The following is a 140,008-nucleotide window of genomic DNA, read 5'->3' as shown; positions in this document are numbered from 1 at the left end:
CACTTGCATGTTTGCAGGCTTCTGAGGGCAGGCAAGAGAGCACTCTGGTTTAGGGGGTGCAGCAAAACTCCTCTCCCCAGCATCAAGATGTCACTGGGGTGGGCCCCCTCAAATTGCAAGGGAACCAAGCACCCTCACAGGATGCTATCTCCATCCCAAGGCCAGCACAAGTGTGGCTTTTGTGTCGCTGGGGCCTCTCCCCAGTGCTTCCGGCTGCAGTGGGCATGGCGCCAGACCTGTGGAGTAGTGCCTGGGTGGTCCCAGTGGGTTCCGTGCAGTCCTCATTGATACCAGGCAGCCTAAATATTTAACCCACGACTTACACCCAAATCCTCTCTTTTGCCTAACATTCCTGCTCCCTGACCTGGAGGGGGGCAGAACTAAATTAGCCCCTCCCCCCCATTCCTTTCATTCAACCTGCTTGCTGGGCTCCATGCCACCTCTCCCCTTAACAATCACTGCTGCCCAGTGTCGGCCTGTCCCCATTCCCAGGTCCTCTCCAGAGCTCGTCCCTGTCCTGAGGGAAGGTGTGCGCCAGTGCCTGAGGCAACAGTGTGAGCAGACAGTGCGGATCCTGCATGCCAAAGTGGCCCAGAAATCATATGGAAATGAGAAGCGGTAGGTGCCTCAGCGGCCCCTCCAAATGGGCACCTTTCTGCTCTCTGCTTGCTTCCTGGTTCAGTGCCTTTTAGGACCCTGCCCCAAGCCGCCACTCTGGTCTATATGGAACTTCCCTGTGAATCTACAGTCCCCATTCACTCACTCATTCACGCATTCATTCCTTCTTTCATTCAACAACTACTTACTGGGTGTTTATCAGGTGCCAGGCTTGTCTGGGTTGTGCTGAGCCCTGGACATACAGCGCCAGAAGACACATGCTCTCAAGGCATCTTCACTGTAGTGTGGAAGAGACAGGCAACAAACTCCCCACAAATCAGTATGCAGGAGCCTTCCAGCTTGAAGAGCTAGTAGAGTCATAGAACAGCGTCATGGAGCAGAAACTGAGGTAGAGGCACTCTAGCTAGAAAGGTCAACACAATGGACAGGCCTTTTAAGTAGGTGACAGTTGATCTGAGACTTGAATGTGAAAGAGAAGCCAGACAAGAGAAAATCCAGGAGACGTGTGTTCCAATTAGAAAGAAAAGAAAAAAAAAAAAAAAAGAAAGGAAAAGAAAAGAAAAGAAAAGAAAAGAAAAGAAAAGGGACACCTGGGTGGCTCAGCAGTTGAGCATCTGCCTTTGGCTCAGGGCATGATCCTGGAGTCCTGGGATCAAGTCCCACATCAGGCTCCCTGCATGGAGCCTGCTTCTCCCTCTGCCTGTGTCTCTGCCTCTCTGTGTGTCTCTCATGAATAAATAAAATATTAAAAAAAAAAAAAGGAAAGAAAGAAAAAGAAAAGAAAATACACACACCTTGAGGCTGTACCGGCTTGGCCTGTTCTGGTACCAAAGAAGTCAGTGGGGCTGGAATTAGGAAAGGAGAGAGATGTTGCAGGAAATAAAGTTGAAGAGGTAAGCAGAGGCCCATCATGTGAGGACTTTCAGTTTAAACCGCTGGAGGATTTTAGGAAAACAGGTAACGTGATTGATGCGTGCTTTAAAAGAAAAGACAGTGTGACTGCTTTGTGCAAAGTAGGTGGAAGAGAGTGGGGAGTGGAAGCATCCGGAGCCTGGGAAGGCTGATGCTGTGGTCCAGGCAAAAATGATGGCAGTTGGGACTAACGTGGAGGTGGTAAGAGACTGGTGGGTTTTGGATGTGTTTTGAATGTGGAGAAGAAGGACTGACTACAGGGGTTGAGTGAAGCAAATGACAGAACGTTTAGAGGTTAATGGGGTCCACAGTCATGGAGAAGCCTGGGCAGGGAGCAATCAAATATCCTGCCCAATTTATGCTGCCTTTGAGATATCCACAGCCGGTCAAGTGGAGATGGACGTGCGAGTCCAGCGCTTGCTTGCATGTCTCCGCAGATTCTTCTGTCCCCCGCCCTGTGTCTACCTCGCAGGTCCCGGATGGAGGGTGAAGCCAGTGCAGGGCCAAGGTGAGGGTGGACTGCTGGGCTGCCGGGCGCCTCCTGTTGCCCGGGGACCGACAGCGCACTGGGGCCCGGGAGCCGGGCGGGTCGCAGGCGCGGTCTAGCCGCGCCCCCTGGCGGCGACAACTCGGTTTGCCTGGCACCTGACTCCAAGAGCGCGCTCGCGTCCCTTTCCAGGCCACCAGGCAGGGGAAACCGGGCCCACGGTCTGCGGTTACATGGGACTGGACGGTGCGTCCGGCAGCGCCGCCGAGACGCAGAAGTTGAATTTTGAAGAGCAGCCGGATTCCAGGGTGAGAGCGCACGGGACAGGGTCCGACTCCTGCTCCCATCCTTGCCCCTCCCCGGGCGAGGAGGGCTCATTTACACACACACACACACACACACACACACACACGCGCGCGCGCGCGCACACACCATCCCCGCAGAAGCCAAGAGATAGAAAGGCGGGAGGGCCGGGCTTCTGCCTCGAGGGTAAGCCCGGGAGCTGGGATCGCGCTGCTTCATGTCACGTCTGATGGGGCAGACGTCAGAGAACTGGTGGCGGAGGGTGCGAGCGAGACGACCCCCGTGCCTGTTCACCCCGCAGGAATTCGGGTGCGCCAAGACCCTGTACATCTCGGACGCAGACAAGAGGAAGCACTTCCGGCTGGTGCTACGGCTGGTGCATCGAGGGGGCCGGGAGCTGGGCACCTTCCACAGCCGCCTCATCAAGGTCATCTCGAAGCCCTCGCAGAAGAAGCAGTCCCTGAAAAACACGGACCGTGAGCCGGGCGGGGCGGGGCGGGGCGGGGCGGGGCGGGGCCGGGCCGGGCCACCAGGCCGAGCTGGGGAGGGCGGAGGCTTCGATGGGACGGGTGGGGCCGGAGTGCGAGAGGTGGAGTCTGAGCCGAGAGAGGGGCGGGGTCTGGGGGAGTGGGGGCGGAGTCTGGGGCGGGGTCCGAGGTCCCAGACCCAGTAGAGAGGAAAGGGCCCCCACCCCACCCCCACCAGACCCTGGGGAAGGGATCGGGAGGGGGCGTCCAGAGCAGACAAAAATGACTGGCAGGTGCTGTGCTAAAGACAGATTCAAAGTGACAATAAAAAAAAAAAAGTGACAATAAAAGGGCAGAGGACATTTAGTCAAAAAAATACCTATTCAGTACCTGATGTAGGCCTGGCTCTATGCGAGATGCAGGATCCCTGTAAAATAAGGATGAATGTCTGTTGTGGAGGAACCCACAGCCTAGCAGGGGAGAGAGACACACATCGCTTATCCAAGAGACAGTCTGAAATAAGTACTGCCCTGGGTGCCAAGGGACAAATCTCAGGACTAGGGGTTTTGAGGATGGGGGACAGGGCCTGAATAACAATGATACCACCACTACCCTCCCAGGGAGGTGGGGAAAGACACAGGGGAAGGTGGAGCTTTCCCGGCAGACATTAGCACGAATCATCCTATTTGATGTTCATGTCCCTCTGAAGTAGGTACTGTCAATGTTCCTATGTCAGGAATGAGGAAAACGTGGTCTAGAACATTCATCCATTCATTTAATGAGATATTTGGGTCTATCACCATCCAGGTGACTTGGCTCAGATTGTTCAGCTAGGAAGAGACCCAGTCAGGATTTGAACTTGAGTCAGTGTGACTCCAGAGCCCAGCTCCTACCCCTATATCATATTTACTTTCTGTCTGTTAAAAGCACCATAGAACGTCTCAGACCCAGGCAGTGTTCTGTCTGGCCCTTGATATCAGGTAAGTGGTATCGTGTGATGGTTAGGAGCACAGATTCTGGAGCCAGGTGGCCTGAGTTTGAATCCTGGCTCTGCCACTTGCTAGCCGTGCGATGTGGAACAAGTTGCTCTCTTAAATAGAGATAATACCTACCCCAGAGCACTGTTGAGAGAATCAGGTGAGCTAATTAAGACATATAAAGCATTTAAAACCGTACCTAACACACAACAAACATTAGCTATCATCATTATCCAGTGGATGAGAACTTGGACTAAGTATAAACTGAGCACGTACAGTATGCCTAGCACCCGGAGGGGACAGAGGGAGATGACCCAGTGCTTGCTCCCCAGGTGGTCAAAACTCGGTCAGAAAACAAAACCACAGCTCTGAGTATGTATGATAAACTGGAAGAGGTCAGTGTCAAGCCCTAGAAATTTCACACTGCTGTTTCACACGGCATGGTCTTTGTTTACGCAGCCCCCTAAGCAACTCCTACCTACTTCCTGCTCCCCAGCTGAGAGTATAACCTCCTCCAGGAAGCCCTCCTTCACCCAGCCCTTACCACATCATTTTGAAAATTTATATTTATGTCCCTCCTCTCCAAGACTGCAAACTCCTTCAGAGCAAAACTGGGTCTAATTCACTCTTTGGTCCCCAGTACCCAGCACAGTTCCTGCCTAAAGGGAGTCATTTAGTGAATAGTTGGTAATATAATTTGTTGATCCGAAGGGTACCCAAGCAGCAAAAAGGAACAGGCAAAAGTGCAAAAGCAGAACTACAGCAGGTGCTAGGTAAATCACCATGAAATAGGCCCAGTGTGTCTAGGCCAGTGAGCATATAAGGCGACTGACCCAGGGGACAGAGGACCAGAAATTGTCTGGCAAGTACAAGGAGCCAGCCTGGGTGCTGATTTCTTCTCCCCTCACAGTGTGTATATCCTCGGGCTCAAAGGTCTCCCTCTTCAACCGCCTGCGCTCCCAGACTGTCTCCACGCGCTACCTGTCTGTGGAGGACGGGGCCTTCGTGGCCAGCGCGCGCCAGTGGGCTGCCTTCACACTCCACCTGGGTAACCAGAGCAGCAGGCCTGGGGCTGGGCGCTTCACATGCATTAATTCATTTCATCTTCACTATAACCTCTCAAGAAGAGTAAACTTTGCCCACGGAATTGAGGCTTGCCAAAAGTCCTAGTGAACCTGCAACTAGTCTAAGCCATTCTGGCTCCAATGTCCAACCCTTTCCCTTCATCACAGACCCCACCCCAGGAGCAAACATTTTTCAAGGACCCCTCGAGGATGAGAACTTTCAGCCTCAGCTGTCTCCCTGCATGCCGACCCTACCCACAAGATCCATATGTGATGCAGGGTGGGGCCAGAGGCAAGGAGGGCAGGGTTTGGGGCAGAAGCTTGGAACCCCTGAAACTTTCCTTCCTTCTCTTCCCTCTTTTTACTCCAGCTGATGAACACTGTTCCCAGGGGGACTTCCCGCCTCGAGAGGGCTATGTCCGCTATGGCTCCCTGGTGCAACTTGTCTGCACTGTCACAGGCATCACATTACCTCCAATGGTATGAGAAGGGAGGGCATACCTGGGGGGGGAGGGGGATCCCTACAGACCCATGCAGAAGGTATGATCCACAAGAGCAGGACTGGAGGGTGAGGGCCCAAGTCATGAAGACACCTGTTCTCATTCTGGATACTTAGGATTCTGGATGGAGGTAAAGGGTTGGTGAGGGGCGGGGGGCGTGGAAGGAACCTGCCAGTACCCACATGGCTATTGGATAGCTGAAAGTTGGCTGGGAAGACAGCTTCTGGCCACCCAGGCACCTGGCTGCCGTGCTTCCTACCACATTTTCTGTTGTAGATCATCCGCAAAGTGGCCAAACAGTGCGCACTCCTCGACGTGGATGAGCCCATCTCCCAATTGCACAAGTGTGCATTCCAGTTTCCTGGTGATTCTCCTGGAGGGGTTGGCAATTACTTATGTCTCGCTACAGACAAGGTGGTGCAGTTCCAGGTGAGGGGTAGAGAGTATTGGCATCAAGCATCCTAGAAAGTCAGAACACAGAGAACATAGAACATAAGATCCCTATCATCATCATCATCATAATGGCTGCTGCTTACTGAGCAATACTGCTTTCCATGCAGTATTCGAATTGTAGACTATCAGGACCCAAGGATGAAGAAAAAATAGTAATATTATTGAGCCATGCTTCTTCCCAAAGGGTATTAGAGTCCTAGAATGTTGTGAGATAAGACTATAAAATGAAAGTAAAAGTAGTAATAAGTAGTAGTATTGAGGATTATTGTGTAAAGAGCATTAGAACCATAAAATGGTAAGTGATAGAATTGTAGAATGTGGAAAATTATTATTATTATTACGTAACTCCAAAAAGAATATTGTCATAGAATGTTGAGATAAAATCATAATATGTAGAAAATAACATTATTATTGAGCAATATTCCCTCCCAAATAATTTTAAAATAGTAGAAGAGAATTGCACACTGCTAAAAAATAGAAGTCTAGAATCCTAATAGGCCTTTAGAAACCAGCTGGTTCAGTGAACGTACTTACCTCTGGGAACTTAAGGGTCTTGTCCAAGCTCACAGGACAGGTAAAGCTTGGAGCCTAGGAGGGAACCCCAGAATGCAGAAGCTCAGGCTCTGTGCTGGCTCCCCAGTGCTGGGGGGCCACCATCCCCTCGGGTCTCCTCCCAGGCCTCTCCCTGCCCCAAGGAGTCGAACAGGGCTCTGCTCAACGACAGCTCTTGCTGGACCATCATTGGCACAGAGTCAGTGGAGTTCTCCTTCAGCACCAGCCTGGCGTGGACCCGGGAACCAGTCACTCCGGTGCCCCTCATCAGCACCCTGGAGGTGAATCTGGGCACTGGTGGACGCAGGCCGGTGGGGATCTGACTGGGGGAGGGGTGCTCAGAACAGGTGCTGGCCAGGAGAACCTAGGCTCTCCGCCACGGCACCTGCTCCCTCCTCCCCTAGCTGAGCGGTGGGGGCGACGTGGCCACGCTGGAGCTTCACGGTGAGAACTTCCACGCGGGGCTCAAGGTGTGGTTTGGGGACGTGGAGGCCGAAACCATGTACAGGTATAGGGGGCGCCTCTCTTGGGCCGCGGGGATGTGGGGACGGGGCAGGTACCTGTCATCGTTGTCACTGCAGCCCTAACCTCGAGGCCACCCCAGGAGCCCGCGGTCCCTGGTGTGCGTGGTACCCGACATAGCCGCCTTCGGCAGCGACTGGCGCTGGCTGCGCACCCCCATCACGGTGCCCGTGAGCCTGGTGCGCGCCGACGGCCTCTTCTACCCCAGCGCCTTCTCCTTCACCTACACCCCGGAGTACAGCGCGCGGCCGGGCCCCCCAGGCGCCCTCGAGCCCGCCGCGGACGCCGACGCGCTCCTCGAGAGCATCCACCACGAGTTCACGCGCACCAACTTCCACCTCTTCATCCAAACTTAGCTCCGCCCGCGCCTGGCCCGGAGCCGGTTTTTGGGGTCCCAGGCCCTGCCCCGTGCCCCTTTGCTGTGAAGACCAAAGCTTGGGTGGGGGAAGGCTATCGCCATAGAAACTGTCACCACTCATTGTTATATACCCAAGAAGACACGACCCGAGTGATGCTATGATGCCTGTGTCCAGACACGAGCGTGACTCTCCCTGTGTTTGTCCAACTCACTCTTCAAATCAAGCAATCAGTACCAGTCAACCTGTACCAGTCTCTCTCTCCCCCAGTAACTTTGCATGTCGCCCTACATGTGTGTGCTTATCCCTCCAACTGTGTCTCTCTCTGCTTCTCCCTGTGTCTCACTAAGATTTCACACTCCTAAGAAGGAGTCAAGTCTGGGGTATTTACCCCCTGTGCAGTTATGTCTCCTCTTGAAGAAAAGACACATAGTGCTCCACCTACCGCTCCACCCAGGCATGGAGCATGGGCTCCTGAGACGTGCTCTGGAGCATCCTGTCCTACATGGAGTACTAGATCTGACCTGGAATGCCAACTTCTACATGGAGCACCAGGTCCTGCTTAAAGGACTGTCACCTGGGGCATCAGGTGCCATCTGGAACACTAGCTACTGCTTGGAGCCTTGGGTTCCACTTGAAGCAATAGGTCCCTCTTAGGGCACCAGGTCTCACCCGGAGTCCTGGGCTCCCCTAGAACACCAAATCCCGCCTGGTGCAGGGGGTCCACTGGATCCCACTGGAAGCACTGAGTCCCTCCTGGGGTGGGGTTCCACCCTGGAACCTGCCCCTCGTTGTACTCCCAGTGGCTGGAGCCAGGCATAGTACTATGTACATAGTACATAGGCCTGTGTTTACTCTCTGGCCTACAGCTTTGGTGCCTAAAACAGTAGTCAGGTCTTGCCATCTTAACTGTCCACCCAGGCACTTCTCTTGCAGGCCCATCAGGATGTGGACCTGAAGATCAGGGATTCCTCTGTCATGCCAAGGCAGAGTCTGATCTGAATGACCCACCTCCCCAAGGAGTGGGGTGCTCAGTGTACTTCCCCCCACGCTCACACATACAGAAGAAGGGACTTCAAGTCTGATGGAACAGGGAGCCTGCCTTTTTTACCCTTTCTGGAGAAGGAATGGTGTTCAGAAGCAGCTAGCATCTCTGAGCGCCTGTCCCTGCCCTGGGGCCCACCTGTTGGCTCTGGGGATGTTATCCTACTAGCTATGCCCCCAATCCAAGCAAAGATACACCCCAGGCCCAGGGGCAAACACAGGATACAAAACAGTACAATTCTGGGTGGAACTCCTGGCGATAACCCAGCTGGGAAAGGAGCTGCTCTGTATGGGGCCCTGGAGACCAAATCACAGTCTGCCTTGATCAACCTGCCCATCCTCTCTCAAGTCTGTGCTTTATACAGAAGCAGAAAAATCATGCAGGGTCATGGCTCAGGCTGTTGAAACTAAGGATATAGGTGCCAGTGACCCTGTACCAGTCCCCATGGTGCCCCATGGGGAGAACTGAACTGAAATGTGGGTTCAGGGCTCTCACCCCTCTTGGCCCTTGAATTCTGAGCAAGGGCTCATTTCCCGAGGGGAGGAAGTGGCCTTTTGCTATGGAAACTTCCCAAAGTCATAGTGAAGCTCTGTCATCTACCATCAGCAGGCGGAAATCCACTATGGCAGGGAAGGAGAAGCTTGTTCAAGGGCCCTCATGGCCCCTGAGAGCTCCTCCTGGCTGAGGAATACAGGGAACAAGTTGAATGGGAAATGTCCCCTACATGAGTGTCCACCTCACAAGAGTTTGCTTTCACAGTCCCATGAGGCTGTTGAAGCAGGAAGCCACTTGTAGGAGAATGAGTTTCACAGCACACCATGTGGGGCATTGGGGCACAAGGGCCCACTCAGCCCTGCCCTCAAGGACTTCCTCTGCCACTTCACAAGGCAGGAGTCCTGGAAGCCAAGATCCTAGGTTGGCCTGAAAGCCCAGGCCCAGCCATGCAGCTCTGTCTCCTTCTGCACTCCCCTCTGGGCACCACAGGGCCCTGAGTCCCACCTATGCACCCACACAGAAGTCTGTGACCTCAAAACTCTACCCCTGGAATAGGAATAATAGCGAAAGGGAATATAAGGGAAGGGAGAAGAAATGTGTGAGAAATATCAGAAAGGGAGACAGAACATAAAGACTTCTAACTCTGGGAAATGAACTAGGGGTGGTGGAGGGGGAGGAGGGCGGGGGGTGGGGGTGAATGGGTGACGGGCACTGAGGGGGACACTTGATGGGATGAGCACTGGGTGTTATTCTGTATGTTGGTAAATTGAACACCAATAAAAATTAATTTATAAAAAAAAAAAAAAAAAAAAACTCTACCCCTGGCTCCACCCCTGGAACTCTTCTGAGTTCCAGCAGCTGTACTGTGCTTAGAGGTCTTCCTAGCACACAACCTGAATCCATCTGACATGAAGTCCCCACCCTCTTCAGCCTTCGCAGCAACCCACCTTCTATCTCCTTCTCTCACACCTCCTAGGCCTAAGGACTCCACCTCTCCACTTGCCTTCGGTGCTAGAATAGGCTTCCTTCTTTCATCTCCCTCCACCTACTGCCCTATTCTCCAAATCCAGCTCAAATGTCACCTCTTCCAAGATCTTCCCAGGGCAGAACCAGCTACATACTTTATGGGGCCCAGTGCAAAACAAAAAGGTATAGGAAAAAAAAAAGAAAGAAGGAAGGAAAATAAAAATGTATGACGCTTTTAAAAAATATTAAGAATTTCAAGACAGTGACACCAGATCATAAAGTCAAGGCAGGCTCTTCTAAGTACAGAGCCTTGAGTGCACAATTCACATGCTCTGGTCCTACCCTGTGTTCCCTAGAACTTCACTGGGACCACGTCACCCCCCACCCTGGATCAAAGGACTTTATGTGCACGTCGATTGTCCCCTCTAGACTGTGAGCTCATGGGGAAAGAGGCTCATGGCTGTGTACTAGAGGGCGCCTTAGCATAGCTTGAACTTTGAGGCTCAATAAATACCAAATGCCAAGCATTGCACTGGCAATTTGCATATTTGCAGGTGCAAAGTGAAACCAGCAGGTGGCACTGTTTCCTGCCCAAGAGTTAAGTTTTCAAGTGTTTGTTGTTAAAAGAATCGTTAAGAGTTTTAAAAGACATTACAAAAAAAAAAAAAAAGAGAGAGAGAGAGAGTTTTAAAAGACAATCTTAACATTTTCACACTGTCAGGATCAGAACCCCAGGGTTGAGAGTCATTGCTCTAGTCTATATTTCCTCATCATTTGACAGACAGGGAAACAGGCTCAGAGAAAGGGCCCACGAAGCTCCAAGAGCAGGTTGACCGCAGAGCCTAATTTAAGTCCTATGTTCCTCATGCTAAGTCTGGGACTCGGGTTCTCAGAGTGCCAATAAAGTCAAAATCTCTGTTCTAAAATCTCCAAGCCTACCAGCTCTCACGTTGCCTGAGGTTCCACCATAAACAAGCTCTTCTACAGGCTTAAGCTTTGACCTTTGGGTTTCTCTTCTGTTTCTTTTAAGTGGGGTTTCCTCAAAGAGAAATTGTTATAACTGCAGTGTGGATAGAATTCTCAGACACCCTCCTCCCCGGGGCAAGGTTGTAAACTGCTAAGGGCACAGACTGTGAAGACGAGGGAGGGAGGAAATAGCTTTAAGGGGAATAAAACCAATAAGATAGCATCCACTAAGGTCTGTAAGAGTCATCCCTGACCATACTCACCAAAAAAAAAAAAAAAAAAAAAAAGATCCTCTAGTCAGGCTGGGCTCTCTTCCCAACCCCAGGGGGCAAAGTCAGGTGGGGCAGGAGTGACACAATAATGCCTTTAAGTGGTAAACACCTGCCCCAGCTGGCTGCTAGCCCTAGAGGCAGGCAAGGCCTAGGGGAAGACAGAGACTTGTGACCAAGTTCTTTATGGATTCACCTGGATTACAGAGTGCCGAAGTGGAGCCCACTCTGCAGAGCTCATCCCACAAGCCCCCATCTGGTTCAAAACATCCTCCTCTGCAACCCGGGCTAGTGTCTGAAGGTGTGTCCATCAGCGCCTTAGCAAGGCGAGGGGTGTCCCGGGCTTGGCTGATATATATACATCAGGGCAAAATCAGCCAAGCCCAGGATATTGCGCTCCCCTCCATATCATGGATGGGGAAACTGATGATCTGCAGGAGGCAAGTGACCTTCCTGTATTCGTTTTCTATGTTTTGTCACAAACTACCAGAACACAGAGCAGGTTAAAATAACACCAGTTTCTTGTCTCACGGTTTCCATGGATCAGGAGTCCAGCACAGCTTTGCTGGGTCTTCTGCTAAGGGCCTCCCACAGCCGTAATCAAGGTGCAAGCCAGGGGTGGCACGGCAGTCTGTCTGAGGGAAAGGGTCCCATTCCAAGCTCACAGTTGTTGGCAAAATTCATGTCCTTGTAGCTGTAGAACTCGTGGAAGCTTGCTTCTTCAAGGCCAACAGGAGAGCACCTCTCTTCTTACCAGGAAGATTCCAAACCCTCTTGTTAGTGCTTTTAACTGATTAAGCTCGGCCCACCCTGGGTAATCTCCCTTTTCACTAACTCAAAAATCAACTAGTTTGGGACCTCAGTTACATCTACAAAACCCTTTCACCTTTCCTGTCTAATATACCTAATCATAGAAGTAGCATCCATCGCGTTTATAGGTCCTGCCCATATTCAAAGGGAAGGGATATACAGGTGTCTACAACAAGGGGCAGAAATCTTGGGGGTCATCTTAGAATTCTGACTATCCCACCCCCCAAAAAAAACTACACAGCAGATTACTGACGACAGGGAATCTATTTGGCCTATAAGCCACCCCATTACCCGACACAGGGGTCCACGCTTCTCCTGCTTCAGAGAAATGGCAAGATTGTGAACAAAATTGCTCATTATTGTCTAATATTCACTTTGCATCCTGTGCCCAATTCTCAGAAAAAATACTATACCAAGTTGCACTCAGAGTTAGTGTTCTAGGTAAATTAAGCCCTGTCCATAGTTGACCAGCAACCAGGCTATATATAGCCTGGTCTACTAAGATGGTATCTAATGGGTCTTGCCTCCTGAAGGCATTCCTGCCCTCCTGTGGTCTCCTTTCACGATGAATGGGGCTGACCTGTGTACCAATAGGATATTTTGTGGAAGTGACAGTGTGTGACCTGAGGTTTGGCCTAAAAGGCGTTGTAACTTCCACCTGGCTGTCTTGGATCACTCTCTGGGAAAAGCTGGTGGCTGTGTAATGAGGACATAAAATCAGCCCTGAGGGGCCCCATGGCAAGCAAGGACCTGGGGCCTCCTGTCATCAGCCTGAACCAACTTGCCAGGCATGTAAGTGAACCACCTCGGAAGTGGATCTTCCAGCCCAGCCACTGGTCAACATTTTGATTACGACTTTATGAGATCCCAGAAACCCCTGGCTCAGCTGCTCCCAAATTCCTGATCGCCAGAAACTCTGAGATAGTGGTCATAAGACCCTAAATTGGGGGGTAACTTTGCACAGCGATGGGTAATAAAGGGGCCTTCTAGAGCTAATACCTATCCCAAAAGATGGCACTGATGATGACGATGAAGTGCCTTTTATTGAGCACTTATTGCCTACTGGGCTCTGACCTACCTCCCTGTAGGCCGTTGGTAATGAGATAACCACTGGGAAAAGCTGAAATCCAAGTCCCAAGGTCGTGAGCCCCAGTTTCCCATCACCCGCCATGGACCTAATAGAAATTTCTGAGACAATGGAAATGTTCTCCATCTGTCTGCACTGTTCCAGAGCAGCTGGCGGCTGTATGTGGCTACTGATCACTTGAGATGTGGCTAGCTCATTTTTAAAACATTAAATTGAAATAGCCACATGACAAATAGCTGCTGTGCTGGACAGCAGAAGTCTAACGGAGGTGAGGTCTGTCTGCAAGAACCAGGTTGTGAGGAACAGAGATGCCCTCAAGTCTCACAGGGCTCAGGAAACCAAGGTGTGGCGTGGGGCTTGGGCGGGACTTGGGACCAGACTCACTGCTTCAGAGTGGGGTACACAGGTCCCAAGCAGCCTTGGTGAGGGGGCCTAGGGCCACATCAACCCTCTGATGGGCAGTATGGTGCTGGGTAGATTCCTGAGCTCAAATGCCTGGGTTCCAACCCCACCTCTACCATTGGTAAACTGTGTCACTTCGGACAAGTTATGTCACCTCTTAGCTGCAGTGTCCCCACCTATCTAATGGGGATCCTAACAGCACCTACTCGGTGCAATTATTGTGCTGATAAAGTGAGTTCTGTTGTGAAGCAGAGAATGGGTCCTGGCACAAGCAGGTGACAGGAGGGTTTGCTTCTACTACTACCAGTTCCTCAGTATCCTTCCATGGACCCCGGCCGGGCACTGGGCAGCATGACACTGAGGTTAGACCACCAAAGCCCAAGGCCTAGGAATTAAGGTTTAACTCTGCAGACAAGCTAAGTGCAGGCTTCCCCCTTGGTAAAAAAGCTCTTACCAGTATCAAGAGAGGCATCAGGGGGGTTTGCCCAGACCCAACTATGGCAATGCCTGCAGCAGCCAAGCAGGTGACATAAGGGACAGCAGGTGGACAGAGACGCTATGTCTAGACAGGATCTTGCCTATCAGCAACTTCCAACTGTAGCCATGCAGCCAGAGAGTAGCCATATCTTGAATTCTTCCCGAAAAAAGTGGGGAATCTGGATTTATATGGGGAGCATCCTCCTTTTTAAAAATATTTTATTTATTCATGAGAGACACAGAGAGAGGCAGAGACATAGGCAGAAGAAGAAGCAAGCTCCTTGTGGGGAGCCTGATGCAGGATCACGACCTGAGCCAAAGGCAGATGCTTAACCACTGAGCCACCCATGTGCCCCAAACATCATTTCTATAGTTAGCTCCTAACCCAAGGTTTTTGTGTTTTTTTTTTTTTTTAAACAAAGTGCCATCTAAATTAAATACCAAGGCAAGTGCAACATGCCTACAGGCGTCCGTGTACATGTTCTGACTCTCTTCCTAGATCCTTTCTTGGCTTCTCACAGCTCTGCCTCCTGTGTCTGGCAACCCTAAGGGCATTTGGTTAAGCAGTCCTCTCAGGCTCCACCGATCTCAATGGTTATAGAGCCCAGAAAGGATGACTTCTCACACACTTTAAAATGACAAGGAAGAAAAATGACAGAGACAGGCCATCTAGAAAGTACCAGGTTTTATTATCTTCTTATTAAAAAAAAAAAATTAAGTAACAGACAACAGTGTGAAGTGGCTACAAGAAGAGGTGCTCACTCCCAACATAACCAGAGGGAAAGGACATGGGTGGGGGAGATGGGGCGGTGCAGAGGACCCAGCCAGCTGGGACCCTGGGTTGTAGTGGTGAAGGGTGCAGAGGGCAAGGGTGACTCCCCTGTACCCCAGCCAGTGGGGTCAGGAGAAGATGCAGACTGCCCAGGCTAAGCCCCCAGGCCTCTACTTTGTGGACAGGGAGGGTCACAGATAACAAGCTCCAGAGCCAGAGCCCCCATCAGCCCTCCCTCATCCCCCCTTCACCCTGGGAGACAAAGGTCACCCCAGCAAGGCTGGGGCTGGGACCTGTTAAGCCAGTTTAGTTCTCTAGCATTGAGGCTCAACAGGTGGACATGGTCTCCATCTGCGTGTTCCGTATAGCAGTCACGAGCCATTTATGGCAAATGAGCACTTGGTTAGTGTAAATGAGGAATGAATTTATAACTTTATGTGATTTTAATTGATTTGAATAACCATATGTGTCTAGTGGTCACCATAATGGATAGAACAGCTGTCCAATTTTCTCGTAAATTTGGAGAAAACAAACAAAGGAACACCAGCTGGGATCAAAGCAGAAGCTAGAATGAAGGTAGAACTAACTATCTACCCTCAATTATTCCAGCCCAATCAGGAGAAGGCACCAGGAACGGGGAAGGGGGGAGGAGGCAAAAACCCACTCAGCAACACAAAAATCCACTCACTCAACCATCCAGCCAACTTCAAATGGGACATATCGCACTATTTCCTGAAAAAATATATTTATCTATTTTTCTAGAACCAAGAAAGAATAACAATATATTACAAGAAAAGAGACACAAATATCCCACCATCCCCTACATTATATTTTGGGATCTGCTAGAAGCCTGGTTCAGCAAAAGCTACTTCTCAGAGGAAGCAGCTTCAGAAAGGGCCAAGGTCATGAGCAGGGGTGTGTTAAGTATAAAAAAAAAAAAAAAATGGGGAGGGTATTTAAAGAAAAAGAGGGAAGAGGGCCCTGTCTGAAGCTATAAATAGTAAAAAAAAAAAAAAAAAAAAAAAAATTAATAAAAATCATATCCCGTCTCTTCTCTCATTTTTGAGAAACAAAAATAAAAAACCATTAAATACAAACTTAGCAGGTACTGTGGAAAGTGCAAGAGAGAGGAGAACATCTCGGCATCGGCACACTCTTGCCCAGGCAGAGGCTCTGCACCAAGGAATGAACCATTAAGAAAAAATACCCCGCTGAAAGCAGATTTACAAATACTCTGCAAGTCCATTTCAGTATGAACTTTCACTTCTTCTGCCCACCCCCCTCCTCCCAATAAAAAAGGTTGATTTCCCAAAGTCACTTGGAAGAGCCGAGAATGGCTCAAGGTATACCACAGACTCCTGTAGTGTGGCCACAAGTGCCCTCTGACAGACACATCATCTCAAGGTACAGAAAGGTTCTAGTTCCTTCTCCCAGCTCCTTTTCACAGAAGGGAGGGAAAAGGCCGCTGGGGGGCAGAGCTCCAGCAGGACTCCTGTACCAGCTTCAGAGGGGCCCTGGGGAGGCAGGTTCAGGAGAGGCTGTAAGCTGGGCACACGTGAAGTGTGAGATTAAGAAATGATCCAATCCCACACCTGCCTTCAGCAAAGCCAAGTGTTAACCCCATTTTTCTGCCGGGACAATCGAGGCCCAGAGAATCAAGAAGAGGCAGGCAGGAACAGAAGATGAGGTCTCATCTGACACTGGAAACATAATTAGAGCTGGAGATGCCGACAGGTCAGTATTAGGTGGCCCTCCCCCGACCCTAACGTCCACCCTGCAAAATCCTTCGGCTTCCCTCCCCGAGGAGGCCTAAGCCAGTACCCAGGCGGGTGCTTCAGGCATAGAACTCGTTGGTGGGGGCTTTTTTGTAGATGGGTTTCTTGCCCAGGTCATAGGTGCCTTCATCCTTCTTCTTCATGCGGTATACCAGCAGCAGGACCAGGAAAATGGCAAAGAGGATGCCCACGCCGCCACCCACGATCAGAGCTGCAGGGGAAGAACAGGGAGAGCTGTGGGTTAGGGCCTTGGGTACGCTACCGCTTCCCCCACTCCCCAGTCAGCTCTCTTACAACTAGATCTCCCTCCCCTTGCTGTCGCCTGTGCTACACATGACCTCATTAACCAGACTGGGTTCACCGTAAGTCACCGAAGACCACAGAGCTACAGTGGCAAAGCCACCATTCCAACCCACCCCTGCTGGAGCCCACAGCCAGGCGCCCGCCCCAGCAACAGCTTAACACTAACTCACTCAGCCAGGGACTAGCAAACCTGCAGGCTGCAAAAATCCACCTAGACATACTCACAGCACAGCCTTGGCACAGCGCGCTGTCTAGAGGGCTCTGTGTGCACACACACCTACACGGGCCTACGCTTCTATCTGCTTTTTTAAAGATCATATTTATTTATTTGAGAGACAGAGAGAGAGAGTGAGTGAGAAAAAGAACAAGAGCGGGGGCAGGGGGCAGGGGAGGGGCAGAGGGAGAAGCAGACTCTCCACTGAGCAGGGAGCCCGATGTGGGGCTCGATCCTGAGACCCTGAGATCATGACCCGAGCTGAAGGCAGACACTTAACCGACTGAGCCGTCCAGGTGCCCCTGGGCCTACACTCTACAGACATGTATACAAGTTCTCTATGCACGTAGGTGTACACTACCGAACACAGCTTGGACGTGCTAACACTGCCATGCTACTATGTCAGAGGCAATTACATACTGTGGTTTACACTCCTACGTTCGCAGCTCGGTGGCTAAGGCCTAGGACCCACTCCCATTACTCATCATTGGCTGTGTGATGAGGCAAGTTCCTTCATCTCTCTCATTGCAAAATGAAAGCAATAGTAACTTTCTCACTCATCTGTCCTAAGGATTAAATAAACCCACGGAAAGTGCTTAGAACAATGCATAGCATATGCTCAGTACTCGCTAACTGTAAACCTTTGTGGTTTATATCTGTGTCCCTGGCACCCTGAACTGGGCCTGGCACAACAGTTATGTGCTTAATAAATGACACGCACAGTTCAGCTCAGAAAGAAGCACTGCCCAAGGTTACCTGCTAGCGTCAGGCAGAGGTGCACTGCTAACCTCAGGTGAGCAGCTGTTCTGCATTATGCCGGGCCCGCCTGAAGGGCTCACTCCTGTTTGTTGAGGGGGCAGGGATATCTCACAGAATCCTTGCTGTGGCAGACTGAGTCCCCTAATTCGGTCTTACTAGGGCTAAGAAGATTAATTTTCCATCCCTGCCCACACTCCACATCTATGCACAGAATGGGGGCAGAATGGCACAGAGGAGCCCAGTGAGGTTCTTTCTTGGCTAAAACTCTAAGAAAAAGCAGCCACAAAGTGACCCCAGGAAATACAGAAAATGCACACGGAATGAGGTATCAACTCTGCTACTGTTTTTATCACCTTTCCCTGATACCCCTCCAGCTCCTCTCTCAGGGCCTTGGTCTGTGCTGGGACTCTCCACTATGTTAAGGTTAAAGGACAGGTTCAAAAGGGACTGTGCTAAAGGTTCAAATGCCAGGGCTACCACCGCCTAGTTTGGTGACTTTGCATAAGTGATTTGGCTTCTCTGAGCCTCAGTTTCCTTATCTGTAAGAGTACAGATAACCATATGTGTCTGATAGGGTTGTGGAGACTCAGTGAGGGGGCACATGGATGAGATGGCACCTAGCAAGCACTTGAGAAACTTCCAGGTGCCATTTAGATGCTGCTGGAACAGAGTCCCACCTCAACTAATGCAACAACATTAACTTCCCACATCAAGATCTTATGCATGTATGATTCTCAACCTGAAGATTTAAGAGATGGCCTGGCTTTGGTTCTATCTCTTGCTACGTGACCCAAGCTGTGGTTTCCCTATTTACAAGACACACTTGCTTGGACTAGATCAGTGGTTTTTAAATTTTTCTTTAAAAGCAGCAGAACCGGGCAGCCCAGGTGGCTCAGTGGTTTAGTGCCGCCTTCAGCCCAGGGCATGATCCTGGGGACCCGAGATCGAGTCCCATGTCGGGCTCCCTGCATGGAACCTGCTTCTCCCTCTGCCTGTGTCTCTGCCTCTCTCTCTCTCCCTGTATCTCTCATGAATAAATAAATAAAAACTTAAAAATAAATAAATAAATAAAAGCAGCAGAACCTGGGCACCTGGGTGGCTCAGTGGTTGAGTGTCTGCCTTTGGCTCAGGTCGTGATCCTGGGGTCCTGGGATTGAGTCCCATATCAGGCTCCCCACAGGGAGCCTGCTTCTCCCTCTGCCTATATCTCTGCCTCTCTCTGTGTCTCTCATGAATAAATAAAATCTTTTAAAAAATAAAATAGGGGGATCCCTGGGTGGCACAGCGGTTTGGCGCCTGCCTTTGGTCCAGGGTGCGATCCTGGAGACCCGGGATCGAGTCCCACGTTGGGCTCCCGGTGCATGGAGCCTGCTTCTCCCTCTGCCTATGTCTCTGCCTCTCTCTCTCTCTCTCTGTGACTATCATAAATAAATAAAAAAATTTAAAAAAAAATTTAAAAAAATAAAATAAATTAAATTAAATAAAAAACAGCACAACCCTTAGTTGGTGAAAGCAAAGCCTTGTGCTAATCCCACATATCCCAGCTAAAAGTGGTTGAAAAAATATGGGGGATGTTTTACTAAATATTTTGAAGCTTAGGTGACTAAAAGGTCTCTAAGGGCCTCCTGAGTTCCAACAGCATCCCCTACCCTTCCTACATTGCACATAAAGCAGCCAAGGAAAAGTAGAAAGAACACCAAGTACCCCCTCACCAGGCTGGTTCATGCAGATAGACCCTTGGCCTATAAACCTTGGCCAGAAAAGAGAGTTCCCTCTGACAACCCATCCCCAGCTTTGGAGACCCTGAAGCTGTCAGGGAAGGAGAGAGGGAGTGTCAGTCACCACATCCACTGAAGGCCACACCTGAAGCCCCACCCCAGCACAGGGCTTCTACCATGATAGCACCCCCTCTCCCACCTGCTGCCCCCAGTCAAGAACCTATGGTTCTTGCATCAGGCTAAGCACCAAACCCCTCTCTAGGCCTCACAGTGCCTTCATTTGCCATATGAAGGTTTCTGGTATGCCACCTTAAATGAAAAGTCAATGAAGACTCAATGACAGATTATACCAACAAATCAGAAGAGCGCTTTACAGCTTGCCAATTTACTTCAGATTCTAATTTTCATGGAGTTATGACACCAACCCAAGGGGTAGCATTGTACCCATTTACAGAGGAGGAAACTGAGACTCACCTCCTCAACGGAGGTTGGAAAAAGCTGCTCAGCCAAGGAAGGTCACAAGGCTATCAAGTAATAGAGTAGAGGGAAGGGGAGCCCTAGCCCAATCCAGAGGACTCTCTGGACTTTCAGGGGAAATTGATGTTTAATAATTAACTCCCTAGATACCAACCCCAGGCCTATGCAAATGTTTCAAAAACAACACAGAGGGACTTAAGGCAAGTGACAGACTCACAGGCTGTTCTTCACAAGCCTTGATATGCAATTCTTCCTCTCCCTCCCCCAGTCAGAGCCAGCCCCTAGGGAGGTATAGTCCTTGGGGGCCACTGCAGAGGGCAGGAAGGGTACCAAGGAGCCCAGTGGGCCCGAGGCATCCTGTGTCTGCAGCACTACCTTCCTCTGAGTCCTCTCCCCCTTTGAAGTATCTGGTGAGGACCTTACCTGCCAGAACCTCTGTCCTCTCAAAGATGTTGCCGCCCTGCGCAGTGCTGGACATGGACACCTTGTTAGATACATCCTCATCCCCTTCAAAGGGGGAGATCCTTTTGGGGATGACCTCGTTCTCCTCCAATTCCTTGGGTTCGGTGGGGACCCAGCTCCCAGGCCCTGCCTTCTCAGGGATATGATTATCTAGAGGCACCTGGATGGGATGGAAGGAACACTCAGCATGGTTTGGGGACAAACCCAGGGCAGGGGATGGAAACATTTTTTTGTCTGCTTTTGCCATCTTGCTGGCTGAACCATGTGGTCCTGGAGCACAAAGCAGCACCAACTTCTCATCAATTATGCCATCAAATGCTTACCCTCAGCCTTTCTAATAGACTCCCAAATGGGGAATGAATAATGTGACCGAGGGGGCAGGGAAGCAGGTGTTTCTACTCACTGCTGGTAGTGGGTATTTGAGAATAACCACCCCTGCTGAGGGGGTAGGTGGGGGGCGGGGGCAGTCTGGCAAAACTGTAGAAATCGCTGGTCCTTTAAGGCAGGAACTTTTAAGGCAGGAACTTTTTTAAGGGATTCTATCCCAAGGAGCCAATCAGACATTTGAGTGAAAGATGCTTGCTGTAGTGTTATAATTTTAGAATATCAAAAAATCATATACAACTAACTTTTCCATCAGTAAGGGAAAAGTTGTGAACTATGATTATGTGCCTATAAAAATGAGTAGGAAGCACATTTAATTATGTGAGGAAATAAATTCGTATAATAAACTCATGACCACTTTCAAGTGAAAAATGCAGCACAGAAAACTGCATATACAATTTGATACTAATGTTGGGAAATACCTAGAAACGCACAGTAAAGGGGCTGGAAACACCTCTAAGTGTTGACAGTGATTATCCCTGCAGGAAGGATGGCCTAGCCATGACCCACAGCTGTGCCTGCCTCTAAGGAGGCACCTCTAAGGAGCCAGGGCCACAAATAAAAGCTTTCCTACAGAGTGAGAGGTCAGACCCTCACTTATGGGTCCCTCTCAACAGCTGTCAAAGAGGAACAAGTCAGGAGAGGCAAAAGCACATAACTACTCACCAGAGGCTGGATTACTTCGGGGAAGGTCTGGCGGTGCTCTGAGTCATCTGGAAGGTCAGAAAGGCTGTGTGAGTGTGAAGTCACGTATCTTTAGATAAAGGACCTCCCCTTTCTTCAGCCATGGTTTGAGGGGGTTGGGGGGATCCTAACTTACACCAGCCCTCAAACGCTCACTGTATAGCAAGTGACCATTCCCACCCCAGCTTGAGTCACCTCATCTGTCAAATGGAGCCCCAAAGACTGGCCTCCCTGGCTCTTTCACAAGAATGCTGAGCAGGTAGGTAGCTGAGCTGATGCTTTGTCAGCTCCAAACCCCTGCTCTGTAATTAGGGATCCAGGGGCCAACAGCAGCACCTGGGAGCCGGTGAGAAATGCAGAATCTCAGGGCTCACTGAATCAGTGTCTGCATTTTCACAAGATCCCCAGGGGATTCCTTCAAGAAGACTCTAGATTGTAATACTAAATAGTAGGAATTGCAACATTAAAATATGTCCTGAGGACGCCTGGGTGGCTCTGTGGTTGAGCGTCTGCCTTTGGCTCAGGTCGTGATCCCAGAGTCCTGGGATCAAGTCCCACATCAGGCTGCCCGCAGGGAGCCTGCTTCTCCCTCTGCCTGTGTCTCCGCCTCTCTGTGTTTCTCATGAATAAATAATAAAATAAAATAAAATAAAATAAAATAAAATAAAATAAAATAAAATAAAATAAAATAAAATAAAAAAATAAGTCCTGAGTGCTTGGTATGTGCCAAGAGAGCTTTAACTCAGCCCAATCCCCAAAAGGCTGATTTTTCTATTTTGCGATTTAGAAACCCAGGCTTAGAGGTCACAGAGAAGCAGTAGGAACTCAAGCCTATGTGACTCCAAAGCTCAAACTTCCAATCACAACACCATTCTACACAGAGGAGGGACGCCTCTCAGCAGCTGTGTCTGGCCCAGCAGCCAGGGAGTCACAGATGACCATGAACAGCCCTGGCTCCTGGTCCAGCCCCCGGAAGCCTGGGCACCTTCCCCCACACCTCTGCCCACACATGCTCGCAGACTTTTGAGCTGGTCCCTTTCCTTTGCATAGGAAGAAAACACTAACAGTTCTTTCCAGCACCCCCTCCTCAGGCCCCCAGCCATGGGCAGACAGGTCCAGGCTGGTGGTGCTCAGTAAACCTAGAGCGACAAGTGAACTCAAAGCAACAAATAACTCGCCCAAGGAGGGTAGTCAGAGCTGGAAAAGGATTGATAGTTACTTTTGTTTCCTCTTTATTGAGACCGGAGGAGCACTGTAGGAAAGTCCCCACAAAAACCCAAATCTCAAGGCAAGCTCACTACCCTCCAGCCCCATAATCCCAGGCCTACCCACCACATCCTCCATACCCAGATCTCCAGAGCCAGAAAGCTCAAAATCATCGGGTTCCTGCCCGGGGCCCCCTACATCCTCGTCATCTGGGAGGGCTCCAGAAAAGTATCGGCCTTCTAGGAGGTCTTGGGGGTCGATGACTTCGGTCTCTCGGATCTAGGATGAAAAAAAGGAGTCACATCAGCCCCCTCAACAGCACCCTGGTGCTCTACAACAGACTCTGAGACCCAAAAGGCAGTGAAGTGGGGATTCAGTAAGATAAGCTGGGGTGCTGGAAGGTATTCAGGCCAGAACCCGGAGACCTAGGTCCTGCACCCCTCCTGGTCCCTAATTTGCTGTGTGACCTTAGGCAAATCTCTTTCCCATTCTAGGCTAATAAAAAATCATAAAGTCAGTAATAATCAGAACATTAAATATTACTTGGTATCGTTTACAGAGTATTTACTCTGCGTCAGTCCCTGTTCTTAACACCAAAGGCAACAGAGGGAAGTGGGGATTTCCTTCTGATACGAGTAGCAGGTGGAAAAATGAGGATCCAGCACAGAGCTGCCAGACTGCAGAACCACAGGGGCTAGAGGGTATGACACTCCGGGGGTTCTCGGATGCAAATGAAGTCATAGCTGATTGACCAGCAGCAGGGAGAGGGCTGCTGGTCTTGCCCAGAACAGGACACCTTTCCCAGCTGACTCAGACTGGGCTGGGGCAGATAGGGCTGTCTCACCCACACCCCAGGGCAGCCTCAGGCCAGGAGCTGCACAGACCTGGTGACTCACATGGACATAAGCACGCTCTTGTACTCAACTTTCCAGCATCTCCCACAAATCTGTTCTGCAACAGCCCTGGGTAGGGCAAGGCACCAGAGCGGCACAGTTCTTCATGGACCATCCACTCCAGCACCCACAAATGTCCTCAATCCCTACCCCATGGGGACCCAGCCCATCATATCACAGCAAAATCTTAAGCCCATTTCCACCAATAAGCTTTCAAAGGTAAAGTATCAAGGTCCAGGGAGGCAAAGACTTTTCCAAGATCCTATACAGTACATCAGCTACTCTGTTCCCCCCCCGCCACCGCCTTCCCCAACTGCCCCCCCCAACTCACAGGGGTAGGAAACATTCATCCTCTCACTCTTCCTCTTAGGTTGGGGGTTAAGGCTTCCCAAAGAACAGCAGCCCTGAGCAAAGTTCATCCCCCCGCCCCCCACATTAACTCAAATGCGAAAGTGCCTACTATTTGCCAAAAGAGTTAGGGTTTCAATGAAGTTCAGTACACACCCTTCCTCTAAACATTCTCCGTTCTTTTCAGAGCCCCTAACTGTAAGAGATAGGGGCTCTGCTTAGAACCACCAGAAGACCAGCTACAAAGGCCAGGGAGGTCGTGTCCTCTCATTTCACAGAATTTGAGATACTCTGGGCCCTGAACACGCCAGTGACCTGCCTAGGGTCCCATAACTGAGTTAGTCAGGCAGCTCAGAGTAGAGAGGCCAGGTGTCTTTTTCTGACTGAGCCCCAGGCTGTCTTTCACCAGGTTGAGACTGTCAGGGACACAGTGGGGGAGCTCAAGAAGGAGTATCTGTTCATAGGACAAGGTAACTGTCGCAGGAGACATCCAGGATCCTCCCGTTACTTCCTCCACTGGCTTCCTTCCTCCACTGGCTTCCGGGGAGAGGCGGGCAGAGCCTGACTGTTGTGCCCTCTTCCACCCCCGCGAGGGCATATGCTGGATTCTCGGAAGGGAGGAAGGTCAGACTAGGGGGAAGGCAGTGGGCATGTAGCCCTCTTCGACCGGATGGGAGAATCTTTACTGAACACTTGCCACACATGGGGGTGGGGAGGCAGAAGGGGTTAAGCCCTGGTTGGGGATGACTTCATGACTCGGGAATCAGGAGCTGCTGAGCTGCTGGTGTTGGAATTCCAGCCCCCGCACACAGCCCCGTGCCTGTGGCTTTGGTTTGGCAGCTCTGGGAGGAAGGCTTCTCAGTGGTGGTTGCGAAACTGTCCCTAGGGCGAGGTCCCTGCGCTCCTACCCCCACCCCCTGCCACAGATTCCCACCCCCAGACCCCAAATCTGAAAGAGCAGGACCTCCTGAGCCCTTAGCAGGAAAGAGGTCCTCCTGATAGATCTTGTGCAGAAGTAGAACCAGGGCTGCAGGAAGGTTAAGTGGCTTGCCCAGCCACAAGGTCATACTGGCAGAAAGTGGCCACATTGGACCAGAATCCAGGCATGGGTCACCTGAGCCTTTAACCACATATACATGAACCCCCTGCACGGACACACATAGAAGTAGAGTGCCCGATCACCCCAGCTAGGAGGGAGCCTTGGGGAGTGGAGGCCAAATCCAGCCCAGGAGAGAAAAATGGTACTATGGCCACTTTGTCGACCTGGCCAGGGAGACCAGACTGGCTGTGGGAGTCATGGCTCCAAGTCCTCAAGACAGGGGGCTGGGGGGGTCCCACCACAGTGGGGCACAGTGTCAGGCTTCAGGCACAGTTTCAGGCTTCAGGCAGAGACCCTCCCCACCAATCCTCACCCTCAGGAGCCCTGGAATGTTGTTTACCCGTCCTTCCTTTCTTTTACTATGTGCAAATGCTAAGGGGTGTTTCAAAACAACCTCGGGATTAGCATGCTGATTGGCTGAGAGTTACCAGCTCCCCTGTTACAATAGCTAAACGGAGTCTAAGAGAGGAGGCAGGTATGGCAGCCTGGAAACCAAAGCTGAAACCCAGATTTGCTTGCATTTCAGACCTCTTAGGGGTCGCCTGGTGGTCCCTCCCCTTTCCTTTCTAGACCAGGATTCTGGAGAGGATAAACAGCTTGTCTCAGGGCACCAGAGGTCAGCGGCATGGCTAGAAGTAGACCCTGCCAAGCACCTATTCCAGGGTTCTCAAGCATTAGAGGAGCCAATGTACCCTCCTCCAGCAAGTCACGAGGCTTGGAAGAAGCTTTGTGCGGTGTGCTCATGCGAGGACACAGGAAAGCAAATCCTTCTTCAACTTAGAAGCACCCTCTCTTCCCCTCTCTGCCCACGACTCTTGGCAAGAAGTAAATTCCCAAGTGGGAACCCATTAAGATCAGGTCATCAAAAGAGGCCCAAGCTCCATGGGATCATGGGCAAACATCCCTTTGTGTGTCTGAGAGTGGGGGGCATGCCAACAGCCCTCCCTTGCCTCACCCGCTTTGCAGACAAGGCCCATTCAGTCTGGGGTAGATTTGAAGAACCAGGCCACCCAGCAGCCAGACCCAGCTCTGACCAGAGAGGACTCCACCCCGCTCCTGGCTGAGCCTACTCCATCTGTTCTCCACTCATCCCATCCCCGCCCCAGAACTGTGTGTTCATGTGTGCATGTGCACACACAGGCACCTTCTCTGGGCCCTCAGGTCCCCTTTCTCACAGACCATAACAGAAATCACCAGTTGAATGTATCAGTGGGCCTAGATCCCACAGATCCTGCTTGCCCCAGGGCTGGTGGGTACCTGGGGTTGGTACCTGGTAGTTGAGATGCTGGATGCCTCCCCAGATTATCTACAGAAGAGGGGATAGGTGCTGTCTGTTCTACAGGATCTAACATTTGCCAACAGAAGGTATCCGAGGCTACTAAGCCCAACGGTCTCATTTTATAACCCAGCAAACAGATTAAAAGACAAGGGACTTTGCCAAGGTCACCCAAAGCAGTTGGCAGCAGAACTAGACTTAGAACCTAGGTCTCCTGGCTTCAGGCTGGAGCTGTCCTCCTTCCCCGCTTCAAGGATTTTGGCTGCAAAACTAAAGGTCTCTGCAAACCCACAGGCCTCAGCTGTCACTCCAGACATATTCCACATCCAGTCCTTACCCTATAGGCATGAATCTAAGAAAAGGTCACCCACCCTATCCCCAAGTCCTATAGCTTTAGTCACCAAGTAAAGGCATAGGGGCTGGGGTGACTAGCCCAACCATCCACTACATGCCAGATACCGAGCTGGATTCTTCTCTCTATGAGTTCATTTTTACTGGCACAACCGTCTTGTAACATGCTCCAACCATTTTGCAGGAAACTGGCGTGCAGTAATTTACCCAAAGTGACACAACTAGAAAGCAGCGGAGCTGGGTTGTGAACCTAGACCTTTCTCAAGACCATGCCTTAGCCACAACCAGCTTTCTCACTGCCACCCACGCGTCCACTATCCACCCCAACCCCACACTGCCAGGCCAGGCTCCACCAGGGAGCAAACAAAGGCGAAAGTGATATTGCTTAAACAAAAGAACAAAAACTTGGCTGGGGCACCAGGGAGAAGTTCAGGCTTGGTTAAGTGTGAGCTGGTGGGAGGAAAAGAGACTCCCACTCACCCCCAACCCTCCTGCCCTCAGGCTCCTCCCCAGCAGGGGTAGGGTCAGGAACACACTTGCCCTTTCTTTCAGGAGGTGAGAGACCAGAAGGACAACCTCACAACAAAATTCATGGGCATGGGGGCAGCGGGGGAAGGGAGGTGTGGGTTAAGGACAGTGGGCTCAAACTACTAAACCCACCAGACTGGTCCTGACAGGAAATCCCCAGAAGGGGCCTCTGGTAGTCACTATCTTCCTCCATGACCCTTTCTGAAGGTCAGATATCCCCGAGAATGAGCAAACCTGGAAGTCACCATCAGAACTCTATACCCAGGCAGAAATGAAGGATCTGCCAGTAGAGTGATTACCCACAAGCAAAGCACAGCCTGGCCACTTCCTAACTACAAGAGTCAGGGTATGCATCACATCTTGAATCCTCAGTTTTCTTTTGATAACCAGAGCTAGGAGCAACCTACAGGATGATGAGGATTAAGTGCAATGCATTAGTGTGTGCAAGGGACCCAGCATATGGCCTGGTACACAGCAGGTGCTCAATGAGTAGCAGCTATTATTAATGCCCACCTGCCTTCCTTCTGGCCAAAGGGATTAGTGCTCAAAGGGTCAGAGAGACCTGGGGAAAGCTGTAGAAGCAGTTCCATTACTAGAAAGAAGATGATCAGTGGATGGAAGGATGTGCTTCACAAATCTTGAATTAATGCCTATAAAGGGTATTTATTTTGCTTCTGAGACCAGAGACTTTAACAACCAATCAGCTCCCTTGAAATTGCAAAGGATCCAGAGACCTGCCCAAGGTCACCAATTTGGAGCACCTGTTCGAACAGGACAGAGACGGAGGAAACTCAGTTGTATCTTTCCAAAAAGAGCAAATGGCAGTGACCAGAGACACCTGACATTCTACACAAGGACCTGTATCCTCGGGGTATTTCCTGACTTGTTTTGGGGACAAAAAAAAAAAAAAAAATCCAAAGAGAAACACACATCCATCCAAAATCTGGTGCTCTGGTACCTGAAGGGTTAAGCCAGGTCTGGGGGTGGGGGTAGGGGTGGGGGTTCGAATGTCAGCTCTGCCCACTCCAGGGTCGGGTTACTATGAACACAATCACTCAGGAGAGAAGCCAGGCCTGGCACTGCCAGCAGCTAACTTTTCACCAACCCCCCAGGGAAACCCATTCCACAGCAAGGGCTCCAGGATCCTGGGGTGCCAGCTAGGAATGGGGGTGGGGTGGGAGCTTCTGCCGCTCTGGACATCCCCCTGCCAGCAGGTGATGGAGACTTCCTCCCTGGGCCTGCCTGCCCACCTGTAAAAGACGGTTCTCAAAGAGACAAGCCTCCCTCTGTCTTGGGCCTGGTAACCAAGCTGGGCACTGCTCCGATTACCGCTGGAGACAGCCAGGAGGGGGCTGGCTCCCTGAGGGCCGCAGAGACAGAGGTGCATTGAAGCTCGGGCTTGTAATCTAGGCAGCAGATCCCAAGTCCCTGCTGGATCTAAGGGCAGGCCGTAAACAAGCCTCCCGTGTTCTCAAGAGCAGAGCCGTGTTCTCAAGAGCAGAGCCGATAGCCTTGTCTTGGCTGATTAGATCAGCCCTGGGTGCTGGGTTCCTGCCCCTTCCCAGCCTCCCTCCCACACGTAGGGAAGCCATGGCTCCAGCCCAGGTCAGTCTGTCCCATAGACCTCTCCCAGCTGGTCTTCCCCCGGGGAAGGAGTGTCCCTGCTCCCTGTGACCGGCCACGGGTCATCCCTGCCCCCGTGCCCTGAGGTCCGAGTGGTACAGCCAGTCCTGCAGGCCTGGCCACCACCAGCAGGCTCCACCAAGTCACTGTTTCCACACATACCAGCCTCTCCCTGCCTCCCCTTTCCATTACCCCAGGTGTCACCTGACCAGCCACAGCCTCCTCTACTGTGCCAGAGAAAACTGGGGCAGCGGAGCTCCCGCCCGCCCGGCCTGACGGGGGAGGAGGGACAGGCCAGGGAGAGGAGAGGCAGCTTAAAGGGGGTGCTGAGTAGGAGGGACTGGCCAGAGGGTGAGGGTGGTGAGTAACTGGGAGCCCAGAGGTGGTGACAAGGAGCAGGGATAAGTAGGCGGGATTGTAGAAGGCCAAAGCTGGGAAGAACTGCTGAAATCACAGAGTATCTCTTGGGGACTCCGGGAGCCCACTAGAAAGGATAAAAAGTTCTAAACCCCAAGAAGTGGAACTATCGGTTTACGTTTTCAGCACGCACACAGCTACCACCCCCCTGAAGCCAATATCTGGCCAGGTTAAGAACCCTTGTGTAGCTGCTAAGAATAAACTAAGATGGGACCAGCACTTTACGAGTTTGCCAAACACAGACTATGACCCTTGAATGACACAGGTGTTTTACAGAGAATGCACTGGTAAAGTGACTTATTAACTAACTGCGTGTTCCTGGGTGAGCAGCAGAGCTGGGGTGGTGACTCAGGCTTGTCTGGCTGGGAACTTACCCACTTCTAGTCACCCTGCCTCCAGCACACAGGGCCAAAGGGCCTGGCCAGGTGCAGGGACCCGCCTGAAGGTCACCAGTGCATTAATAACTAACCAGCCCAAGAAGTCAGGCTTCCAGTACTTCTAGGGTTAAATCAGGCCCCAACTGTTGACACAGGCCTTCCCCTCCCTCTGTGGGTGCTTTGCACTGAAAACTGGCTTTTCAGACACTGTGTACCTTCCTGTCCACCATCACACCCCCTCTCCAAGGCCAGAGAGCTGCTTGCAATTCACTCAGCCTCCGTAGGACTAGAAACTCTGTCCTCCAACGCAGGAGGGCGACCCTGTTCTGTGTGGTGTCCAGGTGGTACAATATCCTTAGCAAGCCCCCATCACCCTCCAGGACGCAAGCTGCCCAGCAAGGGGTTCCTACAGATCCCAGCAGGAGGGGTGGGGCTGCCGAGAACTGGTTCTTGTTTAAATATAAACCCATCTTATAATTAGCAAACAGTCCACTTCTAAAACAAACAAACAGTAGATTTGAACTCCATCCGCCCCACCCTGGACTCCTCCCTTTCCACCTTGCAGCTGTTGGGGGGAGGGAAGAGAGTGTTCCAGGGGGACTGGGAGTAGGATCTTCAATGGTACAGAACTAGCTGGCATCACTATCACTAAGAATGCAGCCTTCCTCCCAGGCACACACTGGGAACTTTATTGCAGGCTTGTCACCTCCTCCCAGCCTCCCCACAGTGCATGGGAAGCAGAGGCTGGGGGACTGGGTGACATGCCCACAGCCATGTAGCTAGTTAGAGGTGGACTTCACACCTCTGCAAGTTAGGTCTGCCTAAGTCCCAAACCAATGTTCCACTGCTCTCCAGCCAGTTCCAGGAAGCAAGGAGAGGGCATCAGAAAAATCAGAGACTCCTGGGGTTCAATCATATCTGGACTGTACCAGCTTGACTCTGGGGGCTCTGAGCAGAACCCTTCAGTTCTGCTTTAAGGGAAACAAAGCAACACCTGCTCTGCCCAGGCCCAAAGACCAATTCTGAAGACTGGCTGAATTTGCACCCTGTCAAAGCCCACCCACAGACAAGGCACTGAGAAGGTCTGACGTCTAGTGCTGGCATTCCCTGTACACCCCCTCAAGGTCCAGGACGCTGAGATACTATCTCTAATAGGCTCTCAGAGGACATGGTAAAACTCTGTAGAGCCCATTCCAACACCCCCACCAGAATCATCCTTCGGGCCAAGAGGTTGAAAGGAAATGGGTGACTCAGGCCAGCCACCGCTCTCCTCCAGTGACTCACAGGCCCTGTCCAGCCCCTTCCCCCAATTTTCAATGGTCATTTGGAAATCACACCCACCAATCCAGTAGGCTGAGAACAACTAGAAGCCAAATTCCTCCCTAGAGGGAACTGGGGCGGGAAGCCCAGCCTGGCTCTCCCAGCTCCTCATTCAAGAGGGCCCAGCACTCCAAGTCCTTGGAAAAGCCCTCTGTTTCCAGGAGCTGGGGATGGCAGGAGCTGAATGTCTCCACCTCCCTGCACCACCCCCCAACTTGTCCTCTTGTTTAGAATCTTTACCAAAGGGGCCAAGAAAGCTCCCCTCCCCCCCCCATTGGTGTGTTTTCAGGGCAGGCAGGATCCATGGAGGGGTTTAGTTCAAGGTGGGCTTATTATAGAGTTGGGGACACTGAGTCCCAGAGATAGGGTACATTTACTCAAGGTCACCCTGCAGGTCAAAAGCAGAACTCTGCCTTCAAAACCAGCCGATTTCCTCATCTGGAATGTCCTCTCAGGGTGCTCAAACCAGACACCTTGTATTATCAGAGAGACCTAGTCCTGACCTTGGCAAGCCACTATCTTCCTCTGAGCATCAGTTTCCTGTAAAAATGTAGATAATAGGGACGCCTGGGTGGCTCAGCAGTTGAGCACCTGCCTTGGGCTCAGGGTGTGATCCCAGGATTCTGGGATCGATAATCAAGTCGGCATCAGGCTCCCTGCGAGGAGCCTGCTTCTCCCTCTGCCTCTGCCTCTATGTCTCTCAGAAATAAATAAATAAAATCTTTAAAAAATAAACACGTAGAAAATAAAATCTACTTCACAGTATCCCTGGAAGACGTTCATATTAGTGATAATAATCTCAACGCACCTTTTAGAATGAAGCTACAGGCACGAGTTTATTCATTCGTACAAACATTTCCTGAGGACTAACTGAGGAACAAGTATTTCACTGAAGATGAATAGAGCAGAAATTCCCCCCTCCCCTGCCCCAGGGGATGTGAGTGGGTGGAAGTGGTATGTGTGGTCGGGTTGGGGGATGGGGAGTGGGCATGCGACTCAGATTTTGGTGGGATATATTTACTAATTCTCTCACAAACTAAGTCTCTTCAAGGGAGGCAATGCCTTAGATGTCCGGGGTTTCTACAATCCCTTCCAAAGAATAGGTATTTATTCATAGAATACTTGAGCCGAGAAGGGCACTCAAGGTCATTTGTTTCAAACCGCATTTTACAGATGGGTAATGTCAACCCCACAGAACCCTCTAAACCACGGCCCCAAATATCCTCCGTGGTGGTTCTCTGTGGCTTCTAAGAATTCCAAAGAGCTCTCACTGGCCACTCAAGGGTGCCAGACCCCCTATGCTCCTGCCCTATCCAACCTCAGTGCAATCAAGAAAAGAATTCTCAAGGAGACCAGAAACCTCTCTAAGCTAAAGTACACCTCCCCAGAACCCACGGGGCCTGATGCCACATCAGGAGGCTGTGCCCCTGGGCGGCAACACTTCTGGGGGGGTCCAGCTCCCAAAACAAGGCTGTCTTTAATTGGCTAGGGAAGGAGTGGCAGGAAGGCAGTCAGGTAGACAGGAAGAACTGGTTTGGGATAGCAAGCCCTGCCAGGGAAGAGACTGGTTGCTCAGACAGGGTTCCCTTCCCAAAACTTGTGGCACCAAGCCCTCGTGGTGGGGATAGGATACCACCCAAGGGGAAGGCAGGCCTTTGGCTTACACCCAAAACTTGGGGAAGGGCCTCACTAGCACTACTGGAGGGGGACCCTCAGCTCCTTCATCCGGAAAGTGGGTATGATATAATCCCCACATGCTGGGCTTTCTGTGAGGATAAGACGCAGCAGACCGGGCACCGGACCCGGCATGTGGAAAGCACCCGACAAATCATAACTACCATTAGCTAATCCCTTCTCCAGTGGGCCTGTTTCCTCCACCTGTAAAAATCTACCCAACTATGACTAGGCCTGATTTTTCCGGCCACGATCCTGGCAGTAAGAGGACAGGGGAGGCAAAAGGGAAAGCCCTGTAACCCAATTCGAGGTGGAAGGTCTGTGACATTCCTCAGGAAGGGGAGTGCTGAGGTCAGGATGAGGGAGACCGATACCTCTCTCTCCGGAAGCAGCTGCTCAAGGGCCAACTTCTCCCTAGCTGATGATGGGTCACCATGTGTAGGGCTGACACAGCTGCCCTCCCCCAAACCATATCCTTCCGACTGCCCCCAGGACACAGCTGTCTGCTCCTCACCCTGAAGCACCTGCAGACTCAGCAGCCCCTCACCAGGGACTGCCATGTGACTGCCCATGCAGTGATCTCCCAACCTCCTGGGGCTTTCTATTTCCCCCCACGCTACCCACAGGAGCCAACATGCATTCCTTTGGATGTCTCCCCAGCTGCTTGACTCCAACACATCTCTCAGGGTCTAGTTAAGAGCACCAAGAGCTCCCTGCACCAGGGAGCAGCGGGTGTGAGCTGGAGTCCTGGCTCAGACATTAACTTTTCCGTAAGGTTGCCCATAGTTTGGGGAAGTCGTCACCTCACCCTGGGCCCGTTTCCTTCCACCCCAGAATTTCTTGAGGCTGGCCAGCCCCAAATCTCAACAGATTCTAAACTCTTGAGTTACCTGAGGATGGGACACAAGGGCAGCCCTTCAGAAAGCATCAGACCACAGCTTATCATAAGAGCAGGAACTTGGGAGCCTGGCTGGCTAAATTTGAATGCCTCAGCCCCATATTAAGCTGTGTGGCCTTGGATAAATTAGCTAACCTCCTCAACCTCAGGACCAATTTAAGGTAAACAGTCGGGCTGTCAGAATTAAAGCTAGTTGATAGGCCATTAGTTAGAACAGCCATTAGAAAGCTATCAGAACACCATAAGGCACACCATAATGTTTGCTATCATCACTGCTTGCCTTCAATTGTGCTGGCAGGTTATTCTCAGGGTCTCATGCATTCCTCAACAGAAGCCAGCCAGGCAGAAAGGACTTTCCTCCAAGCAGGCCCAGAGAAAAAAAGGAGCCCCATAAAGGAATCCACAATGATAAAACTCCACAGACTTCCTCTGTCTAAAAGGTGGGGAGGGGGGGGCCTTAAGGCATGAAGGGGGCACAGGGCTGGGGTTCTTGGGGGGGACAGATAGCCTCTTCCATCAATTCCTGCTCCCCCAACTTCCCAGATGGGGAAGCCACCCTCCTCCCCCGCTGGCCGCTGGGATGAATGGAGCTTCTGGTGGCCTAGGGCTTTGTAAACTAGGACAGAGACCAGCGGGCGAGTGAGAAGAGCTTCTCGGTGCTCACTGTAGCCTTCCCTCCCCCAACCCCCTTTACTCCACTCCAGGTGGGTACTCCGATTTCCCGAGCGAGCGCAGTTCAGCAGAAATAAACAGAATTCTCGCAGAAAGCAGAGGTTCAACTCTTGGTGAAACGCTGGGCCCAGACCATCCTTCCCCGTCCGCCCTAGAAGGATCAGAGTGTCAACTTTGGAGGGACCCTAAAGAAGCACTGGTCATCTCCTGCTGCGCTCGCCCAGCCCGTGGCGCAGATGGGGAAACTGACACTCAGAAGCGGGGCAGGGCCTTGCCCTGTCACCGGCCAGGGGTAGGGCTGGGGCCGGACCTGTGGTCCGGGCTCAGCTCTTCACTCCCCGGTGTGTGAAACAGGCCCCGCACAAGCGTCCCCCTCCCCCTTCCGAGCACACGCCAGCCCCCTCGTCCCCAGGCCCGGTCGGATTCTAGGGCAGCCGCTCCGGGCGCTCACGGACGGCGAGCAGGGGGGTCCGCGACTCAGAGCCTGCCCCGGGGTCACCAGGGAAGGGCGCGAGTGTGGGGGGAGAAGAGGTGACACCGGCTTAGTCACGTCCGAGCCTGGAGCGCGCGGCGGGGCCGAGGCCAGGGGAGGCGGGAAGAGCAACAGGCTGGGGCGCACGTTCGCGCGGGGGACCCGCCCCGGCCCGGAGCCTCCCCGTCACCCGGGAGCCAAGTTTCCAGCAAAGTTTCCCCAGCCCCGGCGTCTAGTTGGGGGCGGCGCGGCCCCCTGAGCGCCACCCCCCATCTCAGGCCCCCAGGAACAAAGGAGGCACCGGGCCGCCCCCCTCCCCCCTCCCCCCCCCCGGGATGCCCCGGCACCTACCGATTCCGCGGTGGCGGCGGGGGTGCCCACGACCAGCAGCAGCAGCAGCGCGAGCAGGCGGGCGGAGGCCATGGTACCGCGGTCCGCAGAGGGCGCGCAGGCGAGTGGCCCCGGCGGGCGTGCGGCCCCTCTTATAGGCGGTGACCGGCCCCGCCCCGGCCCCGCCCCGCCCCGCCGCCGCACCCCGCCCGGAATTCCCCTGCGAAAGCTGGGCCTCGGGGCGCTCCGGCCGCCCACGCCGCTGGAAACCCCGAGGAACCCGCCCCGCGCGCACCCGCCCGCTCCAGATCCACCCCGAGTCCCTGTCCCATTTACTCTTTTGATGTCCTCCCAGGCAGGCCCCCGGAGATCACTGCGTCTAACCTCGTTTTATACCTGGGGAAACTGAGGCCACGGACTCGCCCAGGGTCTTCCCTGGAGGCCAGCGCTCCCCAAACCCGCTACACTCCGCCAGCCCCCCCCCGCCCCAGGGTACGGAACACATTCCAAATGGGACGTGAACGTGCATAGGCTTGAGGGGTCAGCAAACTTTTCCTGTAAAGAGCTCAATAGTTCAATCTTTGCGGGCCATTCGGTGTCTTGTCATACTCCAGCTTCGTAGCTCGAAAGCAGCCACAAATACTTAAAAGAAAGAACGCGGCTGTGTTCTAATGAAACACTAATTATGGAACACTGAAATTTGTATTTCGTGTAATTTTTAGGTGTCATGAAATATCATCCTTGTTTTGATTTTCTCCCTATTTAAAAATGTGCAAGCCATTTTTTAGCAGCAGGCTGAACAAAAACCAAGGGTACCCCATCAGAGTAGACTTTTTGGTCTTAGGATGGCTGACTTCTGTTTTAAGGGATTTCTTTTTCCAGATTTTGAACTTCAGAAAAAGTTCCGTCTCTCAGAACTAGTCTGCGAGTCTATCCCAGATCTGCTTACACCCTTTGTAAAAGAAAGTTGAGTTGGCCTTACCACTACACCCCACACACACACAAACTGTAGGGAAGGGTTGGAGGTGGAAATCCTCTGGGGGTCTCCAGGTACAGATACTGTTAGAACTACTAGGAGGAAGTATCATATCACAATTAATCAAAGTACCAAAGGTGACTAGACTGGTCTCTCACCCTGATTGATTTCTGTGTGTATCCTTCTAAGGCAGAGGTACGGCTTCATAACCAGGGTATTTTGGCCTCTGTTGACAAACTGAATTCATATACTTTGCGGAGTAGAGAGTAGGGAGTGATTTCTCCTCTTCCCTCAATTATTAGCAAAAGGATGAAAACCTCACGCTGGAGAGATCCTTGACTGTAAAGCAAGCTTCAAATGTGGATCCTATTTTTCCCCAGGGATTTAAAGGTAAGCAATTTTTTTCCAATTTTTTTTGCCATACCCTTCCCTAGGATTGAGAAATCTACTGAGAAAATGAGTGGATTTCACGTCAGAATAAGACATTCTTTCGCAAGTCAGATGGTTTTTGCAATCTTTGCTTTCCACACAATCCCAGGAGGGCCTAATATAGTTGTTAGTACATAGATCACTAAAATAATTTTTGATGATAGGTCACTATGCATTTTTGGTTATCTGTCAACACATCGCTATAACAAAACTCCTTTTATTCCCACCAACTTCTGACAGCCAGTGGTGTGCTGATAAATCTTTAACAATAGGTTGGGGGAAGCAGGAAGTGCTAATTTGTACCATTTGTCAATTTCTGTGGTATAAATACTCCCACCTGATTTCAAATTCCCAGTGTGATGTCATTGAACACAGAGTTGGTTAGAGATGAGCAGTATTTCTACCACACATAGTGCAAAATAATAGGTGCAAATAATATCAAGAGCATGGATAACAATAAGATCTAATGAAATAACTAGGAAGTCATGAGTCTTGAATACAAAGTGTTTCCTTTGTTTTTAATATAGTTTATTTAATTTTAAGTTTATATAATTTAATTTTTAGTAATGGTCATGTTCCCTAAAGTGCCTAGCCTCTGTGGGTGCCTAAATCACCCACAACAATTGAACCAGTACAGTCTGACTCTGGCACCCACTGCTTGACAGCTATAAAAAATTAAAAGTAGAAATAAAATTATTGCTAAAGTCTGTCTCATTCTTGCACAAGCAATATCCCTCCAGAGCCATGTGGACGAATGGGGAAGGAAACATTACTCAGTTTTACTTTTTTTGTTTAATAATTATTTATCAAAATTTGTAGAACTGGTTTCACCAGTGTATACTATATGTCAAATTGCACACTTTAAATATGTGTAGTTCATTTTATCTCCAAAACACCATTAAAAATGCTTTTAGGACTTCAAAAAACTGTAATATATTTAAACTGCTTTGATCAATTGTGTTTTTATGGGGATACCTGGGTGGCTCAGTGGTTGTGCGTTTGCCTTCGCCTCAGGGCGTGATCCCTGATTCCTGGGATCCAGTCCCACATTGGGCTCCTTGCATGGAGCCTGCTTCTCCTTCCTCGGCCTGTGTCTCTGCCTCTCTCTCTGTGTCTCTCATGAATAAATAAAATCTTTTTAAAAAGATTGTGTTTTCATGATAATTGTAATGATAGAGAATTTGAATAACTAGTCATAAGGTCATGGAAGGTAAAATAATGATTCGATTTATGTAATTCTTTTTAGGCAGAAAAGTATGATAGTGCTATCAATAAGCTATTTAAGCATTTAAGAATAACATTATTGGTTAGGTACCTGGCTGGCTCAGTCTGTAGAGCATTCAACTTTTAATCTCAGGATCCTGAGTTCAAGCTCCCTATGTTGGAGGGGTGAAAAAAAAATTATGGTAAAATGTTTATGTGCTGAAACATGGAGTGGAATTTGAGTTTGAATAGAAAAAAGAATGATGTGAAATTTCCACTAGAGAAGAGCCTATTCATGATTGATTGATTGATTGATTGATTGATTTTAGTAATCTCTACACCCAAAATGGGGCTCAGACTCAGGACCCAGAGATCAAGGGTTGCATGCTCTACCCACCAAGCCAGCCAGGCACCCCCATTCATGTATTTTTTAAATGGATGGTTGTAGGTATCAAATTGTAGGTATTTAATTCAACTGTATATAATGAAAAGAATGCTATAAACATCTATTTTTGAGTGTATGAATTTATAATATATCAGAAATTGCAACCTTTGCAACTATTTAAACTCTTTATGAAAAAGGATTAGCAGTCAACTAAAAAAAGTGCCAGAAATACATAGTTGTTCAATGATCATTTGGAAAGCAGACTGACAAAAAGATTAAATACTACCAGTTTAGACACCAGAAGCTCTTCTATAAAGCTATCCCAAGCTCCTGAAATGAAGGATTTAATTTCCCCTTCTCTGTGTTCTGAGAATCTCTCCGAAGGCATGAAACACGTTTGAATGTGGTTATTTGTAGATTTGTAGGGTTTTTCCCTGTGCTTCTTGAACTGGGACAAGGGGAAACATGGATGATCATTACTTCCATATCGTATGTGTCTCTATGCAAATTTCTGGGGCAAGAAACCTCAGATTCTCTCTTCCTGACCCCTAAGAGGTTAAAAACCATTTGAACAGACTCTGAGAGGCCTTTTAAAAAGTCTTAATGGGTTCTTCTGTGACTCCTACAAAACAAAATGCTGTAATCAAAGGTGAGCTGAATTGAAGTCCTCAATTCCCCTACATGGGACTGAAGTAAAATACAACAAAACAAAACAAAAAGCCAAGCAAGCAAACAAAACCCACCCAGGTATTGGGACCAGAAATTCTTGATTAAAATCCTGTTTTCTGGCACTCACCAGTGAGAGGAAAGTTTAAAGATCACTTTGCTCCTCAGTGGGGGGATAAAAGACCTACCTCTTGGGGTAAATAGGAGGATGAAATAAGGTGAAGTTCTGGGTACTGAATCCATGCCCCCTACATTCTGGCCCTTCCTTGGTTTTGCCCCTGAGATAGAGGGAGTCTGGAAGATGGCATGGGCCACACACAGATCCTCCTGCCAGCTTCCTTTCGAGCACAGAAAAGTGATTCAGAGAGTCAGCAGGCAGCTCAAAAAGGAGCTGAGATCTGGCTTATAACTGGGGTAAAGCTGTCCTGTCCCTTTTCTCAGGCCTCCTAGGCCAAAGGTAATCAAGTCTGGGTGTACACCTGGCGCATCCAGAGACACCTAACCCAAGAAACTACAACTAATCCTTTCTGTAATGGCCCAGATCAAATGCCTCCGCTCCTGGAAGGCTTCTCAAAACCCTCTCACCTTTTCATTCTAGCTTTCCTCTCTCCTTCTCCTGAGATCGCTGTCACTCCATCAGTCCCTCTCCTTGGACAAACATCCCTTTCTCTCTTATGTTGGAGATTAAGGGCACAGGCTTCAGGGTCAGAGAGATCTGGGGGCTATAACCCTCGACCCGGGACAAGACATTTTACCTCTCTGCATCTCAGTTTCTCTTTAGTAGCTTGGGAGCCACGTGTGTTGAGATTATGGTACTTTGCACAACACCCACCACATAAATGATATCCATTTTTATGATCACAGAGGTCTCCCTCTAGGAGTCTTGAGTTGGGAAGCTTTCTTGCCAAAAGCTCCTCACACAAAGTAAATAACAGGTAATCATGTCACTATTTTCAGAACAGCTGAGAGAGTGGGCGTGGGGCTCTCTCTCACAGAACAGTGCCAACGCTCTTTGGTCATCCTCATTCCATGCAAATCTCTCTCCAGTTCCAGATACTGACAGCCTGGAGTTTCCAGAGGCCATGTAATGTCCAGCCACTGCCTTGCATAACCACAGAACCTGGGAACCCTGGACAAGGAAGGACCCTCCCAGACTGTTCATCCCAACAGCACCCCCATTGTAAGACAGGCAAACCAAGGCCCATACAGTGAGTCAGCACCCACTGGAGGGATGGCAAAGAATTCTAAAGATAGCCCCACCCCCTCCAATCACTTTCTCCTTGCTTTGCTTTATTTTGTTTTGTCATAACACTTTCCTCGCCTGACATCATGTCTTTATCTTTTTCCTTATTTATCGTGTTTCCCAACCAGACGTAAACTCTGTGAGAGCAGAGACATGTTCTTGTGCATGGATGTATCCCTAGCATCTTGCCCAAGATCTGCCACAAGTCAGTGTCCAGTAAATGTGTGTTGTATAGGGAAATGAATGAATGCCATTTGGTTTTTTGTCCTTACAGGTTCAGACATAGGCATTCACTCATTTGCTCATCTATCCAGTAAATGTTTGATGAACATCTTCTATGTGAGAGGTTTATTGAAAAATCCTGGTGAGTGAGACACTGTCCTTGCTTTCAAGCAGCTCCCTGGTTAGGGAACAGTAGCCACCAGTGGCTAAGGACCTATTATATGCCAAGCTCTGGGCTGGCAACTCTATATGCATCTTCACTGTGCATGTACAGCTCCTGCAGTTGCAAAAAACCATGCTTCACTTTAGACTCCTTAAGAAAAGAGGGATTAGGTCTTTTGGAAGGATATAGGACAGCTAAAGACTAAAACAGAAAGGAAGATGTAAGAACTGAGATGATTCCAGGGGCTGGCCACCTTATCTCCAGCTCTTAAAACCAAAGAGTGGTCTTTGAGGGTGTCTCTTCTTCCTGGATGTGTGCCCCTCTCTCTTTGACTGACTTACTCTTTCTAGTTTGAGTTTGGGAGGCAGTCTGATTGGTGTAGCCAATGGCCTGCATTGTCTCCCAGAGTGAGAATTTTTAGGTCAAACTGCTTCTTGGATTACTAGTGGGCCTAGAGGGTGAACATCACCTACCTTGTAACGTACCCTGAACAGAGGGTATCTTTAGTTCAAAGGGAGTGTTGAACATCATCCTCACTCTGACTCCATGAAGTTGGTAATGTTACTTCTATTCTACAGATGGGAAAACAGGCTTAGAGAGGAGACAACAAAGCTGTAACAAAGCTCCCCCAGCTGACCTGCAAATCCATGATTGAGAAATACATGCCAATTCGATGGGGGGGGGGGTGTTATGCAGCAACAGCTGATGAATACAGGATTAAAATCAGCTTTCTCTGATTCAGTTTCCCTATGTTGTCCCACTAAGTTAATACCTCTGAATCCTGGTGTCACCACAAAAACATTTCGAAGTGTCCCATCCCCAAAGGAGCAGAGAGGAAGATGCCGGAAAAGAGATTGAGAGATTTGTCCCTGAGAACCTCCCGTGTACTAAGCTTGTGCTTCCCCTGTAGTTCCCTACTCTGATGGCTGGAGAAAAGCACAGATGATAACAATCCTAACCATTCACAGAGTGCTAGACTGTTCTTCAAAGATATTTTGTCTAAATTATTGTATTTACATACCTCAAACTGTTCTAGAGTGTAGCCAGGGCTGGTGTTATTATGACCAGTTTATTTTTGAGGAAATAAAGCTCAGAGAGGCAAAGTGAGCTGTCCAGGTTACAAAGCTTCATCTAAATCCCAGTCCCTTGATTTCTAGCCCTGAGCTCCTTCCAAACACCCTGTTTCCTCCGTGTCTTTGACAGAGACCATCATCTGAGCGCTTACCCATGGGACGCATAGCACCATGGGATTCACATGCTACAGCCCAAGGACTGCAGTGTAGACATCAGAGTGCGATGCTTTGAACCCCAGTTTACCAACATCCAGTGTTTTCCTGCTCCTCCCAGCTTTCCCTGCCCTTTTGAGGTCCTTTCCTCCAGCTTCCATCCAACATAGCCAGTCAAGGTGGAGATAGTGCATTTTCTAGATGCCACAGAAATCATAATCTGCTCTTTGCAAACAGCAAAAGCTGCTGGTGTAGCAGAAATGGGGCAGTGAGGCAAAGAACCTCAGCTGAAGCCTCGTCAACCATTTGACTTATGACACGGGCAATCCACCCACGCCATGGGTCTGTTTCCTCCTCCAATTAATAAGAATCCTCCTGTGATGACAGGGCTGTGATAAACACTGTCTCCTTCCCCTGGCACATCTTTGCCCTGGGTAACTCCACTCATCTTTACGGTCTACTACTTTTACCACTTCCTCAGAGAGACTTTCCCCTAAGGACAAATTGTCTTCCTGCCCAACTTCTTTCACTTAGCTTCCTTCATAGCATACGCTACAACTTGTATTCCTACCATTACTATTTTGTTTTCTGGCTTTGTTGTGTATTTCCTCTGCTAGATCAGAATCTCCCCAAGGGGAGGGACCAAGTCTGTTTTCTCTACCCAGAGGCTAGCACAGTACCTGCTACATAGTGAGCACACAATAATATACATTTGTTGGATAAGTGAATGAATGAATCTGCTTTCCTCTTCTCATCTCTCCTGCCTAACTGCACCCGTGCACCCCACACAGGTCCCAGCAGGTGTTGTAAGGTGAATGATGAACTGTAAGCTGGAAATTCATGGGCTAGGGCAGATGGCCATGGCCTCCACTGCTCCCTGTTCCTGCCACGCTGGCCTTGCTATTCGGAGAATATGCCAATCTCATTCCTGCCTCAGGGCTTTGCATTTGAGTTCTTTCTCTCTGGAATGTTCTTTCCTGATACCAGTTGGCTTCATCCTTCACTTCTATCACATCTCTGCTTAAGTGCCACCTCTTCAGAGAGGTCTTTGCTGACTGCCATTTCTGAAGTGATCACTCTCACCCTCCCTCTTCTGTTGTTCTCATCCCCTGGCCTCCATTTTTCTTAATAGCTCTTCTCAAGACTTGATGAGAAGTTTTACACTGTTGGTTGACTTGCTTATTGTCTTTCCCCTCCATGAGAACATATACTCATGGGTTTTTCCTCTTTATTTACTTTATTCAGTTTCTGGCACATAGTAAATGCTCAGTGAATATTTATCGAATGATTGATTGAATGATGAAAAGGGAGGTGAAGAGAACAGCTTTTCTTCTTAAAATGAAGTCCTGAATTCTTCAAGTCAGAGCAAGGAATCATTTCTAGGGAGAGGCAGAGAGTATAGTATGTGGCAGAGTCAAAAAGCCTAGGGAGCAGAGCAACTGTTTTCAGAAAATCTCACTTCTTTTCCTCCTGGGAGGTGTCTTAGACCTGGTGACCATTCCCTGGATCAGAGTTCTTTATTCAAGAGAAACAGTACCCTCGGAGGCCCAGCCACCTGCTGGAATCCCTGGCAGCATCCACCCTCCATAGAGAGACGACTCGCAGAAAAGCACTGACCATTGAATTTCCTCCTCTGAGCCTTGCTTTCCTGGGACTATTAATTGTATCTACAATTTACAATCTTGTTTTAGAAAGTAAATAAGAATCAGGCAAGATCAAATTTCTAGCACACAGTATGTAACTCAGCAAATGTTCCTCAGAGGCACACACAGCCCTTAAAATACTCCAGGTGGCTCAGTCAGTTAAGTGTGTGAGTTCTTTTTTTTTTTTTTAAGATTTTATTTATTCATGAAAGACACAGAGAGAAAGAGAGAGAGGCAGAGACACAGGCGAGGGAGAAGCAGACTCCCTGCAAGGAGCCCGATGTGGGACTGGATCCCGGGACCCCCAGGATCATGCCCTGAGCTGAAGGTAGACGCTCAACCGCTGAGCCACCCAGGCATCCCAAGTGTCCGACTTCTGATACAGTCTCATGTCATGATCTCAGGGTGGTGAGATTGAGCCCCACATCAGGCTCCACACTGGGCATGAAGGCTGTTTAAGATTCTCTCTCTCCCTCTCCCTCTCCCCCTGCCCCTAACGCTCTCGCGCTCTCTCTCTCTCTCTCTCTCTCTCAAAAAATACTCTGGGTAACAAAGGGTTCTTAGTCTGAAGGAGAAAACAGACAACGGTGAGTTCTTTCTCTCCAGTTTCTCTTCTGAGAGAGGAAATCACTGGCCAGAGCCCATGCAGAGGACAGGCAGCCAAATACAACCTCCCACATGGAGTTTCCGAAGAAAAGTGTGAGCGCAGAGTTGCATAACCTGTTCTGGAGACACGTGTCTCTCCTGAAGTGTTTTCATCAAACATTCCCTGAAAGGGATCACGTGAGTGGGCAGCCTAGGGAAGGAAGAAGGGAGAAAGGGAGGGAGTTGGAGAACCCTGCAGGTGGGACGGGATTAAGAAAAGAAGATACTGCATTTACTGAGCTCCTACTGTGTGCCAGGCACTGGGCTCACTCTCTTTGACATCCACCCAGATCTTTCCCATAAATCTGAGAGATCAGGTATTAACACTCCCACATTCCAGGGGAAGAAATAACAGTAATTAATATTGCTAACATTTCCATGATGCTGACTGCCTATCAGGTAGCGTGGTGAGCACATATTTGATCCTCAGGACAGCCCATAACATGGGCACTATTCTCATCGCCATTTTTATAGAGAAGGAAACAGAGACTCAGAAATGAAGTAGCTTCTCCAAGGTCACCCAGCAAGATAGTAGTAGGGCTTGGTTTCAAATATAACTGGGCTCAAAGCCCACAGACCTGTATGAGGACATCCTCCAAGGGATTTATGGGGGGGTAGATCTGGAAAATGATCTCCACAAGAGTTGACCTTACAAACCCACAGTGGGAGTTCAGTGTGGAAGTGACATAAGTGACCAAGCAACCAGAGGCACTCCTCTTCTCTGCACCCGGAGGACAGTTTGTTTCAGCTTGTGGCTGTTTGTTATTCAGTCTCTGACCTAAAGTTTAAAATTTCATTCATAAGTTTGGAATCACAAACCCAGCAGTGTGAGAAGGGCCCTTGGAGATCAGCTATTCCAGTCCAACCCCCTCAGATTACAGATGGAAAAAAACCCTGAGGCCTAAAGAGAGCCACGGACATGGCAAGGTCACAGAGCAATTTTCTCTTAGGAGGAGGATTTGGTTTGAGGTCAATTACAGATCATCTTGTTCTGTAATTACCAAATGTTGGCCATACCTCTGAATCACTTGGGGAGCTCTTTAAATATCCAGATTTCTGCATTCTCCTTTGGAGATTCAGACTTTGGTTTGCAACAAGGCCCGGGAATCTGACAATATAATACGTTCCTCAGCTGATTCAGATGGCACAAGGCCAGGGACTGCATTTGGAAGTTGGAGTCCAATGTTCCTCCTTCATTTTATTCTTTGGCATACTAAAACCTAGTGTAGGACTTTCCCAAAGTCACATGGCAGGCCATTGGGGCCCTAGTTCAGACTCTGTGAGCTGAACCCAAAACTCATTTTTTCTCCAGGCTTCCTGTGGTCAGATTCTCAAAATGGGCCAAGGAGGTTGGCTAAGGGAGTTACTGTGGTTTTCCCCAGCTCTTGGTTTCCTTGCTGTACCCAAATTAAGACAGAGGATGATGCCCCATTTCCCAAACTAGGAAAGGTGGGAATTCAAGAGCTGAACTCCTACAGCAAACTGGAAACTGCAACAGGCTGTCCTGCAGGTCCGCAGAAGTTTCCCAGAGGTGAGCTCCAGGCTCTAGGAATGACATCACACCCCAGCTATTCAGTGCCCTAACGTCTCAAGCTACCTGAGTTTTCCATTTCCCATTTCTGGAGAATGGACAGGGAGGGCTTTCTGTCTGTGGGAGGTGACAGGTGGAGAGAGCCCAATGGGTCCAGCTGTGACTCAAGTAAGGGCCTGACTCAGGAAGAACCAAACATTCCAGCACCTGGAAAGAAGACCAAACTGCTCATGGAAACTAAGTCAAACCCTCAAGCACTTTTCCTGAGCTTCTCCTCACTACTCTACCACTTATTTTGCCTTGCCCTCCACCCCCCCCCTTCAGGAATGGTTATCTGCATTTTGGAATGAGAGGTCTTGGGGTTGAATCCCTTATGATCAGCTTATGAGCTCCCTTACCTACATAGAGTCACACTCCCTTTCTGAGTCTCCATTTCCTCACTTTAAAAAAGACAGATGGGGCAGCCCCTGGGTGGCTCAGCAGTTTAGTGCCTCCTTCGGCCCAGGGCATGATCCTAGGATCCCGGGATTGAGTCCCGTGTCGGGCTCCCTGCATGGAGCCTGCTTCTCCCTTTGCCTGTGTCTCTGCCTCTCTCTCTCTCTCTCTCTCTCTCTCTCTCTCTGTCTCTCATGAATAAATAAGTAAAATCTAAAAAAAAAAAGATAATATCCACGTTCTCAGATTGTGAAGATGAAAGATCACGTACGTATTTGATAAACAGAAGATGTTTTCTCAGAAACAGCAGATCATATGATTCATCAGTGGGCCAGAGGGATTGGAACATATTTTTCTTGATCTGAATTGAGCCACCTAAAAGAATGGTTGACCTGGAAACACCTCAGAAATCTTTGGGCCTTAATAACTTCTAAACTGGAGTCCAGGGGAACTGTTTACAGGATTTCTAAATGATAAGAGAAACCTCCTATTTACTCTTAATAAAGTCTCATGTTTCTTTACTCTTGTCTGGAATCATATCAACTCAAGGTGATAATACGATTACCACATGCCGTTCAGAGGTTCTGATTGGCAGTTACATGTGCCCTTTGATAAGTGTTTAAATGGGAAACTAATTAGTGGAGGGTAGATCGAATGTTGGCAAACATTAATCTTGTCTAACTCCGTATTTCATAATCTGGGAAGCTGGGTTTAAAGAAGGAAGTGGCTTGCTGGTCACGCAGCTAATAGAATTGGCTCTACCTTCTTTTCCTGGAATGGGTTACTTCCTTTCTTTCCATTCTGGAGAAGGGGGACTAGGCTCAATGAAGTGGTGGGGTTTGGGTTGGCTGGGCAGGAATAAAGTGATTCATCAATTTGCTGTTGCTCTTTCTGTTTTGACTCATTAAGCAAATATTTACTGGCTGTGTACATACACTATGTGGACTCAGAGAATAGGGAGAGAAAACAGTCATGGTGACAGGCAGTCAGAATCTGCTTCCAGGTATGACTTCAGCACCTGTCCTTTTTTTCTATTTTAACTGTATATGTATATACAAATATAAATGGATACCCATGTGATGCATTTGGGCTCCAAGTCCCAAAGATCCACTAGGAGGATGTTTGCCTCCTAGTAATCAGGTTATGTCAGAGGGCAGGGACGATCCCATTCGTATGGGTCCAAACCTTCCAGGCACCCGGTAGCACGAAGTCAGTGCTGCGATGTTGGCACGTGAATTCTACTCCTGGCTTCCACTAACTCTGTGTCTTTGGGGCAGTATGTTGCTTTCCTTCTCCAACCCTTAATTATCTGTAAGACGAAAACAGTGGCAAAGTCCTGCGTGGAAGAGCTGGCAGGTTCATTTAAAGTTATCCTGGACTTCGTTATTTTTTTTTTAAGATTTTAAAAAATTTATTCATGAGAGACACACAGAGAGAGAGAGAGGGAGAGAGAAAGGCAGAGACACAGGCAGAGGGAGAAGCAGGCTCCCTGCAGGGAGCCCGACGTGGGACTCCATCCTGGGGTCTCCAGGATCAGGCCCTGGGCTGAAGGCTGCACCAAACCACTGAGCCACCCGGGCTGCCCCTTATCCTGGACTTCAACGAGGAGAAAGGAAATAGAATCAACATCTATCGACTTGTTCATTGCTAAGCATCTTTCCCTGCTCTGGCCCACGCACCCCTCTCCCTACTCTCCCGGTTGCCGCCTTCTTCAAGATTCCCCTGTAGAGGGCACGCAAGTTCCACGGCTCCCGTGCCTCACTTCCGTTCGCCTTCACTTTTCATCTTGCGCATGTGCAGACTCCGCTTCCCGGCGGCCCCTACCCCGCCGGGTCTAAGGAGGCTCAGCCGAAGGTTGCGCCCACCACGCCTGCGCGCTCTCTGCCCCGCCCCCTCCACCACCATCCCCGGAAACGCTTCCTTCCTACGCCGTCGCGGCTGGTGCCGTGGTCGCTGGATCTTTGCCTCTCTAGGCCGCTAGGGCTTCTCCTCCATGGTCCCGTCTGTCAGCGCTGTCTGGGGGGCTAGCCGGTGAGGCTGGGCCGCACTCGGACGCTTCGACCCTCGAGTCCGTCACCGGTGAGTGAACCCCAAAGGAGCCTGTGGACGGGCGGGGCCCGAACAGCCGGAAGGGCAGGACTTCCCCTCGCTCTGGGAATGGGTCCGTCCGACCCCGCCTTCACCCCCCACTCCCGGAATGGGCTCGCTCCCTCCGTCCGGGTCCCTCCTCCCGGGCCGGGCGGCGTTGCCATGGCGACGGCCGGCTGGCTGAGGCCCGGCGTGTGTTCTCGCAGGTGCCGGGGCGGCCCCGGGTCCATGGCGCGGCGGCGCTGACCCAGGCCCCGGGTGGCGGCCGGGCCCTGCGGGCCGGCATGGCGGGCCAGTTCCGCAGCTACGTCTGGGACCCGTTGTTGATCCTGTCGCAGATCGTCCTCATGCAGACCGTCTTCTACGGCTCGCTCGGCCTGTGGTTGGCGCTGGTGGATGGGCTGGTGCGCAGCAGCCCCTCGCTGGACCAGATGTTCGACGCCGAGGTAGGGTCCCCTGGCCGGCGCGGGCGGCGTCTGGGCCTCGTGGGGGGGTGGGTGTTGTGGTCTGACCTGACCCTCCTGGGGGCTAGCCGTGGCTGGACCACCATCTCATATTGTGGCTCTGGGAAAGGGATCTCATCCTTCTGAGCCTTAGGTGCCCCATCCATGAGAGGAAACCACTGACACCGAGGCAGATTGTTAGTACAAAGTAAAGGACCTGGATATCATAAGGAACAGGCCTACGTTCCTTATGAACAACCTGGTGCATCTCCTTTCTGACACTCTGAGAAGGTGACTTCACTTCCCTGGGCCTCACATTCTCAGGTGCCATATTGGAGAGGGGGGTGGATAAAACAGCATTCGTGGAGGTGTAATGGAAACAGCCTAGACTTTGGAATCGGGCCTCTATTTATTTTTTTTTTTAAAGATTTTATTTATTTATTCATGAGAGACACAGAGAGTGAGAGGCAGAGACACAGGCAGAGGGAGAAGCAGGCTCCATGCAGGGATCCCGGGTCTCCAGGATCAGGCCCTAGGCTGAAGGCGGAGCTAAACCGCTGAGCCACCGGGGTTACCCCCGGCCTCTGTTTAAATTCCGTTTACTAGCCCTATGATGTGGGGCAAGTGTTGTCCTCCCTGAACTCTAGTTTTCCCGTCTGCAAAATCATGAGAGCAGTAGCAGAGAGGTCGTGGACTGTAACACAAAGAGCCTGTACTTTGGATTCAGAAAGGTTTAGCGTCCAATCTGGGTCCAGATGTACTAGCCATGGGACTTTGGGCAAGTTGCTTCACTTTTCTGAGCCTGTTTTCTCTCCTGGAAACTGGGCGGAATAATTCTCAGCAAAATGTTATGAGGCCCAGAGACCCCAGAGGTGCCTAGGAAGATGAAAAGTGCTTTCTGAAGTAATGGGTTATGAGATGGTTGGTTGCATCTGAGAAGCAGCTGTGGTGAATGGTAATGAGCACACTTCTCAGCCAGGAGGTCTAGAATGCTCCTGCTGCGTATTCTCTGTGTCGCCCTTGGGCAAGGTATTATCTGAAAAGAGGTAACAGTAATGATAAAAATTGCTTTGCGAGGTGGTTGTGAGGATAACAGGAGTTGATTAGAGTCAGAGGCCTTCCTAAGCTGACAATGCTGGGCAGATGTTTGGTATTCAGTAGCATTGTATCAAGAGTGGTGGAATTTGCACACACATCAGGTGCCCAGAAGTAGCCTCTTAGGAGCCTCTGTCCTCCTGGGAAGAGCCTGTAGAAATCCTGGGCTCTGTTGAAGAGTCATCTCATGCATACAACCTGGATTATAGACCGGGGGTTGGCAGACTTTTTCTTAAAGGGCAAGATAGTAAAGGTTTTAGGTCACAACTACTCAATAATGCCACTGTGGTGCAAAAGCAGCCAGAGACAGTACTAAGCAAATAGGTGTGGTAGCGTTTCCATAAGACCTTACGTACAAAACTAGATGTCTGACTGGTAGGGGACCAGTTTGCTGAACCCTGTAATAGTCCTTACTCTTTCTTTAATTATGATATCACTTTTGGGCAAGTTACTTAATGTTCATCTCTGGACTTTGGCTTCTCCTTTGTAAGTCTCTTCCTGGCTGCTATTTGGAGTCATTATGAGATACAATAGTGGATGTCTGTGAAAGCACCTTGTTGGAAATAGGCTGCCACACTGATGGAGAGGCCTATTGTCTTCTGTGCTTTGGGATGAATGCTTTTTCCTTGGGAGGTCCTGGAGCCTGGAGCTCTACCAAGCCAAGTCACTTCCAGCATATTTCCATTTGTGATTCCCCCTCAGATCCTGGGCTTTTCCACCCCTCCAGGCCGGCTGTCCATGATGTCCTTCATCCTCAACGCCCTCACCTGGTGAGTATCACCAGTTTTGCTCTCCAGCTTTTGGGGTCCAGCACTGGAACTAACTTCCTAAATTTGGACATGGGACAGGCTGGCGCTTGTTCCTGGGGAGTGGTAGACTAAAGTGGGTGGCAAAGGCCAGTTCTGGGACTGTCTCCATAATAGGGCTCCTTCTATCATGATTTCGACTTAGCTGAAAAGCTCTTACGTCACTCTGCATGTTGCCTGTGGGATAGCTTTCATCTCAGATCACTTCCCTGTTGTAGAATGAGATGAGGAGGGGATTGGACTGGGAGTCAGGAGAAGTCAGTCTGTTGGTCCTTGTGCCATTGGCCAAATTAAGTCCCTTCTCTCTAGGCTTTGGGCTTCTTGTTGGTACACCTGAGGGGTTTGACTGGATAAAATTTAAGGCCACTCATGACCATTGCCTGCCCCTTGAGAGGTAGTTTAGCATAGTGACTATGATCTCAGGCTCTAGATGGTTGACTCACTTGGCTTTGAATCTCAGCATTCCCACTAGTCTAGTGACTTTGAACAAGTTTCCTCATCAGTAAAATGAGGCGAATAATATTACCTATCTCATAGTTGTAAGGATTAAATTAATTCATTCACGGGAACTACTTAGACCAACACTTTGCACATTATTGTTCTCGACCTTACACTGGAGATTGAAAGTGGGTGGGCTGACCTGACCTGAATTTGTCTCCTAGATATGTTCTGTTTGGCATCCCACAAGTGGTGTTTGAAATTAAACATTTTTCCACTTAGTTGAAAGGATATTTTCTATTAAAAAAAAAAATCCAGATTTCTGGCTTCTCTTGAAAACTGGGAAGATCAATTGATTCCAGGCCAACCTTCCAGCATGTGGATTTGCCCAGCTGCAAATAGCCTGTTGTCCTCACTTTCAATGGCCCATGTATGCTTCAGGGTCCCTAGGATTCCCCTGAGCGATGGTCACCATTTCTCATCAAGCTTATAGTTTTGTTTTTCTTCCATCCAACCTGATTCCCTCCCAGCATTACCTGCCAGCTTTCTTTAGGCATCTAATAATGTAACTCTTGCTTCACACTTCTCTTGCTTGCTTCTGATCACTATGCTGTTATCCTAATTGTCTCTACTCCCCAAATGATCCAAGGCCAGGACAACCCAGTGACAACTCACTGCTGTCCTCTCCCCACAGTGCCCTGGGCTTGCTGTACTTCATCCGGCGAGGGAAGCAGTGTCTGGATTTCACTGTCACTGTCCATTTCTTTCACCTCCTGGGCTGCTGGTTCTACAGCTCCCGTTTCCCCTCGGCGCTGACCTGGTGGCTGGTTCAAGCCGTGTGCATTGCACTCATGGCTGTCATCGGGGAGTACCTGTGCATGCGGACGGAGCTCAAGGAGATCCCCCTCAACTCAGCCCCTAAATCCAATGTCTAGAATCGGGTCCTTTGGACACCTGGCTGGGCACTTGGCCCCACACCCCCAACACCTTGGGCTGCTCAGACCTTCCAGATGAGGTCCAGCCCAGGTCTGAGAGGAACCCTGGAAATGTGAAGTCTCTGTTGGTGTGAGAGAGATAGTGAGGCCCCGTCAAGAAGGCAGGTAGCAGTCAGGACCACAGCTTCAAGAATGGCCTCTGTCTGCTGAAGCCTTGCTATTTGGGAGGTCATCAAGGGGACCTCTTTCAGGGTAATAACAGAATTGGAACCATGTCATTCTTGAGCCACCACACCTGTCACCAGCCTGTTATTTTTAAAAAGAACCAAATCAAGGATATCTGATTGGAGGAAACCACTCTTCTAGTCATCTGTCTTAACCTTCCTGGGACAGCTGTTACCTTTGCCATGTTGCTGAACCACAGCTATTCTGTTTGGAGAAACACTCGGTTTCTGGATCCATAGCCACAGAAAGAGACAGAGGTGCAAAGTATTAGGCTGCTGTCAGGGAGAGGACGGCAGATGGAGGCATGAAGCACAAAGAAAATACACAACCTGTGTCCTGCTACACGCATGTGTGTGCATACCCATGAACCCATGACTAACTTTCTTCCAGTTCTACTGGGTCTACTGCTGCCAGCTTTCAACAGAGCAGGCCATAGGACCCAGAGAAGAATCCCAGCATTGCTTCTGGTCCACCCTTCATGATAGAGTCACTGCCTCTTCTCTGGGAATGACTAGGCACCCCAGCTCCCACCGGACCTCACTTCTGGCAATAGTTCCTTTTTCCTGCCTTCCTGGGAATTCTACACTGGGAAGGGTATGATGGGTGCCCAGAAACAGGAAGCCTAGCCTTCCAACTTGGGCTGCGCTGATAGTGCTGAGGGAGATAGGAATTTGCTGCTAAGATTTTTCTTTGGGGTGGCATGTCCTCTGTGGGGGGCTTGCAGCTGTCCCTCCTATGTACATAAATACAGTATTTTCCACGGTTCTGCGTGTGCTTACTTTGTACTGCCATGGTTGGGCCAGTGAGAGACCTGCACAGCCAGTCAGGGAAGCTATACAGAATGATTAGGCCAACTTCCCCTCTTCCAGACCCCAGATTATTCGTCCATTTGGTTAAAATGCTAAGTGCAGGGAATTCCTGTGTCCTACCCTCTCCATCTACGCCCTCCTCTGCTCTGTCTTGGATGAAGTGCCGTGACTGAGTTTTCTTTTTCTTGCCAGTGATTTATGAATGTGTCCAGTGGAATGCACTTGATCTAGACCCACTTCTAGAAACCATCCGTGTTCCTCTTTGGGTCCTCTGAGTCCAAGACCGTGGACAGCTTTCAGCTTGCAGTGTTAGGGCTTCACAGATGAGTTTTGCTCTCTGCCCAGGAAGCCTGTCTAGCTTCCTGGCTCCCAGCCCTGCAGAGTAGGGAGAGGAGGCTGACAGGATGAAGGTTGGAGAGTGAACATGCTTGGGGGATGACAGGGAAGGTGCCAGGGTGAGGCACTTCTGTAACTCAGGGCCCTGGCTAAGCTGGAAGAAAGCAGCTTGTTAGTGGGACTTGGATCCTGGCTGCAGGGTCCAGGAGATAAGACAAACTGAGGTGACTTCCCCTAAGTTGGTGGATTTCCCCCAGACACCACAAACCATAAAGGCACGTGGCTAACTTGTTACTTGGGGAAGGGAACCAGAGCATATATCATGTGGCTGCTGTCTCCCGTGGTCAGCTATGGGCTGGTTGCTCCATCTGTGTTGGCACACATCTCTGGGAGTTTCCATCAGAGACCTGTGCCTGTCTGGGAGCTGGGCAGTGGCAGGGACATGTATGTCATTTATTTTACTTTTTAATATATATAGTTTTTAAAGACTTAAATATTTTGGAGGGGTAGAGAGAGAGAATATGAATCCCAAGCAGACTTTGTGCTGAGTGTGGAGCCCAATGTGGGGCTCAATCTCACAACCCTGAGATCACAACCCAAGCTGAAACTAAGAGTCTGACTGACACCCAACAAGCTATGCCATCCAGGCACCCCTGTTTATCATTTTGATAATAAATAGCTGTGCTTAATACATGTCCAGAAGTAGGCTAAGTGCTTTACCTATTATTAATCTTCACAACAACCCTCAGAAATAGTAAATATCATGAGGATGATGAAGAAACTAAGACATTTGCCCAAGGTTATGTGTTAGGAACCAGCAGACCCAGGATTTGGGCTCTGGTTCTGACAATAAACTCATTTTGAAGACATTAATAGTTAAAGGATGTGCATGTTCTTTAATTAGTTAAAACAATCTGTCACCTCTGCCTTCTATTGTTTTAAATACAAAGATGTGTAGTGCTTTGTAAACATGACAGCTTTCTAAGAATAACTGGTAGTATATTAAATATGGCCACAGATTCCCAAGTGAATGGATGAAAGGATAAGGGAAAGTTACCTCCGCCCCGCCACTGAGTTGGTGTGTCTCTTGGCTTTCTAGGGAGTCTGAAGCCTGGACCTCCTTCCATCCCACCCCCCCACCCTCAACTATCTCAACTTCTTTAGGGAGAGAAGTGGAGACTACTGCATAGCTGGTGCTCTCAGAATAGTTTATGACTTGGAAGATGGGAAAAGAGAAAGGGATGTCTAGCTCAGTGGGTTCCCCTAACTGCCAGTTCTAGGCAGCCCTGTCCAGATCAGAGCCAAATAGGAGCCAGGATGGCAGCCAGCAGATGCCAGGGGGTGGGGTGGGAAGCTCCAGTCCCATGAATCATGAGGTGCACAGCTCAAACAGGCTCCCCTGGAAACAGTTTCTTAGGCTGTTCAGTGACTTCCCAGATCAGAGTAGCTTCCTCTGGCAGTCCCAGGGGGGCAGTCAGTGCACAGACATGGATCTTTTCCCTATATCTGTAGCCCAAGGAGCACAGAGTTTCAGGGGCAGGTGAGTGTGGGCAGATTCAGGGCACAAGAGAGGCCCTCTGTGGAAAGAGAAAGCCTTGCTTGAGGTTTTCTGTAGGAAAGAAGCAAGTGGTAGTGAAAATAGTGTTGAGACAGGGATGGGTACAGGTTGCTGAGAGTTTGGATCCCTATCTTGTCCCTATCTGGACAAGTCAGATTTGTAGGGGTCTGGGGCTCTGGGCAGCTCAGTTGATTAAGCATCTGACTGGATCTCAGCTCAGGTCTTTTTTTTTTTTTTTTAAGATTTCATTTATTTATTCATGAGAGACAGAAGGAGAGGCAGAGACACAGGCAGAGGGAGAAGCAGTCTCCCTACAGGGAGCCTGATGCGGGACTCGATCCCAGGAGTCCGGGACCATGACCTGAGCCAAAGGCAGACTCTCAACCACTGAGCCACCCAGGTGCCCCTCAGCTCAGGTCTTTTTTTTTTTTATTGGAGTTCAATTTGCCAACATATAGCATAATACCCAGTGCTCATCCCATCAAGTGCCCCCCTCAGTGCCTATCACCCAGTCACCCCCACCCCACGCCCTCCTCCCTTTCCACCATCCCTTGTTCGTTTCTCAGAGTTAGGAGTCTCTCATGTTCTGTCTCCCTCTCTGATACCTCCCACTCATTTTCTCTCCTTTCCCCTTTATTCCCTTTCACTATTTTTTATATTCCCCAAATGAATGAGACCATATAATGTTTGTCCTTCTTCAATTGACTGATTTCACTCAGCATAATACCCTCCAGTTCCATCCACGTCGAAGCAAATGGTGGGTATTTGTCATTTCTAATGGCTGAGTAATATTCTATTGTATACATAAACCACATCTTCTTTATCCATTCATCTTTCGATGGACACTGAGGCTCCTTCTGCAGTTTGGCTATTGTGGACATTACTGCTATAAACATCGGGGTGCAGGTGTCCCGGCGTGTCAGTGCATCTGTATCTTTGGGGTAAATCCCCAGCAGTGCAATTGCTGGGTGGTAGGGCAGATCTATTTTTAACTCTTTGAGGAACCTCCACACAGTTTTCCAGAGTTCAGCTCAGGTCTTGATCTCAGGGTTATCAATTCAAGCCTTGTGTGGGCTCCATGCTGAGTGTGGAGCCTACTTTAAAAAAAAAGAAAAGTGGGTCCCAAGGCTATTTGACTTGAGAGGGCTACGGTGGAGTACAGGGTCAAGTCCTGGGACCCCTTACTAGTGGTGAGGCCTTGGTGATCTGCTCTTGCCTTGGTTTCCTTGTTTGTAAGATGAGGATAAGACAGCACTTTTCTGAGGTCTTGTGAGGATTCAACGAGGTATTTAGTGTAAAGCACTTATTAGCATGATGCCTGACCTATAGGAAGTGATCCAGAAATCTAAGCAGTTATAGTTACTGGGCCACTGCCCCATCTCTACTCCTTTTACAGAGGAGATCCTTTTCTTCCAAGCCTCAGTGTTTTCAACTGTTAGTTGGGGGACAGGCTTGCCCATGATTGGGGTACAACTACCAACTACTGCGCTCCTATGTATCATCCATTGCAGAGTGACTTGTGTCTCTTCTCAATCCTGTGAGATAGGCACCATTATTTTCTCACTTTGCAGACAGAGAAACTGAAGGAGTAAATACCTTTCCCTAACATCACACAGGTGATAAGAAGCTAGGCCTGTCTGCCTCAACAGCTTCATTCTCTGCACATTCCAATTATGTTTAGTGGTAGGTGATCCAGAGTTGGAGAAGGACAGTCTCTGGAACCCAGATGTCATAGCAAAAGGCTGTGAATGTGAACAGAAGATTGGTTATTTAACAAGCTGCTAATTCCCTTAAAAGTGAGCAGTTAGGGGCTTTATTGTGGCACAGGGCCAGGAAGGAGGCAGAAAAAAAGGATATTTGTTCAACACCCCACAAACTGGCTTCACCTGCATCAAGCCTGATTTTCTCCAGGCCCTGTGGAATGATTATTAGTATCCCAATTTTATAAACCGTTGAAATAGACTCAGAGAGGTCATGTGACTTCTTAAAAATCACTCTGCATCAAACACTTTAATTTTTGCCTGTTAACTGATAGGGAGCCATTTTCTGGAGTGGTCTCCTCTGATCCCTGAGATCTGTTGCCGCCTCCTGCCCAAAGCAGGATCTAACTGAGCCCAGAAGAGGTCAAGCATAGGGAAGATGGTAATGGGAGGACTCCAGCTGTGGGATTGTGGAAGGCAGGTTGCCTGAGGCCCAAGTGCCAGCTCAAGTGGGGGTAAGGCTGGAAAGACTGCAGTGCTGGGAGTCATTCACACTGAGGCCTGCACCCTTGCACCCCTGCACCCTGGTGGTGCCCTGGACAGGAAGGATCCCAGCCTTAGCACACAGGAACAGCCCATCCAACTGCTGTCCTTGGGCCCAACTCTGGCTCCCTTTGCAGCAAAGTGGAAGCTGCCAATCTTTCTCAGGCCCACACCTTTTGGGTTCTCACTTGGGACTCCTGGGCCCGCTCCCATGAAGGCTACTGCAGGGGGTCCCCAACGTGGTATGTTTTCGTTGATAGCACGGCTGCCCTGATTACCTGCTGGTAGCACACGGGGACAGACATTAGTTTGGGAGGTTGATGGAATGGAGGTTGATGGAATGGAGAGTGCTGGGGGTGGGAGAGCCAGTGGGGTGATTTTGAAAGACTGATGGGATGGATGCTGTCCAGTAACGGAACCGAAATGGCGACTACCCAGGAGGTGGGCTGGAGTGCAAGCAAGCCAAGCGGGAAGACAGCTTGGGCTGGAGGTTGCAGGGTGGAGGCAGCGCGGGAAGTGGCGCGATGGGCGCGGAGGAGGCGGGAGTGGGGAGCGCGGCACCCAGGCAGGCGTAGGCTCGCAGGGCCGAGCGGGGTGGCCCCAGAGCAGCCCCCGTGCCGGCGGGCTCAGGCTGGCAGCGCCGCCCAGAGCTAACGCGGTGCGGTGCGTATCGTGGTCGCGCCGGCCAGCCAGGCGCAGTCTCAGAGCAGAGCGCGGGGATGGAGGAGCGTGCAGGCAGCGGATTCGGAGGAACCCCTCCCGTCTTCCTCTCTCCCGCTCCAGGCATCTCCGCTACCGCCTGGGTTCCTGCAGGAACTGCTCTGCGCCCCCCCCCCCTTTTTTTTCTCTCTTTTTTTTTTTTTTTTTTGCTCTGCGCCCCTTGATCACTGCGCGCTCTCTTGAGGGCGCCAATCCGGGCAACCTGCCTCCCAGGGGAAGAACCCCAGAAAGCCCGGGTTCCCTGGGTTTTCCTCTCCCCAACTGCATGTTCAGGGCTGTGGCTCCTGCCAACAGAGGGCGACCCCGACTCGATGGGGTCAATGCGGCTTGCGGGTAGGTAGGGGGCTGGGCTTGTGTCCCGCCAGAGCTGTCTAGCCGGAGTACTGACCCTGGGCCTGACTGGGTGCTTTCCTTGACGCAGGTGGAACACATTTTGAGGCCCAGCTGACACCCATTTGTTGACACCCGATGCTGCAATATCCGGGGCGCAATGCCCATGAATGGCAGGCTGGATGCTTCCTTGTGCCTTTTTCCTTTCTTCAGAAAATGGAATGGGGAGCAGCCAGCAGTTCTAGAGAGTCTGCCCTGCCACTTCCTAGTCCCTTGAGCCTGGCCAAATCACCTTCTGTCTCAGAACCACGGCCTCTCATCCCCTTGTCTTGCAGGGCCATTTGAAGTACCTGGCACCCAGAAAGCATCTGACAACTGTCTCCCTTCCATGACTTCATAGAGTGCACTCTTCTGGAGGCCAACTCACTCGAGTGGGGAGGGGTGCAGTTTGCTGGTTTCTGTGTGCCAGGTTCTAGACAGACTTTAGGGGCCTGGGAATGGGGTAGAAGAAATCTAAAATCAGATGCATACTACTCTCCCCACCTGGGTGGAGGGGCTCTTTCCACCAGCCCCAAACAGGCAGAACCAGCGGTAGTATTCTTCAATTCACTATGGGAGATTTTATTTGTAGACTGGAGAATTTTCCCGCCCATCCCTCCCGCTCAGATGATGGCGCCATCTTCACCCTCACCTCACACTTCTGGCTCCCATCCCAGGTCACACCACCTGTGAGCAGAGACCTTGGTGTTAGGAGTGCAGATGGCCACCAGGGGGCTCTGCTGCCTGGGGAGAGGGAGGGTGCCCTGAAATCTAGCAGGTTGGGGTTTGGGGTTTTGTGCAGGGGAAGCCTCCCTTTCAGATGGACACCCAAGACTTTTACCCCTTCCTCTCTTGGGACCTCAGCTCTCTCATGGAAGGCTGGAGTATTTTGTTTTCTTTCTTTTTTTGCTAAGAAACTTTTTGTTCAGAGGAAATCTTCTTTGAAGCATGAATAAATGAAACAAATGGGGGGCAGTGATTTGGTCTAAGAAGGGATGCGATATGGCAAAGCTCTACTTGACCACTCCCCCTTCCCCTAACATTTGGAAATCCCTCAAGTCCCTTACTCAGACTCCTGACTGAGATTCTGAGCCATAGCTGCTGTTGTGGCTCTGAGGCCTCCAGGCAGTGAGATAGATGACCCACCTCCGAACCCCCACTTCCAGTGTCCCTCCCCAGAACCCCTCTTTGGATCTTGAGAGGCCCCAGCCTGGCCACCACCCTGCTGTGTGGCCTTCATCAATGGTTTCCCCCTCTCTAGGCATGAGGGAGGGGTCCCCCAGCACTGCAAGCTAGCTACAGCCCCACTCTAGGGCCCAGCTCCAGGCCTGGCTTGGGGCCTGTGTCTCACCCTGGCCTGGCAGTGGTGCTGTCACACTTTGTATGGATGGCACATGGGTAGCTCAAGTGATGCAGAGCAGAAGCGGGTGCAGCAACGCTTGACCCAGCGCAGGGTGGATGATCTGCACATCACTCGAGGCCCTGGGAGGTGGATTCGTGTAGGCAACCCTTCAAACCAGATCCACTGGTCAGCTACAGTTTCCTGCTGTTTCTTGTCACCCATGGGAGTTCTGTGCTGGTAGGTCTTTAGGAAGATGATGCGGGGGTCCCTAGTGGATGATTGGCTCCCCTGGGCTCCGGGGTGAGTGGTCAGGTCATGACCCTTCGATGTCCTTGGGAGCTCAGGCTCCATCTGTTCTTGGCTCTGGCGCACTGCTGCAGGTGACTGCTGCGCCTCATTCTTCTCCCATAGTCCCACCTTGGGCTCCCCTGTGGACTCTAACTTCTTGGATTCCAGTATCTTCTTGGGGCACCCAGCCTCTTGGAGCTCTTCATTATCTTGTTCCACTCTATCACAGACATTGCTGCTCCTGGCAGGGGGAGGGAAGGCAATCAGTAAGACTAAAGGTCCTGGTCCTCCAGCCTCACCCTGAGACCATTGCTATGCAGCCAGGTCAGGCGAGAAAAGAAACTTCGCAACCAGAGGCCTTGGGCCTGGAGGCAGAGGAGGTGATGAGGACCATCGAAGGGACAGGAGAGGTTGGGAACGTGAGAGGCAGTGACCAGGAGTTAGAACACCTAGGACTGTGGACTGTATGTTGTCTTCACGGGCCGCTGGCCATGGTTCTGCCTCTCTGGATTTCAGAGAGGTGGAGTGAACTAGTCCAGTGTTTTCAAATTCTGCTCCAAGAAACCTTAAGTTTCTCAGGAGATATCTCAAATGCCTCTGCACCCAGGGGTGGGGCAGAGTGAGGGCAGGATACCTTTCTGCCTAACAGCACAGCTGGGGCTTGATGACAGATACTTGAAGAGAGGTTCTGCTTCTTCAAACAGGTTGGAAAACTATGGGATGAGAGAGGCCTGACCCCTCCAGCCCAGTGCTTCCTGATTGCTGGCGTCTAGGAGGCCAGCTCCGAGAGGAGCTCTGATAGGAGGCATTAGGTGGAGATATTTGGTGCTAGAAGAAGACTTGCCCCAAGAAGGTGTGTAATAGACTGAGTCCTCTGCACAGTGACAGCATTGTTCTAGCTGAATATGTGTGGAGTGGAGTGAGGACTGAGGCTCAACGTAATGCCAGTACCAATGCTAACTGCCACTACTGAGTGAGTGTCCACTGTGCATTGGGCGTGGGACCCTCACACCAGCCCCACAAAGGAGGAGGCAGTGGTGGAATGGCTTGGCCACCACAGGCTTTCAAGACCAACAAATGGGAGTTCAAATTTGCTTGTGCCTCTTACCATCTGTGATTTGGGGCAAGAAATTTCACCTCTCAAAGCTTAGTTTCCTCAACTGTGAAACTGGGATAACTCTATCTAATAGGACTGCGGTGAAGAATTAACTCCATGGGAAATGTTTGTGAAGTACTTAGCAGATGCCTAATAAATGTCAACTTTCTTAATATTCTGACATGATTTATGAGGAAGCCAGGCCTTAGCCAGATGACTGGTGTGCAGGTGAATCTCTGAGTGGTATGGACTTGAGGGTGGGGAGGAGGAGGAGTGGTCCCTCTTGCTTGGGTAGTGCCCCAGTTGGTGGTTAGCCCCATAATTGGATGATTATGACACTAGCTAGGACCACAGCTCTGATATCACACAGGAATGGCTTCAAATCCTAGCTCTATCACTTACCAGTTTGAGTTAGTTGGGACAAGTCACTATCTTTTGAGCCTCGGTTCCCTATCCATAAAATAGGGCTAATAAATACCTTTATCATAGAATCTTTGTGAAAATTAGGTTTTCTAAATTTGTCAGCATAGATAGTGCCCACTCCTAGTAAAGATAGCCAGGGGGCTGAGCTCACCCAGTGGAGATCCCAAGGATCTGTGGAACTCTGAGCAGTGAATTCCAACACCTTCTGGCCAAGTTATGCAGTTCTTGGATCCGGGGGTTCGAGCTCTTGAGCAGCTTCAAGAGCGACAAGTTTTTTAATACCTGCCAGGATCAACAAACCAGGAAAACAGAAGCCTCAGCTTTCCTGGGGTAGCCTCCCACATCCCACCTAGACTTTGGCTCAGCTCAACTCAGGGCTGCACCTGGTGACCCCTTCTGGGTCACAACAAGCCTGGCACCCAGGAGGGACCAATATGAGGGATCTCACCATCTTAAGTCGGTGCCGCCCAATTACTTTGTTGACAGATTGCGGTATCTTGTCCTTTGGTTCTTCATCTTGTATCTGACGGACAGAGGGAGAGAGTATGCTAACATAGGAAAAATACCCCTGAATGCCTCCATTATGCTGCTCCATTTGGCTGAACATGGTTTGACTAACCTTTGACCAGGGGTTTTGTCATCTTGGTTTGGGGACAGAAATGGGAAGACCACTCTAATTCTCCTGACCTCCCTTCACCCTCACCTCTCCCTTTCCCCCAAGCCTAGATGGACCCTGTTCTGGGTGTGGTTGGATCCCCTCTGTGTCCACTCCCAAGTCCAACCTTAGAAACCATTCTATTCTTGGGCCTCTTCTTTGCTGATGGAGTCATACTGGGGCTGTGAGACCTCAAAGACAAATGGAGCAACACTGGTACCAGGCACCACCTGCTTCCTGCCCCTCTCAGTTCGGCCAGCACTCAGGCTGGCCGTCAGCACGGCTCTGCTGGAGCTTCCTGGGAGGGGAGCTGTGACATCACTGAAATTTGTGACAGCAGCAGGGCTGGGTCTCCACGGAGTATGTGTGTGGCAGGGGTGGAGGGTGAGGAGGAAACTCCCACCTGTGGAAAAACCTAGTAGGTGCCAGGCAGAGGCATATATTGTCAACACCTCCCTGTGAGGTAAGAGAATTATCTTCTCTTTTTAAATAAAGAAACCAGGGTTCAAAGAGGTTAAAGAATTTACTCAAGGCCACACAGTTGGATAATGGTGGAGCTGGAAATTGAAGGTCTGATAATCAACGCATGAAACCAGGTGTTCCCAGTAATGCTCCTGTTTATTCATGTCATATGTTGATGGTACACCTGCTACATTTGTTGTTCTAAGCACTGAAATAAAAGAAAATTCTTACCCTCAAGGAACATACATTCTAGTGGAGTTCAAAACAGTGTGTGTGCTTATGAATGTTTAGCAGTTGGCTCCCTGAAACAAAATGTATTTGTGTGTGTGAATTTATTATAAATTTTACTGATAGAAATCTAAAATAATAAAATTCTTCAATACTCTTTATTGTAAATTCCAAACAGCCAGTTCATTCTTAAAATAGGCTTTTCTTGGATTTTGCCTGACTCATATCCATAACCAGCCTATGGTCACAATGGATGAACAAGTGTAGCTCCAACATAAATGTTGACATTTTCACTTACACTAAAGGGAAAGAAGAAAGCAAAAAAGTGAAAGAATAAAAATGTTGGAATTTCACTCATTCATCAGTGACATACTGATTTATCTGCTGTATTGGATCAGAGTTTTCAAATACAGGAAGTATATTTTCTCAAAAAATTTTTTTTGTCTGTGTGTTGTCTACAATGTATAGACAGGACATATGTGTTTACATTTAATTGCATTATTAATATCTCCATTAGTTTCTCTTTTTTAAAGATTTTATTTATTCGAGAGAGAAAGCACAAGCAGGGGGAGAGGGAGAGGGAAAGGGAGAAGCAAAGGCAGACTCCCCTGCTGAGGAGGGATCTCGATGCAGGGCTTGATCCCAGGGCCCTGGGATCATGACCTGAGCTGAAAGCAGATGCTTAACCAACTGAGCCACTCAGATGCCCCTCTTCCATTAGTTTCTTAAGGCTGGACCAGTGGTTGGCAAATTTCTTGTGTAAAGGGCAAGATAGTAAATATGTCAGGTTTTGTAGGCCACAGCATTACAGCTGCTCAGCTGTGCTGCTGTAGTGTGAAAGCAGCCACAGATATTATGCAAATTAGTAAGCATGGCTGTGTTGCAATAAAACTTTATTTACAAAAATAGGCTGAATTTGGCCCATGATAAACCTCTGGTCTAGACAATCAACAAAATAATAAATCAAAACCTAATTTATAACAAGTACCTATGTCTTTGGGGTAACAACTCCTACCAAGGCTGATTTCAAGGTACCGGTGTGATGTCACTGAATGCAGAGTTGAATAGAAATGCACATTTCCATTATGCTGCTCCATTTGGCTGAACATGGTTTGACTAGCATACCATTATGTATTTCTACTGTATTTCTACAAATGTGAAGACTCTCGAGAGCATAGATAATAGCAAAAGGTAGCAAACAATTGGAAGTGATGAGTTTGAACATTTTTCACCTTGTTTTTAATATCATTAATTTAATTAAGTTTGTATAATTTGATTTTTAATGATGACTATGCTTAATGACCAGTCAGCAGAATTCGTAGAAGCATCATAGGCTTTTGCAAGCCGTTATGAGTCAGTTGCAGCCTATTATGCTTCTACAAACTCTGTTAAAAATAAAGGTGAAAAAGGGAGAAGGAGAGAGAATCTGAAGCAGACTCTGCACTGAGTGCAGAGACTGATGCAGGGCTTGATCTCTCAACTGCGAGATCATGACCTGAAACCCAGAGCTGAAACCAAGAGTCAGCGCTCAACTGACTGAGCCACCCAGGCAACCCAGGTTGTGTTTTTTAAAAAGCCATTCTAGGGATCCCTGGGTGGCGCAGCGGTTTAGCGCCTGCCTTTGGCCCAGGGCGCGATCCTGTTGACCCGGGATCGAATCCCACATCGGGCTCCCGGTGCATGGAGCCTGCTTCTCCCTCTGCCTGTGTCTCTGCCTCTGTCTCTCTCTCTCTGACTATCATAAATAAATAAAAATTTAAAAAAATAATAAATAAATAAAAAGCCATTCTAGTAGGTATGTAATGGTATCTCACAGTAGGGTTAATTGACATTTCCCTAATAACTAATGATATTGAGCATTTTTTCATGTGCTAATTTGCCATCTATTTATCTCCTCTGATGAAGTGTCTGTTCAGATCTTTTGCCCGTTTTTAAAAATTGGGTTGTTTTTGAGGGACCTGGGTCAGTTGGGCGTCTGACTCTAAATCTTAGCTGGGGTGTTGATCTTGGAATCATGAGTTTGAATCTCATTTTGGGCTCCACACTGGGTGTTGATCCTACTTAAATAATAAAAATCGGATTGTTTTTCATACTGTTAAGCTTGAGAGTTCTTTGTAAATTCTGGATCCCTTTGTCAGTCATATGGTTTACAAGTATTTTCTGCTAGTCTCTGGTTTATGTTTTCATTTTCTTAACTGCCTTTTGAAGAGTAGATTCTTAATTTTGATGAAGTCCAATTTATGAGTTTTATTTTTATTTTTTTTATTTTTTATTTATTTATGACAGTCACACACAGAGAGAGAGGGAGGCAGAGACACAGGCAGAGGGAGAAGCAGGCTCCATGCAGGGAGCCCGACGTGGGATTCGATCCCATCCCGGGTCTCCAGGATCGTGCCCCGGGCCAAAGGCAGGCGCTAAACTGCTGCGCCACCCAGGGATCCCCCAATTTATGAGTTTTTAAAAAATGGATTATGCTTTTGGTGTTGTATCTAAGAAATATTTGTCTAGCCCCAAATCACCAAGGCTTACTCCTCAACATTTTACAGTTTCAGGTTTTTAAATTTAGATCAAGGACTCATTTTGCATTAATTTTTATATATAGTGTAAGGTATGGATCAGGATTTTTCTATATGCATATCCAGTTATTCCTACACAATTTTTTTTAAGATTTCATTTATTCATGAGAGACACACACACAGAGAGAGGCAGAGACACAGGCAGAGGGAGAAGCAGACTCCCTGCAAGGGGCCTGATGTAGCACTCCATCCCAGATCCTGGGATCACACCCTGAGCGGAAGGCAGATGCTCAACCGCTGAGCCACCCAGGTGTGCCCCTACACAGCATGACTCTTCTTTCCATTGAATTCCTTTGCACTTTTCTCAACAGTCAATTGACCATATAGGTATGGATTTATTTCTAGATTCTGTTCTGTTTCTTTGATCTATATGGTCTGTCCTTTTGCCAGTACCATACTGTCTTGATTCCTTTTAGTAAGCTTTATAATATGTTTTGATTACTATAGCACTTTATAGTAACTCTTAAAATTAGGGAGTTTTCCAATTTTCCTTTTTTTTAAGGTTTAATCTCTATACCCAACCTGGGCCTCAAACTCATGACCCCGACTATAGCACTTTATAATAATACTTGAAATTAGTGAGTTTTCCAACTTTCTTGTTTTTTTTTTTTAAGTTTATTTATTTAGGTAATCTCTATGGGGTTCAGACTCATGACTCCAAGATCAAGAGTGGCATGCTCTTCAGACTGAGCCAGCCAGGCACTCCTTCTGTTCATTTCAAAAATTGTTTTGACTATCATCCTTCATTTGTCTTTCCTTGTGAATTTTAAAATCAGCTTGTTGATTTCTACACAAAATCCTACTAAAATTTTGACTCTGTCCCTTGGACTTTTTGTTCTGAGTTTTTCTTTCTTTTTTGTGCACATTTGCAGTTGTCATTTTCTTCACATGCTTCCTGCCAGTAAAACTTTGAGGTTCAAAGGGCTCTTTTAATTTTTCTCAAATATTTTTGTAAATTTTGAAATGGTTATAGATCATAGGGAGATACAAAAGTAGTACAGTTTTCTCCAAGGGAGCACCTTACAATATGTACAATATGAAAACCAGGAAATTGATATTAGTACAATCTATAGATGAAATTCAGATTTTAGCAGTTTTACATGCATTCATTTGTGTGTGTATATTCCATCACCACTAAAATCTCTCTTGTGCTATCTGCCCCTCTCCCCACAATCCCATCCCTAATCTTAGAAATCACTAATTTGTTCTCCATCTCTATAATTTTGTCATTTCAAGGATGTTATGTGAATAGAATCACACATCGTGTGACCTTTCAAAATCGGCTTTTTTTTTTTCACTCAGCACAGTGCTCTTGAGATCCATTCAGTTTGTTGCTGTATCAGTAGTTCCTTTTATAAACTTGAAAAATCACTATAGATTCACAGAGAATTCCAAAAAATATATGCATGGAGGTCCTATCTACCTTTCACTCATTTTCCCCCACTGGTAACATCTTGTTTAACTATGTTATAATATCAAAACCACATGGTGATTCATGTAACCACCACCACAATCAAGACACAGTACTGTTATATCATCCCAAGGCTCCTTCATGCTCTTTATACCCACCCCACTTTCCTCCCATGCTATCCCCTCGCAACCCCTCTTCATTTCTCTAATTTTGTTGTAGAATATTCAAGAATGTTATATAAGGGGCACCCGGTGGCTCCGTATGTTAAGCATCTGCCTTCAGCTCAGGTCATGATCTCAGGGTCCTGAGATGGATCCCTGTGTTGGGCTCCCTGTTTGGTGCAGAGTCTGCTTCTTCTTCCTCTGCCCCTCCCTACCACTTGTGCTCTCTCTCTCTTTCCCTCTCCCTCTCCTTTTCAAATACATACATACATACATACATAATATACATAAAGTTTTTTAAAAGAATGTTATATAAATGAAATCTTATAGTATGTAACATTACACGTTTGGCTTTTTTTCACTCAGAATAATGCCCTCAATATCTATCCAATTGTTTGTATCAATCATTTGTTCCCTTTTTTGCTGAGTTTTATTCCACAGTATGGTATGTACCGCAGTTTAACTATCACTCATTGAAGAACATATGAATTGTTTTTAATTTAGAGCTATTACAAGTAAAGCTGCTATGAACATTCATATATAGGTTTTTGTATGGACATAGTTTTCATTTCTCTGTAATAAATGCTGAGGAGTGCAGTTGCTAGATCATATAAGTGTCTATTTAGTTTTCTAAGAAAACACAAACTATCTTCCAGAGTGACTATATTATTTTACATTCCCACCAGCAATGTATGAAAAACCTGTTTTCTCTGCATCTTTAAAACTATTCTAATAAGTGTGTAGTGATATCTCATCATGGTTTTAATTTGCACTTCCCTAATGGTATTGATGTTGAACATATTTTAATGTGTTATTTGCCACCACTGTATCGTCTCTGATGAGATATCTGTCCTTTGCCTATTTTCTAATTGGATTATTTGTTTGCTGTTGAGTTTTGAGAGTTCCTTATGTATTCTATACATAAAATTCTTTGTAACATGTGATTTGAAGTATCTTCTCCCATCTGTATACCTTTAATTTCTTCTTCTCCTTCTACTCCTCTTTCTTCTCCTCTCCCTCCTCCTCCGTCTTCATCTTATTTTGCCGGCTAGGACTTCTAACACCATGGTTTTTTTTTTAATTTTTATTTATTTATGATAGTCACAGAGAGAGAGAGAGAGAGAGAGAGAGAGAGAGAGAGAGGCAGAGACACAGGCAGAGGGAGAAGCAGGCTCCATGCACCAGGAGCCCGATGTGGGATTCGATCCCGGGTCTCCAGGATCGCGCCCTGGGCCAAAGGCAGGTGCCAAACCGCTGCGCCACCCAGGGATCCCTAACACCATGTTAAATAAAGGGGATTAGAGCAGACATCCTTGCCTTGTACTTGATCTTATCTTTCACCAGTAAATATGATGTTAGCTGTAGGTGTTCTGTAGATACTCTTTATCATTATCAAATTCAAAGTTACCCCTTATTCCTAGTTTGCTGAGAGTTTTCATAAAAATGGACATTGGATTTTGTCTAATGATTTTTCTGTAGCAGTTGATATGGTCATGTGATGTTTTTCTTTAGTTCATAACTGTGGTAGATTATATTGATTGATATTTGAATGTTGAACTATGTCTGAATAAATCCCACTTGGTAATCCTTTTTATATATTTTTGGATTGAATTTTTGCTAATATCTTGTTGAAGATTTTTGTGTCTATTTTTGTGAGGGCTATGGGTCTTTTATATGGTACCTGCACTATCCTAGAACTGGTATAGTGTTACTTGAGAGTAGATTTAAGACAGTTGTAAATATATATTACAGACTCTAGGGAAATGACCAAAACATTTTTTTAAAAGATTTTATTTATTACAAGAGACTTCGAGTGGACCAGGAGTGGGAAGGAGTTGGCCTGGAGCCCTGTGAAGCCACAGGGCAGTAAATAGATGGCAGCCTGATGTGCTTGGTTCAGTCTGTCCTGTTACAGGAATTTCTCAACTTTGGAGTTTGGAATACAAGGCTTCTTGGAAAAGATTGACTGTATGCTTACCTGAGAAAGGGTGATCTTGCTGAATCCGTCTCCCAAAGCTTTTTTGTAATCTGAAATCCTCTAGATTTCTCTGACCATTTTGAAGAATTAAGGATTATGGTTAAACTTGGTAAAATTTTTAATTTGTATCTTTCCTATCTGAAGAAAATAAAATTCTTTAAATAAAAAAAAAAGATTTATTTATTCATGAGAGACACACGAGACAGAGAGAGAGAGAGAGAGAGAGAGAGAGGCAGAGACACAGGCAGAGGAAGAAGCAGGCACCACACAGGGATCCTGATGCGAGACTCCATCTCCGGACTCTAGGATCATGCCCTGGGCGGAAGGCAGGTGCTAAACTGCTGAGCCACCCAGGGATCCTCCCCAAATTTTTTAAAGTGTAATTGATAGACTAAGAAAGGAGAGAAAAATAGAATCACCTAAAATGCTCAAAACAAAAGAAAGCAGAAAAGGAGAGTAAGGAAGAAAAAGAAATAAAGAACAAATGCAACAAATAGAAACTACTTATAAACATGACAGATATTATGCCAGTTATATCAATAATCACTTTAAAAGTGAATGGCCTAAATATATTCCAGTTAAGAGACTGGAACTGTCAGTGGACAAAAACCAAGACCTAATTATATGTTGTCTAAAAGAACCTCAATTTAAATATAAAGGTAAAGGTAGTTTAAAAATGAAAGGATAGTGGGGATCCCTGGGTGACTCAGCAGTTTAGCGCCTTCCTTCAGCCTAGGGCGTGATCCTGGTAGTCCTGGGAGTCCCACATCCGGTTTCCTGCATGGAGCCTGCTTCTCCCTCTGCCTATGTCTCTGCCTCTCTCTCTCTCTGTGTCTCTCATGAATAAATAAATACAATCTTTAAAAAAAAAAGGGATAGAGAAAGACATACCATCCTAATGCTAATCAAAGGAAAGCTGAAGTAGCTATATTAATTTCAGATAAAGCAAACTTCAGAACAAGAGACATTATCGGGGATAAAGAGGATTGTTAAATAATAATAAAGGAGTCCATTATCCAGAAGACACAATATTCTTATTAAAGAATCTTATTTATTCCCCCAACAATAAAATGTCAAAATATGTGAGGCAAAAACTGGTAGAACTCCAAGGAGAATCGGCAAATCCACAATTATAGTTGGAGACTTCAGAACCTCTCTTTCAATAATTATAAATCAAACACAGAGAAAATAAGTAAGGGTATAGTTGAACATCACCAGCAATGAACCTGATCTAATTGGCATTTATAGAATATTTCATCCACCAAACAGCAGAGTATGCATTCTTCTCTAGCTCTTATGGAACATCATGATAGACTGCACTGTGGGCCATAAAACACACCTGAACAGATTTAAAAGAATAGAAATCATACAAAGTATGTTCTCAAACCACAATGGAATTAAATTAGAGACCAGTAACACATAGCTGGGAAAGTCTAAGATATTTGGTGATGAAACAATACACTACTAAAATAACACATGGATTACAGAAAAAAATCTCAAGAGAAACTTAAAAATACTTTGAAATAGGGGCTCCTGGGTGGTTCAGTCGGTTAAGTGTCCAACTCTTGATCAGCTCAAGTCATGATCTCAGGTTCAGGAGATTGAGCCCCACATAGGGCTCTGGTGTCGGCAGGGAGTCTGCTTGAGATCTTTCTCTCCTTCTGTCTCTGCCTCCCCACCTTCTAGGTGCCCCTAGAAGGAAATTATACCACTACTGTATATAGGAAAAGAAGAAAGATCAGAAAACAATCCAAGCTTTCACTTTATAAAACTAGAGAAAGAAGGGCAATTTAGGGACACCTGGGTGGCTCAGTGGTTGAGCGCCTGCCTTCGGCTCAGGGCATGATCCTGGAGTTATGGGATCGAGTCCCGCATTGGGTTCCCTGTGAGGAGCCTGCTTCTCCCTCTGCCTGTGTCTCTGACTTCTTTCTGTGTCTCTCATGAATAAATAAATAAAATCTTTGAAAAAAAAGAAGAAGGGAAATTTAAACCTAAAGTAAGCAAAGGAAAAAGAAATTCCTAAACTAGAGCAGGAATTAATGAAATTGAAAACAGGAAAAACAATAGAGAAAATCAATGAACCCCACGAGTTGTTCTTTGAGAAAGTCAATAAAATCAACAGACATGTAGCCAACTATCCAAGAAAAAAATGAAAGAAGACACAAATTACCAATATTAGAAATTTAAGAGAGGTCATCACTACTGATCCTAGGGGCATCAAAAGGATAATAAAGGTTAATAAAGGATAAAAAAATAAAAAATAAAAAAAATGTGTGTGTTTTGCATTGACTATGCATTCAATTTCTTTAATAGTGATGGAGCAAATTTATGATCTATTTCATGTTGGGTGAGTTTTGGCAGTTTGTACTTTTTGGAGATTTAGTCCTTTTCATCTAAATTGCCAAATTTATGTGTGTAGAATTGTTCTTAGTAGTTCCTTATTATCTCTTTAATGTCTGGGAGTCCATAAGGGTATCCTGTGTTACACTCATGAAATTGATAGTTTAGGTCTTCTCTTTCTTTGTTTCCTTTGTCAATCTTGTTAGAGGTTTGTCCATTTTATAGATCTTTCCAAAAAAAAAAAAAACACAGCTTTTTGTTTCTTTGATTTTCTCTATGTTTTTCTATTTTCATTTCTTTGGAGTTTTTGCTCTTCTGATTCTGGTTTAAGGCTGAAACTTAGATTGATAATTGGAGGTCTTTCTTCCTTTGAAAGTAGACATTTAGTGCTGTAAATTTCCCTTTCAGCATGGCCTTAGCTATGCCCTACATATTTTTTTTTATAAAGATTTTATTTATTCATGAGAGACACACAGAGAGAGGCAGAGGAAGAAGCAGGCTCCATGCAGGGAGCCCGATGCTGAACTCGATCCTGTGACTCCAGGATCACGCCCTGGGCCGAAGGCAGGTGCCAAACCGCCAAGCCACTCAGGGATTCCCCTAAATATTTTAATACTTTGCTTCAGCTCAATTTTAAAAAATTTTGTTGAGATCTTCATTTTGAACCACAGATTATTTAGAAGTATGTTGTTTAATTTACATGTGTTTGGAGATTTTCTTGTCACCTTTCTGTTACTGATTTGGATCTGTTTGATTTCATTGTGGTCAAGCGAACATACACTGTATAATTTTGATTGTTTTCAGTCTCTTGAGGTTGTCTTTGGACTTAGGATATTGTCTGTTGGGGTGAATATTCCATGGGCACTTGAAAAGAATGTGTATCTTGCTATTGTTGGGTAGAGTGTTCTTTAAATGTCTATTAGAGCCTTTTGGATATTTTGTTGAGTTCTTATGTATTCTAGGGGCACCAGTGTGGCTCAGTGGTTGAGTGGCTGCCTTCAGCTCAGGTCATGATCTTGGAGTCCAGGGATCTAGTCCTGCATCAGGCTCCCTGCAGGGAGCTTGCTTCTCCCTCTGCCTATATATCTGCCTCTCTCTGTGTCTCTCATGAATAAATAAATAAAATCTTTAAAAAAAAAAGTTCTTATGTATTCTGCTGCTTTTCTGCTTAGTATTTCTATCAGTATTTCAGAGATGTTTTGAAGTCTCCAACTCTCCTTTTGGTTCTGAGTTTGGTGCCCATACATTTTAGGATTGCTTTGTTTTCCTCATGGTTTGATCCTGCTATCATTATGTAATGTACCCTCTTTTCCTTGGTGATTTTCTTTTATCTGATATTAAGATGGCAGATTCTGCTGTCTTTTGATTGTTTGTATGGCACATCTTTTTCCATCCTTTTACTTTCAACCTACCTATGTCATTATACTTGAAGTGAATTTCTTGTTGATGACTTATAGTTGGGTTATTTATTCATATCCTGTTTTACAGATCTCTCTCACTTTTATTTATTTTTTTTAGATTTAATTTATTTATTCATGAGAGACACACACACACACACACACACAGAGAGAGAGAGAGAGAGAGAGAGAGAGAGGCCGAGTCATAGGCAGAAGAAGAAGTAGGCTCCATGCAGGGAGCCCGACGTGGGACTTGATCCCAGGACCCCAGGATCATGACCTGGGCCAAAGGCAGATGCTCAACCACTGAGCTACCCGGGTGCCCTGTCTCTCTCACTTTTAAATGATATATTTAGGCCATTTCCAGTTCATGTAATTATTTGTGTCTTAGTGCTTCTTCCATTTGTCATTTTATAGTTGTTTCCTCTGTTTTTCATTTGTCTGTTCCATTTTCCACCCTTCCTGTGTTACTTGAATATCTTTTAGGATTTAATTTTTTATTTAATCTATGATGTTTTCTTTTTTTTAAGATTTTTTTTTTAAGATTTCATCCATTTATTCATGAGAGACACACAGAGAGAAAGGCAGAGACTTAGGCAGAGAGAGAAGTGGGCTCCATGCAGGGAGCCGGATGTGGGACTCAATCCTGGGACTCCAGGATCATGCCCTGAGCCTAAGGCAGATGCATAACCACTGAGCAACCCAGGTGTCCCTAAGATTTTTTATTTTTAAGTAATCTCTACATCCAATGTGGGGCTCAAACTCACAACCTCGAGATCAAGAGTTGTATGCTCCACCGATTGAGCCAGCCAGGTACCGTCTTTGGTCATTCTTTTAGGGTAGGTCTTCAGGCAACAAATTCTATTAGTATTTCTTTCATTTGAGAATGTCTTGATTTCTCATTCCTAAAAGATCTTCTCGCTGGGTACAGCATGTCAGAGATAAACAAATTATTTAAAGTAGAAAGAACAGATTTTTTAAAAAAGATTTTATTTATTTATTTATGAGAATACACAGAGAAAAGAGAGAGGGAGAGAAGTAGAGACGCAGGCAGAGGGAGAAGCAGGCTCCACGCAGGGAGCCCGACGTGGGACTGGATCCCAGGACTCCAGGATCAGGCCCTGGGCTGTAGGAGGCGCTAAACACTGAGCCACCAGGGCTGCCCGAAAGAACAGATTTTGATCAGTAATATACTGTTGTAATAGGAAAAAGGATCCAGTGTGAACTGAACTCAGCTTTTTTTTTTAAATAATAAATTTATTTTTTGTTGGTGTTCAATTTGCCAACATACAGAATAACACCCAGTGCTCATCCAGTCAAGTACCCCACTCAGTGCCTGCCACCCAGTCACCCCCACCCCCCCGCCCTCCTCCCCTTCCACCACCCCTAGTTCGTTTCCCAGAGTTAGGAGTCTCTCATGTTCTGTCTCCCTTTCTGATATTTCCCACCCATTTCTTCTCCCTTCCCCTCTATTTCCTTTCACTATTATTTATATTCCCCAAATGAATGAGACTCAGCTTTGATTTGTCCAGAGATGACTCAGCATCTTAAAGGAATTTGGGAATAGGGAGGTGCTGAGGGGGGCTGCTCTATAGATTTAAGGAAGTGAAAATTTACAGAAGACAGAAAGGGAGTATTGATCCATGTGAAACTCATGTAGATTTGCCAACTGGCACTATTGATGTTGATCTCCTAGCCTCCCATAGAAGATGGGTATCTTGCTGTTGGGAGACAGGGGCCCTATCTTCAGAGGTTGGCTGGAACAAACAGTTAATTCATTTGGCAGCCTTGAGTTTTCTCAGGCAGGCACTTTAAGGGATCTGGGGTCATCCTAGGGATTCAGCCTTGAGCTATTAGAAACTATGTTAGTGTTTGTTCAAGTCTTTATAGATCAAGGTGAAGACCTGTTCGAAAAGAGGGCTCAGAGGAGCCCAGGTAGAGTTTGATCAAGGGGAGAGTCTTTGTCAAGCACTCTTGATTAGAGAGAGGCAGAGACTTAGGCAGAGAGAGAAGCAGGCTCCATGCAGAGAGCCTGATGTGGGACTTGATCCTGGGACTCAGGATCATGCCCTGGGCCGAAGGCAGATGCTTAACCGCTGAGCCACCCAGGGATCCCTGTAATTGTTTGTTGAAGCACTTTTATAGTGACTGTCTTAAAATCATGGTTAGATAAATAGAGCAATGCTGTGATTCTGTTGTCTTTTCTTATCCAAATTGAGATTTTCCTGGTTCTAGGTATGATGAATTATTTTCAGTTATAACCTGGATATTATAGAAATTATGAGTCTCTGGATCTCATTTAAATTTTCTGTTTCAGTAGGCCTTGGATGACCTGGGCCAGTGAGATGGGGGGTGGGGCACCAACTCTACCACCAGATGAGAGTGAGAATTCAGTCTACCTGCATGACCCCACTCAAAAGGGAAAGGTGAAGGTTGTCTCATTACTGCTGGGCAGAGTTGGACATCTAGGCTGTACACTTGGCCTCCTTTACATTGGAGGAAGGGAGTGGTGCCTCATTATTGCTTGATGGAAATGGCAGTGCAGCTCCCCATGTGGCCTCCTCTGACACCACGGAAATGGGGAGGGATTTTTGGGGAAGGGTATTTGTTACTGCTGGTAGTGATGAAGCTCAGGCTCCCAGCCGGTTTCCTCTAACACCACCTGGAGGTAAAGCGACCTTTGTTACAAGGTGAACATTGAAGTCTGGCTTTCCCTCTGTCTTTGCTAGTAGAGGCTGGCAGTGGTTTTTTCTCTATTATTTTGCTGGAGGGGGACATTTAATGTCCAAAGATCTCTGTACTGCTAGGGTGCCTCTTTCTCAGTCAGAGAAAAGCCAGAAAACAGGCTTTTCATGGGGCAATTTTTATCTGTGCCTGTTTGGCATTTCCAGGTTACAGGCTTCTCCAGACCCTAGCAAAAAGAAAACCTACTGGAGTTCCTGGTTGGTCTGCCTTCTTATATTTGTTTGAGATATAAAACATTAAAAGCTATATTTAGTGGGAGGGATGGAGAGGAATACATCTACTCCATTTTGTTCAGGACCAAAAATCCTCTTTTTTTTAATACTCTCTTTATCCCTATACATCCAAACTGGAGACTTTTCTGGATATATTGTCCTTTTAAGAACTTGTGGGTCACTCTGAATCTTACTCAGAGCACTCTATTAGACAAAGGCCATGCCTACAATTTCTTTGAGATAAGCCCTTCTCTGCATTAGGCTTATGCTGAAATGGCTAAGGGACAACATCCCTAAGCTTTCTAGAATCCCTATTGTTTGATTCAGAGGATCTATGAGGCACACCTATGATTTCTTTGGAGATCTTTCATCTGAGTACTCTGAGGCATTGCCTTTAATCTTCCTGAGATATAAATTCAAGATTTTATAGTCATGTTCTCAGTTTCATTTTTTGAAAGATTTTATTTATTTATTTGAGAGAGAGAACACAAAGTAGGGGGGAGATAGAAGGAGAGGGAGAAGCAGAGTCTCCTGCTGAGCAGGGAGCCCTGCTCAATCCCAGGACCCCAATCCCAGGACCCCGGGATCATATCTGAGGGGAAGGCAGATGCTTAACCCACTGAGCCACCCAGACACCCCTCAGTTGCATTTTTGCACCATGTTGTTTTGGATGTTTTCAATGCCCTAGATTTAAGTTTTGCTAGGAAACCACTTCTTAATGTTACTATCATTTGCCATTTGGAGAGGCTGAGAATTTCTTACTGTGAAGTCCTGGTTTCTTCATACTTAACAGTGCTTCCTTTTAGCTCAGGGCTTCTCCATCTCGGCACTTACTGACACTCTGGGCTAGATGATTCTTTGTGTGCGTGTGTGTGGAGGGGGGGCAATGGTGAGAGGGGTCTGTCTTGTGCACTAGGGGATTTTTAGCAGTATCCCTGACCTCTACTAACTTGATGCCAATAGCAACCTCTCCAGTTTCAACAACCAAAAATGTCTCCAGACATTGCCAAATGTCCCCCCAGGAGGCAGCCTCCCTGTCACTAGGGAACTGCTGCTTTAGCTCCTCTCTCCTTGCTTGCATTTTACTGTTAGCAGTGAGGAGAGACCAGGTGGCACCTTACCACCTTGCTTGAAAACGTCCTTAGCTAGATCACCCAATTCATTACTGGCATACTCTCTCTGTTCCTCTTCTACTGGAAGCAAACAGGACTGCTAACCTCTGTGTCATGACATAACGAGCTTCCTCTTACCCCAGTTTCCAATAGCATTTACCTACTTTCCCATTTGCCTTGGCTGGTGTCTTATCAAAGGACTGAGGCTTCTCTCAGCAGCTTTTCCAAGGCATTTCCACTACACTCCTCTCAGTTTGTTGCCAGTTCTAATGCCACTGCTATGCTTTAGAGCTGACAGACAAAGCAGCACTCTATCCCAGTACCAAAACCTCTATACGAGGTGTGTATTGCTTTATTGCAATACAAATTTAGCAGTTTGATACAAGAAGTATTTAGTATCTCAAAGGTTTTGGGCATGAGGAATCCAGGAATGCTCTAGCTGAAATGGTTCTGCCTTGGTCTTTCACAAGGTTGCAGGCAAGCTGCTGGCCAGGACTGTAGTCCTCTCAAGGTGCTACCAGGGCCAGTGGATCTGTTTCTCTGCTCACTCATGTGGTTGCTGGCAGGCCCTCTGTTCTTCCTAGCTGTTGGCTGGAATCTTCTGTTGCTTGCCACGTGGGCCTCTCTGCATGGCTGTTGACAACATAGTAGATTGCTTCCACCAGAATGAGGACACACACCCAAGATCCCAAGATGGAAGCTGTGGTCTTTTGTTTTTTTAATCCTAATTTTGGACATGGTCCACCATCATTTCTTACTGGTCACATAGAGTAACCCTGATACAGGGTATAGCAGAGGACTACATAAAGGTATGAATAAAGGAAAGGCACGGAGCCCTGGGGGCTATTTTGGTGGCTGGTGGCTGCATTTCAATATTATTCAATTTCTAATTTCCTTTTGGACTTTGTCTTTGACTCATGGGTTATTGTGAAGCGTTGTATTTTATTTCCAAGTATTGGGGGCATTTCCCAGGTATCTTTGTTAGTTATATCTCAATTCTTGTATAGCCATATCAACATTTTGTATGATTTAAATTCTTTTACATTTGTTGAGGTTTGTTTTGTGGCCCAGAGTACAGTGTATCTTGGTGAATGTTTTATGTGCAGTTGAAAAAGATGTTTACTCTGTTATTGTTGGTTAAAGTGTGAATAATAAAAGTGTCAGTTGGAACAAGTCAGTTGATAGTGTTCAGGATTTCTATATCCTTCCTTCTTTGTCCTACTTGTTTTATTGATTACTGGGGCAGCAGTATCAAATTCTCTAACTGAAATATAGATTTTTCTCTTTCTATTTTAGGTCTATTGGCTTTTACTTCATCTATTTTTTAAAACTCTGTTATTAGATGTATTCACATTTATAATAGTTGAGTCTTCCTAGTGAATTGAACCTTTGATTGGTATGAATATCCCTCTTCATCACTGGCAACAGTCTTTTTAAAGTTTACATTTGTCTGGTATTAATTTTGCCACTCCAATTTGCTTTGACTCTATGGTGTATCGCATACGTGCTCGCTTCTGCTCGCTTCAGCAGTACATACATTATAATTGGTGTATCTCATTCCATTCACTTACTTTTAACCCATATATTTTGTTATAGTTAAATTGGGTTTCTTGTAGACAGCACATTATTGCCTTTTGCTTTACTTCCTTTCCTGTTCTACTAGTCTTTTAATTGGTTGTCTTTTCATTGACAGTTGGATTAAAATCTTATATATTGCTATTTGTTTTATATTTTCCATCTTTTGAAAATCATTTTTTCCTTTTTCTTTCTTACTTTGGATTAAATTACATTTTTTTTTTCAGGGAAAAACATCAACCCATTGATCACCAAAAATAAGACAATAAGACTTTTTTTTTATTGGAGTTCAATTTGCCAACATATAGCATATCACCCAGTGCTCATCCCATCAAGTGCCCCCCTCAGTGCCTGTCACCCAGTCACCCCCACCCCCGCCCACCTCCCTTTCCACCACCCCTTGTTCATTTCCCAGAGTTAGGAGTCTCTCATGTTCTGTCTCCCTCTCTGATATTTCCCACTCATTTTTTCTCCTTTCCCCTTTATTCCCTTTCACTATTTTTTATATTCCCCATTTGAATGAGACCATATAATGATTGTCCTCTGATTGACTGATTTCACTCAGCATAATACCCTCCAGTTCCATCCACCTCGAAGCAAATGAGTATTTGTCGTGTCTTATGGCTGAGCAATATCCCATTGTATACATAAACTACACTTCTTTATCCATTCATCTTTCGATGGACACCGAGGCTCCTTCCACAGTTTGGCTGTTGTGGACCTTGCTGCTATAAACATCGAGGTGCAGGTGTCCCGGCGTTTCACTGCATCTGTATCTTTGGGGTAAATCCCCAGCAGTGCAGCAGTGCAATTGCTGTGTGGTAGGGCAGATCTATTTTTAACTCTTTGAGGAACCTCCATACAGTTTTCCAGAGTGGCTGCACCAATTCACATTCTCACCAACAGTGCAAGAGGTTTCCCCTTTCTCCACATCCTTTCCAACATTTATTGTTTCCTGCCTTGCTAATTTTCCCCATTCTCACTGGTGTGAGGTGGTATCTCATTGTGGTTTTGATTTGTATTTCCCTGAAGGCAAGTGATGCGAAGCATTTTCTCATGTGCTTGTTGGCCAAGGACAATAAGACTTAATTGCACTTGATTGAAACAGTTTATTACTCATTGCACACCAAACAACATGAACATCAGCATCGATGTGTGTTTGTTGGTTCCTTTGGCCCCAAGTCCAACAACTGATATGGAGGTCCCAGATGCACAGCACATACAAAGTGGGTTTACACTTGGCTGGGGAAACAGTCCCAGAATTTTTACAGCAAGCAGTAAGCAAGCTTGACTTTGTTTGAGAAAGACACCATCTGATCTCTCAAGCTCTTTTAGCAATCAAAAATCCTGAGCAAGGGCCCAGGTGAAAGAGAAGTCAGATCCTTGCAATCTTGAGATAGTCAACAAGACACGTTGAACACAAAAGGCCCAGGGAGAATGTTTCCCAATATTTTTATTATCCCACTTTATCTCCACATTGGTTTGAATTATTTATACTTAAAAAAATTTTTTAACGGTTGCCCTTGCATTTACAATATATATCTTCAATTAATTGGGGTGCCTGGGTGGTTCACTCAATTAAATGTCTGCCTTCAGCTCTAGTGCTCTGGTCATGATCCTAGGGTCCTGGGATCCAGACCCTGCTCCTCAAAGAGCCTGCTTCTCCCACTCCCTCTGCCTGCTTCTCCTTGTCCCTCTACCTGCCACTTCCTCTGCTTGTGCTCATGTGCTCTCTCTTTCTCTGTCAAATAAATAAATAAAAATCTTTAAAAGTATATATAGGTAAATGTATACATATACCTATATATATATCTTCAATTAATCAAAGTCAACCTTCAAATAATGTTATATCACTTCTTATACAGCAGAGGATCCTTCGACAGTATATTTCCAATTACTTATCCCATCATTTTGACTATTGTTATCATTACACATTTTACTTTTATATATGCTAGCTATCCACAAAATATTGCTACTTTTAAAAGTTGAAGTGTAGTGACATACAATTTTATATTAGTTTCAGATATACAACATAGCCACCCGACAATTATGCACATTACTAAATGCTCAACACAGTAAGTGTACTTACCATCTGTCATCACATAAAGCTTTTTTTTTTTACATAAAGCTATTTACTATATATTCCCTGTGCTGCACTTTACATCCCCATGACTTCTAAAGCCAAAGAGTAGTGTATTGCAACTCTTTTGCTTTATTCAGTTGTCTTTTAAGGTGATTAAAACCAAAAATGTTATATCTACCTTTATTCTGTCCATTTCTAGGGATCTTTACTTCTCTGTGTAGATCTTTTTGAGGCAGAAAGAATATGATACCAGAAAGAAATGTAGATCTGCATAATGAAACGAACTGTTTTTACCTGTCTGCATGGAGGCCTCGTCACAAGTGTGCCATTGCCTGCGTCCCATTTCTTCTTGAGGGCTCCTGGCCTCCTTTGGAATTCAGGTTAATTGGTTGCTCTCCAACCTTAGCTCTCTGATGGGTTTGACAAAAGTTGTAATTTTATAGACTACCTGACAATTTTTCAATATTGTTCTTAAATTTAAAAAAAAGCACTCAGTAAAGTGGATTTTTTTCAAAAAAAAAAGCTCTTCCTAGCTTTCTGTGTCCTGGATGGAAGCCAGAAGTCTCAGCCATCTACTTTTCCATGGCTCCTTTCATTTCTTTTTGCCATCTGCTCTTGGGGATGCTGCCTGGGTCTTTCCCTTGGCCAATACCCTTCCAGCTTTGCCCCCTGAATTATATCTAGCTTAGATGCTCTTCCCTTTCTACCCCTTCATGTGACAACTATCTGGCAAAGAGAAGGGACGGAGGTTCCAGATCTGTCACCATATTAGGAACAGGTCAAAACAATCCATAGAGTTCAAAGTTCCTAGGGATAAGCCTGGAAAAGGGAGAAGTAGCTTTGGGAGCTGAGCTCTCATCCAACATACTCCTGAGTTGGCCTCATTCCCCTGTGCGAGGAAATGGGACCAAGTATCTACTTCATCCATTAATGAGGAATAAGACTCAAACTGACCAGACATTTCTTAGAAGTTGAAAACTGCAACAGGACGGAAGGGGAACAGCCTGGGAGCAGTGGTTACAAGCACAGTCTCTGAAAGCAGCCCATGTGGATGTGAATTCCATCGCTTACTTGCTGTATGGCCTTGGACAAGCCTCCTTACCTCTCTGTCTCTGAGTTTCTGTATCTGTAAAATGGAAATAATAATAGTACTTACCTCACAAGGTTGTTAAGAGGATTAAAAGAGTTAATATAGGCAAAACACTTATAATAGCAACAGATATATAATAAGCCCTGTGGAAGTATTAACTATTAAGGTATACTTCCTATAATTTCAGAAATTCATGGAAGAAAGCACTATCCTCCCTTTCTCAGAACCCATTACAATCAAAACACCTACTGTTTATTGAGCATCTCCAAAGCGCCCATTCCTGTACTAAGCATTTTATATGAATTATCTCATAAGTGGTAGGGATTAATTATTCCTACCTAATAAGCAGGGAAATCAAGGAACAGAGAAATTAAGTATTTACACAGCTGGCTAGATGCAGAGCTAGGTTTGCAACCCAGGAGGGTCTGAACCACCACACCCATGCTCTTAACTACTTGCCTCCCACGAACTAGTTTCCTTGCTTATAAAATAGTGGGAAAGCTGCTTGCTGTATTTCTCTCCTAGGGTTGTTTTGCGATCCCATTAACAAAAGAAGCAGCGCTTTGGGTATTTGTACAGTACTGGTCCCCTGACAGGGAAACCTGAATGTGTCATGACTCCATCCCTTTGTACATGCCCTTCCCCCCTCTTCTCTGCTTGTTGAACTCATTTTTTCAAGATTAGGCTCAGATATCAGCATCTAGATTTTATTCTAACAATGGAAGGATTCAAGCAGGGGGTGGTGTTTGGAACACAAACCCGCGTTTTGAAATGGTGGCTGACTTCGGTGTGTTGGGGGAGAGGGGGAGGACGAGCGGGGATGGAGTGTAGCAGGGCCAGAGTGAGTTCAGGAAAACCAGATAGAAGGCTACAAGTGGAGGAGCCAAGGGAGAGATGGTGGTGGAAAAGGAGAGGAATGGTGGATTGAAGTTATTTAGGAAAGAGAATCGACAGGGAATGGAGGTGAATTTAGCGCAGCACAGGGAGGTGCCAAGGATGACTCCTAGTTCCTGGCTTGCTCGCAGATGTTTGTTGAGTGAATGAATGAATGACCCTATGGAATAAGTCATACACTCCCAACCCCGTCCTGTTCCCGCTGCTTCTGGAGCTGCGAGCACGAAGGGATAGGTGGGAGGGAGGAGGAAAAGAGTGGGTACAGAATCTCAGTCCAGGAGCTGCCAGATTGGACACTTCTGGCGCTGGTCTGAGCAGGAGGCGCGGCGAGTGGGGCAAGAGTTTCCTCCGTCCGCCGGCAGTTTGAGCCTCGCCCCTCCACCCCCGCCAACCTGGACGCGGCAGCGCCCCTGTTCGCGCCCTGGAGAACTTGGCTCCCCGCCGGCGTCTCGGGGCGCGGCGCAGAGGCCCACCCCTGCTGCCCGGACCCGCCCCGCCCGGCGCCCACCCCGCCCAGTGCGCTGGAAGGCTGGGCGGTGGCTCAGTCCGGTCCCGGAGCCAGAAACCCGGGCTGCCGGGTGAGTCCCGGGGTCAGGGGGCCCTCCGCCGCGGCGCACCTGCCCTGATGCGCGGCAGCGGGTCAGTGCCCTCCTCGCCCTGGCCGGTTCCCTTCCCCGCCTGCGCCTGCTCGCCCAGGGTGCGGGTGCGGGTGCGGGTGCGTTGCGCCGGGGCTGCCCGGGAGTCGCGAGCAGCAAGTGCGCCTCGGTCCAAGAGCACGCGTGTGTCCCCCCAGCCGGGCTGCGGCGCCCAGGGCGGCGCAGCAAGTGGATGTGAGCGTGCGGAGCCGAGCGCCCCGGCGGCTGGCGGAGGGACGAGCGCGGCCAGCTGCGGAGCGAGGATGCGCGCCGGGAACTTTTCGCCCGGCCTGCAAGTGCGAGCGGCCGCGCCCGAGGGGGCTCCCCGAGGCGGCCGGGAGGGAGGCGGGCGCGGGTGCCCGTCGCCGCCCCTCCCCCACTTCCGCCGCCCGACGCTTCCTCGTTCCCGGCTCCCAGGGCCTGGCGGTCCCGCGGGAGCCCCGGCGGCGCAGCCCCACCCCGGCCGGCGCGGCTCGCTCCCACGCCCCCGGGGCTGTCTCGCCGGAGCCGAGCGATCGAGGCTGCGGGGGCGCAGGGCGCTGCAGGTAGGGGCTCGGCGCGGGGGCTCAGAGGCGGCGGGCGGGCCAGGGCCGGGGGCCGGCCGCACGAGTCGGACGCCCGCGGCCCTCGACCGCCTCCTCCCCCCACCGGCGGGCGCGCCCGGGCCCTTTTTAGGGAATTTTCTTGTTCCCGCGGACTCCAGGGCGGGTGGGGCGGAGACTGGCGGGGCGCGCTGCATTTCACGGCCACCCTCCTCCCCCCGGGCTCCCCCGACCTCGTCTCCCTTATCCTAGCACCTTTGGTCGCGTAAACAACTCCCTTCCTCTCCCCAGACCCGGCTCCGCTGCCCCCTGGGGACAGCCTCTCAGGTCTCGGGAGATGGATGGGGTTAGGGAGAGGGGGCGTCCTGGCGTCCCCCGCCCGTGGGCGCCCCCACCCTCGATCTCTCCCTTCCCCGCTCCCCTCTCGGCGGCGGAGCAGACGGCCCCAGGGGCCCGGGGTATTTTTAGCGCTGTGACCTGGGCGGCAGCTCGGAGAGCCTTTCCCAGGAATCGGCGTCAGCGCCTCCCTGCCCCCGCTGCCAGCCGGCGGCCACCCAGTCTCCGCACACCGCCTTTGGCCCACTTGGGTTTGAGCCCCTCGAAGCCCGCAGCAGCGCGGGTGGAGCTGCCCGGGGTCTCCTGACACTTGAGTCCAGATGAAGCGCGGGAGGCAGGCTACGGAGGTTGACGAGCTGGTCCTCAAGCCAGATACTCCCTTGCCTCCGGTGATGGGCTCCTCCGCTGACAGGAAGGAGATGGAGTGAATGCGAGTGGATGTTTAGGGCCTGGGCCGGCCCAGAGCTCTGGTGTTCTGGAAAGCTCTCAGCACCGGGGACCGCCTGGGGTGGGGGGTGGGGGACTGGACTGAATTGGACCCAAGACTCGCCGGCCCAGTTGCTTGCTACTCATTGACTATGGGGATATAAGGCTGAGATGTGTCAAAGAGGTGCTCAAAAAGAGCTGGGGAGTGCGGAGAAGAGAGGTGGGGGGGGCCTCTAAATAGCACACTCTCCCAGCTTTACATTTTACAGAGCGCCTGAACCAACAGCTGCTGGGTTGTGTTTGAGGCAGGTAGGACTATTCAGTCATTTTCAGATGGGAAGGTTGAGGCTGGAAAGATGATTTCCTTAGGGGCAGAGCCAAGTCTGGAAGTCAGGTCTGCAACTTCAGAGCAGGGTTTGGAGGGGATGGTGGTGAAGGGGTGTGTGGGGGAGAAGGGAGTGCTTTAGTCTTTGTCTGGGTTTTGAAGGCTGGGCATGAACCAGAGTTGCAGCACTGGAGCAAGATAATCTTCCACCCTGAGATCCCCATCCCACTGTCTTCCATAGCCTTCTGAGGGGAGCCTGGGTCCATTAAAAGTGCCTTGCTCATTTGGACTGGACCAATCCCTGCAACTCCTCTCACAAGGGCATGATACTGAGACTTGGCTATTGGCTCTGTTCTCTGAATACAGAGGAGCTGCTTTTGCGGTGCCTGGAACCAGCATCCCCTTTGTGGGGCCAGGGTCAGCCCTGCCTCTCAATGAGACGTGAAGTTTGTGGTAATGGATTCTGCGTCAAAGAAGAGAAGGAGGTAGCCCAGTCCAGAGGTGTCCAGGCTGTAACACCGGGATGCTGGCTACAGAGGGGTTCCCCAAGTTCAGGCCCCCATTGTAGTCCCTCTCAACTTCATAGCCATCCTTGCTCTTCTGTCTTCCAGGAGCTGACATGGACCCAAATCCTCGGGGAGCCCTGGAGCGCCAGCAGCTCCGCCTTCGGGAGCGGCAGAAATTCTTCGAGGAAATTTTACAGCCGGAGACAGAGTTTGTCTTCCCCCTGTCCCACCTGCATCTCGAGTCACAGAGACGTAAGCTCTGAGTCCTGGGGAGAGGGACTGGGGCAAGGGTGGGGGGTGGGTAGGTCATATAGGTCTTGAATCATGGGAGCCTCTTCCTCTTGTTTTTTGGGCCCTCGAAACGTCTATCTCTAGACCTGACACACGTCTCTAACCATCCTAGGGGCTCTGGCTTGTGTCCTCCTGACTTGCCCCCTTCTTGATCTGCAGCCCCCATAGGTAGTATCTCATCCATGGAAGTGAACGTGGATGCACTGGAACAGGTAGAACTTATTGACCTTGGAGACCAGGATGGAGCAGATGTGTTCTTGCCTTGTGAAGACCCTCCGCCAGCCTCCCAGACATCTGGTATGCCCCTTGGCTTTGGGGACTTGGGCATGAGTTAGCCAGAACTGGTGTCAGGCTCTGAAGTGAGGCTGCAAGGCAGGGCTGCGGAAGTATACATGTGGCGGCTGGAAGTGGGTGTTTCTACCAATGAAACAGCTGTCTGTTCTGATTTTAGGGAAGTTGACCCTAAGGGAAACTGGGTGACAGATCGCCAATCTAAGATTCTGGGATGTCCCAACCCCTTAGCCTTTGTTAATTTTGCCTTTTGTGAAATTAATGTAATTAATTCATATAATTGAAATAACATAAAATATGGTTTTTGTATTAGATAAGCCATTTTAGTCATCTTCATATGAATATTTACTCAACATGTTTTTTTTTTTTTTAGGTTGCTAATACTGTGCTTAGTTACCTCAATCCCTAAAATGTCCTATTAGGGCAGGCAGTATTATCCTGGTTTTATAAAGGAGGAAATTAGACTCAGAAGTTGTTACATAGCCAGAAAGTGGAAGAGCTGGGTTCAAACCATGGCTTTCTTATTCCAAAGCCCATATACTTAGCTTATTAATATTTTCTTATTTAAAGCTACTGCTATTTATTAATGGCCTACTGCATACCAGATATTTTTTTTTAAAGATTTTATTTATTTATTCATGAGAGACACAGAGAGAGAGACAGAGACACAGGCGAGGGAGAAGCAGGCTCCATGCAGGGAGCCTGATGTGGGACTCAATCCCAGGACTCCGGTTCATGCCCCAAGCTGAAGGCTGATGCTCAACCACCACCCAGGCGCCCCATACCAGACATTTTATAAGCAGTCCTCGATTTCATCTTCAAAACCCCTTCTGGAATGTAGGTGCATATCCCATTTTTAGAGAAGATCGGCCCTTGAGGGGGAAAATGACTTGCCCAAAGCAACTCAGTAGCAAGTAAGTGACATAGATAGATCTTGAACTCTTGAATTGATTGACCTGACTCCAGGACCCAGACATGGTGTTGGGAAGTGGAAAGAACTGGAAGTCAGGAGACCTGGCTTTTTTTTTTTTTAATTTATTCATGAGAGACATGGAGAGAGGCAGAGACATAGGCAGAGGAAGAAGTAGGCTCCCTGTGGGGATCCCAATGCGGGACTGGATCCCAGGACACTGGGATCACTCCCTGGGCAGAAGGCAGATGCGTAACCACTGAGTCAACCAGGCATCCTGAGACCTGGCTCTTTGTAAACTAGCTCAGTTACTGGTCACTCCCCTACCCTTCTCTGGGCTTCAGCCTCTTCTGGCCAGAGGGTCTCTGAGAGTCCCCTGAAGCCCTGACCAACTCTTCTTTCGGGGCAGGGCTGGATGACCATCCGGAGGAGCTGAGCCTGCCAGTGCCTACGCCAGACAGGACTGCCTCCCGTACCTCTTCCTCATCTTCCGATGACTCCACCAACCTGCACAGCCCAAATCCCAGCGATGGTGGAGCAGACACGCCCTTGGCACAATCTGATGAGGAGGACGGGGCTGATGGAGGGGCAGAGCCTGGAGCTTGCAGCTAGCGGTGGGCCTACATCTACAGACTGGTGGAGCTGGCTCTTCTCCACAGGAGACCCTAGGCCCACTTCAGAGAAGACCAGACTCTTTATTTGCAGTAGGCACCAGGGGGGCGCAAGGATGGTGGGATGGCGTACCTCTCTGGGAATTAACCCTCCTGCTTTCCTGCTAACCTTTTCCTGCTACAACCCTCCCACCAGTTTTTGGCTTACTCCTGAGGTAGGGCTTACAGGCAAGGAGATGGAAGGTGAGGTAGGATAAGATGCTGCTGCTTTTCTTAGCACCCTTCCCTCCCCCAGACTCTGCTGTAGTCTTCCAGTTGAGGCTTCTAAACCCGTGTTTCTAAGTGGATGTGAACTCCTTAGCACTCCCTGTGCAGTGGTAGGTACTTCAGCCATCCTGCTCGCCTATGTCCTGTTTGGGAACAGGACACAGTATAAATAATAAACAAATAATCATATACCAACCATTCCCCTTCATGTGTTATACTGCAGAGGTCTCAGACCCATTATATCTGACCAACACTGTACCCCAGCCCCATCTCTTGTGTGCTCCCTCTCTTTAGAAAATAGTTCTTGAACATGTATGCTAGGCATTTGGGATATAATTCTGAGTAAGACAGGCCATGTCCCTGCCTTCAGGAGTTTACTGTCTCTGGAAGAGAAAATCAAGTAAATGCCACGGTTCATGGTGTAATAAGTAGCATGATGAGCAACGACTCTGGTGTCAGAAAATAGCTCATCTAGCCACCGAAGAACTGATTTTTAAGCTGAGATCAGAGGCTGAGTAGGAGTTTGCCAAGTGGGGGCTGTAATCCAAGCAGAAAGAGCAGCTTGGGAAGATTTTATATGGAGAGAAATAGCTCTGAGGAACTGAGAAACATTCAGCTGGGCACAAGTGTTGAATTGGAGAAGGAGAGGAAGGTGCAAGAAGGAAGAGTGACAGAGGTTAGTCATGAAAGACTTTGGAGCCTGTATCAAGTTTCAATTCAGCTGCTAGTAAAAGGGCAGAGACTTAAGATACAAATGTATTCCTTCATATAAAAGAAGTCCAGGGCAATGTGGCTGCTCCAAAGTTATTAGACACCGGAGTCCTTTTTGGCTCTTTTTTGCTCAGCCATCCCAGCTACGTGCCTTGAATTCTCAGTGATAGCTGCTGTCTGAGATGGCCCTTGGAGCCCGGCCATCATGTCCTTGAAACTGGCAGAAAGTGGGAAAAGAAACTGAGGACGGGCAAAGCACAGCCTCCTATTTCCACGTTGGAAAGCATTCTTGGAAGTTCTAACAAGTGGCGTCCACTTTCATCTCATTGACCAGAGCTTGCTAACACAACAAATGTTTCACTTATAGATATTTCATAGACATGGGGACACAACATTATCTGGAAGAAAGAAAATTCTGGCCTTTGGAAAAACAATAACCTTTTCAAGTCACTGAATTACCAGTGCATCTGATTTTTGAACTACCTTTCAAACCTCTCAGAAGCACCGTGGCTACTGGAGAGGCCAGGATAGGCCTTTAGTAGGGCACACTGCTATCTTGATAAAATCAGGGTAATGTTTCTAAGGAACAAGAAGACATTAGTCTTTGGGTAGGTAACTAGTAGTTTTTGTGTTAGAGGCCACATTAATGAATCTGAACTTTATGGGGAGTAATGAAGGATTACAAGTGGTTGGATTTGTTTGTTAAAAAGGTAATTCTGGCCAGTGTAGAGAATATACTGGAGGAGGACAGACATCTAACAAAAAGATAATGGTAGTGATCAGCTTGACTGGGTGGAGGCAGGGTATAAAAAATAAATGACATTCATTCAACAAATATTTATTGAATGTCAGTGTTTAACGTGTAAGACACTGAAGATGGAATGTAGAGCAGAAAAAAAAAAGACACAGTGCTGCTTTTATGGGAGTCTAGTCTAGTGGGGGCCCAGATGTAAAACTGCATCTAGTTTTACATCTGGAAAGTTCTAGGAAGAGGTTAATAGCCTATTAAGAGCAGTCAGGGGAGTGGGGGGCATTTCTTTGAGGAAGTGGCATCTGAGCTGAGGCCTAAAGGATAATTAGGAGTCAACTAGAGGGGAGTGAAGGGAGCAAGGTGAGAACCTCCTCAGTGGAGTGCTGACTGGAAAGCACCAGAGTGGATGCCTGGGATCCAGGAGGTGATAGGTGATTGTTGATCACTGCCACATACTACATAGTGGGTAACAGGACTAGGGTGGAGGTGGATGGGATATAAAGGTGGAAGGAATGAAGAGATATTTAGGAGACAGATTCCAAAAGATTTGAGCAGTAGGTGAGAGAGGAAGAGGTCAAGGGTGCCACAATTGTTTCTCCCTTGCAATAGGATGATATAGAGGGTTATTCACCCAGATGGAGAGTGTAGGGAAGAACCAGGTTTGGAGAGAAGGTCATAAATTTGTTTTTGGCCACGGTGAGCTTGAGGTGCTTTCAAGACCTGTGGGAGGATATGTTGGGTACGCAATCGGACCCATCAGTGTTGGATTTAGAGAGGATTAGGCTGGGAAGATAAATAGAGATACCACTGTGTAGGTGGTAAGTGAGTGAATGTGCTCAGGGAGAGAAGGGGAGTGGAAGGAGTAAGGAGGGTTCTAGGACCCAGCCATAAGGGGCATCAAGTCATTTCTCACATCAGAAGAAATAAGCCCCTCCACCTCCCTTCAGACATCAAAGCCACCCATGGGATCAGTGGCCTTCAGCCTAAATCCCAAAGCTCTTTGTACTATCCAGGCTGAGTGAGTGACGGGCCTGCAGTCTTCCCATGGTACCAGCCTGCTTTCACCCCTGCAGGAGACCATTGTAAGTGACAGCCCTTAAGTGCTTTTTCCCAGCGCTAGCGAGAAACTTGTGGGAGTTTTGTGTTCCTTTTGTCTAAAAGCCTCTGTGTCCAAGTTGAGATCATCTACTAAACTGGGCTGGGGCTAGTCTCATGTGAAATTTTCCAGTTTTTCTGGATTGCTTATGACTTTGCTGCACACAAAAGATATGGTCTCTGTCCTTTTGGTCTCTGTCTTCCTTTGGAGTAGCAAAGCTCAACCACCTGACTGTGGCTGATCCTTCTCCTGGGCTGCAGCCTGTGAGCTCTATGGCTCTGCTATACAAGGCTTCTCAGCTCCCAGGATCACCCTGCTCCCTCCAGGGCAAATGATGGGAAGCTAGACTAACTTGGTTGCTGTCAGTATGTCAAGAAATCTCTTAGTACTCCAAGCAAGTGATGCTAAGATTTGTGGGGTTTGGGGCAGGGAGCCTGCCTGGGGACAAGGGATCTCTAGTCTTCCAGAGAGGCAGAATTGTGTGTGAGCCTGCGGGGAGCCTCCAGTTCGGCTGCTATGAGCCCCAGCCCTGCCTGGAAAAGTCTAGGGTCAGCTGAGACCCAAGACCACTTCCTGCTTGGACAATGATCTCTTCTCCTGCCAAACCACAGGGGTTTGGCCAGCCTTCAGAGCCAGCAACTCCAACTGACTGTTTCTTGAGGCCACACAGTGCCCCAGAGAGGAGAGGATGATTTGGAGCCAGCTCCAAAGCATGCAGCCCAGCTTTGTCTCCAAGCCGCAGTGTGGCTTCTTCTGTCTGCTGCACAGACTTATCACAGACTCTGGGGAGGAGGGATAAAGACAGTCTCATCCTGTAGAATCCTATGGTGTGGAGGAAATAGGAAGGATCACAACTTGGGGAAAGATTCCCTGGAAGGTGCATCCTCTAGCAGTCCCTAAAGAATGCACAGAACTTGACACTGAATAGTGTGGCAGTGTGGGGACACTCTGAACTGTGCTGTGACTTGTTTGTTCAGACATTGCTGAGCACCTACTGTATACTAGCCTCCTTGCTTAGGTAACAGGAATACTAAGGTGACCAAGAGCTCTTTCAGGAGCACATGGGGCCACAGATAACGGAAATAGAACACAGGCTGTAGCAGAAGTGCACAGAAGACTGTAACACTATAGAAGAGAAGGTAAGTCTCCTGGAGGTGGTGGGTCTTGAATGATGGGGAGAGGCAATTTCAAAAGGAGAGAAAGCATAGAATATAAAATAATCATAATGATGGCAGCTCCTCTTTTTTTTTTTTTTTGAGTTTGATGGTGTGAACTCTAGTTCTGGCTTCATGACTCACTATGATCTTAGGCAATATCTTGGTTTCTGTACCTGTTTTCTTATCTGTAAAACAAGAGATCATAGACCCTACATCAAAGAATTGTTTGAGTAAATGACAGTCAATATTATTAAACACTCACTACATTCTACGTCCTACATATACATAATTTCTAGTCTTTAATACCAACCCTGAAAATAGGCTTATCCATTTTACAGAAGAAAAGTGACACTAGGTTGTTCATGCTCCGGTGGATTAAAAGCTGGTGTGGGGATTTGTCCGACATCTAAACTCAAAGCCTCTATTCCATGTGTAGCGGGAGAAGAACACTAGATGGAAGTAGGATGAGGGCCTAATGACATAAAGATATCTTTTTGACATCCCCTTTCTGGTTGGTTGGGGTATATCTAGGCAGATCTGTCCACCATCAAATTTGGCTCTTAAGTAGAAGCATGGTTGTGAGCAAGAGACTGAGCAAAATCCTTCATGAGTGTGTCCTCATAGGGCATCCAGAAAAACCAAAGCAGGAATTTAACTTTGGAACTCCTACAACTGAGTAGTAAAAAGGCAAACAAGCCAATACAAAAGGTGGGGGGTGCAAAAAGAATTTAACAAACTCTTCACAAGAGAAAACATATGTATGGCCACAAAGCATATGAAAAGAAGCTCAACATCATTTGGGACCAGGGAAATGCAAAATAAAGCCACACACAATAAGATACCACTACATATACCATAAGGCTAAAGCTAAAGTCTGCCCCCCCCCGCCCCCGCCAAATTAAAAAAACAAATGTTGAGCAGGATGTGGATTAACCAGAACTCTCATATATTGTTGGTGCAAGTATAAAGTGATACATTTTGGAAAAAGATCTTGCAGTTACTTTAAAAGTTAAGAATTACCTAGTCTTTGACCACTCCTAAATATTCACTCAAAGGAAATAAACATACATCTACAAAATAACTCCTATGGCCACCTACTTCATAACAGCTAAAGACTTGAAAGAGTTCAGGTGTTCATCCCCAGGAGAATGGATAAACTAAGGTATATTCATATAATATGAAACCACACAGCAATAAAAAGAAACTGCTGATACACACAAGAACAGGGATGATTCTCAGAAACATTCTTCCTATGCAAGAAGTCTTACACGAGAAAATAACATACCATATGATGGTTTCACTGACATGAACTTCTAGAACAGATTCATGTATTTTGTGGAGAAAAATCAGAATAGTGGTTGCCTCTGGAAGTAGGAGGGACAGGGATTGGCTGGCAAGGGGCATTAACCAACTGGGGTTTTAAAATGCTCTATAAATCGACAGAACTTTGGGTTACACAAACTTGTGTGTGGTGTATGCTTTTTTGTCAGACTCTGTGAATATGCACTTCAGAGTTGTGCATTTCATCGTCCGTGAATTTTACACCAAAACGTAAACAAACATTAAGCTTTATTTAATGACATACATGCTGAAATATCTAGGGGAGAGGTGTACTTATGTCTGCAGTTTACCTGGAGACATCCGAGGAATTGAGGGACTTAACAGACCAGTCTGTGATAAAGCAAGTATAGTAAAATGTTAATGCAGGAAGTGATGGGGAAATAGGTGTTCATTGTAACAGGTGTTCATTCAACTTTGTTGTACGTGTGACATTTTTTTTCCCCTACTAAAGGGGCCAGTTATTTGAGGGTTTTACAGGAAAGCTCTGCACCAGGCTTAGGACTGAGCAAACGGACACACCAGAAACTGTGGGAGTGAAACCCACCAGCCCTGCCATGTGACCTCGCAAAACACGTTTTCAGTCTTTTTCCTGTTTTCCTTTTTCCAGTCTTGTTTCAATTACCACATTGGCACGGCGGCAGTCGGTCTTAAGCACTTTTTAAAAAAAGATTTTATTTATTCATTCATGAGAGACGTAGAGAGAGGCAGAGACACAGGCAGAGGGAGAAGCAGGCTCCATGCCGGGAGCCCGACGCGGGACTCGAACCCCGGACCCGGGCTCACGCCCTGAGCCGAAGGCAGACGCTCGACGGCTGAGCCACCCAGGCGTCCCTATTAAGCGCATTCTAATGCATAGGAATACCCCCAAGTGGAGAGTCCTCGGTCCGGCCCTCGGTCCTGCCATAAGCCCCCGCGCCCCCCGCGCCCCCCGCGCCCCCTCAGACCCACCAGCCCCGAAGGACCCAGGCTGGCCGCCGCTCGGGGAGCCTCGCCCCGGCTTCCCGGATGGCACCGGAAGTCATTTCTCGTGCGCTCTTCCTATTGGACGTCGGCTTTCGTGGGGGCGGGCACCACGGGCGGGCGGAAGCAGCCGCAGGCATGGCGGCGGCCTGCTTGCGGCTCGCGTTCCTCGCGCCGCTGCTCCTGGGGCTGGTGGACAGGGGCCGAGCAGAGCCCCCACGAGATACGCTGCGGGAGGAGCTCGTTATCACCCCGCTGCCTTCCGGGGACGTAGCCGCCACATTCCAGTTCCGCACTCGCTGGGATTCGGACCTGCAGCGAGAAGAAGGTCGGAGGATGCGGCATCTCCTCGGTGGCTCCTGCTGGGAGGCGGGCTGGAGGCCAGCCGTGGGCGGTGGAGGCTGGTACCTGAGAGGGGCTCTGGCCCCGGGGCTTGGAGCCCGACAAACTGGCTCTGCGGGTAAAGATGGGATAGTTATTGAGAACCCGTCCTCCAGGATCATCCCTCACCTGCTCCCCTTTTCCCAGTGTCTCATTATAGGCTATTTCCCAAGGCCCTGGGGCAGTTGATCTCCAAGTATTCTCTACGAGAGCTGCACTTGTCATTCACTCAAGGCTTCTGGAGGACTCGGTACTGGGGGCCACCCTTCCTGCAGGCCCCATCAGGTGCAGAGCTCTGGGTCTGGTTCCAAGACACCGTCACGGAGTGAGTGCCCGCCCTGGGGCCTGTTGCAGGTCACGGAGGGAATGTGGCAGTGGCCGGCGTTGTCATCCTGCCACTGCTCCTTGGGGGGGGGGGGGGAGCAGCAGTTCCAGCGACAGCGACTCCATGGGGGCATCGGAAGTGAGAAATGACATTACCACCCGGTGGCATTCCTTACATTGATGTTTTTCGCTTCCCCTAATACTTTCAGACCTGAGGTAGCACGTGCATGTATCTACAGACAGATAAATAATTTGAAGCTCATTTGGGTGTAAGACAGTAGAAGTCTGGCAAATTGGGTAATCTTTTAAAAGACATTTCACTCAGGGGCGCCTGGGTGGATCAGTGGTTGAGCATCTGCCTTCGGCTCAGGGCATGATCCCGGGGTCCTGGGATCAAGTCCCACATCAGGCTCCCCACCCACCCCCCAGCCTGCTTCTCCCTCTGCCTGTGTCTCTGCCTCTCTCTCTCTCTCTCCGTCTCACGAATACATAAATACAACCTTTTAAAAAATAAAAAGACATTCACTCATGTAATAATAATAATAATGATAATGATGATGATGGTACCATGAAGGCCAAACAAAACCTCTGTGGGCTAGAATTGGCCCACAGGATCCCAGATCTCACCATTAGAGGAATAGCTCTTGTTTGGGAGAGGGACAGGTTTAGGTACTACTGTTGTACCACAATTTCCTCTTAATCTCACTATGAGAAGTCAGTATCATAAGCATGATTTTAATTTTTATTTATTTATGATAGTCACAGAGAGAGAGAGAGAGGCAGAGACACAGGCAGAGGGAGAAGCAGGCTCCATGCACCGGGAGCCCGACGTGGGATTCGATCCCGGGTCTCCAGGATCACGCCCTGGGCCAAAGGCAGGCGCCAAACTGCTGCGCCACCCAGGGATCCCCATAAGCATGATTTTAAAGAGGGGAATGGGATAGGGAGTGGTGGAGACGGTAGCGGGCTAGAGAGCTTGAGAGGACAGCTGCCACTCACCCCTAGTGGATTGTTGCCATGTGGGAATAGAGGCTTAACTGTTGTCAGATACTCCCATTTTCAAGAGATGCCAGAAATCTGGATTTTAGTGTGGTAATTGGCAAATATGGATATCAGTAAGTAATTTCAAAATGTAAGAAATGCTATATGGGTCAGTGTTGTGCACACGAAATGAAATGTGATTATGGCTTGTGTAGGCTTACTTTATTTATTTTTTTTTTAAGATTTATTTATTCATGAGAGACACAGAGAGAGAGGCAGAGACACAGGCAGGCAGAGGGAGAAGCAGGCTCCCTGCAGGGAGCCTGATGCAGGACTCCATCCCGGATCCTGGGATCAGGCCTTGAGCTGAAGGCACTCAACCGCTAAGCCACCCAGGTATCCCTGGGTAGAGCTTTCAGGCTTAATGATTAGAGCAATTGAAAAGCTCTGAGTAGCAGGTTATCGAAAAATCCCAGGACAACACTAAGAGGCGCAGGCCCTGACTTCCAGATTTGCCTTTCTTTCTTGCCTGAACTTTGGCTCTTTTGCTTTTTTACCCCCGTCTGCCTTATTGTCACTGTCTCCCCCCAGCTCATAATTGCCTGTGATGTGGAGCTGGTGTTTAGAATTTTGGTTTTATGCTTTTTGTTATTGATATGGAGAGCAAATCTATTGTGACATTTCTCTTTCTAATTTAATTCGATGTTTTTGTAGGGTCCTAGAATGGTTGTTTTCCCTTGTTCAGTAAGCCTTTATGGATGTAGGACTTCCTACTCTGAGGGTGGAACCAGGACTTACTTGCATGCCCAGGGTGTTCGCAGGGAAGTACGTGGGTTTGCCTAGCTGGGCACACCTCATGGTGGATCAGCGGGCTAATCTCAGCCTCTGAAAATGTGGGGCACTTTACATGGTGTTGTGGGATATACCTAGGAGACCCAGACTTGTTCCATCTCCCCGGGTTGGTCACAGCCTAGCTGAGAAAAGATGCTTAGAACAAGATGCCACTACCTAGCCGTGTCCCTGGAGGGACCTCGTGAGAGGCTCAGGTAGTCAGAACCATGGCAGCACAGGAGGGAACTGTGGTTGTAGAGGGCAGGAAAGACTTTCTGGAGGAGATAGCCTCTTTGAGGGTGGGCAGAGAGTGGTGAGTAGGGCATTCCCAGGCGAGAGGAAGAGTCACCTGAGTAGTAGAGACCTGTGGGGATGCTGGGATGTCCAGAAGAGAGTGAGGAAGAAAGGGTGGGTAGGGCAAGACTCAGGAGGAGGCAGCTGAGCAGGGCAGTGGTACCATGGCAGCTCCATTAGCTGGTCAGTTTTTTGGTTCAGTAGCCAAGTGCAGGCTTGGAGGGAGGGAGCCTCATGATAGTAAGTGGGTTTTTGTCTCCATCCAGCGTGGATAGATCTTGGAAGGAGCTCAGTAATGTCCTCTCGGGGATCTTCTGTGCCTCCTTGAACTTCATCGACTCTACCAACACGGTCACTCCTACTGCCTCCTTCAAACCCCTGGGGCTGGCCAATGGTGAGATAGCCCTGTGGCCCTCTCCTTCTTCTTCTTGCCCCAACTTTTGCCTCCTTTCTCTTCAGCTTCCTCCTTCTTCAACTGGGCTGGATCCTAAATCCCCTGGGTATGCAGGCCCCAGAGGAAGGCTTCCTGAGACTGTGCTGTCTCTGCGTTGCCTTCTTCCAGGGAGAGGAGGGATCCCACCCCAAGCTGGGACTGTTAGGGTGGTGGTACTGGAGAGTTGCATGGCAGGAGGAGGGGGTTACCCCATCTCTGGAGTGTGGGTCCTGAAGAGTTGGGCCACAGGGCCCATCCCAGACAGATTTGTGTCTTGCCCAGGCACTGATCATTATTTCCTACGCTACGCGGTGCTGCCACGAGAGGTGGTCTGCACTGAGAACCTCACCCCGTGGAAGAAGCTCTTGCCCTGTAGTTCCAAGGTGAGGCCAGAGTGCTCTGGATGTGTGGGAGCTCTGGACAGTGGGGTTGGTGCGTGTTCCTTCACCACCTGACCACCAGGGTGTGTTTACTGTTCACCTCTGCCCCCTGTGCAGGTGTCCCACACTGTAGGGCACCAACCTTTCACCTCTTCCTGCTTCCTCCAGGCAGGCCTGTCTGTGCTGCTGAAGGCTGATCGCTTATTCCACACAAGCTACCACTCCCAGGCAGTGCATATTCGTCCTGTTTGCAGAGTAAGTCATGGGGAACAGGGGTGGGCGCTATCCGGGGGCTCCAAGGGAACATGCAGATAAAGTACGTAGCCTAGTGTGTCTTGCGGGCTGAGCTAGCAGCAAGTCTTAGCTGTGCTGATGATCATTTGGGGCATTGGCCACACACCAAGGAAACTGAGTGGTTGCCTGGCAAGTGTTCAGTAAATCTTTGTCATGGAGCATAGCGGTTAAGAACAATAGCTGTGCATGCAACTACCAGGTAAGTCACTCAGCCAGCTTGACCTTGAGCAAATCATTTCATTTCCCTGAGCTTGATTTCCTTGTCTGTCACATGAGAGTAATAGTAATTATCAGTTCCTATGGGTGTTGGTGGCGGTTTATCCGACTGGTACGTGTAATGCCACTGGCATAGGGTCAAGTGCTCAGTAGTGAATGGTAGTAAATTGATGAGTGGGAAGATACATGATAGACAAGGGATGGGGTCCGGGCAGGAGTCCCTGAGGCTCTGGGGGCTCGGGGTAGGGAGTGATGTGTGCTGACTGCTGCTGTCTGGCCCTCGTGGTAGAATGCACGCTGTACCAGCATCTCCTGGGAGCTGAGGCAGACCCTGTCTGTCGTATATGACGCCTTTGTCACAGGACAGGGGAAGAAAGGTAGGCTGCCTTGGCAACCCATTGGCTACTTACCATCACTGGTCCCGCCCTGTCTATGCAGACCAGGCCTAGTCCTCACCCCCACTCAACCCTCCTCTCTGCTCCTCAGACTGGTCCCTCTTCCGGATGTTCTCTCGAACCCTTACAGAGCCCTGTCCCCTGGCTTCGGAGAGCCGAGTCTATGTGGACGTCACCAGCTATAACCAGGTACCAAGGTCTCAGTCACAGTCGCCCTCCCTCCACCCAAAACCAGCCTACGCCTCTGCTCACTTCTCAGTCCTGCCCTTGTGCCACCAGGACAATGAGACATTGGAGGTTCACCCAACCCCAACCACCACGTACCAGGACATCACCCTCGGTACCCAGAAGACCTACGCTGTTTATGACTTGCTTGACACAGCTGTGATCAACAACTCCCGTAACCTCAACCTCCAGTTCAAGTGGAAGAGCCCTCCAGAGAATGGTAGGTGCGGATGGGCCGCCAGGGCACTGGGCTAAAGAGCTTTCAGTGTTACCGAGGAAAAGTGCAGACAGTCACTGGTTTGGGTTGGGAGGCGCACAGAGCTCACTGCATGTAAGTACTTAGTAAATGATAGTAATTCCATCATGCCCTGGGCTGGAAAGACAGGGATGATTCCGGGATGTAGGCTTCTGAGTTCTGATGGCAAAGTTCTTCCCTGTCTCCTCCCTCGCTGTGGGACCCTGCAAGTGGCCGGGGATGTGGGGGGTGAGCACTGACCCTTTCCTTTAGTAGCTCTTAACCATGAACTTGTCTTTGCAGAGGCCCCTCCAGTACCCTTCCTGCATGCCCAGCGATATGTGAGTGGCTACGGGCTGCAGAATGGGGAGCTGAACACGCTGCTATACAATACTCACCCATACCGCGCCTTCCCTGTGCTGGTGCTGGACACAGTGCCCTGGTACCTGCGGCTCTATGTGCACACCCTCACCATCACCTCCAAGGGCAAGGAGAACAAGCCAAGTGAGAGCTGACCCCAGGCCCCTGGCACCTCCCCGATCCCATCCTGCTCTCCCTTGACGTCCCCCAGACCTTTACTTCTCAGAGTGATTCCTCAAGTACCTCAGAAACACCATCCAGGCACAGAGACTTTGAAACGTGGAAAGGGTAGCCTCACCATGTCAGATCTGGAAGTAATTTTTTAGGCAAAAGTAATGAAACCATATAGAACTGGTGATTCTTAATAGGACTTCACAAGGGCAGCAGTTTCCTCATACTTTTTACTTCCTCGTTCCATTTCCCCGGGGCCCTGGGCATGTCCTTTTGTGTGGATTTGTAGTCCTGTAGTGGAGAATGGGTTAGCAGCAAGAAAACACTATCAGAAAGAAAATAGAGAAAACTGGAGTAGATGTTTTTTGCCTCCTTGGGCAGGGTAAAGAGACATTGTTTTAAAACTTTATTTTTTTTCTATTCCTTTTCTGAAGAGGAGCTAATGTTTACTGCATGCTTTCTGTCGGGTAGCAGGCCTAGCACCAAAGCCCTTGTTGTTTGGAGTGGAGGGAGACTTAACACAGAAGAGTTCTCAGGAGGAGGTTCTTGCACGTCCCAAACACCCAGACTTACTGTCTGTGACCACCCCTGTCATCACCTGCATTTTCAGACCTGGGGCTGTTTTACTACTATTTGTATCCCCTCCAGAATCTCTTCAAACATTTACCCCTGTATTTTGTAGGCTTTTCTGTTTTGTTTTTTAACCTTTTGCCCTGGAAAGTGTCAAGCACACACCCATGGGGAAGAGCATGACACACTCCCACGCCCCCAGCCTGCAGTGCCAGCAGCTCTGGCTCCTCCTGGCTCGTGTTTCATGTCTGCCCTTGTTTCGTTTTTCAGTTTTGTTATTTTTCTGCTAGAGTATCTTAAAACTGATCCTAGATACCAGATCTGCCTTTAAATGCTTCAGTCTACATTTCTAATACCACCTGTCCTTCTCATGCCCGTTGTCTCCAGTGGTGTTAAAAATAACACTTTAGTAGTTGGTTTATTTGAGTTAGAATCTAAACAGGGTCCTCACATAGCGTTTGCTTGATAAGCTCTCAAGTTTCTCTCTCTTCATTTTCTTAGAGCAATTTTAGGTTTAGAGAAAAACTGAGCAGAAAGCAGAGTTCCCATGTACACTCAGAGTTCCCTCTCCTGCCACTCAATTTCCTTATTATTAACATCTTGTATTGAAGTGTTTGCTCTTAAGTGTGGCTTAATCTATAACAGTTCTCACTCTTTTTTTTTTTTTTTTATATATATGCTTGTTGGAGGAGCTTGGTCATCTGTTGTGTGGAAGGTTCTGTATTCTGAATCTGTCCTTGGGCCTGTGTTTAACACGACCCCTCCCTCCTCTGCACTTCTTGTGTGTTGGCATTTAGATATAGAAACTCGCTTAGATTCAGGTTCCACATTTTAGCCAGGAAACTTCCAGGTGATTCTGTGACCTTGTTGCATCACATGAGGTGCCTGCTGTCAGGTGCCCCAGTTTGAGTGATGTGAGGATTAATTAGGTTGGACATGCCCTGGGACAGTCACCCTGGACACATCATCTCCCTTTTCCAAGACGCTGCTCCCCTCCCTGAGCCTGCCTGGCTTCTGTGATCCAGAGCTGAAGGTCTCAAGAGGCAGGGACAAGAGTACAGATCGTTGGACCCCAGCAAGGAGGTGTGGGTGACACTTACCCTTCCCCAGGTTACGTCCACTACCAGCCCGCGCAGGACCGGTTGCAGCCACACCTCCTGGAGATGCTGATTCAGCTGCCAGCCAACTCGGCCACTAAGGTCTCCATTCAGTTTGAGCGGGCGCTGCTCAAGTGGACTGAGTACACCCCGGACCCCAACCATGGCTTCTATGTGAGGTGAGCTCCCCTTACACACTGCCCCCAGCCTCCTGACCCACCCACTGGGCTGCTGGCCCCGGAGGTGAGGGTAGGGAGGAGCCACACACTCGGAATGCATATCTGCTTCTCCACAGCCCGTCTGTCCTCAGTGCCCTCGTGCCCAGCATGGTGGCAGCCAAGCCCGTGGACTGGGAGGAGAGTCCCCTCTTCAAGTCCCTGTAAGTGTGGCCTTAGCCGGTCTGCTTCGGGGTGGGCATCTACACAGGTGACCAGATTCCTGCAGGCCAGGTTAGGGATGGATGTCGCCTCTTCTAAAACAATGTACAGAGTTAACTCAATCCCAGTAGAAATCCTAGTGGTCTGGAATATTTATTCTGACCCTATGAAATGATTGTGAAGTGCTTCTAGAAAAAGAAATAGGTGAGAAGAACTATACTTAGAACCTGCCTTTACTCATTATTTCTCTTAATGAATATTTAATTGAGTCACATCAAATCGAATCAAATGCCAATTCCCTCAGAGAGCACCAGATGTATAACAGGACACAAAGCAGTCTCACCCCTGCCCTGCTCATGTTAAGAGGCTGGAGGGGAGATTCTGGTCCTAGAGTAATGGGATCGGGTGCTGGGGAGTAATCGAGTGGGTTATCCAGGAAGGCTTCTCTGAGGAGACAGCCTTGAGGCTGAGAACAGAGGCTAAGGAAGAAGCAGCCTAGCAAAGGCAGGGCCCTGTTCCCCACCCTCAGCACAAGGCAGTTCTCCTTTGATCAAGTTTATTTGTCATCTTCTGTGTTTCTGTGTCAACCTGAGATGTCTTCTGTCAAAAAGATGTCTTTTGAGGCTGAGAAGGCTTTGCAGACCTTTAGCTCTGTGTATCCAGCTCTGCCAGGAGTGGGGACAAGGTGAGATGGGGAGGAGCATCCGGTCCTGCCTCACTCACCTGTCCTTCCTGACCCCAGGTACCCGGTCTCCGATAGCTCTAGCTACTTCGTGCGCCTCTACACTGAGCCGCTGCTGGTGAACCTGCCCACACCGGACTTCAGCATGCCCTACAACGTCATCTGCCTCACATGCACAGTGGTGGCTGTGTGCTATGGTTCCTTCTACAATCTCCTTACACGAACCTTCCACATCGAGGAGCCCAGCACGGGCGGCCTGGCCAAATGGCTGGCCAACCTTATCCGGCGTGCCCGTGGTGTCCCCCCGCTGTGAGGTTTGCCCCCTTGACAGCAGGGCTGCTGTTTCTCTCTGGGAGAGGGCTTGTGGTGATCCCAAGGGCTCTTTCTGCCACTTTCTCCAGAATTGGCTTTTGAACCAAACTGCCCCAGGACAAGTCCAGGGCTTAGAGTGCGCTGTCCAATTCAGTAGCCACAAGCCAAATGCGACATTTGAATTTAAATTAAGTTAAATTAAAAATTCCTCTGCTGTCCTAGCCACACTTCAAGTGCTCAGTAACCAAAAAGTGGTTAGTGGCTACTCTACTGGACATTGCGGGCAAACTTTTTCATCGTTGCAGAAGGTTCTAGGACAGCACTGACCCTACCATGCTGAAGAACTTGTATCACTTGTGCAGTAGCTGGAACTTACTGGCAGTGGAATAAAAGGTGGCTTCCTTGGTTCTTTGCCTCCTGTCCTTGAGGCCCAGGAAGAGGGGGCTAAGGATTGTTTCCTGGGTACCTACATAAGACTTCCTACACTGCCCCCCAAAATACCCACAAACAAAGCTCCTCTGCCTCCTGCTAAAACTTCCTTCTCTCTTGCTTTCCTCATCTGTGATTCCCAGAACACCCTGGGTTTGTCTGGGAGGGTTTTTTTTTTTTTTTTTTTTTAAGATTTTATTCATTTATACATGAGAGACAGAGAGAGAGAGAGAGACAGAGAGAGGCAGGGACACAGGCAGAGGGAGAAGCAGGCTCCAGAGGGAGAAGCAGGCTCCATGCAAGGAGCTTGACGTGGGACTCGATCCTGGGACTCCAGGATCACGCCCTGGTCTGAAGGCAGGTGCCAAACCGCTGAGCCACCCAGGGATGCCCTGGGAGGGTTTATATAAGTGTATCCATGACCATGAACCATTCTTTGCCTTTCGGGCCCCGAGAACCTGTCCTCTATCACCGGGGGTAGAGCTGGAGAGGTAGAAGAGCTCTGTGTGTTGATTTTCTAACTGTGTGGTACATTGGAACCACCTGAGATGCTTGTGAAAATAATACGAATTCCTGGGGTCCAGACCCTATGAATTCAAACCATCTTGAGTTTAGCCCGCCTTGAGATTTCTATCAGGTTCTTCATGAGTTTGTGTTCTGTGTGGTCCTTAGACCTCCCACAGGCTTTGAGGCCAGGTCCAGTGGATCAAGGCCTGCCCCTGCCTACCTTCCCTTCTGGTAATATAATCCTGGATTCCTGTTCCAGGTCCTTAGGCAGATGCCCCACCCTCACCATCTTATATGTCTCTGCCCTGGCACACTGGGATTAACTGTATATGTATTTGCAGTCTGTTTGTCCCTTCACTAGCTCTCCCATCATAGTGGTTTGGCTTAGAATGCCCTCTTCCCGCAGCCACACGCTCTCCTCTACTCCCTGGTTCGTTCGTTCGTTCATTCATTCATTCATTCATTCATTTATTTATTTAAAGATTTATTTATTTATTTGAGAGAGAGAGAGAGAAAGTGAGAGCAGGGAAGAGGGAGAGAGAAACCCAAACAGACTCTGGGCTGAGTGCAGAGCCCAATATGGGCCTTGATCTCACAACCCTGAGATCACTACTCAAGCCAAAACCAAGAGTTGGCCGCCCAACCGACTGAGCCACCCAGTGCCCCTGCCTGGCTCACTTTTAAAAACAGTTGCGGGACACCTGGGTGCCTCAACCAGTTAGGTGTCTGCCTTCAGCTCTGGTTGTGATCCCAGGGTCCTGGGATCAAGCCCTATATCAGGCTCCCTGGTCAGTGGGGAGACTGCTTCTCCCTCTCCCTCTATCTGTCACTCTCCATGCTTATGCTCTCTCCTCTGTGAAATAAATAATTAAAATCTTTAAAACACACACACACACACACACACAGAGTTGCTTCCTCCAGGAAGTCTTCCCTGATATATCAGGCTGCTGTAGGTGACCCTTCCCTCTGTTTGTAGAGCTCCCTGGACTTACCTTTACAGGTTCCTTTCACCCTAGCTGTACTTGTTCTTTAACTTCCAACAAACTAAGCTCCCTGGAGGCACAGGGGCCATCTTCCATCTGGACCTGATCCAGTTCAGGACATGAAAGTGCTCAGTCAGTATGAATGGGTATAGGCTATTCTGGCCTGGGATCTGGGGCTCATGGGTAGGGATGGGAAGGGCGAGGGGAACCTAGAAGCCCCACAAGTATGAGTGCAGTCTTAAGCACGATAGTACTGGTGATGTCTGTAAAGCCAACATGGATGGGCTTGTTGGGTCGCCTCTGAGGGTTTTCCAAGAGCTCCCAGAATGTACAAGTGATGTGTGTGTAGGAAGGAGGTGATGGGCTAATCTAGACCAAGGCAAAAGCAACTTGGCCAGGCTGCTTTCACTTTGAGTTTTTCTTCAAGCAATAAATAAGCAGGGTGTAAATGAGATGAGAATGCGCGTGGGTGGATATCCGAAGCTAGTGGTCCTGGCAGCTGCATGGAATGGGATCCCTGCCATGTCAGAAGAGCATGGGGTTGTGGCCTAGCTGTGCTTTATACCCCCAGCCAGGTGAGCACCAGGAACAGCCTCTGCTACTGTGTCATATGTAACCTGTGCACAGACACCAGCATGTCTCTTGTGCTCCTCCCTGAATTCCAGATTCATTTACCCAACTGCCTACCTGCAATCTGCACTTGGGTGTCTAAAGGCATCTCAGATTTAATATCTCCAAAACCAAGCTTCCGAATACACTCCTCCACTACCCCCAACATGTGCATCTGTGGTCGGCTCATCTTCCTGGATGCCCAGGCCAAAAGACTTGGAGCCGTCCTCGATGCTTCCCTCACGTATCATGCGTGCCCTATAAACAACTCTGCCCTACCTCCAAAGTAAATCGAAAAGCCAGCTCCTTTTTCACCACCCCCACCATTGTGCTATCTATAGATGAGGTCTTCCTGGCCACACCTATTTAAATCACTGCCCCAGCTATGAGCTCCCTCCTTTGCTGTCATGTTTTCCTCTGTGGCTTTCATCACCATCAATGTGCAACGTGCCTTACTTGTTTATTAATTATTAGGCTCCATAAGGACAAGGATTTTTGTCTTTTGTAGCTGGGGTGTCTGAAACAGAGCCTGGCATGGTTTGCATTCCAGTAATTGCTGAATGAATGAATGAATGAATGTACAAATATCATGCAGTAATTTTACTGCTAAGCAAGCCAGGTCACCCAAACATCTGGGTTATGAACCAGCACCAGGACAGTCTTCCCTTGTCTCTGCATTCAGGGCCTGGGCATTTCTAGTTCTGCTCATTCAGGGTTTCTCAACTCTAAGCCTGGCCATGGCCTTTTCCAGGAGGGTTGCTGTGAGGCAGTGGTGTGTTGGGGGGAGGACCAGTGGTGCTGAAGGCCAGGTCAGTCAGGCCCCCAGGGCATTGTGAGGCATGTTTTCCCCTCACAGGGCTGGGGCTGTCTGGTGGAGCTGCACTAGGGATGGCATTGTGGGAAGAGGGGAACTTCTGCCCTCTGAGGCCTCCTCTGGGAACAGCTCAGTGAGAGAGTAAGTAGATGAAGGCGATTTGCAGAAGCAGAGTTGCCCCAGAAGAACTAGTCTCCTTTTGGATCTTCCTTCAACACCAGGGACAGTTCCTTGTGACCAACTATTACTGTCCTTCACCATTAGTCACTGCATGCCTATTAGGATATTTCTGGGACATGGCAGGGCCCATCCTCTCTGAAGGCTGGGAGACAGAGCTGGCTTGGAGGTCTGGCAGGCTTGGCAACAGCTGCCCTGGGAAGCTTTATGGCCTGCCTTGCATTTTCCGGCTTCCCTGCCTCAGCTCCTGCTCTTCCCTTTTATGCCCCCCTGACTCTGTCCCTGACCGAGAGCTCCTTCCATGAAGCCTGTTCTGACCACTCCCACTTCCTGTATGCTCATTCATTCATTTACTTACCCAACCTCTGACTGTCCTTCAGGCACTTCTATTATCCACCTGTCTACTCATTCAGCAAGTATGTGTCGGGTATCTGTCCAGTGCCCAGTACTGTTCTAGGCACTAGTGAACAAGAAAAGAAATCCCTGCTTTGTGGTGCTTACGGTTCAGCCAGGGAGACAGACAAAAAAAACTTGGCTATATTAATAAATATATAGTGTAATCCCAGGCAGTGCTATGTCCTTGAAGAAAAGGAAACCAGCAGGAACATGAAAGGGATGGTCTAGACCTCTAAGAAGGTGATGAATCATCAGGGACCCAAACAAAGTAAAGGAAAAAATCACATGAAATCTGAAGAAAGAACAAATTGCAAACATCCTGTAGCAGGAGCTTGCTTAGTGTGTTTGCAAAACAAGAAAGTCCTAATAGCTAGAGCTGGGGATGGGAGGTTGCAGGAGGGAGTTTGGACAGATTCATAGGGGCCAGGAGGAAGAGGGTCCTGTAGGCAGCGACTCCCAGCTTTATTCTACATGTGATGGGAAGCTGAGGAGTCATGGGATCGGATTTGCACTGATTTATTTGCTTATGTACTTTTTTGGACTTCTGATGCACAGAATTAGGTTAAAGTCTTCATAATAGTCTCATGATTGGTCCATGTGTAGCCCTTTTTGTGTATTACTTACATACATATGCATATATTTCCGTGCATAAGGACCTGTAAACCTACCATCCAATAGAAAAACTAGCACATTTTAGCAAAGGATTTGATGTTTAAAAGATCACTCTGGCTGCTGTGTAGAGAACAGACTGTAGGACTTAATGGACACTGGGAGGCCAGCGAGGGGGTGATAGAGTATCAGGAAGAGCAGACCGGGGTCATCGCAGCAGAGGTGGTGAAGTTGATTGACTTTGGGATAAATTCTGCAAGTAGAGCCCCAGGACTGACTATTGGATTGGGTTTATTGGGGTAGATTCCACTCACCCATACATTCAAGGATTAAGTTGCAAGTTATTGATTCATTTAGTGCTTGCTGGTAATTGCTTTGTATATGTTAAGTCCTTTACAAAAGATAGATTCCACACGGTCCCTGTCCTGCTCACACCCTAGAGGCAAAGATAAGTAAACACACTCAAAACACTTTGGAATAAGTGCTGTGATCCAGGAAACCCAGGGAAGGGTTCATTCATTTTTTTGGGAGAGAAAAGGATGGTTAATTATAACTTGCTCAGTTACTGTTCCATCTCATGACTTGATCTGAACAACTGATTAAATTTTTTAGTTGTATTTATATTTTTACTTTAAATTATCTTTAATAATCATATTTTTAAATGTATAAGTTTCAGAGCATAGACACTATTTCAAATACTAATTAAAGGCTATCCTCAATTAATCTTCCAGAGTTCAATCTCTCAGATAGTTAGGTACATGAAAGAGAATGGAGAAATTAAGGGGAAAACATGTCCTTTCATTTGAATATATATATTATATTACTATAATTTATATATATTTATATATAAATATAATATATTTATATATACATATAAAATAGATATATAAAAACATTTATATATACATATAAAATAGATATATAAAATTTATATATAAAATATATAAGTATATGTTATATATTTAATGTATAAATTTTGAATATATATTATATATTATATAATTAATATATATTTATGTATATATATAAAATTTGGGTAGGGCATACCAAGAACACAAATGACACCACCAAGGACAAAGGTCTAGTCTGGGAGTCCCAGGTTCTGGATTCTAGTATTGCTGATTGGTCCTGGGTAGCAGTTTCTCAAGGAAGGGCAAGTACCTGGACTGTGCATAGGATAGCAGGAGAGGATCATGGTGGAAGTGGCAGCGGTACTTCCAGATGCCATCCAGCATTCCAAAAACTATGTAACAACAATGGAATTTTATTTAGTCTTGAAAAGAAAGAAATCCTGACAGACTGCAACAGGGATGAACCTTGGAAATATGCTAAATGAAATAAGCCAGACACAAAAGGACAAATACTGTAGAATTCCTCTCATATAAGGTACCTAAAGCAGTTAATGCTTAGATGCAGAAGATAGAACTGCCGTGACCAGGGAAAGGGGAATGGGGAGTTGGTTCTAATGGACACAAAGTTTCAGTTTAGGAAGATGAAAGTGTTCTGGAGATGAATGGTCATGATGCTTACACCACAATGTGAGTATACTTATGGTCACTACACTACACTTAGAAATGGGTAAAATGGTGCATTTTATGCTGTATGTATTTACCACATAGCTGTATATATTTCAAAGAATATGTAAAATCTTTATTTTTCCAAGACCTCTGGGCATGGAGGGAGATTCCCACCTGGCTGACCAAGATTCCCTGAATTTCTAGCTCTTTCCACACTCTAGGTCTTGGCTTCTGCTGGACAGGAAGAGCAGAAGTAGAGCTAGTAGAGCCCCAGGCAGCAAAGAGCAGGTGGCCAGTATCTGGGGACAGATGTGCAAGGTCCCCAAATTTGCATTCAGTCTGGCTTCCATGAGGAACCCCTTCTGGTTATAGGAAACTTGTGTCCTTTGTCCTCATTCTTCTTCTTCTTCTTTTTTAAGATTTTATTTATTTGTTTTAGTGTGATAGAGAGAGAGAGAGAGAGAGAGAGAGAGAATGCCCATGAGCAGGGGAGGAGCAGAGGGAGAGAGGGAGGGAGTTAATCTCAGCAGACTCCACGCTGAGCCCAGAGCCCAATGAGGGGCTTGATCCCAGGACCCTGAGATCATGACCTAAGCCTAAACCAACAGACACTTAACTACCTGAGCCACCCAGGGACCCCCATCCTCATCCTCCTGAAGGCACAGGACAATGAGGGCCTGAGGGGTAGGGATGAAGTGAGGCAGGTTTGATCACCCTTGTGAGCTGAAGTGGCTGTGAGCAATTCATGAGGACAGCCCCAGGGTCCTCGTAAGAAGGCTACAGGCCACACCGACTTTGAATGTTTTATTGACCTAGACCTGGAGGGTGACAGGATGGGGGCCTAAGTGCAGGAAGGGAGGCCCAGCCAGCTTCCAGTCCAGGCTAGGAATGTGCAAGCATGGTCTTCAGCTGTTCTTTACCTTGTCTCTGTAATGGAGATGACAGTCAGTTTCCTTCTTGGTTGGCACATTGGTGGCCTAGGGCTGGAGCCATCAGCTGGACTCCTTACCCACCCCCTTCAGCAGCCAGCATCCCGGGGGCCTCCTCAGCTTTCTCACCTCCCACCCTGATCACTGCCACCAACACCTTCATCCCCTGTGAAGGTCACATTGCTATCTTCCCGTTGGCCAGCACCACTACTTGCATGAGAAGCTCTCACAACTCACCAATACTGCTTTCATCTTCACTATCCAAACCCCATCAACCACAGCCTTGCTACCTCCGCCCCAGCACCCCATTACCACCAGCACCGGCGCCTCTTCGTGACACATCCTGATTGTTTCCATCACCATCACCTCACCTCCCATAGTAACATCATCGCGGCGTCACCACCACCATCCTCCACCACGCTGTCTCCCTTCCCATGACCACCACCACCCAATCATGAACATCACTTCTTCTGTTTCTAAAAGAGGACTCACCAGGGGGCTTGCAGATCCTCAAACAGATCTCTGTGGTCTGAAAATTGTTGGCATTGCCCTGACAACCACCATAGATGAAGTGCTCACACTCACTGGATGTAGAGTTGTAGAAGTACCGGTAGAAGCGGCCTCTGCAGGGGCCCTTCCCTGGGGGCAGCTGGCACAGGACAGGCAGAGTTTGGGACAGCTCCTGGAAAGCCTCTTGCCTGAGATGGGCTGCAGGGGTTAGGAAGGACAGGGATTGTCACTTACGCGTCCTTTTAAAGAATTGATGTGTTTTTTGTTTTTTTTAGAAGAATGTCTTCTACACCAACACCCTGATAGGTGCTTGCCACATTTTGCATGATTTCAATGACCTAATGGGGCAGATATTACTGTCCTTCCTCCACAAATGAACAGACAGGTTCAGAGAGGTTTGGTCATCTTCCAAAAATCATAAAACCTATCAATTGAGGCCTGGAGTTTTACCTGGTTTCAATTTCAAATCCCAGGCTCTGCATGCTACAACTTCTCATAACTTGACTCAAGATATTTGGGGTAGCCTTGTTTAAAATTGCAAAGAAACATAATTTGGAAAAAATATCAATGTTCACCAACAAGGATTTGACAGGTTACATGCAGTCACTGATAAGCATAATGCTGATCTATATGCCTCAATATGGAGAGAGGTCCATAATTTTGTGGAACAAAATCAAATTTCAAAAGACAATATCTTAGAATGGTCCTGTTGATGTAAAATATACCTATAAACCCATGCAGTGATGACTAGAAGGTTGTTCACCACTATTACATGTAGTAATTTTCCAGGGTGGTGGGATTTTAAGTGATTTTTTTATTCTAATTATTCTAATTATTTTTGTATTCTAATTGGTGTAATTTAAATGGCAATGGACAAGTATTTTTTTGTAACTAGGAAAAAGGCATTTGCACTAATCTTCAGTATCCATAAGTAATGAAAAAATAAAGAAATGGACATATTTTACTGAATCACCTGTTATTTTTACTCCTTTCACATCTGGCTTTGGTTATCACATCAAGTGATTTATCCAACGTGTGTGAACACACACACACAAACACACACACCCTTACCCACTAATTGACCATGGATCCCAGTGTATCTTTTCATAGGATGCAGTATACCCTGCTTTGATATGTACATTCCCCAACAAGGATAGCATCCCTCAGACAATGAGTTCATGGGTCAACTCTGCTCCATAGTACTACTTTGTGAATCCTCAATTGATGTGATATGTTGCATATCCTAAGAAAAACCTAAACTAGAATTGGAAAGAAACCATTCTAGGAATGAAATTCAGGATCTTGCATTAGGGTAGCAATTCTCAATCTTAGTGGAACATTAAAATCCTCTTGGGGAACTTGAAAGAAATCCAACACCCAGGCTTTACTCAAGGCTAATTAAATCAGAATCTGGGAGCGTGGCACCCAGGTAGCCCCCAGATGACTCCAGAGTACAGTCCAAATTTCAGAGTCTGATCTCCTTTTTAAAGCAGTATGAAAATTCATTTGCTCTCATAAAAATCCAGGAAGTAGGATTCTGGAAAGGATTATTAGGGCTCCGTAAAATAGGGGACCACTTTTTAACTTCGTATATTCACATATTGTTTGCCCTTTTAAGACCAAAACATATATTGCTTTGTAATAAAAATTAAATTCGGTGAGGCTTGAATTCAATCAAATAGACAGCTGTGAGGTCTGGCCCCAGATAGATGAGTCCCCTTCCTGTACCTAGGCCCTGGTTTCCTCCTGAGATGGAAGTGACCAGATGGCCCTGGAGCCAGCCCCCCCCCCACCCTATGCCTACCCTTTCCCCAAACACAGGCTGTGGGTCTCAGGGATCCTCTTTTTTTAACCTCTCAGCTCACCTGAGGCCTTTTCTAGGCTGGTGATGCCCACCAGGCCGAGGAGGAAGCAGAGGGCGAGGAACAGGCTGAACTTCATGGTGCCAATAGCTGAATGTTCTAGGCTGGAGCTGGGGGACTAAAGTTACCTGCAGCTGAAGCTGAAGAGCCCTATTCCTCTGAGTTGAGGGAAGCATCTGGCTTTTCATTACTTGGAAGAGGAAGCCCCTTGCGCAAGGAGTGTGGTCACAGAGGAATTGGATGTCCACCTGGAGGCAGTGCCACTTGCCTTGGAGGGCTTCTTGGAGGCTGTTGGGCAAGTGCCCTAAGTCTGTTTCTGCAGCATCTGGATTGCTAGTCCCAGACTCATCTACTGCAGACTTGAGTTGCTGTGACCTTGGACTGGTAAGTGATGGTGGGGTCTTAGTTTCCCTACCTGTAAAACAAGTGGGCTGGACAACATGGTCACTAACAAATCAGCTTAGCTGTTTTCCATTCTATTATTACTGGTTCCCAGCCAGATCCTCCCAGCTAGTTGTCTCAACATCCCATGAGAGAAAACATAGCTCTTTGTTCATTGCTTTATTTATTTCATTTAGGAACAATGAGTTTATTGTTTTATATAAATTATCATACTTATTTTTAAAAGATCAAGCTATACTGAATAGTACAAAGAAGGAAAGTTCTCCCCAAATTCTACTATAGTCCTGTGCAACAGAAATATAATGAAATATATTACAGTATAATTTTCTAGTGCCTGCATTTAAAAAAGTAAAAAGAAAGGTAAGACTAATTAAAAAAAGATTTATTTATTTACTTTAGAGATGGAGTGAGAATGGGGGGAGAGTGGCAGAAGGAAAGAGAGTGAGAGAGAGAGAGAGAGAATCTCAAGCATACTCCCTGCTGAGCAGGGAACCTGACTTGAGGCTTCATCTCACAACCCTGAGATCATGACCTGAGCTGAAATCAAGAGTTGGACACTAAACCGACTAAACCACCCAAGTGCCCCAAGACTAGATTTAATAGTTTAATTCAATATATCAAAAATATTACCATTTCAACATATGATCAACATGTAATAAAAATTTTTAAAAAGATTTTATTTATTTATTCATGAGAGACATAGAGAGAGAGAAAGGCAGAGACACAGGCAGAGGGAGAAGCAGGCTCCATGCAGGGAGCCCGATGTGGGACTCGATCCCAGGACTCCAGGATCAGGCCCTGGGCTAGAGGGAGGCACTAAACCACTTAGCCACCTGGGCTGCCCTGCAATAAAATTTTTAATGCAATATTTTACTTTTTGGTACTAAGCCTTTGAAATCTGGTGTGTATTTCACATTTGTGGCATATCATGATTCATACCAGCCATATGTTGCATGCTCAGGAGCCACATGTGGCTAGGACTACCATATTGAACAGAGGACTTCTACCACATGAAGTAACTATTAGAGTTTGCAGGTTATTACTTTCCCAGAATTTTTGTATATTGTCTTAATACTTGAAAGACAGTTTGATGAGGTAAAAAATCCTGGGTCACACTTTCTTTTCCCAGAACCTAGGACCTGGGCAGACCTGGCTCCAATGAATTCTGCCAAAGAAGTTGCTAAGAAGTGGCCTACAAGGTTTTTTTCCCTTAGAGATTCCCTTTTTTTGTACCTGAATGCCTAAAGACTTCTTTATTTCTCTTTGAGATCCAATAACTTAACAAGTTTGTTTTGGTATCATTCTGCACTTTTTTTAAATGGGACATAGAGTGCTAAAAATCTACAGATTAAATTTTTTTTTTAATTAAAGACTTTATTTATTTGACAGAGAGAGTACAAGAGCACAAGTAGGGGGAGTGGGAGAGGAAGAAGCTGGCTCCTCACTGAGCAGGGAGCCTGATGTGGGGCTCAATCCCGGGACCCTGAGATGATGACCTGAGCCGAAGGCAGACACTTAACTGATTGAGCCACCCAGGCGCCCCTAAAAAAAAGATTTTATTTATTTATTTGAGACAGAAAGAGGGAGGGCACGAGCAGGGGGAGGAACAGAGGGAGAGGGACAAGCTGACTTTGTGCTGAGTGTGGAGCCTGATGTGGGGCTCAATCTTACTATGACTCTGAGATCACAACCTGAGTCTAAATCAAGAGTAAGAGCAGCCCTGATTGCCTAGTGGTTTGGCACCGCCTTTAGCCCTGGGTATGATCCTGGAGACCCGGGATCGAGTCCCACGTCAGGCTCCCTGCATGGAGCCTGCTTCTCCCTCTGCCTGTGTCTCTGCCTCTCTCTCTCTCTCTCTCTCTCTTTTTCTGTGTCTGTCATGAATAAATGAAATCTTAAAAAAAAAAATCAAGAGTAAGGCACTCAACTGACTGAGCCACCCAGGTGCCCCACAGATTTTTTTTTCGTAAGGAAATTTTCTTATATTATGCTTTATGAATTTTATGTCCCAATTGTTGAGTTTTATAAAGAAATGCCAATTATCAGATTATTCTTCACTTGTCCTCTAGTATTTATTAAAAGCATGTTCACTGGAGATAGACAAATTAAAACGTAAGCTTTTCCACTTACAATCTGTGCTACCTCTGCCAATCTATTTAACCTCTCTGGACTATGGTTTCTATTTGGAGAGAACAGTGGAAACTTCCTGTGTTTGGAGTTCATAAGACCATGCTCCGGTTCAATTCACAAAAGGACTCATAGGACTCAGAAGTTGTTATACTTAACTTTACAGCAAATGGACACAGATTAAAATCAAAAGGGAAAAAGCATAGGATGTGAAGAATGGAGGAAACCATTCTTCCCTCCAAGGAAGGCACAAGGTTCACTCCCCCAATCCAGTCATAGAGGATGTTTTCATTCCCTTAGCCCAACACATTTGAAGTGTTGTCCACCAGGGAAGTTCACTGAATAATGGGCGTCTTGGGTTTCTCTTGTGCTCAGTCACATGGGCATAAGACCAACTTAGCTTAGCACAGGAGTCTTGGACTTAGGGGCTAAGCACTCTGACAGCTCTAAGGTGCTTGACTCATGCCCACCAATTTTGCAGCTTTGGCTTTGGAGATTCCCATCTGCAATAAATCTCTTATTCCATGCACAAGAAGATTTCTTTAAAGTGGTAGATGCCCTAATGATTTTTTTTTCCCAAATGACTTTTAATGACTTGTGGCTACTTAGAATTTGATGCACCATTAGTCAAAGCAGTCAGAATTTCTTTTTATTAACCTAAGTCCTCCAGAGTTTATGCTGTGGACTTCACCTCAAATCTTTGTCAGTTCTCTAATGGCTGCTACTCATTGTGGACTGTCAATATAACTGTACTGTAACCTTTTCAGAATCCTGGAAATTTTCTGGGAAAAATATCTACATGTACATGTGTTATTTGGACCAGAGAGTTGCATACAAGGGAGCAGAACTCAAATCTGAGAGTCACACACCCATGGTCCTCAGCAACCATGAAAGGAAAAATGAGCCCAAAGTATTCAGTGGGTGCCTTATCTGGGTGTCTTGTTATACAACAGGCTGTTAGCAGTCAGCTTTGAATGACTTCCTCATACCAAAAACTGATTTAAAATGATTAAAGACAATTTGGTGACACAAAATAATTTTATTTAACACTTCATGAAACAGGCAGTCTTTATTCCCAAGGATCCAGAGAACTGCAAAGTGGGGCAGAAGGCAGGCAGCTTTTATAGGATAAAGAATGAGGAACAAGGAAACGAAAGAAAACAAGTAAAGAGCAAGGAAATAAGTATAGAGCCCATAGTTAGGTTGGCCTCTGGGGATTGCTGACTGGCTATACTGTGTTTCTGGTCAAGCAGAGCATTTGCAGGAACATGAAAGTTTAAGTTTAGGTTTGCTGATATGGTGCCTTGGACAGGAGTGGCTCCATCTTGGGACAAGAAATTTATTTCAATTCAGGCCTGAGCGCAGATCCAAACTTTTCAACTGGGAGTTGGGTATGATAATGATGATCATAATAGGAACCTTAAATTATTGAGCATTTACTACCCAGGGGCACAGAGCTGAGCATCTACTTTCATTAGTCTCAAATACCCTCAGAACAATCCTTAGAAATGGGAGTTAATTTTATAAACAAACCCATTTTACAGATGAGGGCACCAGGGCCCAGAAATTCTAAGTAATTTGCCAAACTCAGGTCCTCCTGCCTGTGAAATATGTAATCGAAATGATTCAGGACAAGATTCCCCAACGTGTGCCACTTTGGCATGTGGACTATTTTAAGCTAAAGGCAGCTGAAACCCTGTGGGCTCAAGAGAAAATTTTGCACTTCCCTTAACTACCTAGAAGAATCGAAATTGAGGATCTTTCCCCAAATAAGAGTTATTGACAGAGCTAAATGTTATCTGACTGACTCATGCGTATGGCAGGGCAAACATCTAATTACCAAACATCTGCCCTTCTTCTTATTGCCCTGTGACTTGACCTCCTCTCCCTGACAGCCCCAGGCTCCTATCTCATTCCTTAGCCCAGGAGGGCCTACAGACCTCATTTTACCTTTCTGTCTTTGAACCTGTCAAGTGTGTTGTGCTCCCATATGTGCAGAATTACACTTAATTCTCTCCAATTCAATTACACTTGATTTTCTGCTGTTAATCTACCTCATGTCTAATTCTTAGACCAGCCAGAAGAGTCTTTAGAGGTTAAATAGAACAATTTCCTCTCCACCACCACCTTGCTGGTGCCCTGTACTCTCAGTTCAGTTTGCTTCCAACATGAGATAGGAAATAAGGTATTTCATCTCCCAAGGGTATTTGCCACTTGTTAGTGAGTCCTTAGGATCCAATCACAACCAGACTAGAGGGTCTCTCTGTAGTATCTGGGTGGGGGCAACATTGTAACGTGGAGCCTCACTTACTTCATGCACATAGTGTTGTATGGTGCAAGTGAATTGAAATCTATTCAATTGCTTACTTCTCTGAGGGAGATGGGGTCAAGTGGACTCATTTGTTTTTGCAAAAGAAGTCAAATGACTTGTCCTGATCACATGGTGAACACTGTGACTGTTCCAAAGAAATAAGGTAGAGGTGGAGGTTGAAGCAGGGGGTTAGATTAATGGGGGAGAATTTGGGGTTCTCTGAGACATTTCTTCATGATCCTGTTTCCTCTGCCACTTTCCCAAGATGTGTGGGAAAGATAGTTTTTCTCTCAGCCTGCTCCCCTTCTCACTCTGATGAAGTCTCCTCCAGGCTTGCTACTCAACATGTGGTTCTGAGGACCATTTCAGAGTGGAGAAATTTGAGCTGGGGATACCCTGCAGCAGTGAGCCTGTAAGAAATGCAGCTTTTCCTTCTTGGCCTCACCCCAGACCTGCTGAAAGGAACCTGCATTTGAACAAGATCCCCGGGTGATTCACAGGTGTAATAAAGCTGGAGAAGGGCATTACTGAGTATTTTAACCCCTGCAGGCAGAAGCCTGGGAAGGTGAGGAGGTTATGCAATACATAGGACTGACCCCAGTTTCTCCCCTTCCCCACTCCCCTCCATCCCCATCTGCTAACCGCACCCCTCTGTGAGGATGTGAAAAAACTCTGTTAGACCCTAGGTTTCCATAAGAGCCCTTTTGAAGGCCTTGAAGATGAGCCCCCTCTGCCTCTCTGCAGTCCTTCTCTTCCCCTTGAGCACCCTGGTGGCCAGCACCTTGGGGGATAAAACCAGTACCTCTTCCCCAAGTAAGTCCTGTTCACCTGTCCTCTGTAGGCTGGGGCCTGGAAAGGGGGGCAATTCTGTGAAACAGGAGCCAAACCACTGTATTTCTCCAGGGAACTTAGGAAGTTTTAATTGCAAGGACTTTTCATGACTCTAAAAAAGTAAATTAGCATGTTTTTGGCTTTTAAAACATTATCCTGCCTAATGCTCATCAGACAGTGCTACCAAAACCTGGGCCCCATCTCTGAGACTCCCTATTTCTGGTTTCTGCCTCTTCCCTGAACCTTACTGTAGTGTAATGAAAAGATAACTATTAGATCATTGCCCACTTCCAGCCAAGACTCGAGAAACCCTTGGGATGTGCTTCTTTTGGATACTAATGAATGGCCACAGGCAGGAGCCCCTGGATGGCTTCTGGAGGGGCTAGTGGCCAGAAGAACCACTCAGATTATTAAAGGGTTAGAACTCTCAGCCCCTACTCCCACCCAACCTCTGGGGAGGAGGAGAAGGCTACTGAGAGAGTTAAATCACCAATGGTCAAAGATTTAATCAACTATGCCTATGAAACCTCAACAAATACTCCTACACATTAGGATTCAGAGAGCTTCCGGGTTGGTGACACATGGAGGTGCTGTGAGGGTGTCTCTGAGTCCTGCCACCCCCACCTTCCTGTACACATCTCCTCCATTTGACTGTTAGTTTTATCCTTTACAATCAACTGATAATGGTAAGTAAAGTACTTTCCTGAGTTCTGTGAATCATTCTAGTGAATTATTGAACCTGAGGCAGTAGTGATCAAGGAAACCCCAAATTTATAGCTGGCTAGTCAGAAATATGGGTGGCCCCAGGGTCTTGCAACTGACACCTGAATAGGGGGCAGTATTGTGGGGCTAAGCCCTTAATCTGTGGGGTCTGTGCTGAGAATTTTGTGTCAAAAGCGAATGGACTTCTAGGACAACCGGTTGGTGGAGAATTGGTTGATGTTGGTAGAGATAGAACATATTTGGTGCCAGGGAAAAGAAACCCAGCTCACTAATCCATGTGCCTTGGTGGATGGGGTGAGGCTCAGGGTCAAGGGAGAAATGGGTGTGGGCAATGCCCCCAAAAGTCCTAATATCTGCATTACTACTAGTTATCTGCATTTTAACAATTTCCCACAGAAGTCAGATGTTTCATTATAGGGGGTGGGGTGGGATGGTACTGATCCTGACCTTACCACTTAATAGCTGTGTGACTCTGGACGGTTGTTTCACCTTTATAGGGGGTGCCTGCCACACAGGTTGTTTAAAAGGATTACCAACCCATGAATATAAAGATTTAATAATGCTTCGTGGCCCATGATGTCCATTATCCACTGAGATGTCTTAGTCTGAAAGACTTTGTCCACCAATCTCCTTTCCCCAAGGAAAAAATGTCCAAGTGTCAAATAATGATTTTATTTCTCCGTGTTAAAATTAATAAGAAGGGCCTGGAACAGCTGAACAAAGCTTCTGCTGTGCCTGAGGCAAGAGTAGACAGAGAGTAAGAAATGCAGCGCCTCTGTGAGTTTGCCCACAGGGCTAAGGCTGTGCTTCTCCCAGCCTGTTAGAATATTAGTAATAACTCAAGGCCCCTTCCCCTTGCCCCCATGTCTGACTATTATTTTATTATCCTCTCAGGATACAGAATGTTAAAGCTAGCTTCCTAATTATACAGAGGTGCCCCATCATCAAATGGACATTTTATTAATGGAAATTTCATTATATTCATTCTATCCAGTGACTGTGTACCCATGTGAACATGAGATGGGAGATGAATTCATTTGATAAATATTTGTCAGGTACCTACAAGGCATTGTTCTTGGTGTGGGGACACAGCTGTAAACAGAATACAACAAAGACCCTGCCCTGCAGGAGAGAGACAAACAATAGAGAAAGAGGGTCATATGCCAGGTCATGACTAGTGTTTTGCTGATAGAGAGTGATGGGGATAAAGAAGGCCATGTTATTTCTATAGACTGGTCAAGGAAATCCTCTTTGAAAAGGTGTTTGAGCAGAGCTTGGAGAAAATGAGAGTGTGCCAGGTGGTCAGCTGGTGGAAGAGCAGTGCAGGAAGACTAGGCAGGAATAACTTGCCTGGTGCATTTGAGCAGCAGTGAGGAGGCCAAGGTGGCTGAAGCTGAGTAGGTGGGGTGGGAGAGTAAACGGTGATGAGGCCAGTGAGGCCCTGTGGGTAGGTAGTGCAGAGTCTCATAGGACGTTATAAGAACTCAGACTTTAGCTCTAAGAGAGAGACAGGGAGTGGCTAAGGCTTTGGATGTAGGAGCAATGCAATAGCTTTCAAGTGATAACAGAATCCCTCTGACTGCAGTGGAGAGTGACCTGTAGGTGGCCAAGGACAGAGACAGAGGGACGAGTGGTCAGGGTACTGCAATAGTCCAGGCGAACAATGATGGAATGTGGACATACCTGGCTCCCTCAGTCTATCCAGTCTCTTAAATAAAACAAATGTCTTGCTTTGTTAGGAATGATTCTGCTCCTCAAGTGAGTAATTAAATGTTTTTTTATCTGTTCTCTGATAATAAATATAGTAATATATTCATTTCAGAAAACTTAGAAGATACAGAAAAGCATGAAAAAAAAATAAAGATTTCCAAATCCTACAACCTAAAGATCACAGATAAACCATTCTACTTTGAACTCTTAATGTACATAAACAAATTGATTTGCTCATCAAAAGGTGAAGAGGGGACAGTAGCAGTGCCAGGCAGAGCCACCAAGCAGGTAAGGCTGTCCTCTAGAGCCACACCTTCCCTTTCATTTCTCCTCTATAGAGCAACCCCCCCCCCCAACCTCAGGGCCCTGGTGCCACCTTCCCTCTAGGTCCCTATCAAGTCCCTCTCAGAATATACAATTTATGAAATCCACCATGAGAGAGGACACTCTTCACCTCAGCAGCAGGGCCGGGCCAGAGATGAGGTGAAGGAGGCACCTCTCACACAGAATCTAAGGGAAGCCAAAAAGCCTAATAATCCAGATAAGTTATATTTGAATACAATATTTTTTTTTAAAATTTTTTTTAATTTTTATTTATTTATGATAGTCACACAGAGAGAGAGAGAGAGGCAGAGACACAGGCAGAGGGAGAAGCAGGCCCCATGCACCAGGAGCCTGACGTGGGATTTGATCCTGGGTCTCCAGGATCGCACCCTGGGCCAAAGGCAGGCGCCAAACCGCTGCGCCACCCAGGGATCCCCTGAATACAATATTTTAAAAAATCAAAATTAATGTCAAAATCCAGTTATGGAGAAAATATTAACATTTTCAAAAAACACAGGATCTGCCCCTGCACTTGCCTGACCCTACCTCACTCCAGTCCTGGCTCTGCTCAGCTGAAACCCAAGAGCTTTACATTCAGACCTGACTACTGAGTAGGAGTCATTCCTGATTTCAAGTTCAGATGTTTATCAGAATGTGATTTCTAGGTTCAAAATGAAAAATGTTTCTTTTATTTATTTTATATTTTTTAAAAATTTTATTTATTCATCAGAGACACAGAGAGAGAGGTAGAGACATAGGCAGAGGGAGAAGCAGACTCCCTGCAGGGAGCCCGATGCAGGACTCAGTCTCAGGACCCCAGGATCACGACCTGAGCCAAAGACAGATGCTCAACCATTGAGCCACCCAGGTGCCCCGAAAAATGTTTCTTTTAAATAGAGAATTGTGGTTCTCTATTTAAAGCAACTTGCAAGAAAGCAACTTGTAAATCGATATACATGTTTTCTCATAAATGAGAGCCTCCCCTCTGCCCTCTGGACAACTGTGTGATGGTTTCGGCTGTGTTGCACAGGATTTTCCTCCCTATTTACTTGATCATTTATTGAAGGGATTAAGAAGTCTGTGGCTGAATAAACACATTAGATAATTCAGAGACTTAAGACTTAATATTCAGGGATGCCAGGGTGTCTCAATGGTTTGGCGCCTGCCTCCGGCCCAGGGCGTGATCCTGGGGATCCGGGATCAAGTCCCACACTGGGCTCCCTGCATGGAGCCTGCTTCTCTCTCACTGCCTGTGTCTCTGCCTCTCTCTCTGTATTGATCTCTCATGTATAAATAAATAAAATCTTAAGAAAAAGACTTAATATTCATCAAGATATTTTACATTTGACAACTTAGACCTAAAATATATAATATTTATTTTTCTAATTCTGGGATAGACATATATTTTATAACTGTAGCTGGCATAAAATATGTGTGAAGATATATATATATATATATATATATATATATATATATATATATACATATAGCAATCTCTAAAAGGTAAAGTCATTTATTTAATCTGATGCTGAAAAAAAGAAGTATCCTACCATTGGTTTATCCTACCATTTGGAAAATCTGGCCGTGTTGGTCTCCAGGGTGGAAGGTCACTGAGGATGGATGAGTCTATTGTACTTCAATGGGTTGGGGGGAGGTTCAAGGGCTTTTCATGGGCCATTTTGTCCCAGGTTATTTACAGCTTGAATACAACTACTACAACTACCACTTATTGAATATTAACTAATTGCCACTTACTTTACAGATATCATCCCCTATTCTCTCAACAAATCTATGAGGTTGGGACTTTGTTTATTTCATTTCACTGCCTAAGCAGCTGTGTCTCAGAATTGTTAATTTTCTTACCTAAAATCACACAGTCACTGAGTGGCATCACTAAAAGTTTAAAGAACATGAAGTCCAATTTGCATAAGATGCTTCTGGAGCCTTGAAGGTACTGGGGTAGAAAAGGGTGGGAGAATGGATGTGGATAGTGAAAGGGCTGATGATGGGACTCCAAGCCCCATACCCAGGCACTTACCAGATAGCTTTCTTTTGGTAAGATTTCATTTGAAAGAAGGGATCTCCTACTGAAAAGGATTGACATCCACATCCTCATAGCACATATTCTATTCTTGACAATGCCAGGATGTCACTGGATGCAGTGCTTTCTTACTCCACAATATCCTGCAACCATTCCCTGATGTCAGTATTCTTCTATAATATTATTGACTTATTGCAAAAATTGTGGCATATTTATTTAAATATTTCTTTATTTTTAAATTACAAAAGGCATATATGTTTATTATAGCCAGTGGAAGGACATAAAGATGTGTAAATAAAGTTTTAAGACTCCCTCTTCAGTATAGGGGAGGAAAAATTTTCCTCTGTCCTCCAAAGGTTCTTCTGGCTGGCCTACAAATTAAATTGACATGAGACAGTTGAATAGAAGAAAACTAAATTAATTTTATATATACAGGAACCCCACATCCATAAACAGTTCAAAGACAGGAAAGTAGGGACGTCTGGGTGGCTCAGTGATTGAACATATGCCTTTGGCTCAGGACATAATCTTGGGATCCAGGATCAAGTCCGGCATCAGGCTCCTTGAGGGCAGCATGCTTCTCCCTCTGCCTATGTCTCTGCCTCTCTCTGTGTGTCTCTCATGAATAAATAAATAAAATCTTAAAAAAAATCCATAAAGACAGGAAGGTAAAATAAGGTCTTTAGGCCTTCCAGGGCTAAGGAATGGGATAGGGGCCTAGGGCTTCAAGGGAGAGGAAGGCAAGTCACCCAGCAATGTGAAGAAGGCCAGATGTTTGGTAATTAGATGTTTGCCTTGCCATACAGATGAGTCAGTCAGATAACATTTTATCTCTGGTAACATTTAACTCTTACTCTGGAAAGATCTCCAATTTAGATTCTTCTAGGTAGTTAAGGGAGGTGTAAAAATTTCTCTTGAGCCCACAGGGTCTCAGATGCCTTTAGCTTAAAATAGTCCACATTCTAAAGTGGCATATTTTTGGGAATACTTGTTCTAAATCCCTTCAGGAGTAGGTGTTCTGTTTTTTCCAACACCATCAAATAATTATCCATTTCTCAGTGGATAGTGACTGGGTATCCTACCATTTAACTCAACTCTGACACTATCTGCCTGGAAATAGGGGCAGATCCCACAAGCTTCAATCCTATAAAACTGCACACCTCCCCACCTCACGTCAGATGCCAATTGCAAGTCCAGATTATTGTCTGTGCTTCTTACCAAGTGGTTAGAGTTGGAAGTTCCCACGACCACTCTTTGGATTCGATTAATTTGCTAGAGGATCAGAGAAACATTTTACTTATTAGCTTACAGATTTATTATAAAAGGATATAACTTGGGAACAGTCAGATGGAAGAGATGCATCAAGCAAGGTTGGGGGAAAGGGTGAAGAGCTTCCATGTTCTCTCTAAGGATGCCACTCTCCCAACCTTCAGGTGTTCACCAACCCTGAAGCTCTCAGAACCCCGTCCTTTCTTTCTTTCTTTTTTTTTTTAATAAAAGTCTCAGCACAATGGTATGATTGATGAAATTGTTTGCCATTGGTGATTAAACCAATATCTAGCCCCTTTCCCCTCCTCTAAGGCAGGGAGTGGGGCTAAAATTTCAACCCTTAAATCACACTGTTGGTTCCCCTCACACTGTTGCCAGAGAAATCCCTCTCTTTGTTAGCCACGGGCTTTCTAAAAGTCACCTCACTAAGGTAGGGAAAGATACCTTTATGGATGCCATCATTTAGGGAATTCTAAGGGCTTTAGGAGCTTTTAGCCTGGAAAGGGAGGAAGATCAAATATATATATTTATTATTATAAATCACATCACACCCCCTCAATATTCCATTATTCCCATCCCCCTGGGGCAGCCACAGTAAACACACTGATATGCTTTCTTCCATGCTTTTCTTCATTATGGCATGATTCTTTAAAACTTTTTCATAATAGTGAAAGCTTTCAAGCATACATAAAAATACGAGAATAGAATAATAAGTCCCCACGTACCTGTCATCCAGCTTCAGCAATTATCAGCCTATGGAGAATATTGCTTATGGATATTCTTTTTTTTTCTCCTGGAGTTTTTTGAAGCTAATCTCAAGCATCATGCCAATTAATTTATGAATACTTCATTACGGATATATATTTTACACGGTCACCATATCATCGTGATATCTAACAAATCAGTAACAATGCCTTAGAAAGTAGGCCACTGAATGGAGATTGTGCATCTCATCCTCCCCACCACTTACCACTTTCCATCTCGAGGCATGTGGGCTATTTCAGTTGTGCACTGTGCAGATCAAGCTGTGCTGACACCTCATAACTGACCCAGAGCAGCAAGCCTGTGACCCGCATTCTTCCTGGAGCCTCCCTACCCAGGTCGCTGCAGAGCCCTGAAGATCCAGTGGTTCTTCAACACCACCTCTGGGCACCGCCAGACCTTGTGTGCAGTGGCTGCAGAGGGAAGGTGAACAGCCTCTTGGGTGAGCTGGCCTACATCTGCACGTGTAGTTGTAGGAATGAGCCGGGAACAGATGGGTGAAGTGGAGCACAGGGCAAGGAGGGGAAGGGCTAGGGAAGAGGTGGGATTCAGGAGCCCCGTGCCCCTCATGCCTTCCTGAGGAGGAAGTAGCAGCAGCGTCCTGTGAAACCACACACTGAGCACACCCTCCAAGGACTCGGCCGACTGTCCCTGATAGCAGTGCCCCGAGATAACCTGAATTGGCCCACCCGTGCCCCCTTTCCAGATGGGAACACTGAGGCAGCAGCCCTGCAGAACTCATGAGCAGCTACCACCTGGGCTTGGCAAACTCATTTCCTTCTTGACAGAAATCCCAATCATGGGGAGATCGAGCTTGCTTATTTCTGAGATGTTCCAGGACCTGTCAGTGTGCAAGGTATGTGGGTCAGGGGCTCCAGTGATGACAGACAGCCTGTTTCTTTCTCCTTGCAGAGAGCCTGGCAACTGAGCTCCTCTGAGATGCTGAAGTCTGAGGATGCCCCTCGCAGGGCTGGGCTGTGGCTACAGAAATAATTTAGCCCTCACCCCTACCTCTCCTCAGCAGAACCCTGCTTCTTTCTTTCTTCCCATGGGCCTACTTGGTTTAGCTCTGTCTCACCCTGTAGACTTGAAGCACCACAAAAGCAAGAACTATGCACTTTTTTTTTTGTGGCTTTGTATGTAAAGATTTATTTATTTATTTATTTATTTAAGAGAGAAAGAGGGGTTGGAAGAAGCAGGGGGAGAGGGAAAGAGAGTGTTAAGTACAGTCCAAGCAGAGCGCAAGCCTGACTTGGGACTCGATCTCATAACCCTGAGATCATGACCTGAGCCGAAACCACGAGTCAGATGCTCAACTGACTGCGCCACCCAGGTGCTCCCACTGCTGTTTTTCCCATCACTTTATCTCTAGCACGTGGCGCGGTTCCCGGCACAAAGGAGACAGTCCATACATATTTGTGGGATGAATGGATGAATGCATGAGCACCTCTCCTCTCTAGCAGAGTGACCATAGAGTAAGGTTCAAAGCCAGGACTGTAACTCAACTTCATCCTCATGTATCCTCACCTTCATCTCTCACTATCACTGGGCTTTGGGGGTTGACAGTGGTGGAATTTCTGGCACCCAGTTCCATGCATTATGGTGGCAGGAATACTTTTGCTAAGAAGCCCCATTTTCCCCCTCAGTGATATTGTACATTTTCCTATGACCTCAAACTCTTTGGCCTTGTGTTTAAATAAATTCATTTTAGAACTAAACTAACCTGAATGGATTCTGTTGTTGGCAACTAAGAACCTTCACTGCTACAGTCCATCAAAGTAGTTGTACTTTACATTCTTTTGCAGGGCAGTGGCATCTCCCCTTCTCCTGTCTTCAGACTGAGCTGAACCAGTAAGGGAAGCAAACCCATTACAGGGTCATCTACCTCTTTTTCTTTTCTTTTCTTTTCTTTTCTTTTCTTTTCTTTTCTTTTCTTTTCTTTTCTTCTCTTCTCTTCTCTTCTCTTCTCTTCTCTTTTCTTTTCTTTTCTTTTCTTCTCTTTTCTTTTCTTTAAGATTTTATTTATTTATTTATGAGAAAGAGCATGTGCATGAGCAGGGAGGTGAGGGTGGAGGGAGAGGGAGAAGCAGACTCTACATGGGCTTGGTCCCAGGACCTTGGGATTGTGACTTGAGCCGAAGGCAGTTGCTTAACCCACTGAGCCACCCTGGAGCCCCCAGGGTCATCTACCTTTTAATGGCCACCCCAAGCTACACATAAACCTGGGTGACTTTAATGTCATTCATCATTAAAATCTTTGTTCTTTACTTTTTTTAGGCCAGTTTCAAATAAATATGCAGGCAGGCTGTTCTGGACTTAGAGGGAGAATGGAAGGAGCATAGGGCTCAACTGTCCACTTATCCAAGAAACTCCTTCCTTGTCGTGTGTGTGGCAGGGGAGGGCGCTTGCTATTTCATTTATAAGAGCAACCATCCATCAGATGACCACTTTCAATGTAGCGGCCCTGCTCAGCATGTTACACACATTATTTGATGTAAGCATCCTAAGATCCCTGTGAGGGAGGAAGAGGGTATTTGGGGACATCTCATGGCTGACAAATTCCTTTCCTGGGGCTGCTGTAGCAAAGTACTACCAACTGGGCAGCTTAAACAGCAGCTATTTATTCAATCACGGTTCTGGAGGCCAGAAGCCTGAGATCAGGGCTATGATCTCTTTGAAGGCACGGGAAAAGGATATGTTCCAGGCCTCTCTCCTAGTTCTTGGAAGTTCCTTGGCTTGTGGCAGCATAAATCCAGTCTTCACATGGCATTCTCTCTATGTCCTGATTTCTCCTTTTTTTAAGGACACCAGTCATAATGGATCAGGGCTCCCCCTAATGACCTCATCTTTACTTGACCTCTGTAAAGACCCTATTTCCAAATAAGGCCGCCCCATTCTGAGATATCCAGAGTTAGGACTTCAACATATCTTGTTTAGAGGGGACACAATTCCATCCATAATAGCAAAGAAATGTCAGAATGTGGACCTATCTGCCTGACCCAAAGCCTTTGCCCTTTGGAAGGAGGAAGGCTGTAGAAGAGCCCAGCCTCTTCAGCCAGGCTACAAGGGGCCAAATGCTTGGGTCTGTCTTAATTCAGGGCTCCAAAGAAGTAGAGGCCAAGCAGCTTATTAGGGAAGGTGGAGGGGCGCAAGAAAGAGAAGCAAAGGTGGTCAGTAAACATTGAGTTATCAGGGCCACTACCACAGCTTGGTTTGAGACTGGTGCTTAATCCCATGAGGATTTGAGGAGGTGGATAGAATGCTTTCCCTGTAGTGACCTCCCCCAAGAGGAAAGGGAAAGGTATTTACACACCAACTCCCTGTTATTCATTGGTTGAGGACTTTTGGCTTGCTCTGTGCACAGGCTTTCTTTGTGTGGCTTCCAAGAAAGCCCTCGGGCAAAGAGGTGTACATACTGGCCTTTGGAAGCCAGCCAGCCAACAGAACAAGGCAGCTCCCAGAGGTAAGGGAAGGGCACCTACCTTCCTCCACACCGTGTATGTGGCTTTGAACAAATTCTTTAACCTCCCTGGACCTGCCTTCTCCCTACATGAGGTCGTTGTGAGGCTAAATGACTTAATACATGCTGAGCCCTTAGACCAGAGAGCCTAGCATGTAAATAGTGCAATTAAAACCTTTGCTAGCATTAGTATTGCCTAATTATACTGTCCTTTGCTGGCAAATGAGTGACTCAGACACTCATCTTTAGAACACTGTCTTTTACTCTTTGAACCCAAAAGGATCTCCCTCTTCCCTGCCCTGCTCTTCCATGTTGGTCCTGAATCTACTCCCAAGAAACCCACCGACCAAGTCTGCTGTCTTTGTCCTAAGACAATTTATACAGAGATTGGGAAGACGGCCATTAAGGAAGTACTCCCATCTCCCATAAAGTGTCTTTTAGGTTCTTGTGCAACATTTTGTTAAGTCCCCTCCATTAGCTTCCAGATTCTCGGGACTAAAAGTCTTTTTCAGCTATCTACAATTTATGCAGAGGCTGCTAGGATGCCCCCTTACTCTGTTGGGGGAGAGAGGTTCATGTAAGAAAAGGAGGATGGACTGTAAGGTAAAAGCTCCTAAACCACCCTCCTGACTTGCTCCCCCCCCCTACTTTGAGCAAGAGAGTGGCAATCAGATAATGTGGAAATAAGAACAACTGGAAGAGGATCGCTGGTGGGAGGGGGTAAGAGGTAGGTGATGGGCAGGGGTCCAAGCTCTGGGAGATACTTCTCAGGATGCACCACTCTTTGGTTCATCATTAAATCTTCCTAGCTATAAGGCATTGTGGGAATGACTTGTTGAGAATCTAATTGGGTCCCCAGCCAAAGGGATGTCCCCTGCCCAGAGTTTTCAGCTCTCCCAAGCAGATGCCTTTGACAATGTTTTCACACTCTTGCGTCTGGGAAGGTGTGAGCTGGAGGGACCTTTGGAGAGTAGTCTAACTGCCTCACTACAGATGAGGAAACTGAGGCACAGAGTACTCAAACAGCAGGGATCATTAAAAAAAGAGAACATAGACGCAGCTGGTTTTGTCACACACTACCTTGTAGTCTTGGGCAAATTTCTCAACCTTTCGAGTTTCACTTTCTTTATTTATAAAATAAGAGTGATGAAAATACCTGTTACTATCCCCAACCAAATATGCTAGAAGCACTCCTGTTTCTACTTGAACAAGTTGGGGTTATTACTCTGCAGCAAGGGAGAGCATACACCTTGGGGAAGCATATGCATCTTATTAAGAGGATGTTAGAAAGGACTTAGGGGATTTGGGCTTGTGTGGGGTGATTTGGGGACAGGTTTCAGGAAGCTGGCTTTGCTCTGGATCAGAGGCCGTCAGGAAGTGGGGCAATTCTCTGATTGGATATCTTAATCTAAACAATAAGAAGGGAACAGCAGGTAGTGGTGAAAGCTATAGCGGGTAAAGGAGCAGCAGTCCCTCAGATGCGCCAGGATAGAGGATCCCTGCTCATTTTTGGGGCTTGTGTGATACTCATGTTCTGTCTGTGTTCAAACAAGATTACAGAGGGTCATGATTTTGTCTCGATCCACCACAGGCACAGAATGGCCTTGTCTGATGTGAATGTTCTGTGAAATTGTTGCTGTTCAGCAGCACATCGAAGGCCAGCTGTGAGGGGCAGGTCAGAAGTCAGAAGGCTGCTTTTCTCTGTCTCATATCTACCTCATCAAATCCTGGTGAGGATTAAAATAATACAACATTTGTAAAATGCTTTGTGCAAGTGGCTGACAGAGTGACCCTTCAGGGAATGAGAGCTCTGATAGCATTAATAGTAATACTATTAATAAATACATTTTTTCCATTATTAATTTAAACAGTATAATAAGAAACAGATTTGGTAGTAATTAGAAGTAGCCCTGGGGAGTCTGGGTAGTTCAGTGGTTAAGCATCAGCCTCAGTGGTTGGACTCAGGTTGTGATCCTGGAGTCCTGGGATAGAGTCCCACATAAGGCTCCCCAGAGGGAGCCTGTGTCTCTGCCTCTCTCTCTCTGTGTCTTTCATGAATAAATAAATAAAATCTTTAAAAAAAAAGTAGCTCTGGATGTTGCTATGTGATCTTAAGCAAGTCACTTTATCTCTCTGAGCCACAGTGTCTTTCTTTGTAAAATAAGGAGATGATATCTGCCTTAAGAAATTCATGAGTTTGGGTATTTTTGTGGACTACAATGATTATGGTGCTGAAGTGCTTTGAACACCATAGACCAAAGCAACTTACCTAAAAGCACATAGATTTTTAGTTTCCTTGGCTCCTGATTGCTTTTTTAATGTGCTATCAGTGGCATTACAGAAAGGAACAGGGATGCCTGGGTGGTTGTGCTGGGCTCAGTGGTTGAGCGTCTCTCTCTGGCTCAGGTGGTGATCCTGGGGTCCTGGGATGGAGTCCCACATCGGGCTCCCTGCATGGAGCCTGCTTCTCCCTCTGCCTATGTCTCTGCCTCTCTCTGTGTCTCTCATGAATAAATAAAATCTTTTTTTTTAAATAAAATAAATAAAGGAACAAATGACTTTTTTTTTTTTTTTTTTTTTTTTTGGTGGTTTCACCTCCGGGAAGTCCATTCCAGGAAAGTCCGTCCCTCCATTGCCCAAGGAGTGCCACAGTATCTCTTCCAAACGGGTCCCAGTCTTCCCTAGGGGCAACTAAACCCCTCTTGCTTTCATAATTGGCTTCACTCAGGTCCATTCCCACATCCAACACACCTTGTCTTTTATTTGACTTTCAGGTCTCTCAAAAATGTGCGCGGGAGGTGCGCGATACCGCTAGGTTTTTTTTTAAATTATTTATTTATTTATTATTATTATTTTTTGATACCGCTGGTTTTGAGATGCAGGCCACCTCTTCTTCAGCCGGTAAGGAACCTCCCTTTAAAGAAAGCTCTGCCTGCCACCTGGTGGCAGCATGGGGGAAGTGCCACCTCCCCCGAAACAGCGCACACCCCACTCCTGGGACCGAGAAGATTTACCTCTTTTGGTATCTGCTTTTTTTTTTAAAGATTTTTAAAAAAGATTTTATTTATTTATTCATGAGAGAGAGAGAGAGAGAGAGAGAGAGAGAGAGAGAGAGAGAGAGGCAGAGGGAGAAGCAGGCTCCATACAGGGAGCCTGACACGGAACTCAATCCCGGGACTCCAGGATCACGCCCTGGGCTGTAGGCAGGCGCCAAACCGCTGAGCCACCCAGGGATCCCAGGTATCTGCTTCTTTAAAAAGTTTTTGTTTTTTGTTTTATATAGGAAGTAAATTTTTAAGTCATAAAATAATAGAAATAATTAATATAAAATATTTATTGTGCATCTGTACGCAGGACAGGCACAACCTCTGCTCTCCCGGACTTCACCGGCTATCAGAAATCCCATGAGACATTGAACAAGTTCTTAACAATGCATGTGGTGACTATTCGCAAAGGGGAAATGCAAGGTGTGATGGGAATGCTGGCAAGGGACCAGGCCACGGTGGAAGTGGTGGTGGTGGTGGTAGATGGGAGGGAGGCCCTGGGGAGGTGAATTTGCAGCTGAGACCTAAGGGGTGAGCCAGAGTTACTCAAAAGAAGGGGGAAGGGCACCTGGGTGGCTCAGTGGTTGAGCATCTGCCTTTGGCTCAGGTGGTGATCCTGGGGTCCTAGGATGGAGTCCCACAACAAGCTCCCCGCAGGAAGCCTACTTTTCCCTCTGCTTATGTCTCAGCCCCTCTTTGTGTGTCTTTCATGAATAAATAAATAAAATCCTTTTAAAAAGCAAAGAAAGGGGGAGAAGAGCAATTTGAGTAGATAGGAAAGCAAGAGACAGCTTAAGGAAGAGAAGACACTCAGAATGAGTGGGAGGATGGGACAAGATGGTAGTGGGTGTAAGAGTAGGGACCAGACCCAAGGAGCCTTGCTAGAGAGGCTAAGAGTTTGAGGCTTTATCTGAAGGCCAGAGGAAGGACCTGGGTATCTTAGAAGCTGGCAGCTGGATGGGGAAGAGGTGCAAGGCATGTGGCATGGCGGCCCAACAATTATCCAGATGGCAAGAGAGTGGTCGGCACTCAGCAAAGAATAATGGCCTGGGGAGGAGATAATGAGGAGGTACAGTCAACAGGCTTTACTGATAGATTTCTCATGAAGGAGAGATGATTCTATCAAACCTTCCACACTAATTCCTGGAGTACTGGCTGTATATGCAGGCTGCCCCTCAGGACCTGTGCCAGGCTGCCTGAACCTGAGATGCCAATTCATCTTTAGTTTTTTCCTCTATGAAGTGGCAGTGAAAAAAAATCTGTCCTGCCCACCTCCCAGGAATGCACAGAGGGGAAGGATGTTGAGGGGAGGAAGGAAGGATTTCCTTCTTCCTCTCTTTCTACTTCACATCATGGATGTTGCAAAGGCAAACGATTTTTGGGCATCATGACCTAGTGCAGAGTATATGCACAAGGCATCTTTGGTTCAGAACCTGAGGCTGTCTGAGCATGAAGGGAGGTGACATCATTGGAGTCCTCTGGGATGAAACAGAGCCAGGTGCCTAGAGCCATAGGGCATCTACGGGGCGCTTTGACAACAGCTACTGTTTGTGTGTTGACACTGTCTTGATTGCTTTGCAAAAACTATCTCTTAATCCATTTGACCTTATGAGGTTAGAAGTACTATCTTCACCTTATAAATGAAGGAACCAAGGTTCAGAGAGGTTAAGTAACTTGCCCAAGGTCACAGAGCTAGGAAGTGGTAGATTTGGGCTTCAAACCAGATCTTCTGAACTCCAAATGGAGTCTTAACTACTTTTGTGGGATGGAGATTAGAGAGCATTTGCAAATAATGAAACTATTGGTTGGGTCTTTCTTCTTCACTTCTGCTACAGAATGATTTCTGTGGGCAAACCTCAGTAATTGATAGGGGGCCTATTCTAATTCTACATAGTTTATTCACAAGGCCTAAAGATTATAAAAACCTTTTTAAAAATAATATCTGCTCCAGTTAGCTATGGGCACAGTACACCAACCTAAAGTGTAAAATAGAAATCATTATACTATGCTCATGGATTCCATGGGTCAGGACTTGGGACAGGGCACAGTGGGAATGGTTTGTCTCTGTTCCATAAAGCCTCAGGCCTCAGCTGGGAAAACTCAAACAACTGGAGGTGACTCCATGACTGGGGCTGGAATAATCTAATGGCTTCTGTGCTTAAATGTCTGGGCTGGGAATGACTGAAAGGCTGGGTGAGCTGGGATTGTGGCCCACATTGCCTCCACGCAGCCTCTCCATGTGACTTGGGGTTCCTTACAATATGGCGGCCTCAGCTAGTTAGACTTCACCCAGGGCAGCTCAGAGCTCCAAGAGCTAGTGTGCCAGTAGAAACTTCCAGTGCAAAAGGTAGAAACTGCATGATGAATCAGTAACCATACAGTCCCCCTCTGTGACTTAATCTTCCTTAGTATGACAAGTCTAATAAATCAGCCCTGTCCTCTGGATGGGATGGACTGATCAGCAACAAGTGATTCATGATCCTTTGCCTAATATAAGGAACTGTTACCATTGATTCTTTGCTCAGTCAACTGCAAAAAAAAAAAAAAAAATCTCACTGTATCTCCAGTTTCCACAGCTTCCTTCTTACATATAATCCATTCTTTTAGAGCAGATGGAGTGATTTCCAAAATTACAAATCAGATAATTTCACATCCCTACCTCCCAGCTAAAACTAGCCTGTGACTTCCATTGCACTGAGAGGGCACACCCACAGTGGGCCCTGCGCCATCTCCTCCCTGCCCAGCTCTCTGATTTCACTTCTTACGGTTTCCACTCTGTTCCAGCTACGCTGGTTTTTTACTGTTCTTGGCATTCATCAGGCTTGTTCTCGCCTTAGGGACTTTGGACTTGCTTTAGTTTTTTTTTTTTTTTTAAAGCAACGGCATTTTAATTTGTTGAAAAACTCAAGTTTACAATCCCTTAGTAAATGATGAACTAACACTTTATTTTCCTATTCCATAACTCTTTAAAAACTCGTTAGCAAATAAATATTTGTGAATAGATGAAGGGTAAGGCAGACTGGGGAAGGGCTCTGATGTTTATGTTCCTTGCATGTGACTCACTCCACAGTGTGAAAATAGCACTGTTGGTAAGTGAGCTGATATGAGGTGAGCATTGAATTTCATCCCTCATCATTCAAATCCACCCAGTGGCAAATACTCAGTTTTTGCTCATCACAGGCAGCCAGCTATACATATTTTATGGAAGGAATACTTTGATAGAGTCCTTATTTAAGTTACATTGTACATCACAACTAGAAAAATGGCCTGAATTGTTCCATTTAACCATCATCTGTAAGCTACAACTATATGATATTCTGCATTTTATCTGGGCTGTGTTGAATGTCTGTCTAGATCAAAAGTATCCTAGCTGCCTAGTTTCACCACTTCTGAAAAGATCTAGATCTGTGAAAAAAGACTGTCTTCCACACAAAGATGACTATGTCAGAAGTTTAATCTCCTTTTTTCTCCCTTTTCCTTAATACTCAACCTCTAGATGATCATATAGATAGATCTTACACATCATTCAGGTATCACTTCATTTTTATTTTATTTTATTTATTTATTTATTTATGATAGGCACACAGTGAGAGAGAGAGAGAGGCAGAGACATAGGCAGAGGGAGAAGCAGGCTCCATGCACCGGGAGCCTGATGTGGGATTCGATCCCGGGTCTCCAGGATCGCGCCCTGGGCCAAAGGCAGGCGCTAAACCGCTGCGCCACCCAGGGATCCCGTATCACTTCATTTTTTAAAAAATATTTTATTTATTTCTTTAAGAGAGAGAGAGAGAGAATGAGCAGGGAGGAGAGGCAGAGGGAGAAGAAGAAGCAGACTTTTTAAAAAAAATTGGAGTTCAATTTGCCAACATATAGCATATCATCCAGTGTTCATCCCATCAAGTGCCCCCCTCAGTGCCCGTCACCCAATCACCCCCACCCCCTGCCCACCTGCCTTTCCACTACCCCTTGTTCGTTTCCCAGAGTTAGGTGTCGCTCATGTTCTGTCATCCTCACTGATGTTTTCACTCATTTTCTCTCCTTTCCCCTATAATCGCTTTCACTATTTTTTATATTCCCCAAATGAATGAGACCATATAATGTTTGTCCTTCTCCGATTGACTTATTTCACTCAGCATAATACCCTCCAGTTCCATCCATGTCAAAGCAAATGGTGGGTATTTGTCGTTTCTAATAGCCGAGTAATATTCCATTGTATACATAGACTACATCTTCTTTATCCATTCATCTTTTATGGACACCAAGACTCCTTCCACAGTTTGGCTATTGCAGACACGAGAAGCAGACTTCTTGCTGAGCAGAGAGCCCCATGCAGTACTTGATTCCAGGACCCCGTTACCATGACCTGAGCCAGAGGCAGACACTTAACCAACTGAGGCACCCAGGCGCCCTCTGGTATCACTTCAAATGTCACCTGCTCAGAGAGCCTATCTCTGGTTTCCCCCAACCCCAACCTATAATTACATGACCTTGCTTCATTTTCTTTATAGCATTTATCCACTTTGGCAATAATATTTTGCATTTACTAATTTATTTGCTTATTTTTTTCCCTAGAGAATAGGGTTCATGAGAGCGGATATCATATTCATCTTGCCACTGTTCTGGTCATCTATTGGTGTGTAATGAACCATCCCAAAACTTAGCAGCTTAAAACAATTTACTATTATTTCTCATGGTCCTGTAGGTTGACTTGGATCAGCTGAATGGTTCTCGTTTGGGTTTTTTCTGAGGTCAGATGGCGGCCAAGGCTGCAGTCGTTTGAAGGCTTGCCTGGGACAGATGTCCACAGTGGCTCCCTGGCATCTGCGGCTGACTGTTGGCTGATAGCTTGGTTGGAGATGTCCACTGGAGCACCCACATGTAGTTGCACATGGAGAATGGTGGAACATATGAAAGGCGGGGCCAACATGCTCATGATTAGAGCAGGTGAGATTGGGAGAAATAGCAAGTAACCTCTTATGGGCCAGGACACTAACACCTCTTGGTTACTGCTGGTACATTAAGGTGTACATTTGTTTGTCTTGTTTTGTGCAGATTAAGGCTATTGTTAAGGCGTATCTCAGAAGCCAAAGAACCACAAAGAAAAGAAGAAAGAAAGAGAGAGAAAAGGAAAAAGAAAAGAAAGAAATTGGTGGGTACTGGTGGAGTATTTAAAGCCTGGTAGAGTGCTCACCACCTCAAAAAGACTTGGTGGTAGAACAAGTTGGTCACAGAATGGGTTCAGTAGACACTAGGTTGCCTCCCAACTTCAGGAAAATTTCTGGGCAATGAGGTATATTGTAAAACACACATAACCCCCAACCCCTCGGCACATCCCTTTTAGGTTCAGCTCCTAGAAACCCAAAGGCTTAGCTAATGGGATCTTTATTTTTAATTTAATTTAATTTAATTCAATTTATTTGTTTTAAGGAGTTAAATTAGAAGTTTTTTTTCCATAGACAGTATTTCTTTTTTTTTCATTTGTTTTCATTTAAGTTCGATTTGCCAACATAGAGTATAACACCCAGTGCTCATCCCATCTAGTGCCCTCCTCAGTGCCCGTCACCCACTTATCCCAACACCCCCCCCACACCTCCCCTTCCACAACCCTTTGTCTCCCAGAGTTAGGAATCTCTCATGGTTTGTTTCCCTCTCTAATTTTTCCTACTCAGTTCCCCTCCTTTCTAATGGGATCTTTAAATTCTAGAGTCAAACATGCCACCGTCCAGCACACCTGCCTATTTTATTTTTAAGAACTATACTCTGGAAGTTAGAGATATCTAGCAAAAATGGCAAAATCTTACAAAGCTTGTTTTGTCCTGAGGAACTTGGCTTGGTAACTACCAGGTTAGGCACCCCCCCCCAAAAAAAAAGCCAGAAAGAAATGTGAGTTATACCCCATTTGCAGTTAGATATGGCTGGACAGAAATGTGGCTTTGCTCCATTTGGGGTCAGGGTCCTACCAAACTGCTGCCTGCCCTCAGAGGAATTAACAACCTAGAAACACAATGGCCATTATGGAGAATGTCCCAATTAGGTAAGATCATTTAAGAAGTGCCCTCAAAAGCAAGGGTTCCCAAATTAAAATGGGATACCTTTTTTAATTGGCAAGCAGAAGCCTCCAAAACCTTTAAAAATTCCCAATAGTTTCACAAAGAGATGCATTGCAAAAGGCTAATGAATTACAGGAGGTGCCTGGGTTGCTCAGTGGTTGAGTGTCTGCCTTTGGCTCAGGTTGTGATCCGAGAGTCCTGGAATCAAGTTTTGCATCAGGCTTCCCGCAGGGAGCCTGCTTCTCCCTCTGCCTATGTCTCTGCCTCTCTCCCTGTGTCTCTCATGAATAAATAAATGAAATCTTTAAAAAAAGGAAATTACAGATGGAAGAGGTACCTAAGACAAACGCCTGTAAGATTGATGTAACTCCTTGTTCCCCTCTGCTGTCCTTTGAGCTAGCATTCATGCTACTAATCCTCTCTCTGAATGGGTTTTCCACTCTGAAAAGACTCACCCTTAAAAAATTCCACCAAGTTAATGGACTTATGAACTGCGCCCAACCCCATAACTACCTGTAGAGTTGTCAGAACTAAGGGATTCTCTAATAAATTGCTACATTATTCCCTTAAACAGCCAAAGGGAAACCCATAAACACCAGAGCTTGTGGAATGGAGCCTGGAAAAATTGGCAGGAGCCACAAAGGGTGCAAATCCTTACCAGAATAATTTCTTCTGAATCTCTGTAGTGCCAGGTGGAGAGAACAATGAAATTTCACGTTGTCTCTTCCTTTCCAAATCCCATTGGTTATTGATCCTTCTTCTCCCAGAGATAGCCACTGTCTTCTCACAACACATCCTTGTCACTGGGCTGGACTTTCTGCCTGCCTGGGACATGCGGGAGGTTGGTTCTTTCTCTTGGCTCTCACTGGGAGCAACTTTGGATTTTGATAAGGTTAGTATTTTTTGTACCCTCTACAAGCCCCAAGGAGGCTTATCCAACACTGCCAGAGATATTTAATATATTACAACTACATACTCCAATGGAAAGAAGTAAGTTGAGGATAAAGGAGTTGGAGAGGTGGATCAACCAGCGAGGACACTGAAGTGACAAAGCAATTCTTTGAGGAATTGAAAGCAATTTTCCACATTTTACAAATCTTTGCAAAACGGGAAATGAAGCTCTGGAGACACGTTTAAAGTTCAATTTTACTTTTACCAATCCCTAAACTTTCCCTAGTTATCCTAAACAGCTTGTAAATTACTAGCTTTAAAAAGCCAAAGTCTTTTTTTTAAGACTTTATTTATTCATGAGAGACAGAGAGAGAGAGAGAAGCAGAGACATAGGCAGAGGGAGAAGCAGGCTTCCCACAGGGAGCCCAATGTAGGACTCATCCTGAACTGGGATCACTCCCTGAGCCAAAGTCAGACACTCAACCACTGAGCCACCCAGGCGTCCCAAAGCCAAAGTCTTTCTTAGAAAAACTTGCATTCTTTCTCTGTCTCTTAAAGTTGTACATCTTATCATATCTTTTATTTTTATTTTTTTTTTAATTTATGATAGTCACACACACACAGAGAGAGAGAGGCAGAGACACAGGCAGAGGGAGAAGCAGGCTCCATGCACCGGGAACCCGACGTGGGATTCGATCCCGGGTCTCCAGGATCACGCCCAGGGCCAAAGGCAGGCGCTAAACCGCTGCGCCACCCAGGGATCCCTTATCATATCTTTTACGGGGTAAATCCCTAACAGTGCAATTGCTGGGTCGTAGGGCAGAATCAGAAAAGACCCCGAATAGCCAGGGGAATTTTAAAAAAGAAAACCATAGCTGGGGGCATCACAATGCCAGATTTCAGGTTGTACTACAAAGCTGTGGTCATCAAGACAGTGTGGTACTGGCACAAAAACAGACACATAGACCAATGGAACAGAATAGAGAATCCAGAAATGGACCCTGAACTTTATGGTCAACTAATATTCGACAAAGGAGGAAAGACGATCCACTGGAAGAAAGACAGTCTCTTCAATAAATGGTGCTGGGAAAATTGGTCATCCACATGCAGAAGAATGAAACTAGACCACTCTCTTGCACCATACACAAAGATAAACTCAAAATGGATGAAAGATTTAAATGTGAGACAAGACTCCATCAAAATCCTAGAGGAGAACACAGGCAACACCCTTTTTGAACTTGGCCACAGTAACTTCTTGCAAGATACATCCACGAAAACAAAAGAAACAAAAGCAAAAATGAACTATTATCATATCTTTTAAATGTGAACACAACCTGCAATCAGCTGAGAGGATAGGAAAAGAAAGGGGTGAAGGGGGTGGGGTGGGGGTAGGGGTAGAGGCCTCTTTAAAATGCAAACTCCTTAAAGGGCTCTGGTGCTCAAACTCTTCTATAGCCTCCTTAAGATTAATTCTAGGGACAAATAAAAATTTCAAAAATCTTTCAAGAGTATTAGTGGCTATAAGTTCTTTACATCTGTGTGCTTATGTGTATGTTGTAAATGTGATGAGATACTGTTCTACTTCTGGGCGGTCCTGCTAAGATTAATTTGTAAAAGAGCCCTATTTACTAGGTTTGAAAGTAAGCACTTGGGCATTATAACACACTCAGAAAGATAGAAACTAACCCCCAATTTTTTTTTCAAGTTCACCTATTCTGGGAAAACATTCAATTGTTTGTTTAATTGAAATAGACATGTTTTGGAGAGCCTGGCTGGCTTGGTCAGAGGACCATGTGACTCTTGATCTTGGGGTCTGAGTTTGAGCCTCACACTGGGTGTAGAGATTATTTAAAAAAATAAATAAACTTTAAAAATAGACATGTCTTCAGGTTATCAGTATTAAAATTAAAACTTTTATTCTGCCTGGATTTACTTCAGTTAAATAAGTTGATATGATCTCTGTTCTGCCACTTTAAAAAAAATTTCGTTTTAAAGTAGCTTGGGAGAATGACTGACTTTTATGCCATAAAGTTTTTTATGGGTAGTTTAAGCATAATTGTTAATAACAAGTAAATTAAATAGGTGTAAATAAAACAATTTTTAGGTAAACTTTAAATCATCGCCCAAATCTTTTTGGTAACCTAACACCTTAAAGTTTTGCTGAGTTAGGTTAAGTAATAAGTTAAATTCATTAAAAATGTAGATCATTTCCAAATAAGATAAAATACTGCAACATTAATTACTGAACGTAGGTTTATTTACTTTTGACTTTCTTATTACAGAGAAAGTAAAGATAAAGTTGGGTCTGTTAGTAAACGTGTGTGTTTCTAAGAATTATGAAATACATTTTTCATATTTCAATTGCCAACCTTGAGAATGCTGGTGTAACAGGTCACAATTGCTTACTTACTAGCTTTCAGTAGAAATCAAGGTTTTTAAGAGGTAAAAATTCTAATAAGGGAAATAACTATGCAAGAAAGTAAGATGTGTTTTTGGTAAAAAAAGAAAAACTATGAGGAACAGAAATACATTTTTGTTGAGGGAAAAGAAAGTAATCTTGTCCTAAAATGAGCGTGGTTGGTTATTTGTTTATTTATTTAGAAAAAGATAGGGAGGAAGGGAGGGAGGAGCAGAGGGAGAGGGAGAATCTTTTTTTTTTTTATTTTTATTGGAGTTCAGTTTGCCAACATATAGCATAACACCCAGTGCTCATCCCATCAAGTACCCCCCTCAGTGCCCGTCACACAGTCACCCCACCCCCTGCCCACCTCCCTTTCCACCACCCCTTGTTTGTTTCCCAGAGTTAGGAGTTGGAGAGGGAGAATCTTAAGCAGGTTCCACACCTAGTGCAGAGCTCACTCTCATGACTGTGAGATCATGACCTGAGCAGAAATCAAGAGTCAGACTTTCAAGGGACTGAGCCACCCAGGTGCCCCAGGGGTGGTTATTTAAAGAGGAAAAACTGGGGAACCCTGGGTGGCACTGCAGTTTGGCGCCTGCCTTTGGCCCAGGGCGCGATCCTGGAGACCCGGGATCGAATCCCACGTCGGGCTCCCGATGCATGGAGCCTGTTTCTCCCTCTGCCTGTGTCTCTGCCTCTCTCTCTCTATCTGTGTGACTATCATAAATAAAAAAAAAATTTTTAAAAATAAGAAAAAAGAGGAAAAACTGAGGACAACATCTGAATGTGAAAAAGAAAAGTTGTAGAAGTTTCATGGAAAAAAACATCTTTGGGGAAGAATTTTTTTTTTAAGATTTTTTTTTTTTTTAATTTTTATTTATTTTTATGATAGTCACACAGAATGAGAGAGAGAGGCAGAGACATAGGCAGAGGGAGAAGCAGGCTC

At 47.1% G+C, this 140,008-nt stretch overlaps 7 protein-coding genes across 9 annotated transcripts in view; 4 read left to right on the top strand and 3 right to left on the bottom strand.

Annotated features, from left to right (window-relative positions):
• RBPJL (recombination signal binding protein for immunoglobulin kappa J region like) overlaps positions 1 to 7,372 on the top strand; it is a 7,874-nt gene extending 502 nt beyond the window's left edge. The window contains exons 2-11 of the mRNA XM_055344355.1: positions 493 to 618; positions 1,968 to 2,038; positions 2,210 to 2,325; positions 2,622 to 2,796; positions 4,675 to 4,812; positions 5,199 to 5,308; positions 5,605 to 5,757; positions 6,459 to 6,614; positions 6,738 to 6,841; positions 6,938 to 7,372. Of these exons, the coding sequence (XP_055200330.1) occupies positions 493 to 618; positions 1,968 to 2,038; positions 2,210 to 2,325; positions 2,622 to 2,796; positions 4,675 to 4,812; positions 5,199 to 5,308; positions 5,605 to 5,757; positions 6,459 to 6,614; positions 6,738 to 6,841; positions 6,938 to 7,211 (1,423 nt within the window). The 3' untranslated portion in view covers positions 7,212 to 7,372. The remainder of the gene's footprint in view (positions 1 to 492; positions 619 to 1,967; positions 2,039 to 2,209; positions 2,326 to 2,621; positions 2,797 to 4,674; positions 4,813 to 5,198; positions 5,309 to 5,604; positions 5,758 to 6,458; positions 6,615 to 6,737; positions 6,842 to 6,937) is intronic.
• A 7,026-nt stretch (positions 7,373 to 14,398) lies between these two features.
• SDC4 (syndecan 4) lies at positions 14,399 to 34,885 on the bottom strand. Its single transcript, XM_055345586.1, has 5 exons — positions 34,782 to 34,885; positions 22,623 to 22,761; positions 21,259 to 21,305; positions 20,170 to 20,368; positions 14,399 to 16,486 (listed from the first exon to the last, which is right to left on the bottom strand). The coding sequence occupies exons 1-5, from the start codon at positions 34,851 to 34,853 to the stop codon at positions 16,335 to 16,337; spliced, it is 609 nt and encodes a 202-aa protein (XP_055201561.1). The 5' UTR covers positions 34,854 to 34,885; the 3' UTR covers positions 14,399 to 16,334.
• A 12,539-nt stretch (positions 34,886 to 47,424) lies between these two features.
• Positions 47,425 to 84,674, top strand: SYS1 (SYS1 golgi trafficking protein). 2 transcript variants are annotated; one of them, XM_055343875.1, is made up of 4 exons: positions 47,425 to 47,606; positions 47,822 to 48,061; positions 49,856 to 49,923; positions 84,536 to 84,674. In XM_055343875.1, exons 2-4 carry the CDS (start codon positions 47,900 to 47,902, stop codon positions 84,540 to 84,542), a joined length of 237 nt encoding a protein of 78 aa, XP_055199850.1. In that variant the 5' UTR covers positions 47,425 to 47,606; positions 47,822 to 47,899; the 3' UTR covers positions 84,543 to 84,674. The 2 variants fall into 2 exon arrangements, with proteins under 2 accessions (XP_055199850.1, XP_055199842.1); XM_055343867.1 differs by lacking the exon at positions 84,536 to 84,674 and adding an exon at positions 51,092 to 52,322.
• Positions 58,872 to 62,181, bottom strand: TP53TG5 (TP53 target 5). Its single transcript, XM_055343889.1, has 3 exons — positions 61,190 to 62,181; positions 60,893 to 61,023; positions 58,872 to 59,463 (listed from the first exon to the last, which is right to left on the bottom strand). Exons 1-3 carry the CDS (start codon positions 61,346 to 61,348, stop codon positions 58,965 to 58,967), a joined length of 789 nt encoding a protein of 262 aa, XP_055199864.1. The 5' UTR covers positions 61,349 to 62,181; the 3' UTR covers positions 58,872 to 58,964.
• Positions 84,544 to 86,996, top strand: DBNDD2 (dysbindin domain containing 2). The gene is made up of 3 exons (XM_055343851.1): positions 84,544 to 84,682; positions 84,881 to 85,018; positions 86,332 to 86,996. Exons 1-3 carry the CDS (start codon positions 84,544 to 84,546, stop codon positions 86,532 to 86,534), a joined length of 480 nt encoding a protein of 159 aa, XP_055199826.1. The 3' UTR covers positions 86,535 to 86,996.
• Positions 86,997 to 92,929: 5,933 nt separating this feature from the next.
• Positions 92,930 to 101,782, top strand: PIGT (phosphatidylinositol glycan anchor biosynthesis class T). The gene is made up of 12 exons (XM_055343837.1): positions 92,930 to 93,144; positions 93,345 to 93,522; positions 95,894 to 96,021; positions 96,343 to 96,443; positions 96,609 to 96,695; positions 97,240 to 97,327; positions 97,437 to 97,534; positions 97,625 to 97,790; positions 98,109 to 98,309; positions 100,017 to 100,182; positions 100,299 to 100,382; positions 101,123 to 101,782. Exons 1-12 carry the CDS (start codon positions 92,955 to 92,957, stop codon positions 101,373 to 101,375), a joined length of 1,740 nt encoding a protein of 579 aa, XP_055199812.1. The 5' UTR covers positions 92,930 to 92,954; the 3' UTR covers positions 101,376 to 101,782.
• Positions 101,783 to 106,877: 5,095 nt separating this feature from the next.
• On the bottom strand, positions 106,878 to 110,855 carry SPINT3 (serine peptidase inhibitor, Kunitz type 3). 2 transcript variants are annotated; one of them, XM_055302338.1, is made up of 3 exons: positions 110,720 to 110,855; positions 108,837 to 109,052; positions 106,878 to 108,342 (listed from the first exon to the last, which is right to left on the bottom strand). In XM_055302338.1, the coding sequence occupies exons 1-3, from the start codon at positions 110,793 to 110,795 to the stop codon at positions 108,332 to 108,334; spliced, it is 303 nt and encodes a 100-aa protein (XP_055158313.1). In that variant the 5' UTR covers positions 110,796 to 110,855; the 3' UTR covers positions 106,878 to 108,331. The 2 variants fall into 2 exon arrangements, with proteins under 2 accessions (XP_055158313.1, XP_055158303.1); XM_055302328.1 differs by having other exon boundaries at positions 106,878 to 109,052.
• Positions 110,856 to 140,008: the final 29,153 nt, after the last annotated feature.

This window comes from Nyctereutes procyonoides, unplaced genomic scaffold, assembly GCF_905146905.1.
Source record: "Nyctereutes procyonoides isolate TBG_1078 unplaced genomic scaffold, NYPRO_anot_genome, whole genome shotgun sequence".
Lineage (NCBI taxonomy): Eukaryota > Metazoa > Chordata > Mammalia > Carnivora > Canidae > Nyctereutes > Nyctereutes procyonoides.
The sequence above is the reverse complement of the archived record's forward strand: the minus strand, read 5'-3'. Positions and strand labels throughout refer to the sequence as shown.

Coding starts and splice junctions, on each gene's coding strand:
- SDC4 (XM_055345586.1), bottom strand. CDS start 34,853: ATGGCCTCCGCCCGCCTGCTCGCGCTGCTGCTGCTGCTGGTCGTGGGC. Junction 22,762..34,781: donor CCGCCGCCACCGCGGAATCG/GTAGGTGCCGGG, acceptor TTTTCATCCTAG/ATCCGAGAGACCGAAGTCAT. Junction 21,306..22,622: donor TTCTGGCTCTGGAGATCTGG/GTATGGAGGATG, acceptor CTGACCTTCCAG/ATGACTCAGAGCACCGCCAG.
- SYS1 (XM_055343867.1), top strand. CDS start 47,900: ATGGCGGGCCAGTTCCGCAGCTACGTCTGGGACCCGTTGTTGATCCTG. Junction 48,062..49,855: donor ACCAGATGTTCGACGCCGAG/GTAGGGTCCCCT, acceptor ATTCCCCCTCAG/ATCCTGGGCTTTTCCACCCC. Junction 49,924..51,091: donor ATCCTCAACGCCCTCACCTG/GTGAGTATCACC, acceptor CTCTCCCCACAG/TGCCCTGGGCTTGCTGTACT.
- TP53TG5 (XM_055343889.1), bottom strand. CDS start 61,348: ATGTTCAGCCAAATGGAGCAGCATAATGGAGGCATTCAGGGGTATTTT. Junction 61,024..61,189: donor GGCGGCACCGACTTAAGATG/GTGAGATCCCTC, acceptor TGATCCTGGCAG/GTATTAAAAAACTTGTCGCT. Junction 59,464..60,892: donor ATCCTTGGGATCTCCACTGG/GTGAGCTCAGCC, acceptor TCCCCCTGCCAG/GAGCAGCAATGTCTGTGATA.
- DBNDD2 (XM_055343851.1), top strand. CDS start 84,544: ATGGACCCAAATCCTCGGGGAGCCCTGGAGCGCCAGCAGCTCCGCCTT. Junction 84,683..84,880: donor GCATCTCGAGTCACAGAGAC/GTAAGCTCTGAG, acceptor CTTGATCTGCAG/CCCCCATAGGTAGTATCTCA. Junction 85,019..86,331: donor GCCAGCCTCCCAGACATCTG/GTATGCCCCTTG, acceptor CTTTCGGGGCAG/GGCTGGATGACCATCCGGAG.
- PIGT (XM_055343837.1), top strand. CDS start 92,955: ATGGCGGCGGCCTGCTTGCGGCTCGCGTTCCTCGCGCCGCTGCTCCTG. Junction 93,145..93,344: donor GGACCTGCAGCGAGAAGAAG/GTCGGAGGATGC, acceptor CCCTTTTCCCAG/TGTCTCATTATAGGCTATTT. Junction 97,328..97,436: donor CACAGGACAGGGGAAGAAAG/GTAGGCTGCCTT, acceptor TCTGCTCCTCAG/ACTGGTCCCTCTTCCGGATG.
- SPINT3 (XM_055302328.1), bottom strand. CDS start 110,795: ATGAAGTTCAGCCTGTTCCTCGCCCTCTGCTTCCTCCTCGGCCTGGTG. Junction 109,053..110,719: donor CAGCCTAGAAAAGGCCTCAG/GTGAGCTGAGAG, acceptor TAACCCCTGCAG/CCCATCTCAGGCAAGAGGCT.